At 46.3% G+C, this 121,458-nt stretch overlaps 4 protein-coding genes across 4 annotated transcripts in view; 1 reads left to right on the top strand and 3 right to left on the bottom strand.

Annotated features, from left to right (window-relative positions):
* The window catches only part of LOC129382540 (cytochrome P450 2J4-like), a 13,857-nt gene extending 10,429 nt beyond the window's left edge, over window positions 1-3,428 (bottom strand). Inside the window, exons 1-2 of the mRNA XM_072288924.1 lie at window positions 2,156-3,428; window positions 890-1,017 (exon numbers count right to left, since the gene is read on the bottom strand). Of these exons, the coding sequence (XP_072145025.1) occupies window positions 890-1,017; window positions 2,156-2,376 (349 nt within the window). The 5' untranslated portion in view covers window positions 2,377-3,428. The remainder of the gene's footprint in view (window positions 1-889; window positions 1,018-2,155) is intronic.
* A 10,039-nt stretch (window positions 3,429-13,467) lies between these two features.
* LOC126523060 (cytochrome P450 2J6-like) lies at window positions 13,468-32,286 on the bottom strand. Its single transcript, XM_055066686.2, has 8 exons — window positions 32,066-32,286; window positions 30,826-30,953; window positions 25,319-25,425; window positions 20,294-20,595; window positions 19,415-19,527; window positions 16,612-16,876; window positions 15,236-15,423; window positions 13,468-13,875 (listed from the first exon to the last, which is right to left on the bottom strand). The coding sequence occupies exons 1-8, from the start codon at window positions 32,284-32,286 to the stop codon at window positions 13,685-13,687; spliced, it is 1,515 nt and encodes a 504-aa protein (XP_054922661.2). The 3' UTR covers window positions 13,468-13,684.
* Window positions 32,287-47,171: 14,885 nt separating this feature from the next.
* Window positions 47,172-108,315, bottom strand: Ipo9 (Importin 9). The gene is made up of 25 exons (XM_050171730.3): window positions 108,093-108,315; window positions 107,619-107,767; window positions 105,647-105,848; window positions 100,865-100,953; window positions 100,679-100,765; window positions 100,474-100,593; window positions 98,872-98,972; window positions 98,655-98,713; window positions 98,031-98,182; window positions 96,658-96,756; window positions 96,390-96,496; window positions 92,310-92,446; window positions 90,473-90,551; window positions 90,236-90,316; window positions 89,187-89,334; window positions 84,354-84,432; window positions 82,317-82,465; window positions 74,290-74,418; window positions 69,262-69,363; window positions 67,450-67,623; window positions 63,658-63,824; window positions 56,137-56,270; window positions 53,623-53,738; window positions 52,793-52,880; window positions 47,172-50,004 (listed from the first exon to the last, which is right to left on the bottom strand). Exons 1-25 carry the CDS (start codon window positions 108,223-108,225, stop codon window positions 49,811-49,813), a joined length of 3,075 nt encoding a protein of 1,024 aa, XP_050027687.2. The 5' UTR covers window positions 108,226-108,315; the 3' UTR covers window positions 47,172-49,810.
* A 98-nt stretch (window positions 108,316-108,413) lies between these two features.
* LOC126522892 (dolichyl-diphosphooligosaccharide--protein glycosyltransferase subunit 1) lies at window positions 108,414-115,393 on the top strand. Its single transcript, XM_050171736.3, has 10 exons — window positions 108,414-108,758; window positions 109,082-109,140; window positions 109,534-109,843; window positions 110,959-111,165; window positions 111,775-111,967; window positions 112,049-112,148; window positions 112,589-112,727; window positions 112,846-112,965; window positions 113,636-113,881; window positions 114,534-115,393. Exons 1-10 carry the CDS (start codon window positions 108,516-108,518, stop codon window positions 114,714-114,716), a joined length of 1,800 nt encoding a protein of 599 aa, XP_050027693.1. The 5' UTR covers window positions 108,414-108,515; the 3' UTR covers window positions 114,717-115,393.
* Window positions 115,394-121,458: the final 6,065 nt, after the last annotated feature.

Here is a 121,458-nt window from a genome sequence, read left to right as displayed (position 1 = left end):
TGAGGCCATGGCCAGTGGAAGGATATTGAGATCCCGGCGGCGGCTAGAGCCACACACCAGGCACACGGACACATGATCCGACTCGCTGTGCCGAACGTCACTATTGCACGAGCTCCCTTTTCTCATTACATTATTTACTGCATTTTTTTCGCACTAGGTCAACGCACCGCACTTCTTTCCGCTCCTTGTCCCTCTTTTCTCCTCTCTCTCTCTCTCTCGTAAAGCTCTCGCCAATAGGGGCGCCAACCATGCAGGCCGGAGATCGGCATCAACCAATAGAAGATGAAGACATCCGGCCCGACCGCTGAATTACTCTTTCTAGGGCAATAAAGTTTACTTCCTCCTCCTCCTCCTCCTCCTCCGGCGCGCTGTGCGAGCCCGCTTATTTCTCTACCCTTTGAACAGAAATAAACTCCTCGTTACTGAAACGACGCGTATCCGCCTCATTCGCCACGGCTCTACAAGGGTTTCCTCGCTGGCGTGAAAAAGCAGGTGAAGCTTTCCCTGGACGGTCCACGGATAGTGCGCCGGGAGATGTCGCGAACCATCTGCTCACATTTCTGCGAGAGCCATCAACTGACGGACTCGCGGTGGCACACTTTCCCGACACGAATTGGGACGCCGAGGCGTAGACCTCGCATCTGGCTTTGCCCGCAACACCACTGCCACGATCAATGTTTATTGGGCGTTCATTGGATGTTGATGGGTGAATGGCAGATAATGCCGCGATATGCTGTGGATGTACTACTTGTTGCTCATGAGGCAAGGGTGCTTTTTGAAGAAACCGCTATCGATGTTCGTTACATGCTAGTGGGTGACAGTGGCATTATATCGCAACCACACTGGCGTGCAAGGTACTATCTGCTACAACCGAGACAAACTTGCTTACTTTGAGATTTCTCGCGGACGTTGAGGGGGAATTCATGGGCCCGGTCGAGCAGGGCGTCGTTCCAAAAGGCCTCCTTTATGGAGCCGAAGTCGCACAAGAAGACCACGTACCGGGAACCGAGCTGGAGTCTACAGAAAAACCGTTTGCCTCTTTGTCACACGTTGCAGCACAGGAGTGAAAAAGACAGATACCCAACGAAACTTGATATAACGAAATAATGGATATAACAAAATAAATTAAGTTCACCTTGAAATCCCCATAGAGGTACATAGTGCAGTAAGTGCGATCATGGATATAAGGAAGGAATTTGCGTCTCCTCCTTCAACTTCGTTATAACAAGGTTTTACTTACGGCGTGTTTTGTTACTGTTGTTGTTGCTGCTAGTTTTAGACTGTACAGAATTTTTAAAGATCGCCTGGGGCAGGTAATTCTAGTATTTGAGCGGCATTATTTAGGCTGGCGGACATTACTCGCACGAAAAGTGAAAACGTACTGTCAACTAATTAAAAATCACTAATTCACTTTTCTAATAAAATACCTTACGGCACGTACTGCAGTTTACGAATTGTGGCCGGAATGTTAAAGGCAGTGTATACTCTCCGTGATCCGAACGTACTCACGAATGTACTATCGACAACCCGACGCAGAAGCCCTGCAGCTATATGGCATTGCGCAAACTGCGCTGGCGAGGACGAGGTCGCGGGTTCGGTCCTGGCCGCGGCGGCTGCAATCCGATGGGGGCGGGACGCAAGAACGCTGTATTGCGTGCTCATTAAAGAACCCCAGGGGTTCAAAATTAATCCGGAGCCTCACATACGGCGTACCTCACAATCAGATCGTGGGTTTTTGCACGCGTAAAACCCCATAACGTGTTTTTTTTTTCTTCTTTCTTTTGCGCTCTCCGTGGCCAGATTAAGTAAAAGTGATCAAGTTGTTCCAGTTTTCTTTTGTGTGGAACGGTGTTCCGGTTTTCTGCGGCTAAATGGACTGTTCGAACATTAAAGAAGAAGAAGAACAACAACAACAACAAGAAAACGTACTTTGGCTATAGGAGTTATTTCTATTTCTTTATGTTAGCTCATTTCATCAAAACTCTTAACAATATTTTCATTGCACTTCTAAATTGCAGTTCTTTAGACCTACGCTCCACTGTACGAATCTAGTTTTGCTCTAATTCTAACCATACGGAAAACTGCCTGCTTCTTGGCCAATCCCCCGTAGTGGGTACACGCCAGTGTTTGGGAAACGAAACGAAACGAAACATACCCGAACACGTTGCCGTATTTCTGCTTCAGCGTCTCGATGTCCCGATGTCCGTGCTCGGTCATGAAGGGCAGGTAGCCCAGGACAGGCAGGCCTCGCGGGCCGGGCGGCAGATCGGGTCGAAACATCCTCCGCAGCGAGAACCACAGGTATTGCAGCAGCGGTGCCGCAATTGCGACGATCAGCGCCGTTATCGCGATCTCCCACGTCACCGCCTCCGGCATGATTGAAGCTGGAGCAACTCTTGGCGCAGTGATCACTTAGGTTTGACGAGTTGTCGACTGCGAGGTACGAACCCCGCGGGCTATATACGCCGCTGCTAACTAGTTCAATTCCTGTATTATAATCAATGAGCTCAGCGGAGTCGATGGTTTTGAACGCTGTTTAGAAAACAGATAGAAGGATACGTTTGGGAGCGAGGGGGGGAGGGAGGAAAGTTCTTGTACGGGCGAGGATAGAGTGCGGCACTTGATGCGGAATTTAGCCAGGTACACGACCTGTATGCGAGCGGATATAGTTACTTATGCAAGCGTTAGTAAAACTCGGCTCCGGCGTTGTGTTCGGGTTATACGTTTCCGTTTGTTATTGTCTCACAAAAGTCACAGCTGTGTAGCCGAGCATTATGGAAAAGAAAGAAAGAAAGAAACAAAGAAAAGAAAGAAACAAAGAAAGAAAGAAAGAAACAAAGAAAGAAAGAAGCAGATCACTGGGATTCGCGCAAACAACCAGTTGACTTCCCATGGCCGATGTTAGTGATAAGCCTCGATTCCCGCGCACTTGTACAGGTAACTTCGCTCCGTTAGCGACATTAGAAGAGAGTATTAGATTAGGGGGCCCCAACGGGCCTTGCGTCCCCCTAATCTTAAAAAAATATTTTTCACGAGCGAGCACGAGCGCGGCACTTGATGCCAAGGTCAACCACGTGCGCGACCTGTCCAAGCGGATGGATATCTGTAAATAGTTAACTCCGGTGTTCTGCTCGGCTAGCTGCTTCCGTTGCCCTCTCTCCTGTAAAGGCCACAGATGTGTAGTAGTACGTAGTTGAATGAGATAGAAAAGAAGAAGAGGAAAAAACAGGTATATCTCAGATCTGCGCAAAACATCTAGCATATACCGCGCGTTTAAGTGAAAAGCCCTCCCTCGCCCATTTCCTCCCTCGTGCGTTCACTTGGTTCGGATGGCTAATTTCTAAATGCCACAACTGAAGTAGCGGCAACGCGACATAGTCATTCACATACATTTGCACATATGACTATCAGCGAGCTACGCAGACCACTATAATTATCCTCGCTACAATTTACAGAGACGATCGCTAGCAATCGCGATAGCGCGCTTTGACCGAAGACCTCTAACAGAGGAACTTATTTTAAAATGCCGCCATCACAAGCCATCACAAGCCATCGCACCAGAGGGCGACGAGGGCACTGCTGCAGTTTTTAAGGGCAACAGAATTGGAGAAGCGGCTGTAGCCTGAACAGAAGTTTATAGTGCTGCAAGTGATACTGTGCTGTGCGGAGACAGTATGCGGCGACAGTGACCAACTATGATTGTATGTCTATGCTCCTTTCTTTCTTTATCTCTACTTTGTTATCACTTTACCTCCCCCTCCCCTCTTTCCCCAGCGCAGGGTAGCAAACCGGATCTTCCCCTCTGGTTAACCTCCCTGCCTTTCCCCTTTCCTCTGTCTCTCTCTCTACGCAAACCACCCGATTGGTAATGATTTTCCCGCAAACGGACCATCTTCTCCTTGCGGACGCTTAGCGGGTTTTCGGCGCGTGAACGGCAAATCACTTAGGTTTAGAAGAATCCCTTTAGAAGAAAGGACTTACGGAGTCGCCATCTGTCGGAAGCACCTCACTTGCGTAGTATGAGGGATCACGCGGCGCCTTCCTTGCAGGTTTCGCTTTACGGCGCTCAATAAAAACACCACGCGGCAGCCCTCCTGGACATTTCTGTAATTACTCGCAAAACGAGGGAAGTTTTTTACTGTCGAAATAACAATGTTGGGCAAACTGAAAGCGGAGAATCGTTTACAGACGCTATCTCTGCCGAATACGTACAGTGAACGCCACTGCGCGCGGTCGCCGCGATGGAGTCGCCCGAACCGGCATCTTGCGTGAAAGGTAGGCAAACGCTGTGAGCAAATCATGTGAGATATGTTCTTATAGTGGGCTGTCTGTATAACTAAATGAAGTGTACCAGAAAGAGGCCTCAATGCAGCGATCGCACGGGTTCGAGGTGACCGACTGCGCACCTGCATCCACGTACGCGAACTACGTTTCCCTTCTGCTGAGAGCGCGTTTTCGCATCGTGCTGCGAGCTTTAGGCAACAGCCTATGAGCGTTTGACAGCACACAAGCAACTATCGTTGTGTCGAAACCATCAGAGCTGTTCAAAAATAATATCGTTGTAACTACGGACTTCGACACCATACCTGGGCGACTTGGCATATATGTCCCGTCGCGATGATTGAATCTTGTTTTTCTAAGGTCTTGGACGTTTAAATACCATTATTTCTCAAGTTGCCCCGCACTGTATGTTTATCGGTCTTCTCAGCGAGCAATTACCCGCTGCTTCGTTTATTTAATCCAGTACATCTCGTTTTATGGTGCTACACAAGCGTAAGTATATGTCATGCCTCTTTTAATGTGCTTTTTATGGTTCCCTTTCCATTACTGTGAACTTGCCAGTATCTAGCATCAACAAGTTAATAGACCAAAACTTCATGACATTAACCGGGCAAAGCGCGGGCGAGCGTCTCAGTGCGCGCTTTTGCTACTCACCGAACATCGCAGCCCCGACGCCGTATTAGAAATCTTCGTCGCGGCTATGCTTGCTGCATACCCGAGTTGTAGCCGACGGCTTTCTGCCGGTTCTAAGTTTCGCGAGCCAAGCTTCACGCAGCTTCTTGTCCTGCGGCTACGTGTCAATAAGGCTGACACCGGGCTCCGTTGCGTACGTCCGGCACTGCGGCACCGAGCAGTAGCCTACCATTCTGCACGCCTCCAAAGGCAGCCACTACCTGTTATAGTGCTGTAAAATGTTGTCGCACAGACACCCCAAGGCAGGAAAGCCTCACTACTTAATCGGAACCGCAGCGCAACAGGGCAGTGTTGCCACGACACATAAAAAGATAGATTTTTTCGCGAAAAATCAGTAGAAATCAGTAGATGTTTAATTTCAATTTTTGTACTCAGTTTATGAGCCCACGAATTCAGCACTTATATTAGTACTCTGTTGTAGTATTGTGGCTTCTAAGAAATAGTACAAAAATTGACCCCGGAATTCTTGGCGATACTTTTGAAAAACCCGGGGATCCAGAGAGTCATTGTCAAGCACGAATTGCACGGTACTAAAGTGTTTTTGCATTTCGCCCCCATCGAAATGCGGCCGCCGCGGCCGGGATATGGTTTCGAAATCACGCACTTTGCGGCGCAACGCCAAATCCACTTAGTAACCACGACGTGTGAATCACTAAATTATTAGTACTAACATATCGAGAACTCAAGACATACAGGTATTACTTACCTGGCGAGCTCGTAATGAAGCGCACACGCTGAACTTGATGCGAAGCAATGGCTGACGTGATCTGCCACATGCAGAATGTACTGCAGTACACAAGCACCAACCGACAACTTGACTGCACTATCAGGCCCCGCACACTCTCAAGTTCAACAAATGGCCACAGAGGGCGAAAAATCAATGGAGGCGCGTTTCAGCGTAAGCGCGCAAGTGGAGCTACTGTAATTTTGTCGAATAGTTTGATTTGTTCTTTCTCTGCTAGGGGCGCTGATCATGCTGAATTTTTTAATTTACACAAACCATTGACATGAACAATCGAGGTGTCTAAGGATGCTTTTTTACCTCAGGCAAATAGGCAGTTGATTTTCTTTTAATTTGATTGTTGAAGCTGCTTTTTAGTCATAGCGTCAAGGTTTTTGTGCTCGATTAACCACCGACAGCCGACAGCCTATTGGTATCGATGTGTTTCCTGGCCGTTGGCGTTCGAATACTACGGCGGTAAAACATTTTCTAAAGCATGCTGGTTTCGTCTGCGACTCATTACATAGACTTGCTGTAAGAAGGTCTACTCTTGGCAAAGAATAGTGCCTCATTTTGTTTAGGCGTTGACTATCATAATGAATGCGGCGGAGGTTGAGGGAGTACGCTTGAAGGTACGTTTTTATGCCGTTGATCTCCATAACACCGTAAGTACGCAAACCGATGTCGCAGAACACCCGATGCATCATTGTGTGTTCTTCGTCATCGCTTGTTTGCTGTATGCCTACTAATTCTTCATTTCTTCAAGTGTTGTATCCTCCTTTTGTCCTTGTTCTCTTGTGCTTCACTTACAGTATGTCGTTCCGTCAGCTGTAATGCGCATTTGCAAAACCAATACGTTTGATAAGACGCAGTGGTTATCATAATTTCACTACATGTGTGTTAAGCTGGCACATATGGTTCAGATACAGATACCTGTATGCGAACTTGCACGACGTTGATGCGGAGATTAGGATAATTATGACACCCGTAAGGAAGAGGCAGCTGACGGCCGTATAAGCTGTTGCGTTCTTTCCGCCAAACTACCCGGCCTGGTAGTGCTGTAAAGATGCTGTATAAAAGTGACTCGCGGTGACAGGGAAATTATTATACTTAGCAGCCGACCGTACGTTTTGTAGCTTAGGTCTTCTTTCTTGTGCGTTTGTGCTACCCTTATTAATGAGCCATCTCTTGACTATGTTCTTGACTATGTAACCGCGTTTGTGTGGATGCGTAGACGTGTGCTTTTTGTTGTACTTGTAAAATGCAAATAAAATATTTTCAGGCTTACTCAATCTTTGGTGTCGTGTGCGTTTATTCCAGTCGAGGCCATCGTGCCATCTGGAAACCGCATTCTGTCAGTAGCCCTACACGAAATGCAACAGCTAGAGCGCGGCGGCACTACTTGGGATGCCCTTAAAAGTCAGTTCAGAGTGTGCCTTAACTCGATATGACTCAGCGCTACATGTATTCTGCTGCGCCTCGATCGTGCTCCCGCCAGTTTGGTTGCTGTGTGGCAAACGTAGCGCCTACATAAATATGTAGGCGCTACGTTTGCTACACAGCAACTAAACTGGCGGGAGCACGATCGAGGCTCAGCAGCCAGAAACACAGTAAAGCCACAGAACAACTGGTAAAGCGTGTGCAAAACCCCGTTTCCGTTTCCTGTTGTACAGCGCCACCTGTGGTCACATACTTTAGTTCACGACGCCACCGCTACGCTTATTTCCGTAGCACTGTGGAAGGTACAGTTTCCCTTCTCTAAGTTTGTATAGGTGTTCTGTGGCACTATTCAGAACTAGTTTAGTAAGTGGGGTCCTATTCTCCTGTAGAACAGAGTAGGCGCTCGAAGCGCCGCATGAAAAGAGTCATTGGTGCTGGTTCGATAGTTTTGGTTTCATTGTTGTGGTTTCATAGTTGTGGGGTACGGTAGTGCACCCACTTTCACAAATTCACCGCCTCACCTTTTCCCCACTTTGCTCAACGACAGAGGTAGCGCCAGGCCCCGCACACTCTCAAGTTCAACAAATGGCCACAGAGGGCGAAAAATCAATCGAGGTGCGTTTCAGCGTAAGCGCGCAAGTGGAGCTACTGTAATTTGGTCAAACAGTTTAATTTGTGCTTTCTCTGCTAGGGGCGCTGAACATGCTGAATTTTTAATTTACACAAACCATTGACATGAACAATCGAGGTGTCTAAGGATGCTTTTTTACCTCGGGCAAATAGGCAGTTGATTTTCTTTTAATTTTAATGTTGAAGTTGCTTTTTAGTCATAGCGTCAAGGTTTTTGTGCTCGATTAACCACCGACAGCCGACAGCCTATTGGTATCGATGTGTTTCCTGGCCGTTGGCGTTCGAATACTACGGCGGTAAAACATTTTCGAAAGCATGCTGGTTTCGTCTGCGAGTCATCACATAGACTTTCTGTAAAAAGGTCTACTCTTGGCAAAGAATAGTGCCTCATTTTGTTTAGGCGTTGATTATCATAATGAATGCGGCGGCGGTTGAAGGAGTACGTTTGAAGGTACGTTTTTATGCCGTTGATCTCCATAACACCGTAAGTACGCAAACCGATGTCACAGAACACCCGATGCATCATTGTGTGTTCTCCGTCATCGCTTGTTTGCTGTACGCCTACTAATTCTCCATTTCTTCTTCAAGTGTTGTATCCTCCTTTTGTCCTTGTTCTCTTGTGCTTCACTTACAGTATGTCGTTCCGTCAGCTGTAATGCGCATTTGCAAAACCAATACGTTTGATAAGACGCAGTGGTTATCATAATTTCACTACACATGTATTAAGCTGGCACATATGGTTCAGATACAGATACCTGTATGCGGACTTGTACGACGTTGATGCGGAGATTAGAATAATTATGACACCCGTAAGGAAGAGGCAGCTGACGGCCGTAAGCTGTTGCGTTCTTTCCGCCAAACTACCCGGCCTGGTAGTGCGTAAAGATGCTGTATAAAAGTGACACGCGGTGACAGGGACATTATTATACTTAGCAGCCGACCGTACGTTTTGTAGCTTAGGTCTTCTTTCTTGTGCGTTTGTTCTACCCTTATTAATGAGCCATCTCTTGACTATGTAACCGCGTTTGTGTGGATGCGTAGACGTGTGGTTTTTGTTGTACTTGTAAAATGCAAATAAAATATTTTCAGGCTTACTCAATCTTTGGTGTCGTGTGCGTTTATTCCAGTCGAGGCCATCGTGTCACCTGGAAACCGCATTCTGTCAGTAGCCCTACACGAAATGCAACAGCTGGAGCGCGGTGGCACAATTTAACTCAGGGTAACGGCGGCGTAATAAACGAAAAACCGCTCGGGATGCCCTTAAAAGTCAGTTCAGAGTGTGCCTTAACTCGATATGACCCAGCGCTACATGTATTCTGCTGCGCCTCGATCGTGCTCCCGCCAGTTTGGTTGCTGTGTGGCAAACGTAGCGCCTACATAAATATGTAGGCGCTACGTTTGCCACACAGCAACTAAACTGGCGGGAGCACGAACGAGGCGCAGCAGCCAGAAACCCAGTAAAGCCACAGAACACCTGGTAAAGCGTGTGCAAACCTGGTGAAGCGTGTGCAAAACCACGTTTCCGTTTCCTGTTGTACAGCGCCACCTGTGGTCACATACTTTAGTTCACGACGCCACCGCTACGCTTATTTCCGTAGCACTGTGGAAGGTGCAGTTTCCCTTCTCTAAGTTTGTATAGGTGTTCTGTGGTAGCGCCACGTTTGAGAGTCTGGAAACGCAAGAATGTATCTTAACATCGGAGCCAACCGTGTTTTCTTTTCGCTCGCTAGGTGGCATCAGATTAATATAAACTCTGTACTGAAAAAGCAGCAGCTTTTGCTTTCGATTCAGTAGAAAAGCAAGAAAATCAGTAGATTCAAGCGCTTTGTCACTGAATCAGCAGAAAATTTTAAGAGGCAGTAGAACTACTGATAAATCAGCAGCCGTGGCATCACTGCAGCAGGGACATTAAACTTTCGTTTTCAGCTCGCTTCGGCGCTTCCGAAGCAGCCAACGCGGCCGCTGTGTCCACGTGATCCCTCATGTCACGTCACGCCGCCAGCTTATCCAGTGGTGGAGCTCGCCCCGACGAAAGCATATGTCGCCTTGAAAAAGACAGGCCCACTCTATAGCAATGTTGGCTCCCGCTTTCACCTCGTTCTCGTTTTGCTCGTCTTGAATTTCGATCTCCCGCCTTCCCCCTGTTTTCCCTAAATTACTTACGTTGACATATAAGAGACCCGTGTGACACGGAACGCTCTAGCATACCGGAAGGACAAATTGGTGGGCTAGTTGGTACGGCATTATTTACACAGAAGCGTAGAAGCACATGGACGACGAAAGGAAAAGACGGGGCACAGCGATAACTGACAACAGAGTGTTTATTGCCCGAGAGCAGGTGTATACACATCGCACAAAAGGAATGGAGAAGACACAAAACAAATCAACCCGGCAAGACCGACTGACACAGGCGGTAGAAGCTGCAGAGGTTACGAATAGGGATTTTGTTTGTCGCCCGTCAGTCTCCTTATCTGAGAAAGAAAGTTGTTTCTGCCGCGTTAGCCGCCTGAGTCAGTTGATCTTGCTGGGTTGATTTGTTTGTGTCCGCTCTCTCCCTTCCTTTTGTGCGATGATATATACAGGGTGTCCCAAAGAACTTGAGCGAAGAATTTAAATATGATAGGCGCGTCGGAAGCGAACTGAACCGAACACATACTATTCGCAATAGCATATAGTAACTCAGACAATTTTTGTTTTTCCCATAACTCACTAATTAATAGAGTTCAATTGCCCAACTTTTTCATTATTGGCTGAGGATCCCAAGTATGATGGCAGCTTTGTAGAGCACCTTCAGAAACCACTGATCGAGTTGTTTCCTTTACGATACGTCTCATGTGGTCCTTTTTTCCGGGTTGCAAAGACAGCCCGCGAAATATGAAAAAAAGCTAAGTGATGGAGCGTTTGCGCAATAATATGGTGCTGCACTCAAGCGTGCGTTCGGTGAACAAGGTCGACTGCATCGTGACTGGCGACGAGGAATCGGCAGGGTGTTCCTTATCTTATCGGCAGCGCTCGATCAGCAGCATGCATTTTCGCCGTCATCCGACGAGAGCGGACCTTGTTCACCGAACGTACGCACGATACCACTGCGCAAGCGCTCCATCGTGGGAGCGGGCACTAATCAGCGGGCAACCAAGTGCACGCGTTATCGCCATTCTGGGTTACAGCTTTGTAACTCACAAAACTGCCCTTTTCTCTCTCTCTCTCTCTCTCTGTTCCCCCCTCCAGCAGTCTGCCCACCTCCTCCTTCTACTGTCACTGCTATTGCGGGTGACAAGCGCGACAGATCCTGCACTGCTTTTGCGAGAGGGGAGGGGAGAGGGCACGCTTAATTACGGCGTCCAGAGGGCATTGTCTACATGCGACACGGCGTGAATGTTGACACTTCTCGGGTTGTCTTTGTGCCACACTCGTGTCACGTATTAAGGCGATAGCGTCAAGGGCCCCGTATCGCACGACATCAGGTGTCTGCGCCGGACGTCGCTTGGCGAATTCTGAACCACAACAGCTCAGGCCCTGCACGTGGCTCAAACCTTGGCTTACACTCTTCAAACAGTTATTCCTCGGTATTGTGAGGATGACATCCCAGAAACAAATACCATGCAACAAAACACCGATTGCGCATGCCTTCTATGTTTTCTTTTCTTTTCTTTTTTTTGTGACATGGCTACGTCTCAACCACGTGTCGACGTGGCCGGCGTTAGCGGCGCGCAGGACCGCAGCACCAGCGGGAAAGTCGAAGAAGGAGGCAAAGAAAGCTTCGCCTTAAAAATGAGACCCTCGATTCCCTTTCCCGTAGGGAACTCCGTCTATATTTGTGCAAGGCACGGTGTTTTTGCGGCAACGTACGCCCACTCGATCGCCCATATATGTCATGCCGTTTGAGGAACGGGTGCGAAAAAGGTCGTGGCACAACAGTCGGCAATGTGGGCGCACTCACGGGCAAATTGAAGTGGAAAGGGCGAGCCCGCCGTTAACGGAGATCTATTTGCAAAACAGAAAGCGGTGGGAGGCGCCGACCGCGCTTCCCCCTGTTAAGAACGGCCAGCTGTATTGCAAGTTTTGCCGGCCAGTTTCGACAGTGGCGGCAAATTTCCTTGGCGTTACGCTCTAGCCTCGTCGCCGTTGTGACTGACTGAGTTCGGCGGGCCAACTGTTGTTACCGAACCCACCAACGCGGACCTGATCTGCTATGAGTGGAGGAGTTGCCGCGGGAACGTCGTCGGACACTCCTTCCCACGCACCGACCAAGACCCAAGACAATGGCTACTCGGGCGCACTGCGCGGGTCGGCTCCGAGTTCTACGAAGCCCCTCTGACGTCGGCTCCGGACCGTGCACCTGTGTGCGTGTGTGCGTGTGTGTGTGCGTGTACGTGTGCGTGTGTGTGCGCGTGTGTGTGTGTGCGTGCGTGCGTGTGTGTGTGTGTGTGTGTGTGTGAGAGAGAGAGAGAGAGAGAGAGAGAGAGAGAGAGAGAGAGAGAGAGAGAGAGAGCCGTCCCGGGGAGAGGCGGCGTGTTTACAATGACTGGACGAACGTTTCCGTCCACTTGAAATCAAGGGGGGGACCGAGTGTTGTTAAGCCGCTGCTGTGCGGATGCTCGACACACTTTCTTAAGCAGTCATGTTAGACTGAGACACTCTCTCAGGCAGTCAGGTTAGACTGGCGCACTTTCTCTCGCAGTCATGCTAGAATGATCAACTGCATGTAAATACTGTAAATAAACCCATATTCCTCGTTCTCGATGAGAAGCAGTCCTTCCCTTCATCAACGTCTTCAGCGTGGATAAGTTGGACGACGGCATGGGCCAGCTACCTTCTAATTCATGCTGGACTCCAATCTTGACAACGGGTTGCGAACGATGGGATTGAGCCCCCAATCCTGACACCCCTCGCCGCGACACGTGCAGCCGTCGTTGGTATCCGGTTTCTATTGACGGCCAGCTGCGACAGCAACGCAGACATAAAGCGAGAACACGCACTTATAGAGCGAGATATAAGAAGGAAGAAGAAGCATGTGCTCACTACGGTACAGCTAGGGAAACGATGGAGCATGTTGTATTAGAATGTGAAAATATCGGCCCAGCTGTCGATTGAGGAATCACTGGTCTCCTTGAAGCCCTTGGTTTCAGCGAGAACAGGGGGAAAGTAAACATGCCCACAATAGAGATTGGTAAGACGCGATTGGAAGATTGGTGGAAGAAAAGTAGGGAAACGAAAAACAACGGAGGCATACAAAAACAAAGTTCACAATAGGGGTTCAGAAACTTTTGTTATGGGAATTCATCATGTTTTTTGTTTCCTTTTCTTTTTTCTTCTTTAACATAGGTAGGACATTAGTCAATAAAATAACAAGAGCTTGGCGGCGCAACCCACCGCCCTGTTTTAAAGGGGACGTTCATAACATCCATCTACCCATCCATCCTTCCATCCATCCATCCATATTGCAGCAAAACTCCGGAGACCACTCAGCACATCCTAATTAAATGCTAAGAGATTCACCCAGAGAGAACCGCAGGTAACGCACACTTTCCATAAGCAGAATCCGGTGAGCAGTCAAGATAAGCGAGAGACGGTTAGAGTGTGGTTGAAAACAAAAAAGCAGGGAAGAGATAGATACGGCCGGGTCTGTTACAGTTTAGGCTAGCGGTACAAGGTAGATTGTGAATGGAAAAAAAAAATATTAAGGGATATGTACACAAAAATGCTAGATAAAGAACATTTATTGCATACCTGATTAAATCAAGCAGCCTAGGTGACTATTTTTCACCACCCCATTTTAAAGGGGATGCCATAAAAGCATTATCATCATCATCACCACAGAGCGGTAACTGGTTCGCTGGAATTCCAAGCGGTGTCTCGGAGCGCGTATGATTCAAGTACTCTGCAAAACCACTTGCAAGAGGAGCTTTAAAGATGTTTTCAACCGCGCATTTGTCGCGCGCGGAAAACTAATTCCTGCGATAAGGGCCTAAGTGATATGGTCAACACCTCGTCGAAAGCGATGGCCGGACCACTGGGAGGCACCTCGATGATGAAGTGCTGCAGGATGGTGGTAAGAAAGATGAACGTCGCCATGTTGGCGATCATCTCCCCGGGACAAGAACGCTTGCCTGTAAGGAAGCGACGTTTTAGATAAGAATGTTTTGTTTCTCAGGCTTCAAGAGCACAAGATATGCAGTTGCATTCTATTTTTGCGTCAAGCAATACGATGAGCGTGAATACCTGATAATGGAGCTTTAGCGTACCAGAGACGCACTACCTGATACGTATGCCGCAGTATGCCAGAATATGTATCCGGCAACGGCAGCACTCGTAGCGACACCTGATAACGTTGTGATCAACATAACGCGGTAAGAGAGAGAGAGAGACAAAGGAAAGGAAAGTCAGGGAGGTTAGCCAGTGTAAGTCCCGGCTGGCTACCCTGTGCTGGGGAAAGGGGTAAAGGGAATAAAAGGAGAAAGAAGAAGAAGAGGAAAAAAAATGGAAAAAAAAGAAAATTGACACAGTAACGCGAAACTACGCGCTGCAACGTTCAGAGGCGGTCACACAATTGGCATGTCCTTAAAAACTTCAACAAAGCCCTTAAGGCCTTGAGTGCCGAAGCCCGTCTGGACCAGTGTCCTAGAGCTTTTTCCTCTGTAAAGGGGCGATTGTCCAGTTTTGCGAGAGCGGTCACGAGCACATAACGCGGTAAGAACACTCATGTGCTATGCACAACTCTTCGATTCGAGAGCAACGATACAAATTTGTGTTTATTATGGCGCTGCCAAAGCGTTTAGGCGTTGTGCAGTTGGCCACTGTAACAAAAGTTCACCTTCAGTTCAGCATTGCTTGACCGCAGTGTCACCAGATGTCACCACCAAGCGCTGCTGTTCTCCACTCCCGTGGGAGAGGGCACGCGTTGAGGCATCCTACTGTTGCTAGGTGACGGCGCTGCTCCTTATTGATGTCACTACTAGCGCTACTACTAGGCTAGCCGCCTATTTGTCAGCGCTTCGTTTCAAAGGGTATGCCAAAAGACATCCTCATCTATCATCATCACTCACATTTACTGCGGCGTATATGTAGTATGTATATGTATGTATATGCAGTACATATCAGCTATGCCACACCTCAATGTGGAGATGTTTAGCTTGACGCATGCATATTACCGGTTGCGTATTAGCGTGATACCATGCTGGGTAAACCCAGCGCTTATCTCACTCTTTCGTGTGCGCGCTTAGGCTTCTCGCCTCATGGTAAGGGGGGAGGCGGAGGAGAGGAGGAAGACATGTTCCTCTTCGAAATGCAATGGTTCTATCCTGAGGCTTCTTTTGTTCGCCGATATCTATCCTCACTCCCTGTCCTTTACTCCTATTCCACCACACGCATCTACCTGTGTCTCCTTTGCCTTGTTGTGATCTTTAGCGTCACAGTACTGTTATTTTAGACGCTGCGGCAATAAAGTACGAAGGAAGACCACACTCTTACCGCAGGAGAAGGCGATCAGCCTCTCAGGTTTGCTGGCTCGAGTCCCTCCTTCGACCAAGAAGCGCTCGGGCCGGAAAACTTCTGGGTCTTCCCAAAAGGACGTGTCGTAGAAGATGGACCTCAGCGAAGGGACCACGACGCTGCCTCGTGGAATGGCGTAGCCGCTTACTTTCGTGTCCTCGCTGGCACTGCGACGATAGCGCGGAGAGATCACATCAGGCAACAACAAAAAATTTGTTTAACGTTACTGAGACCTAAAGTAGAATGCGTCAAGCTATATCACAGGTAGCGCTATGACTTAGATGTTGTAAACGCGACAGAATGAGCTCGCAAGCCCTTTCCATGCACCTACTGGAAGGTATTGTAGGTAATTACAGCGCAAATCCAAAGAAATACACACCGCACAAGGATACAGAAACAATTTGTAAGCGCAATTCTGATCTCGTTAAGTGAAAAAACAATGCCCATATATGCTTTCGATCCAACCTACAGAGCATATGTACTGACATCAATCTGTCAGGTAACTGGGCTGTAGGTTGTCTTGGTGGCAGTAACCTTACACCTGCTCGTTATCCTACGTGCGGTGTTACTTCTCAACACCACAATGGCGTTAATTGGACGTTTGCCACGGGTCAAACAAACACCCCTGCGATCCGGACGTCAACGCAGCGTCAACATAGACTGTTGAAGGGTCCCCACGAAACGTGCTCACCCCACCATTACCTGGAAACCTGAGCAAAGGATGAAAAGGAGGGGGACAGCGACGACGAAGTGGGTGTCGCCGGTTGCTTTCTTTCCACAGATTCCAAACTAGTCTCTTCGGAGGCGGAGTTGCAGCGGGTTGTTACGAGCATGGGCGTGGTATCGCAACGGAGTCAACGATTATGATTTGTTGCTGGACAGTCTTCAGATTCTCTAGTCGGCACGCCTAGGGAAGACGACGGTATTAAAAGCGGTGACTCTTCGAGAGTGAGGAGAGAGGGTCCCGATGTGAACTGGGACGTTTAACTTGCTCCTGCATGAAGTGAGCTTCAGTAGCTGTAGCCGTGTAACTAAGCCAGTATAACCTTTTTTCCTTCATTTTCTACAACCTCACGTATCAGTCGATGGGCTTGGTGGATTCCTTGCCCTGAACGCCGTCCTTGCCGCAACAGCGGGTATCTCGACCACATTACTCACGGAGAGATCCACAACGCAAACGAGTTTGAACACAAGCGGCGGCGTTCGCAAATTGGACCAAGAGCAGGAGGAGCAGGAGGACACGGAGGAGGAGGAGGTCTTCGCGTGGAGAAAGACGAAGTCGGCCGGAAGAGCGTCTCTCCATAGCCCCGCTAAGAACAGCGCAAAGCAGGGACGTCCTTGTGGTGCGAGCTCACCATCGCATAAGGCCGATAGGGTTGACCGGCTTGAAGCGCGCCATCTCCCAGATGAAGGCCTGCGTGTACGGCATCCTGCTGCGGTCTTCCCACAGCACGCGAGAATCTTGACCGCGTTGATTGAGCACGACGTCGATCTCGGCCCGGACGCGGTTCTGCACCTCCGGCTTGGCGGCGCACATCAGTAGCAGCCACTCTACCGCGGTGCGCACGGTCTCGCTCCCGGCACCGAAGAAGGAAGACGCGTTCGTCGTGAGAAATTCGCCTGCAACAAAGCGCGTGGTCGACGACAGGAGGCGTTTGAGAGAGGCGTTCACTAAAAAGGGACTTTAGCGTTCACAATAGGGGTTCGGAAAGTTTGGTTATGAGAAATTCATCGTGCGGTGATTTTTTTCTTTCTTCTTCTCTTTTTTTTTTTTTTTTTTTTTTTTTTTTTTTTTTTTTTTTTTTTTTTTTTTTTTTAGCAACGGAGCTGTATACCTCCACCCTCCAAGGAAATTTTCGTGTCGTGAGCAAAAAAAACTCCCATACGTGTGCCGATCGAGGAGATATTAGGGAGATTTAGAATAGGGGCCCCAATAGATCGGGGCCCCAATAGATCGGGGCCCCAATAGATTGCGGCCCCAGAGAACTTTGCGGGTGTTAGCGTTGGGGCACGTAGGAGTGATGAGTTTTAGGATAGGGTTTTACATTTGCGGATAGCGTCTTGCGCTGACAGCGCCACTACGGTGTCAAAGAAAAGCTATTAGAAATAATTAAATAAAATATACCACTTTATGATAGGAATAGTAATTTTGACTTGCGTGTATTCGCGTTTTATTACAATTTAGAGGTTATTCTGTAAGCAGCAAACAATTAGTTGCGCATAGTTTTGAGCAAACCAACTTTACGTGCCTTCACCAGCCAAGCTTAGCCGTGTTAGGCCTACGAGCCATAAGACCCACAATCTAATTCAGAATCAGCGGCGTCTAATGAATCAATCTTCATAACACACGCTTGTTGAGAGAAGGCGATAACCTCAGTCACTTCTCCTAGCTTGCGAACTTAACGCGTTACCACCAATCGAACCCAGTTTAGTGCTAGGTTAGAGCCGTCGCTTCGATGAGTGCCGCCATGTTTGCTAACGCAAATCTTTTGGGGCCGCTATTTGGGCTCACGCTAAATCGGTGAAATAGCGTTCCCAACGCAAAACCCAAACGCAGTTTGCGTCTCACGCATGCGCAGTGGCTTCGACGCTATTTCTTTGGGGCCCCTATTGTAAAACTCACTAGTGTAATGCCTGGCTGACCCGCGGCGGAGGTGAAGCAGGCGTTAAGTACTCCCCATACGTGGGCCGATCCCGAAGATAGTGCAATGACGGGCTGATCTGCGGCGGAGGTGAAGCAGGCGCTAAGCACTCCCCATACGTGGACCAATCCCGAAGATAGTGCAATACCGACCCGAACCGCGGCGGAGGTGAAGGAGGCGTTAAGCACTCCCCATACGTGGGCCGATCCCGAAGATAGTGCAATGCCGGGCCTACCCGCGGCCGAGGGGCAGTTCGTCATTAAGGGGCCCACATACACAGTTTCGCTGGTATCCTTCTTCACACAATGGAAGGGCAGAGCTTTTTTTTTTCATTTTCTTTTTTTCCTTCTTTTAACATAGGTAGGACATTAGGCAATATAATAACAACAGCTTGGTGGCGCACCCACCGCCCGGTTTCAAAGGGCACGCTCATAACATTCATCCATCCAGAGAGAAACACTAAATTGGTTCAGAGTGATAAATCGCTCTCTCAAAAGACTATTTGGCACGCCATACTATTTTGGTTCATATCGCGGTAATAGTTTGACTATTAGAAGAGAAAAGCGGAGATCAATGTACCTTTTATTTTATAAGTTTCGCACCGAAACCCGACGACCGAGTACGTGAGTGTTAAGTCACGGTTTTAAAAGTGTTTCTTTCTTTCTTTTTTGTATTGAGGCCGCCCCGCGGCTCCATAAACGTTACCGAAACATGCTAAGTTTAGTCCCTGGCATTGTTTTCTTTTTAGAATTACAATGTATTCCACATTTACAGACAAAAAATTAACGAAGTCCTAGCAGATGCCGTCAAAATTCATGACGTCACGGGAAACTGGAGTGGAGTGGGCTGTTAGTAAAAGTGGGCTGATAGTGGAGTGAGCTGTTATTAGTAAAATGCACTTTTGGATTGCGAAACATCCAGAAAGAGACTCAAGAACCATCACGACAGGTCGTTGCGTTACCTCGATGTTCCTGCACAAGCTGACAGTGACGTCACGGGTTTTGGCGACGTCTATACGGGTCTGCTGAATCGTTCCTTTGTCAGGAAAAGCACTACTATCAATATCGAAGAACCAATTAGGTTCAGCTTGGCATGTTTCGAAAACTGAATGTAGACAACGGGTGGAGAAATATTCGTAATATTTCTCCAAGCGCCGAGTGTATATGGAAAGGTTCATAAAAGTTAAATCTGTCATCCACCATGCAGAATAAAGCCCGAAGCCACTAAAGCGAATGAACTCTGCAAGAATTCTCAAAGGGGATAAAGACGCACGGAAAAAGAAAGGAACGTTTATCAGTTCCCTTAGCATCTTCGTGCAACGTTCTGATGGACGCTAACCTCGGCGTGTTGTATGGCACGGTGTAGAGGGGCCTTGTACAGGGTTCATGTTCGTAGAAAAATGCGCTGCAGATGGCGCACGGGCCAGAGAAACAGGAAGGCGTTCCTGCTGGACAGGTAATATTACATGGGGCTTGAACTCGATATTCCTCGAATTGCAGTTACTCTACACACTCACGCGTGAAAGTCTTCTTTTCTTTCTCTCGTCGTCTCATCTCGCTGAGAAAGGCATCAACGTAGTCACGAACCACACCGTCCTGATAGGTTTTCTCGTGATGGCCTATTAGGTTCCTGTAAAGAGAGAAAACAAAGAACCCAAGGAGGGTGCCTAAATAGCAATTCACAGCATCACAGTGTGTGAAACACAATCTTGTCAACTTAAGGAAACTTAAGCAGGCAGGATCAAAGACTCATCGCCTAAAACTGAAACTGAAAGAACATGCAAGTTCAGATCTCCCATGCGCACGGTAACGCTAGCTGGTATACTTGTATAATCTCTAGTCAATCAAGCAGCGCTTAATTCAGGCACATGCTGACCACCTTGCGCTAGCAAGGCGCAGAGCTATGCTCCTTGGTGGAGCCTCTGAACTAACTTAGCAAATCTTCCGCAGCGCCCATTGTGGCGCTATCTATATCAGGCAGTCTGCAAATTATTGCTGTTGCCTCCTAAATATCGGTGACGACCTTTGCGCTTTCTCCCATATTTTGTCTTTCTTGGTCATTAGACATACAAAGGGTTCCAGCCAAGATGGCACGAACCAGTGAAAACACTAAAGAAGTACAATTTTGAGCGATTACACATATCGAAGGCACCTGTGACACACAAGCAGCTTCAGACAAGGCGCCTCACTAACCAATGCAAACACTAAGCATAACTGGCTATCGCAAGTAAAGTTTCGCACGATTACCCATCTCGGAGGCGCACATGACGTACAAAAGTCTCCTGCCAAGCAATCTCGCGAACCAGTACAATGACGTACAACTTGCCATCGCAAGTATAGAATGTCTGGTAGACCCGCGTAACCCGAAACTCGAGCTGCTCGGCCAGCCCACTCACTTTGAGATGCGATTCCTTCGTATCATGGCGCTCCTGAGCCTCCCGCATGCTCCTATGCGTAGAATGGAGAGCACTCTGCGCAGCCACGGGAAGAAGTTGATGGACGACATCTGTGTCGCCAACGCCGGGATCCCATCGGCGAACTCGTCCAGCTCGACACGCTCGGGGCTGCCGTACTCGAACCTCCGGCCGTACACCAGCGCCGTGATGACGTTGGACGTGCTGGACAGCAACAACGAGGAGATGGCCAGTGGCTCGCCCTTGCGAGACGCCAGCTCACGAACCAAGTCGGACAGTTCGTCCTGCATGCGGTAGTGGTTCCGTCCGCGAAGGTTCAATGAAAAAAAAGGTCCTGGTGAAACACGCAGTTCCCTGTTCGCTCGGCTTGCTTTCCTGATATGGTTGTGATATCAGCACGTGCGTTCTTCGTGAATTGCAACGCGATGCGATCACGATTTAGCCCGTGTTAGCGCAAGTTCCGCTTAAGTTATGATAATAACTTCTGCTCCCGCAATGGGAATGTAGCTACTTCGGACGGTTGTGCAAAGTTCATGTGCCACGTATCGTAGTCGCCGGTGGCTCACAACGCTTAAGCGACAGGAAGAGAGGGAGCGCAAGGTAAACGACGTTCCTTCTCATTTTTTTTTTTATCAGGTACTCTACGAACTCGGGCTGCAACACAATTGCATCGTGGTTGTGCCTGGCCTCGGAAACTCCGCCGCTTGGGTGGCAGTGGTAATTGGGGTCATCCAGCAGGAGAGTGGGAAAGTAAATCCGCGTTCCTTGCGCGTCCTCATAGATCGGCGCACGCCCGCGCCGCCGATCCAGGAAGCCGTGCTCTTTCTCCCGTTCTCTCAAGTTCTCTCACCTTGCCCTCCCTCACAACTCCCTCACCTTCGACTGTCTCCGCGCGCGCCCGCCGGCCCGACGCCACTTAGCCCGCTGCATGAATTTCCATGTTTCCTTATCGGCTGTTATCGGAAAGCGTGCGCTGCTGTGCCTGTACCGGCGTGGGCAGTTTCGTCAGTTTCGTGGCCCTCCATAGCTGTGCTCTTGTGCTCCGCTATGATTCAACCGTTTCAAGACTCGCACCGCTTGTGCATCGTGCAGTGCTGCACGAAGAGCTCAAATAAAAAAAAAAAATCCTGCAAGGTTCTTCCGGGTGCCTAAAAACAAGTGAGCGCGCGGAGCAGAGGACATCAGAAGGAGCATGTACACGAACACGGCCCTGTGCATGTGTGTGCTCCATGAGCCTCCGGACGTCGTTGCGCCTTGATTGCGCTACACTTTCCTCTTACCAGTAGAGAAAGCTGACAAACAGATGTTCCTCCTCATTGCCACCTGGTCTATGATTCGTGTTTTTTTTGTGCCAAGTCTCATTCTGCAACTTCAGTAGCTCGCCCAGATTTCTATTCCGCCCTCGGTGTTTTTTCTGTGTGTCACCATTCTACAAACGTACTAACAGCTGAAACATTACCGTTCGTGTTTATGTACTACCTCAATAATTGCCGGTGGGAAAACCCCGCGAACAACCTTCATGTGTAAGCATGATACGCTATTTTTTTCTCTGGAAAGCATGAGCATTTCAAGTGTCCTATATGCAGGTTTATACAGCTCGTGTTTATTACACAAATTAGTGCCCAGTAGGTATGACTTAGTGCCTAAGCGACGTAATTTTACTGCTAAGTATTGCATTCGTGGTGAAAGAAATGTCGTGTTGTTGGCTTATTTCACCTGTTCTTTGATTGAGGAATAAGCCTTTCTGCGAATGTTTTCTATGTGCTGCTGAAAAAGCTGACTACCTTCTGGTACCCTTTGCTACCTTTACTCAAGTTGTGGCCAAGTGCAAAATAATGTGATAATGTGTATTTCCGTTTTTAGTGCAATGTTATTTTTGTTCTACCATGTCTTTTTCACTTTGTTCAGTAGTAATGAACATGTCACGCATTTCACATACTTTTGTGCAGGTATATAAGTAAGTTCTTGTTTTTTTTTTTTGGTATGGCTGTCGATAAAACAATCTTAGCATTTCATTAATTTTTTTAGGTATTTTGCGTGTCATTGTTCTTGCCACTACCTGTGAATTTTCCTTTTCTTTAGTTATTATGACTATGTCATACACGTCGTCCAGTTTTGTGCAATATCTCAGTGAGTATATCACAAACTCTCAGTACGCATATCAGAAGCTCTTCTACATTTTGGTGTTTAGGGCATTATATAAAGTTCTTTTTTTTTATATGTGTGTCCGAAACGGCCTTAGCGTTGTCTTGAGTATTTTTTTTTTTATTTCACTGTCTGTGAAGTTTTGTGTTGTTTAGCAGTCATGTACATGTCATGCATTTTTCACTTTTGTTCATTTTCTGAGCGTGCATAATACCAAGTTATACGAAAGTCTTTGTTTTCGGAAACGGAAGTCAATAAAACGAGGCCAAACATCTCTTGGAAGTGGAATTTATATATGTTCTGGCGTATGCTGGCGTACTCAAAGTATGGACAAGAGTGTGTGCGTGCAAACACATCAAAAACCCACGGCGCACCACGCATCGGTTCACAATGCCAATAGCGCGTGCGCGCGATAAAAAAGAAAAAAAAAATACGCGCTGCGGACAGGCAAAAAGAAAGCAAAAGTAAAGGTGCACGCGGCATGGGAAAGGGTCGAAAGGGAGCGGAGCGCGTCGTCATAATAATAATAAAAAAAAACAAAGCGCGCTAGAATGAGGAGGCGCCACGCGGTCGCCGTTCCTGTTGCCATGACAACGCAAACAATCGTGTGCGCCGCCATTTTACCAAAGCATCGCCCTCCTGCTGGGGCCGTAACTGAAGGGGACCTTGGCGCTAGCGTCGAGAGTCTGCTTAAGAACAGCCAATGGCAGCCATGCGAAGATTCACCCCTGGGGCTGTGGGCTATGAGCACACGTCGACACTCGCGACACTGATTTCCGCGTAACTAATTCCGGACACTGTCAAATTCCACCGTGCTGACGTTTTGAGCCAAACAGAAAGGCCCTAGAAGTCCTGTGGGTCAATAGGAGCTCGCAAGATTGTGAATTTAACAATATGGTGGAATTTTCTAATGTCCACAATGATGCCTCAGAACAGCAACTCCCCGCCCCCCCTCCCGGTGAAATCACGGACACCTTCCTGCAGCTAAATACTCTGACGGTGCCGAGCCTATTATTAGAGCGAAATTCTCGGTCATTAAAAGGATTGCCCGAGCTAGGTATATCGTATAGAAGCCAAGTGCTTTTAAAGGGTTCAAGCTCAGGGTGTGAAGTTCAATCTAGAGCATTTTTCAAAAAAGAATGTGGTTCGCCTCTACCGGTAAAAAAATTAACTAGGCTCGAGCAGATTCGATCGATATATATGGCGTCGCGGCGAGGTGGTGCGAGAACTTCAACGCGCCGACAACCGTCTTTCGTTTTCTTTTTTAGAGCGCAGCTCTTTGGCGTCCGTTCCTGGGTTTCGCGTCGTCGTCGGCGTTGTCGTCGGCCTCGTAACCAGCTCCGCCCCCCTTTCATCCCCCCAGCGCTAGCAGCGACCGACTGATACCGCTGGATGCCGCTGACGCCGCTAGAGAGTCAAGATAACGTGACTGCATAGAACACCGTCGCCGCCATGCAGAAAGAGGAGGAAAGGGTCCCCCCCCCCCCCTGTTCTTGTGTGGCGGATAGGGTGCTCTTCAGTTGCCGACGCGCCGGTTATTTCACGTAGGCCCCGGCACGTCGACGAATACGTGACCACCTTCCCACGGCTAGACCTGGTTCTTAGCGCTGCGGAAGCGAGGGTATCTTATTGTTTGTGTCGGCATCGGCGGCGTTGTCCCTGAAACCAACTCCGCAGCTGGGGTTGACTCACTATCGGCGTCAGCGGCATCAGTCAGTCGCTGCTATCTCGTCCCTCCTCCCTTTATCGTGTTGTCCGCTTGCTGCGCGCGCTTCTGCCCCCATCGTTTGCCGCTGGGTGTACACGCCGCCCCCCTCCCCCCTCTTCCTGCGAGTCTCCGGTTGTCAAAGCGCCGGCTCGAACTTAATTCCTTTCTTCGCTCCTCCTCCAATGCAACCCCTGTGCGGTGGCAATCAGAGAGCCAGATCGGTGGCGGCGGATCTGTATATGTGCACCGCCCGAGCCGAAATTGCCGCTGCCGTTCGCCCTGTGCGTTGGCAATCAGAGAGCCAGATCGGTGGCGGCGGATCTGTATATGTGCACCGCCCGAGCCGAAATTGCCGCTGCCGTTCGCCACTGCGAAATTATCTGCCAGTTCTTTCTGAGCCATGAGCGAGACGACCCGTGGGACTTTAATGTTGACATAAAGACAAACAGCAATTTCCTAACACTTATGCGGGAGAACATCCCGTTCCTCTCGCTCGTAACGCGTCCCACGGCTGTGACAACCTCGCGAGGCACTTGTATAGATCTCGTCTTTGAGAATCAAGCATTGGTGTACCAAGTCGAACATATATCAGTCTATTTCTCCGACCACAAAGCTTCCTTCATGACTGTCAAGAACTGTTAGTGGAGTCTTTTGTTAAAGGAATACGTGTGAAAAATAAAAAAAAAATTCTGTGATAGCGCATACATGTGTTGCTCGATTTCTTTGCCTCAATCTATCGAAAAGGTGAAACAGCTTATTTGCTGCGCTCAAATTTCGCATTAGGAAGTAACGTAATCGTCGGTAATTTTTTTATTTAACTTTCTTATGCGTTCTCGCTGGCCTATACCAACCTTCTTATCACGGTAAGAGTTGTCATTGGTGGGTTCAAAGTACTTATCAAATTTGTATGAATTTCTAATATAAAACTCCTTTCTTTTATTTTTGCAAGAAAATATGATTTCGTTTGTCATTGTGGGTGAGGCTATTATCGTCTGCTGGTCATCTGCAACTCTCAGAAATACATGGTCGTCAGCCTATGCGATCGCGATGAAGAGGCCTTTGTCTATGGTTTCGGCACATATTATTTTTTTAAAGTAACATTAACATGACGCCAAGAGGAAGTCGGCGGAGGGACAGCCGTAGCGGTTGCTCACGTGTATATGCGTCTTGAGAGCTTGCGTGGTGCTGGTCAGTGTCTTGAACGTCCTTATTGTGAACCGGCGCTGTTCCTTCCAAAGCGGCCCGTTGGCCACAATCAGGCCTGCATGAGGAACGCGCGGTTAAGTGCTGCGCTGTTACGCGATCGCAGCATAAAACAGAATCCGAGTACCAAAAAAAGAAATGAAAGAAAGAAAAAGAGAGGAACGACAGAATCTTCTGTCTCTGGTACACGTTGAACTGTATCCGCCCACGATTCTTTTTTTATATATTTACGTTGTAGAATGTTGCTGGTGTCAAGTCTTACTTTTGTCTTATCAACCTCGGCTGTTTTAAAACAGAACTTTGATTTATGGAATGACTGAGGGATCTACAGCACGGAATCGAAAGCACGCCCTTCTGCTCAGCAACAGAACGTAAAATATATCGACTAATGGCGTTTCTCACTGGTCGATTCGAAGCAGGATTTCTTGCTCCGCGGCAACGAATCCGAATTTCACTGGTCGATCTGGAGCGGGTTCGCGCGTTCCATTGGTCGTTTCGGATCAACCCGCTCCGCGCCGGATCGCTCTCACTTGCTCCGCCGGCGAGGCGCGGATTCTGGCGGAAGTAGCTCGCGTCACTTCCGTCTTCGAGCGAAATCGGTACCCGGTCGGTACGCACAACATTGTGTTGTTTCGCAAGATGGCTGCGTTCGGTGCTGCTGCAGAGCTCGCGTTTAGCGATGAGAGCTCGCGCGACAGCGATTACGAGGTGACGCAGGTGCTGTACGAAGCCTTCTATGCACGTTGTCCGTGCACAATCCTTGCGGGCGCGACATGGAAATGACGGACTCTGCGACTACCGCTGTCAAATTACGCACGGGGGACGGCGAGTTTGGTTGCCGTGGAAACGTACAGAGCGGAAGTCGGGCATGATTTCCGGAACCGGTTTGTGCGTCGTGTACGCAGACTTCCTGTATGATCCCCCGCGGAGCGTTTTTGCGCTCCGCTGGCCGATTCGGATTTGTGAAACCCGAACGCTCGCGCGAGGATTTCGGCGGCCGCTCCAGATCGACCAGTGAAAAGCGCCATAAGTCAACCCACCGGGTGTGACACTGAAGTGACGCACCTGCAAAACTTATGCACTGTGCTGTGTATTTCTGCACACGTTATACCATGCATGGTCTTGCTCTTGAGAATTTCTCGAAGATACGTACGCATGTACTACACCTGACAGCGGATGCCTATTCATCATTCATCATCCCTCTCTGCTTTATTTCTCAATCTCCCCCTTTCCACTTCAGCCCAGTACAGGGCAGAGGAAAGCCTTTCCGTTCAACGTCCCTGCTATTAAGTCTTCATTAAACTATCATTACATCCCTCTCTTTCTTTCTCTTTCGTGTCCTGCTCTAATAACTCAACGTTGGCCAAAAGGGGCCAGAAAGAGCGACGGGAAGCTAGCTTTTAGTCATAGCTAAGTAGTCTTCCGAGGATCGATTTTGATTTGTTTGGCAGGAAACCATTGCTTATTAACGGGAAAATTAAGGACAATTTTGAATTGGTTTGAATGCAATTGAAAACTGCATTCGAGTGTGTACCTTCCACTTTTAAGAAGGGAGCTAGGACAAAAGGCAGCAACGCCTGCGGCGCCCCCATAACTGGGACTATACAGTTACACAAAAACTGTGACAGCATAACAGAAACGTTCATCTGGTATATTTAAAGGAAATATACGCAAAATACGCAGTGAATAACGGATGAAAATGCAAGCAAGCACGACACGTGAGAAACGTACACGCAACATGAACAGTGAAGAGCACTCTAAATATATTCATTATTACATAAGTAAATAGAAAACTATAAACACTAGAGTTTACTCAAACAAAAAACGGTGGTTACCCAGTAGATTTGAGAGGTAAGAAATTAGGCGAGAAGTAGTTGACTTACTTCCCGCTTTATCATTTTTCATACTTACGGTTTCTAGTAATTTCCTCCATATCTTTATCGTTGTTTAAGTAACTTTTGATCTGGTGGCACTGTGAACTTGTGAGCCACAGTCTGTCTATAATTTTGTTACTCCTGTAAGGAGGTGTCTATACGTGCACGGCAATCGCTGAAGGTGCTGCGATGTTAGCAGAAAGGTAGGATCATTATTAAGGGCAAAGCTTCTCGTTATCAACTTCGCGGTCAAACCGCAGCGCTGTCATGGTACATAATCAGACGTCACAGTTTTCAAAGTACATTCGCATGTTTTGGTCGTTTCTGATCGGGAAAAGGTTCTCGAAGTTCCCTAGGTTGAGCATTTGGTTCCTTTAATTTGCAGCAACTAGTCAGTAGCATACACGCGGCGAAAACACGTGACGTCACAAGCAGCTAGTGAGAGAACTTCAGGTGGCGTCGTCACCGTTGGTGCTCCAGTGGTGCTATTGATCAATCCGGCTTAACTTCATATTCCCTTTCCGCGCCTGAAGACTTATCTGCCAAGCTGCTCGTACTATCACCAGAAATATCGACTAAGCATCCGTAATGTCCGCGAGCGACTTCTAAGGTACATTATCTGTTTCAAAGCCTTCCGAGTGATCATGTTTCACTGCACGGAAGGTACTACGAAATTAAACGCGACAGGGAAACCTTAAAGGGCCCCTCGCCAGGTCTGGCCATTTTGAGCTGACAAGCGCAGAGCATAGAATGCGCGATAACGATCGTGTCTGCAAAGTATTACATCGCTACGCGCCACGTAAATATTTGAAATTTGAAGCCGAACGCCGTCTTCCCTTCTCCTCGCGGCCGCCACGCTCCGAGCCGGAGGATGACGTACACGTGCTAATGCGCCTACGCATACGTGTTTGTGCTGTGACGTCGCTCGTGGTGACACCTGACTTCGAGAATTATTCAAGGCAACATATGTTATTTGTGTAATGTGTTGCTAGAATAGACGACTTAAAGCTTAGAGATAAAATAAAACATACAAACCGAATGTCCGCATGTTTTTGTTTTGCTTCGCGCAGCAGCAAGAGAGATGTACTTTTGTTTCGTCTGCTCGTTGCCACGTCATGTAGTCGCGCGCGCAAACACCGAGACTATATCTTTTTCTACCGTGTTCCAGCGCGGGATCGTGCTCTGCGATCCGCTTGTGTCTGCCTCAGTATTCGTGTAGCACAGACTTGTACCGCTAGTCAGGTGTCCTCGTGCACAGCGCGCAAAATTGAGCGCTGCGCCCCCGAAGCGAGACAATCACAATTAACAGATCGCCCGCGACGCCGTTAGCGGAAGTGCGCCGCGCCGCAAGAAAGCGAGGAGAAAAAAAAGTGAAGGAGGGGCCTGTGACGTAAGCGTCACGCGATCCTCGAGGTCCGGTATGGGAGAACGCAGGGAAGGAATTTCGCTTGCAGAAGAGGCTAGACGGGGCAAGTGGAGAGATCGTCTCGCTTTGCAGGGGAGCTCGCGTCCTGAAGTCATGGGTTCGCGGGACGGAAATATTTATATCTGGGCTATTAATGAGCCGATCTGAAACAATTTTGCGGCAGAACGCTCCCTAGAGGACACGTAACAAATAGAACCCCGACATGCGCAATTGCTTGAGAGTGAGGTGTCAAGCCGCTAGATATCTAGGCCCGTATACACACAAAAAAAAAAAAAAAAAGTTCTTACGCTGGTAAAGTCCCCCCCCCCCCCCCAAAAAAAAAAAACGTCCTACAGTCACAGCGAACATAATATTAGCGTAGCCTGAGACCAATCAGAAAAAAATTCTTACGAACAAAAAAAGCTTTGTGAATTCTAGCGTAGGCTGAGACCAATCAGGAAAAAGTCCTTACGAACACAAAAATCTTTGTGAATCCGTCCCCCGGTCACTGGGCCCGAGAGCGCGTAATGGTGGCGGTGCAATGCCAAAGCTATAGTGAACTAGAATATATAGCCAAAGCCACTACGCCACCACGGGGGGTTTCCGACGCTATATACTAGAAGAGGGTGTAGCGGCGCGGCGATGGAGCAGCGCACCACCCCCGCACCCACAAACAACTCCGCGAGGCGTCCCGCGGACCCCCCGTGAGCGGACCTTTGTGAGTGATAGTGACCTGAAGAAAGGAAAGACGCTTGATTCTGCAACCCGTGAGGCAGCACGGCGAAGCGTCGTCAGGGGTGGGTGAGTGGGAAGTGAGAGATGATAGAGAAAGAGGGAGAATGTGGCCTCTCCATTCCACTATGCGCGACAGGTGGCAGTCCTGAGTAACGTGGCCAGCGTTGTAGCGGGCGCTCACACGGTGTCTATTCCAGTGGAGTGTATAAACTCCAGCAGGCTTCGCAGCGCAGGTAGCCGGGGACACACCGGTAACAGCATGGTCAGTCTCTGTGGCCGCTGGAAGGCCGTGGCGTCTATAAGTGTTGATCACTATGGAGCGTTCCTGCGCCAAGGGTGGGCAGGCACAGAGAAGCTGCCCCAGAGCCTCGGGGTCCCCGCACCTGTTGCAGGCAGGTGACGTGGCGCGGCCCTTGGCGTACAGCCGGGTCGCAAGCCCAGGAGCGCGGAACGGTCTCTTCTGGAGAGGCCAGTCTCTGGAAGCGGCTTGGGGGCCCTGCCACTGGCCACTCGGGGGTCCGGGAGAATGGAGGGGAGCAGGCACCGTAGTCTCGTGTAGTCCGAAGCCGCTACCGCTCTGATAACCGGCACTACATCATGGTGGGCAGCTTTGGCGTAGGTATCCGCCTCCTCGTTACCGCGGATACACCGACGTGTGAGGGCAGCCAGTGGAAGGACATTGAAATTCCGGTGGTGACTAGAGCCGCGCACCAGGCACATGGACACATCGATCCGACTCGCTGTGCCGAACGTCGTTTAGTGCACGAGATCCCTTTTCTCATTACTTTGTTTACTGCTTTCCTTTCACACTTGGCCCACGTACCGCACTTCTCTCTACTCATTTTCGCTCTTTTCTCCTCTCTCTCTCTCTCTCTAGAGCTCTCGCCACATCCGGCGCGCTGCGGCCGCCCGCTTAATTCTCTCCCCTTTGAACAGAAATGAACTAGACCTCGTTACTGAAAAGACGTGTACCCGTCTCGTTCACCACGGCTCTACAGAGTTTCCTCACTCGAGTGACTAGCAGGTGTAGTTTTCCCTGGAAGGTCCACGGATAGCGCGCGCTAAGAGATGCCGCGCACCATCTGCTCACATTTCTGCGAGAGCCATGATTTAACGGACTCGCGGTGACACACTTTCACGACACGGATTGGGACGCTGAGGCGGAGCAATTTCCAGGCTATAACCTTGCCTCTGGCAATGCCCCCAACACCACTGCCACAATCAAGGTTCGTTAGGTGTTCATCGGATGTTGATGGGTGATTGGCAGATGATGCCGCGATATGCTGTGGATGTACTACTACTTGTTGCTCATGAGGCAAGGGTGCTTGATTTGAAGAAACCGCTATCGATGTTTGTTACATGCTAGTGGGTGACAGTGACATTATACGACAGCCACACTGGCGGGCAAAGTACTATCTTCTACAACCGAGACAAACGCGCTTACTTTGATATTTCTCGTAGACGTTGTCGGGGAATTCATGGGGCCGGTCGAGCAGGGCGTCGTTCCAGAGGGCCTCCTTTATGGAGCCGAAGTCGCACAAGAAGACCACGTACCGGAAACCGAACTGGAGTCTACAAAAAAAAAAAGAAAACATTTGCCTCTTTGTCGCACGTTAAAGCACATGAGTGAAAAACACAGATACCCAACTAAACTAGATATAACCAAATAATGGATATAACAAAGTAAATGAAATTCACCTTAAAATCGCCATAGAGGTACATAGTGCCGTAAGTGCAATAACGGATATAACGAAGGAATTCGTGTCTCCTCCTTCAACTTTGTTATAGCAAGGTTTTACTTAGGGCGTGTTTCGTTACTGTTGTTGCTTTTAGGCTGTGCAGAATTTTAAGATCGCCTGGGACAGACGGCATAAGTCTAGTTCTTTTTTTAACGGTATTACTCAAACTAGAAGACATTACTTGTACGAAAAATGTCAAAACCTATACAATCGACTAATTAAATATCAGTTTTTCACTTTTCTAATAAAATACCTTACGGCACATACTTCAATGTACGAATTGTGGCCGGAATGTTAAAGGCAGTGCATACATACCCTCCGTGATCCGAACGTACTCACTAATGTGTACTCTCGTTGACCCGACGCGGTATCCCTGCAGCTACATGGCATTGGAGGACGAGGTCGCGTGTCCGGTCAAGGCCGCGGCGGCTGCAATCCGATGGGGGCGGGACGCAAGAACGCTGTATTGCGTGCTCATTAAAGAGCCCCAGGGGGTCCAAATTACTCCGAAGCCCCACATACGGCGTACGTCACGATCAGATCGTGGTAATGCACCCCTAAAACCCCATAATATATGTGTTTTCTTTTTTTGCGCTTTCCGTGGCCAGATTAAAAGTGATCAAGCTGTTCCAATTTTCTTTTGTATAGAACGGTGTTTCGGTTTTCGCGGCTAAATGGTCCGTTCTAATTTTAAAAAACAAAGAAGAAGATTATTTCATTTCATTACGTTAACTTATTTTATCAAAATTCCTAACAATATGTTCATTATACTTATAAATTACAGTTCTATAGTCCCACGCTCTACTATTCAGATCTAGTTTTGCTGTAATTCTAAGCATACGGAAAACCGCCTCCTTTTTGGCCAATTCATCACAGTGGGCATGCGCCACTGTTTAGGATACAAGACAAAACAAGACAAAACGTACTCAGGCTACAGGAACATACCCAAACACGTTGCCGTATTTCTGCTTGAGCGCCTCGATGTCCCGATGTCCGTGCTCGGTCATGAAGGGCAGGTAGCCGAGGAGAGGCAGGCCTCGCGGTCCAGGCGGCAGGTCGGGTCGAAACATCCTCCGCAGCGAGAACCACAGGTATTGCAGCAGCGGTGCCGCAATTGCGACGATCAGCGCCGTGATCGCGCACTCCCACATCACCGCCTCCGGCATGATTGAAGCTGGAGCAACTCTTGGCGCAGTGGTTACAGTTATAGGTTCGACGAGTCGTCGACTGCGGGGCACGAACCGCGCGGGCTATGCCGCTGCTAACTATAGCTGAATTCCTGTATTTATAAACAATCTCAGCGGAGTAGGCGGCTTTGAACGCAATATAAAGAACAAATAGAAGGATACGTTTGGGAACGGCAACGAAGGGGCTGTGAGAGAGAGAAAGATGTCCTTTTGCGGGCGAGAATAGAGTGCGGCAGTTGATGCCAAGGTTAGCCATGCACTAGACTTGTGCGAGCGGATGGTTATCTCCACAATTAAGCGTTGGTAAAACTCGGCTCCGTCGTTCTGCTCGGCTTGTATATGTTTTGTTATTTATTTCTTGTTGTGACTCTCTCAAAGATCACAGCCGTGTAGCCAATCATAATGAACAAAAAAGAAAGAGCATATCAGTCGGATTTGCGGAAACAGTCATATGGTTGCCCATGTTAGCGATAAGCCTAAATTCTCGCGCGCTTTCCTCCTTCGTATACGTTCGCTTGTTTCAGACTGATGCACGCACCCCTTCTCTTTGTGGAGGGTGCTCTGACCGTGTAACATGCTACGTTTGAACGTACATCTTGCAATGACAATTGAGGAGGTTACTAGTCACGCTTCGGCGCGTGACGTTCCAAACATTGCATGAGCTTGAAGCATTCCATCATACTCGCACTCGGCCAAATATACGGCATTCGTGTCACGACGGCGTCTAAGATACACCGACAGGTGGTATTTGTAACTGGTAATGAGACGGAGGGTAATCGGTTATCGCTGGAAGAAGCCTTAGTCCTGGCAATGTACATAAATATAATGATGATGACGATGAAATACAACCACTAGGTTGAACGAGAGGAAAGGCAAACCGAGGGTCGGTTTGCCTTTCCAGGATAAACGACGATATAAAGCCGACAATGATTTCATTGGCATCCTTTTGGTTTCGTTGTCTGTTGACTCTATACAGGTAACGTCGCTACGTTATACGGAGCGACATTCTCTCATGGGCGAGCACAGAGTGCGGCACTTGATGCGAGGGTCAGCCAGGTGCGTGACCTGCCCTAGCGGATGGACATTTGTTAGTCAAACTCGGCCACGGCGTTCTTATCGGCTAACATGTTTTCGTTCCCAACTCGCCTGTAAATGCCACAGCTGTTTATCAGTATGTAGCTGAAAGTGACACGGGAAAAAATGAAGAAAAACGTATGTCGCTCAGATCTGCGCAAACATTTAGCATACGGTACGTTTATGTGGGAAGCCTTCCCTCGCTCATTTCCTCCCCCGTGTGCTCGCTAGTTTTAGATCGCTAATTTCTAAATGCCACGCCTAAACTAGCTGCGACACGACCGAGTTATATAGTTTAGGGGGCGCAAGCGGCTTGCGTATCGCAAGAACTAGGGGCGACGTCAGGCACGTTCGCAGGATTTTTTTTCGGGGAGGGGGGGGACGCAACCCAAGGTAACTTTTCTATGCAAATGAGGGGGAGGGTACTTTTGCTAGTACAAATGTGAATAACCCCACCGTTCATCATAAATACCAGTACACCCGCAAAAGAGAATTGAAATAACGTGTATCTCACAGGTACGCCTGTGAGATACACCTCTTCTTTGCTTGGCAAACAGCGAACCACATCAAATGGACTCGCGCGTGAAAGATGGGCAGGAAGAACCTTGCCAAGAACAAGATAAGAAGCGAAAGTGCAAAATAAAGATTTTTAGTAGCGTTTTTTTGAATTAGCTCTGGAAGAATTACAGAGAAATGATTATTTTTGCAACAATCACAGTTCTTTTGGATACCTCGTTTACTGCTCTGCCAAGTGCCAAAACCGACTCGTGTTGTTATTTGGGAAGTTACGTAACGATGCGTGGTCACGAGTCCCGTAAAACCGCGTAGAGAGCAGGACGCTGCGGTTCTAGACGTACTGCGCCCACCACGGAAGGTTAGAAAAACACCCCCATAGCACAACAGGGAAGTAGCTACGTCAGGCGGCTCGATTGATAACTGTAGAAGCGTCATTCAAAACACACGGAATTATTCTCCACATCCGGCGGCGTTTTCTCTACTTCCTTTATAAATAAAAAGATGTTGATTAATAAATATTTTTACAAACAGTTTTCGCTTTTCCTCCCTGTTTGGCTGTCACCTTGGCTTTCTCCCTTAGTAGATAGCTTAATTTCTCATCTCCTTGCGACTTTTGTTTCCAGTTGCCAATTTTGCTCGAAAAGTGCTGTACACTTAGGGAAAAACCACACGAGGTAACGGGTGACAGACATATTGCTTATGGTTTGAACGGTTATTGCAATGTCTGAAGTTGGACGCTGTTTCGCAATATTTTATTGTCCACCTTATCTAACGCATATCGCGGATATATGGTTCCGAGGATCTGCCAGCGTCGCGGCGAGCCGTCACTCGAGGAAATAATGAAGCAAAAGGAAAAGTTAAACGCAATTGTTTTCTCCGGCCTAACTCGTTCCACAAGCATACAGACCAGCTGACTATGAACCGAATCCCTTTCCTGGCCCCTGGATCAGTCTAAACAAAGAAGGTTGAACTAACGAAGCAACAGCGATGCGCGTGATCTTTGAATAGATGGTGAAATAAAAATTGTGTTGGGCATTATAAATAATATACTATAATTAAAACAGTAAATTACGCCCTGTCTGATGCAATAGATGGCGACAATTGAATTGATCTTGAGTTAATCGCGCGGGCACCGAATCGATGAGAAAACTGGCCTCCACACCCCAGAAGATGCCGATAACTACTGCCATCAAGGAGTGCAAAAATTGACTATTCTACTCTGTGAAGGTAGAATGGCAGCGAAAGCTGACAGTCAAAGCTCTCAAACGAAAAGCAAAGTGTTTCACATCCGCTGCGGGTCGGCCTGAAGATAGTGCAATATCGGGCCGACCCGTGGTTCAGAATCCCGAAGATTCTGAAGGGCGCGTTACAGGTTCCCGAGTCCACAGGGGTATGTGCCATTGATCTTGGACCCTTTTTGTACTGTCACCAGGATCGGCCCACATGATTTTTTCTGTTAACGGACGCCGGAAAAAAAAAAAAGCTACGCAAGTTAGTCATACACTGCTTTCGCTCTAAAAGGCAGCAAAATGTTGACCGCCGAGTACATTGATTTGTCGGCGCTTTAGGAATGTGTGTGAGGGTGGTGGCGTGGGTGGATAGGGGGCACGTACCCCCCTGGGTACGTGCCTGGGTACGATGCGCAGACCCAGACGTAGGAATCTGCGCATGCGCAGTACCGTCGCCCCTACTCTTGCGTACGCAAGCCGCTTGCGTCCCCTAAACTATATAACTCTCTACTCACACACCTTTGCGACTATTGGGGGTGTACGCAGAGCCCCCGATTTGTAATGATTTTCCCGTTGACGGACCACGTTCTCTTTGCAGACGCTCGAGGGGTATTCTGCCCGTAAATGGCACATTACTTAGATCGACATATAGAAGACGCGTGTAACACGCAAAGCTCGAGAATGCATCTCCGAAGCTTAAAAATCCCGAAACTAAAGATTTGAAAAAAGTCGCTAGACCTACGGGTAAATCAGCAGCTGTGGAAACAGTACAGCAAACATATGTGCAATTACCTATGAGTAGCGCAGCACAGATGAGCCACGAGTGCAGGCAATGACTGGATAAAGAAAAGATGTGGCCACAGACCTCCCAAGTATGCAAATACCGTATTTACTCGATTCTAACGGGCCCGATCGATTGTAACGCGCACCCGTTTGCCGTGACCTAAAAAAAGAAAAGTCCTTTAGAATACCGCGCATCTCATTCTTTCATACAGAAATACAACTTCCTCTCGTTTGGAAAAAGCAAAAGGTTTACTCCCAACGCACTAAAGTTGTAATAAATAAAAAAATGTCGCACTTTCGCCCGAAAGGCGAAGCATCTAATACGATAGCAAATTAGTAGACAGCTACACGAATAGTAAGGATAGTAGTTTTATCGCCCGCATAAGCTTTAGAACATTCGCTTACCAACTAAATTAACAAGCACCGTGTCACGCGCGCATAAGCAAACATGAACACGTCTCACTCAATGACCGCGGAAACTCTTTACCGAAACGCTGGAGTGAGGAAGTAGCAGGAACGAGGGAATTGACCTTTGTGCAGCCTCTCGCTTCGACGCGAACTAAGCGTCGAGAACACAGCGCGGTGCGCCTAGATGCGTATGGACTCTTGTCTCCGTCGCAGATCGCTTTCAAGATAGGGGCCGCGCGACTGCGCCGTACGCAGCAGCCGCCGGTGTAGAATGCCTCTCCTGTTCGCGTCAGTCCCGCACACGAATTTCGGGAACTGCGAACGCCCGTGATGCGGCCAGATTTCCGTCCGTTCGGCACACGTGATCGCTTTCCTTTTAAGTGCGGATGTCTCAGCAGTCGGCACTTCCATGCTGATGAAGCAAACGCAGAAAACGGCGAGACGGTACACTAACGTAGCTAAAGGAAGCATTGATTGAGCACATGTACTACAGCACATGGAGAAAGCTACGGCAGCGAGGCTCGAAGCGCGTACGAGGCGGCCATTTTGAAATGCCGATGGCGATATGATAACGCAGATTGAGGGTCGTACTCGATTCTAACGCGCGCGAATTTTTGGACCCGTTTTATCGGAAAAGTGCGCGCTAGATTCGAGTAAATACAATACATTTAGCGCATGCATGTGCTCCATCAGGCAGTCATTTACGTACCTGCCGGTTTGGATAGTTTACGTAACGCTGCAAGCAAGATAGGGAGTGCCGTGATTCCATTAATAGTTGCCTAACAAAATAGTGTTGATAGAGACTATGCACACATGTTCCAATGCTGCTGTTGACTTCGCAGTTTCCACACCATGCTACCCAGTGTTGGTGCTGTTCAATCATACCTGTTTCTAGTGCTTGAGTGCTTCCCTGCAGCCAGTAGTCAAAAATTGAAGGAAGCTTAAGCTTCGCCTTCAAGAGTGGAACGCGATAGCGTTATCGCACCCCGTTCGCACCGCCTACTCAAACACGCTACGCCAGCCAAACGTCGCGATCGGCAGATTGCCGTGCCCCGACGCGCCATGAAGGCGGACGCGATCATGGGGCGAGTGGCGCGCCATGTGTCGGGGCAGCGCCGTACATTGCGAGGAGGGGGTCTTCTGTGTTTGCCGCAAGATGGCTCTGCGTGTGCGCAGAAGAAATGTAACGGAAACGTACTTCGCTACTCGTGAAACTGCGACTTCAGTGAGTTACATGGTCATAATTACCGATATACACCGCAGTACAACTTTCTACGGCACGTTTCTAAAGCAACACCGCATTCACTAGAAGCGATTTTAGGAACGAACTCGTGGCTGGGTGGTAGCGTCTCCGTCTCACACTCCGGCGACCCTTGTTCGATTCCCACCAGCCCATCTTGCAAGATGTTTTTTATTTATGAAGTGCCTTCTGGGATTTATCGCTCACGGCCAACGCCGCTGACGACACCGGTTTTTCTGCGACACGAGCTCCTTAACGCTGTCGCGTTAAAACGTCAGCTCTCGAGAAAGACCCTCGCACATTGACTTTACACCATGCAAGTCTCGCTCTAGTGGAATCCAATTTCCCTCATAGTGGGCCACAGGTTGCCAACAGCCTTGCTGATTGCATTACTAACAAATTCTTAGTTTCAAAGTAGATAAGGCAATTGTTTATTTGAGTGATGTAAAGTTAAGCAGACTCCGTTGACCGAGTGGCAAGAAGGTGACCCTGCTTGCCACTCGGAAAAATGTGGAACCTACTATACTTGCAGACAAAATTCTGTGGCAACACAGTCAAGGCTATGTTCACGCACCCACAAGTGCAGAGCATCTGCTCTTGCATTGCTACACCAAGTAGTCCTGACGTTTTTCTGGTGGTATCATAGAGTTTCTCACTACATTACCTAGAGGGAAATCTGGCGCTGCTACGCTGTGGTATGCATGGGAATGCCGGTATATTGTGAATTCGGATTGGCATCGTTCTCGTAGAGACAGGACACCTTGAAGACACGCTTGGCAAGTACCGTTCCGTCTGTCACAATGATTTATTTTCTACTAGAACAGCACATGAAAAGCTGTTTTAGCTTTATTGTTACGCAAAAACATGTTTTGTTTAACTATGAGAACTTGTTATTGAGTGTACGACTACATGTTACGTAAGAAGCATCAGTGGGCCGCTAAAGTTGGAGGACAGACGACAAGGTTCGCGCTCACTTTGAAACAGTTGGTCGTCTGTTCTAGCTTTTCTTTGCTTGGTCATGCATCGTGGGTGAGTAAAGATGTAATATGCGTGAGTGGAAACATTTTATGGAGATTTTGCTTTGAGAACGCGTTATTTACGTAGCCATATCCACGTTTTAGACGAAGCCTCTTACAACACCAGCCAACACGAGCCTCGCAGACACATATACCGTCATTCCCATGACGGCACGGTGCCCCCTTAAGAAACTCCCATAGACGGTGGCGCCAGATTACCCTCTAGGTCTTATAGTGAGAAACTCTATGGGTGGTATAGACCGTTTTTTCGTAGGCGCCGCCTATGAGCAGCGCCATACTGGCTTGGGTGAAAGCGGTCTTTTGCATGGCAGGTATACGCTCGGCGGTAGGTTCTGGCGTTTGTTTTCGCGGTCGTACGGTCTGTTTAGTATGACGTGCGTCTTCTACGTGGCAAACGGTCCTGTGAGACATGCTGAAGTGGTTTAAAGGGACACTAAAGGTTACCAGAAACTCAAGTTAAAGTGGTAGAGCAATGTTCTAGAACGTCTAAGGCGTCAATTTAATCGCGAACAGAGATTTAGTAACCGAGAAATTGAGGTACAGTGTACTAGAATAGGGGCAGTGTGTTCAGGAAGCGCTCGCCGCTGAGGCGCTTCATGTAGATAGCACGAGATGGCGCTGTAGGAACATGGGCTGTACGGAACGTACGGCGCAGCGCCAACGCTGCATGCTGATATTTTGATAATCATTTTCTGTCGCAATCAAATAGACGTGCAAATCATCGGCGAGTGTTAAGATGCATCCCCTAAACGCACTTCATATAAGAGATGAATTGTATGTGCACTCCTAGCGCATCTCAACGCCCATAAGACGCATTTATTAACTTTACAGCAAAGGTTTTGCAGACACCGAAGTAGTGGCGTAAAGCCGTTAAATTTGTTTTGTGTCACGCTGCCACGTAACCAGAAATTATTCGAACGGAAAATTCGGCTGCGAATAACGCCGTACTAAAGGACATCGAATTGATTTAAACTAACTCGCATTCCAGGTGCACACATTTTCTTTTGCGGTTCGCATTCATAAAAAACCGGCCGCGGCATCCGCGACCCAACGTCAAGCGCTTAGTTCCTCAGCCACTGTTGTAGGAGAGAAGGCAAGACAATATGTACGTACATAGCCCAACGCCAAAGAGCTTCCCTGCTTGGCATGCATTCATCTTCTTTCGCGATAAACATTTGTCCCTCGTTCTTTCATTCTGTTTCGCGAGCCCCCCGCAACTAGATTTGCACAGTTTATTCGTGAATTTTTTTTATTTACACCATGAAGTGTTCCCGAACGTCAGGCTCATGTGCGAGTATGAGACACACCGACATCCTACATTTCTATGGAACGAATAAAACAGGTAGGAATGACGCCAAGTAAAAGGGATCTCTGCAAAACTACACACAGTATGCCAAAACACAGAAAAACAGTGCAAGTACATTCCTACCCAAACAATGGAGACCTACAGCGGAATTAATATGCGCAATATGCAATTTTAATTCACAAAATTAGCTTTCTGAATGCACCAGAAAAAGTTGTGCATTCATACGAAAAAGACAATTAAGAAGGGTCAGCATACATATGTTGCACCAGCCTGCTAAGAACAGTATAGCTAACTTTAAAGAGCAATTTCTTTTTTCGTCGTGCTTCTCTTCACTGATTAACACCTTTAACGTAAAAGTGCAGCCTTAATGTTAGGACATAAAAACGCACAACTGCTGATGTGAAATCATCAGCATGTAATTTGCAGCCTATGGAATAGCCAAATTTAAAGCTTTCACTAGAATTATGACATCGACTATGCTGTCGCTGCAAAGCTCCTCTTTGCTGAAGAAGGTTGTAAATATATTCCCTCAAGTTTCCTTAGTGCTTCGAAAAGCAACTTGGAGGGATACAGCAATCCTCCCCTGTCACAAATTTCGTGAATTTTGAGACTGCAGCTACTGACACTAGAGTTCTGCAAAAGAAGAGAGCGGCAGTCCTCACATTTCTTGCGAATAAAAAATTTCTGCACGACATACCCTGCCATATATCATGGATAAGGCGGTCATCGCTCCTTTCCTCCACATAAGCCCGGTGCTCTGCCGGAGTATTGTTTAGCCTTTGCACTACCAGCGTCAGATTTCCAGCTTCAACTAACTCGTCAATTGTGACGCAATGTCCCCTTCCTTGTCAGAATTATCAGGTGAGTGAAGTAGCGATACCGAATCTTTACTGACCTCTGTGTTCCCTGTTTGCATTGCCTTCGCCAAGATATAAAAAGGCAATTCACAACAATCAAAAATTGAGACGGCGTTGGGTGATCGCTGCACCCGCACGGCTACCTCACAAGAAGTTCTCCAACTTTTATTGGCTTAGTCTAGATGTCAATAGGTATTTAAAACCCTCTCCTTCCAAGTATTCTAACAGAGCCGAAGTGCTGCACAATGTCACACGGAGCCTTTCTGCCGTCGACTGGCTCAAGCCGCAAAGTCCTTTTGCAATGGAAAGCATATTTAGTGTCAGCGAACAAGGACAGAAGGGAGACGACACCACAATGCGCTAACTTCAACAACTTGATATTCAGGAAACACCCACCTATTTAACACATGCACAGTTAAATAGGCGGGTGTTTCCTGAAAATTAAGTTGAAGTTAGCGCATTGTGGCGTCGTCTCCCCTCTGTACTAGTTCGCTGGCGCTAAATATGCTTTCCAAGTCAGTCTACCAACACGCCCAACAAATGGCAATCCTTTTGGATGTGACTCCCAACGAGACTGAAACTCGAGGAATTCCTTCAGAGCCCTTCCGAGCAAGCACATGGCAATCACGCTGCAACTGGCCGCAACACACGAAGAACGCGTCCATACAGCCCGTGCGACTGCAGCGCCGCCGCATTCATCCGGGACCTGTCTACGCTCCCGGCTTCAAAGCGGTGCGTGGCGCGCTCCGCTGTCTGAACACACTGCCCCTATCTAGTACACTGTAATTGAGGTAAATGCATGACACGATTTGAGACCCCCCAGCGACATTCCGGTACTAAACCGATGACGAAAGGACTCCTCATAATTTGTGTTACTAATACTCAACTACTCGTATTAAAAATATCATTTCATTCGATTATAAGACGGAAAAAAATGCTACTTGTCTACGTCTATTCGACTCATTTTGACGTTACCCTTCAGTAATATGGGTGTTCGAAAGGTTTCGTTTTCGCTCGACTCTGCGCGCTCGACTCTGCGCCGCGCACGCTTTGGAGTTTCAGTACTTTCGTTATCGCTTCGTGCTGTGAGGGTTCTGCTGGTTCGCGACACTTTCATTTGGAACAAGCAGCGAGAATGCCACGTCCATGTGATGTCGTGGGAAGCCCTCGTTGCTTTCCCGCTCTGGAGAGCCGGTGTCGAGGCCGCCGTCGTAGTACGCAACGACGCCGGCAGTGCGAGCCCTCAGCAGTAGGTCGCGCTCGTCGGTGCTCAAATCGCTGAAATTGAGCCCACCATCGCGAGCCAATCTGTCGGTGTCAGGGTCCATTGCGACGAGCGTCGAAGTTTGCGCCATAGAATGAAGTACCAGCTTATGGGCGTCTTGCGCTGGAGTTTGAGGTATAGTAGCGGCGCCTGGTGGCGGTGCGGGAAACGACATCTGGGTCGCGCCAGCTTGGGTCGTATTGAGCCCTGGCTGTGGCGAAGCACGTTTCTAGGCCGAGTTTTGCGTCGCTTCGCACTTTTTTATGCGCTGTTGCGAGTGCGAAAAGGCTCGTCACTTCTCACAGATCACGCCGACCAAGCTGCGAGCTCGCCGCAGCCTATAGTTTAACGAAAACGGACTCTCCGTGTGCCGTGGGACGTAATGTGGGACGTAATTCGTTTCTCCTTCCGCTAGCCACCATACTCCCGCTTTCGCTCTGCTGTCGGCTCTGTCTTGGCTCTGTTTCTGGCCGCGCGTTTGCGTTTTGCGCAGAAAAGCCGTAGCGCCGTCTGCGGACGCCGTTCTACTCACCGTTGGCGCAACGTCACTATGAGACCATGATGTCAGTACTCCTCGATCGGAGGGCGGGCGATTTGAACTGCGCTAGCGGTACGCGGACGCTTCAGAACGCATTTTCTCTTAAAATAAATCTCTCCTTGGCACGAAACAAGCGTTTCGAGGTTTCTGTGATGGTATTTCAACAGTCCACGTTGACTTAATAGTAACCTTTAGTGTCCCTTTAAGGCGTCATGGCCGGAATTTCTGCTGGCGTTGAGGTGGACGCGGAACACGCAGCGCGATGTGTGCGCGTGTATTTGAGCCTACAATCAGCCTCGGAGATCAATTGTGTATTTCTGAATGGTCCAATCACTAATGTGACCTTATTGCAGTATTATCCTCTATTTCTAGGCTGCGGTTTAGGAGCCATGACACATACGCGACAATCGTAACAGCGTGGGTACCGTTCTGCTACGAAAGAAGCTGTGCTGTTATACTTTGACAAGCATTCAAACTGTTCGCTGCAGGTTACACTGCGTGAGTACTTGGTTCGATGGATGAGGTTTCCACCTATGAATAAAAGTTTTGGCTAGACATAGCCTCATACCTTACAGTCTGAATTAAGCTTGTCCAGCAAAGCGACCGTTTACTAACTGCGCGAGCGTCCTAAGCAGTAGTAGGTGCTGAATTACAGATCTCTTTGTTCTATATAGCGCATGGTCCAAGCATACATCAGCGGTTATATATTTATAAACGTTGTGCGGCGTTAGCCCGTTTTCTCTTGCTTTTTAGAGAAAGAGGATGATAACCGAATTTTTTTTTTTGCGGTTAATTGTGTTCGTTCAGTTCTCTACGACGCACTCACACGTATTAGGGAAATCTTGCGCTCAAAAATAGCCATCGCATTCTTTTTATGCGAACCCTCTCATATATTATATGGCTGTATACAGGCCAAAAGGGGCAATGCCGAAGCACACAGCTTATATATATGTATCGTGCTAGCTCACCAACCGCAGTGATCGCTGTGTTGAGCAGCGCCGTGGGCCACATGCAGCAAGGCTAGCGTAGACATATGGTAATTTCAAGCATACTAGACTTGAAATGCGTGAGAACGATGCCAGTGTATCACAAATATTTGATAGCGCTTGCCGCTCAGATATTTCGTGGTTGCCTTAGGTTGGCCGTGCACAGCACGCGCTCTTGTTTTACTCCCTACGCCAATCGATCAGACAGTGAGCTGATTTACCATTTAATGCTGGTAATTAATACAGACACGCCGGTTTCCTTCGTTGATTTAAAATCGATATAAGCAAAATAGTCAAGAACACATACACGCACCGCGACTGATAATGCGCGTACACCGCGGCTGATCATGCGCGGCACATTTTTGCGCCCCCAAGACATAATTCCGCCTATAGTAGTTACTGATGCACCGAAAGGCTTCCCTGACGACCTTATATGAACGAACATGGCGTAAATTTCACAAAGTAAGATCTAAAACACCTCGAAATCGTTCCGCAGCACGCGACAGCAATACTTTCAAGCAGCGCCGCGCCGGATCGCCCAAGCCAGAGAGGAGGAAAGGCTCTCCGCGCGCCCTATCCTCCTCGCCCGATGAAACGGTCTATACAGGATCAAGAATACCAGACATGGACACCAGAATGCTAGGAACAGCAAGAAACGAATATCGTTTTCCTAAGCAAGCCTTTTATTTGTTATGAAATAAATGCTCAACAAAAAAGTAAAGAGAAGTTTTTTTTTTTTTTTCAGTTATGCAGCTTTCAGTTTTTTCCATTCCCGGACTACGTGCAGATGCACAGTGAAGAAATGTGCGCTTCAGCTCCCTAGCTATCGCTACGTTGCCACAGAAAGTTGTCGCCGGGTGTATTGCTTCTGAGGGTTTGCTTGCCAGATGTTGTGGCATGTTATGGCCAACCTGTCAAGTTTACATTCAATAATCTCGCTTAAAGGCAGGGGAGGGGAAGATAGAAAGAAAATTTAAAGCTTGCCCCAAGCACACAGTCTTTCCTGGAATACATAGCACTTGAGTAACGAGGATTTAACTGCAGGCGCAGCGTACCAGGCAGCAGCAAACTTCTAGGGAACAGCAACTAATGACAAGCAACAAACTGTTTCTAGATCACAGCGACTTTTTCAGCAACTTACCTGTTGCCAATTTCGCCTGCTTCAGGAACTGTTTGTATGAACTTGCTCGAAGCAAGTATCCATCTTGCATCCTTTCACCATAAGACTTGTAACGGGAGGCACAGAGACCGATGTGCAACATGCTTTCAGAAACAGAACTTTTTTTAGAAAACATGACGCAACATTCGCAGAATTATAACACAGGCTCAAATTCATAAACATTACAAAAATTTCGGGAGAGTTGGCAAGTATGTTACAGTGTGTGCATATTTTGTCCGATTGTCCTCAAGTGCCCCACCTATGCATGTTCAACTGGAAAACGTGCTACTACCATATGTGCTTGCTGGCTTGCTGGTACACAGCACCAAACAATGTGAACGTGTTCTGCGCGGCATGCCAATAACTAATCTCTTTCACAAGCTGCTCCTTCGCATACTTCTGAGTGCACGTGTGCGTACATCAACTGTACTCTGTGGAATCGACTGCTTACCCTCTGTACAGCTTTGTGAAAGTTTTGACGCTTATGCCCAAGACATAGCTGCAATGCGATTTGTACTGAATGACTCTGAGCACACATGCAATGCATGTGACTAAATTTTCTGAAGGTTGGTAGGAGCAGCATGTGTGGTGTTGCCTGTTCATTCAACACAGAGAGTGTGCAGAATGTTTTTGTGCTCAGGCGTACATGCCCCATCGGTGAAATCGGCGAGATTAATACCGGTGTCACATGTACACTTCTGCTCATGATCGAGGCCGATCCGGATTGAGCTTGATCTGGATCGAATGTTGCAACATGGTCATTAGCAATCGTGATCTTGCGGGATCCATATTCAGACAATCACGATCAGCCTCTTGATCGTAATGGCAGGCTGACGTCTGCACCCTCTAGTGCAATATTCTGAAAATGGTAAAAACAAAAAAGTGAAGACAGCTCAATAAAAAACGCTTATAAACCATTTCATTGGCAATAGTAAGCTGAAAAATTGAAATATTGTCAAAATTTCACCATATTTTGCCAATCTGAATTTGTAGCCAAGGCGTTATGGAGTTCCGAGAATTGCCGATGATCTGCAGATGATAAGTTTATCTGGATCATTGGACTGTGTAGCAGCGACCATTGTTGATTGTGATCAGATGTGTATGTGTGACACCGGCATAGGTTGGAGGCTGCTGAGCTGGGACGGAAACGAGCGCCGGTGGAGGAGGGCACCTAGAGGTGGAGAGGAGGATGAGCATCACGGAGGAGGAGGGTAGGTGTTGCTGTGCTGGGTCAATACCTCCTAGATAGCACAAGGTTGATGCATTTCAATCTGTGATGTCATGCTACCTTGTCCGACTGTCATAGAAGCTAATGGGGACGCTCCTGAGTAAGCCGTGGTGATTTTGACGTCACCGCTATCATCACACCGGGCGTGGCAATGGAAATTTCTGTCCAAGTAACATGATGTCATAAAGCATAGTGCACAGGCCTGCTATCTAGGAGGCGCTGGCTGGGTTTACCTTCTCTGGCAGTTGTTACGGTTTTTGTGTGCACTATAGATGTACCTAAAGCCCCTCCATACACGTTTCCGCCAATCAGGTTAAGTACCGCCAACCTACCCTCCTCCTCCACGCTCCTCTCCCACTCACCCCCTTAGCTTCCGGCGTCAAGCGGAACTTACGTAGCTGCAGCTTCCTGTTCCGAGTGGAAGTGACGCTATGTTTTTTAACATTGTTTACTTTCGCGTCGATGGAGAGGCTTCAATTGCACCAGCTGCGGTTTAAACTGTGAATGCAATTCCATCCAAGAACCACCGCCTATTGTAATCAGCGATCTGGTCGTGTTTGCTGCTTCGCGTCAACCTGCGACGGGTTGTGCCACGAGAGACAACGTACAGTGGAATGTAGTGCCTGGGTGCTTGGAGACCACTGCAGTTTTTCGTGCATTTGGAAAGCAGCGACCGCGAACTACTACTTCAGCGGAATACAACAGCTTGTCCCCTTTGCATTCTTCTTATGGTGACTGCCACAGCTCTGCTCAGCACGCACTGGCGTCTCACCATCGTCTAACAACAGTCAAAGCGCAAATTCCCGCAGCGCAACTCCAGGAAGCGGAACCGCCGGAACCGGAAATTTTGAAACCGGAAATGCCGGAACCGGATTTGGTGTGAGGGGAAAAGGCGGCGCACAACAAAGGTTGTCACTACTTAAGACAGCGGCGGTGGCGCGTGGATGGAGGGGCTTTAGATGTACTGGCTTCGTCTGGCGATTCAGAGGCCAAATGCTGAGTGAGGATGAAGCAGCAATGCAAGCGGCGGCAGTCCGAGCACGAGTCGACCGACCCCAACTACAGGAATGTGGGTCACGCACAAGCGTATGGGAGCAACACCGATATGCTTGAGCGTAACTCGCATTCACGAAGTGAAACATCACCATAATTTTTGCTTTGATGCCCTGGTCAACAAGAAAACGTGAGAACACTTACTGAACGGAAGACAACCAAAAGACAGCACAACAAGACACAGAGTGTTTGAAAAAAAAAATACATATAATCTTGTTCAGTAACGCAGGCGAGAAAATGCTAAAGTCCAGTATCAAGGAACAGTGCCGAACTTCAAGAGATGTAATGCGCGTGGTTGCATGAGACATGTACAAGCCAGTTTTGGCACACAAAAGGTTTGCTGCGCCACGCAGGGCATCTGCACACAGTACTATCAAGACAGCGTGAAGCTGCTGCTAATATGTACACATAACTACATTTACTGACTGCTCTTCCAGAAGTCAGTGGTCAGATGAGGTGCCGTCATGGTGTCTTCTCGTAGTACAAACAACTTGTGCCAAAAGACTTCCTTTTTTTTTATATATATCATACGGATACTATGAAATAAAGTATGTCACAGCAGCAGTATAAAATTTGTCTATTTACATGCCATCATACCAGACCTGTTAAGCAAACAAAGTAATTTGTTTTAGCTTCATGCAAAACTAATCAGCTGTTCCCTAAAACCTGCCTCCGTTTAAACACACTTGAAATCCGACAAAAACTGGGGAGGCTCAAGCATTGCATCTACATCGAAACGGAAGTGCAGCTTGGGCCATGAGAAACAAACATACAGATGCAAGCCAAAGCTGCCACATGAAAAGTTGTGACTCGTCCCAGCGGCGAAACAGCACATTTCTGAAGCGTGCAGAGCCCAAGCTTTAAGACATAAGCAATAATGCAAGACTAAAATAAAACTGGCAACAGCAATATACCCTCTAAACAAAAATACTGGAACATTGAGTAACAGACGTGGATGAACTTAAGCAATCTGTATGTTTCCTTTTCAGTTTGAGAACATTGTTGTACATGCCTAAGCTTAAACGTAACAATGCAATAAACTGCTGCCTCCGTTTCATTTTACTTTCAAAACTATTCTTAGTCTTTATAAGTGCACTGTCAATACGCCTCCTTTATTTTTCCTTTTTCTCAAGATGGAGAGATTCAACTGCAGAAGGCTAACAAATAAAGTACTTATATTAAACAAGTCTGTTCCATTTCAGACTAGTGAATGCTGAGATATATACAATTACTAAAATATAAGTCGTAATTAGATATTTAGATTTAGTGTGCTGCAATAAGACACTATCATATATTATGACAGGCTCAAAAACTGTAATTTCGAGGAAGAAACCGTGCCGCATCATATTGCTGAGCAGATCACTAAGGGGTCTCTAAAAAGGAAGCAACTAAAAACACTTCGGGCACTATTACCAGCATACCGCACAACCAGGCTTCACAAGGTTTATGTCAAAAGGACAACCATGATCCCAGGTTGTCAGCCTTCAACATAGCAAAGCACAAACTAACTTCAAGATAATGCAAGACCATCCTCTTAGAAGCCCTTCCAATGATTGTACAAGAAAATGATTGCACCGATTGCTGAGGAAGTCAATGACTTGCAGCTCAAAGCTTTATGCCCTCTTAAGGCAGCAGGCCTTTCATTAGGTGGAAACTGGTGTTAGCAATCCCTTCCTCATGCAATAAATTAATAAAGAACTTCCTGCAATGTTACAAGTAGAATAACATTGTTACGTAACATGGGAAAAGAAGCTACAGCACCCAGCATCACAACGGCATTTAATAGGAAATACAAGGAGTTATTTCAAAGATATTCATCACTTCATGCATCACATTGGTGTGAAAAAAAGAAATCCGGCTGAAGGGCACAGGATAAGTATCGCAATCTATGTTTCGCAACAAAGGGATCTAAAAAACAAGGGGCTGCGAAGTACACTTTTATCTACGCCTTATAACCGAATGCTTTACGATAAAACGAGCATCATAAGCGCATTTCGTCACAAACACCATACTCAAAGCACCAGGAGCACTGCACCTGTCTCCATTCCGGCAGTTCGATTAATTAACGCAACTCAACATACAAACTGGCTTAATTTAAGGCTTGCCATAACAAAAAATGATGTCATCATTACAGAATAGAAATACTGGGCAAAAAAAAATATATATGTCCCAGATACAATCTGCACCACTTTCCTTTGTCAATAGAGGCTACCAAGTCATATAAACGTGCTTCCATACTTCAGAGAATGATGTGAAACTAAAGAAAAAAAAAAATGTACTTTAGTACCTCATGCAGTAGCTGACTTTAATCTTTCAATCTGCTCTGGCAAAGTCAAATGCCTCCTAGCCTTCAGCCAACATTTACCTCCGGTAACTTTAGTAATTGCTCACGAGCGGCCTTACATAACCACCCACACTCTTTGGTCAGGCCAAGCAATGCAGCACAATTACAAAAGCGACACACAACCACTGGAAGTCGTATGCCAGTGCATAGATGATGTAGCATTTCGTCTGGCTCTCGCTAACAGACCTGACATTTTTTTCATTTTTTGATTCACGTGGCAATATGTACTGCAAATAATAGCCCCCCCAACTGAACTATACAGCCGCGACCGAAAAAGCACCACTGCTTCAAATGCGGCATTCACCTATCTACCATACGCGTTTCTTTACCCGCACCTCAAATGTTTCGTATGTACAAATTACAGGAGCCGAGTCAAGAGGAGCATGACGCAGAAGTTCGTGCGACTTCACACTTCCTGAACAAGAAGTACAAGGAACTGGAGCAGTCAGGGACGACGCGGAGGCGGCGGCGACTCCGCCTGTCACGCCAACACGCCTGCGTTTTGGAGGACCTGCAGCTCCTGAGGCGTGTGGTGCTCGGAAAACTTGGCGTAGAATGGCTGCCGGGAAAGGCTGACAAGGAACTGGACGAGGCACGACTGGAGGTCCATGCACGAGATGGGGTCGGCCATGGCGTCAGGGTCATCGCTGTCGTCATCGCCGTCGGGGTCAAACACTGCAGTACAAGCCAAACACTGCACAAGCCGAAACTCAGCAGCGCGGTACTTGTGGGCCGGCCATAGTGAATTTCACAACAGAGCAGCACAAATGGAATAAAGACATTTGCTTTCTCCTGCCTTTCAGTTTTTTTCATTGTTCCATCATGAATGCCAGCTAGTAGGTTGTCCAGCCACCTCTTGCTGTCTAGGATCTGGTGGCAAGTAGGGTTTATGCCAGTTTGAATGCATACTGCAGAGCAGCACAATAAAACTCCTCTTCAAGAGAAAAGACAAACTACATGTGACTCTAAGTCAATGACAAATACGTCACCATGAAATTTCATTCGCTCATTTCCATGCTTTTACAGCGGAGGCAAACAATTACTATAGAGAGGTTTTAGGATGTTTGTAAACATAGGACCTTTACGGAAGACTGAAGCCATGGACAATAGTAGCAATGCTAATATTGACGTGAGAGTAATGCTTTGTCCAACTACGGCGCGTTTGAAGTATTTTGCGAATGTTCTCATCGAATAAAAGAAGAAGGGAGGGGGGATGTTAATGACTATTGCTACCAACACTTCACAACAACAAATAAGCAGATAATGGTAAGTCGTGCAAAACAGCTCTGTGCCCTCTCTGGTTAAAATCTGCACCACAACATGGCACCACAAACATGGCAGCTCACCTAGACGTCTCTGGTAACTCAATATTTCCCAATAAATGATGCATTTAGAAACAAGTTAAAACAGCAATAGAGGCACCTCTTGAGAATTATTTTTCGGAGCACTGAGGCATAGAGGGCAGGTACAGTTCAGTCTTATGGGCTGTGGGAATGCATGCGCATTCCGATATCTTCCCGCATTGCCGCGATGTCACAGCCAAAGCATCTAGTTACCTCCTTTCTTTGAACTGGGGTGACTCCGTCTCCACGGGTCGGATGAAGAGCAGTTCACTCGATACTTTTTTGTCTTTGGGCTGACGAGCTTGCGACTAGCCGCAACTCAACTCGGCCGCGAAAACTGCGGCACGCCATTCTCCTGCAGCAGCTGGCATTTGTGAGTGAATGACCGCCCCAGGGCCTGAGCGCAGATTTACGCTAGGTGAGCCAAACCATTATCAGCCTCTTATGTGTTTTCCCCATTTTACGGTTTTTCGCATCAGTCGCGTGGAACACTTCCACCGCCGTGGCTTTGTTTTTGTCTGTTGTTGCCATTGCTGGTGTGGATAACTAAGGGGAACAAATGCCTCACGGTAAAGACTTGCTCTGTCCCCCTGGCCTGAAGGTGCCGTGGTCACAACTCGCTGTGAACCGTGGGTTAGGGTCACAGCTCTGACATTTAAGGCTGCTGCAAAAGTGCTAGCGAGTGACTGCTGCTCCGCTGGCGTGGTGCAATCCAGATAAAGGTCGGATACGCACACACGAATTTGAGCAACACCCCTATAGGGCAGGGCTTGTGTCGAATCCTTGGACTGTCACCAAGTAGCCAGACTCTCCACCTTACCATTCCATTTCACCTGCAATGAACTCTGCTAAGTTAACACCTACCGCAGTAAAGGAGTACCGACTCTTCGTACTCCGAAATGTTCCTACACTCGACCTCAACTCCACAAAGTATAAAACAGCCCCACGGCTCAACTGAAGTGATTACTGCACTAGGATAACAATCCTCCACAAATCCTGAGCTGAGCTAAAATTGCGTAACCAAGTGCTCTCAGAATCTACTCGTTAAGCACTGAAGTGAAGGTGCGTTCCTCAAGCAACTCCTCAGAGATTCTTGTGATGAGTTGCTGAAATGAAGGGATGGCTTTGAAGTTGCTGAATAAACTCCTTGCACTGTCCTACAACAAGGAGTTGCTGAAGTAAAGGGACACATCTCAAACCAGCTGCTTTGATCTGAACGGGCAGTCCTCAAGCAACTTCTTGTAGTTTTCTATGACAAAGAGTTGCTGAAATGAAGGGATGGCTTTGAAGTTGCTGAATAAACTCCTTGTAATGTCCTACAACAAGGAGTTGCTGAAGTAAAGGGACACATTTCAAACCAGCTGCTTTGATCTGAACGGGCAGACCTCAAGCAACTTCTTGTAGTTTTCTATGACAAAGAGTTGCTGAAATGAAGGGATGGCTTTGAAGTTGCTGAATAAACTCCTTGTACTGTCCTACAACAAGGAGTTGCTGAAGTAAAGGGACATATCTCAAACCAGCTGCTTTGATCTGAACGGGCAGACCTCAAGCAACTTCTTTTAGTTTTCTATGACAAAGAGTTGCTGAAATGAAGGGATGGCTTTGAAGTTGCTGAATAAACTCCTTGTACTGTCCTACAACAAGGAGTTGCTGAAGTAAAGGGACATATCTCAAACCAGCTGCTTTGATCTGAACGGGCAGTCCTCAAGCAACTTCTTATAGTTTTCTATGACAAAGAGTTGCTGAAATGAAGGAGCACCTCAAGCAACTTCTTGCACTGTCCTACAACAAAGAGTTGCTGAAGTGAAGGACTACATCTGAAGCAGCTCATTGGAGTTTCCTACGAGAGGCTGCTGACATGAAGGGGCATATCTCGAGCAACTCCTTAAAAGATGCTGAAGGGGCATTTCTCAAGGGACTCCTTGGAGCGTCCTACAAGGAAAAATTGCTGAGGGGGTGTTTCTCAAGCAAATCTTCATCATAGATATCTTAGAGGAACATTGCTGGAGCACAGTGTCTCCTTCGATTCAGAGGTAGCGCTGTGCTCTCCTCAGTTAGTCAACGAAGAACCTCAAATCAAAGCCTGTTTGCAGAGATGAGTGTGAGGTAACTGAACATACCTGCATAGTCTGAGGCAGGAGCGAAGTGGCGCATAATGTTCTCTGCAGCATCCCCTTCCATTTCTCCTTCTTCCTCCCATTCTTCATCCTGGAAAAGGTGAGAGAGAGAAAAGTCGACAATCACGATTACCAACTGCTCAGGTATTTGAGCAGTCATCTCATGATTCTTCAAAGGGACATGAAAGTGGCAAATGTCGTCAAGCCAAAGTGATAGGTTATTTTATTTTCACTTATTTAATGCTTACTGCAGTACGAGGACCGAGCAGATGAGTGTACAACAAGATACAAAACATACACAGAGCAGGAATACAACCTCAAGGAGTTTAAAAAGACGAAACAAAATCAGTGATGTCCTAAGAAAAAAAAGGTCCTTTCTGGAATGTTTCGGACAAAATCAACAGAATGAAAACAAATTCAACGAATGAGTTTAATGTGTTTTAAGATTCTCAGTCATAAGAACATTTACTGGCAAGACATTCCATTATGCAGGAGCAAACACTAATATCCGATGAAAAGGCCAGGGTGCTAAAGTACAGTGCTATTTGGAAGCTACGAGTGTGCTGTGACCGTCATGATAAATAGGGGTATAAATATGCCTCAGAACTGATATTAAACTGACTTGAGAGAACTAGAAGTAGAAACGAATTTTGATGAGGATGTGGACCACATCAAGCATTTTTGTCTGCAGTCCTGAACATAATTGGTGTTGAAATCAGGTGAATTGTAATATAATCTAACATTGCAGGATTCATTGAGTGTTTGTCTTTAGAATCCTGTGAACCCTCTATTGGATCTACAATAATTAGGAAAATATGTGATGAACACCATACCTCAGAATCATCCTCTTCCTTGTGCATCATTGCATGGTCAAGGCAATTGCTCAGCTCATGAATCATAAGCTTATATATTTTGACCAAGACTGGAATCTCTGTCCACTGGTCTGGATCTGGGAGTCACATTGAAGAAGTTGTTAGGGGAAAAAAAGGAAGACTGTGAAATGCAAATACACAATGCAATGAAAAGGCAAATAAGTATTGCTTTGGTATTACATGCAGATTGCACTTTCTACACACATTGCTGCTCCCTACTGTCTAAGCAAACAAAAAGCCGACATGTAGGCAGAAGAGCTCCAAGCATAATTCATTAAAGGGACACTAAAGGCAAATATTAAGTTAAGCTAAAGTGATAGATTAGTGCTCAAGAATCTCTAAGGCGTCAATATTATAGCGGCGTCAATATTATAGCGAACAGAACCATAATAATAGAGAAATTGAGGTAAATGCAGGACATGGGTAGAGACTTGCCCGGGACGTTCAAGTACTTGCCCGATGACGAAAGCACTCCTCAGTTAAATTCTGGCACTAGCACTCAACCACTCACTGCAAAAAACATCCTTGTGTTGTATTATAAGATTAAATAAAATGCTGCTTGTCCAGTTCTATTTTATTTTTAGAAAACAAAGCTCACTGAAATTACCCTTGACAACGAAGCAGGCGCTCAAAAGGTTTCGCTTTCGCTAGACTCTGCGCCGTCCACGCTTTCGCGTTTCAGTAGTTTCGTTATCACGTACTGCTGCACTGGTTTTGCTGGCTTGCGAAACTAGCACAAATTGCAAGTAGCAGAGAATTCAACTTCCATGTGATGTTGCGAGATGCCGGAACGGTCTACGCCACTTGACCAAAAAGGAGCTGCAGCGGCGAATCCATCGCTCAGTCTTAGCTTGGCACCGCTGTCTGTCGGACACCGTTTTACTCACCGACGGCAGCAAAGGGCGGTGATGACGTATGCAACGTCATCACTCCCCCAGTTAGATGGCAGGCAATTTGAGTTTTGAAAAAGGTGCTCAGACCCTTCATATGTAATTTTCTTGTAAACTAAGTCTTTTCTTGGCATGAAACAAGCATTATGAGGTTTCTGGAATGGTATTCGAATAGTCCACGCTGACTTAGTATTTGCCTTTAGTGTCCTTTTAACTATAGAATAAACTGACATCGCCACATTGTGACGATGTGTGATGCGCATTGGTCTGTACAACAGTTGAACATAGAACAGTACCCTGGCCTTGACTGTTAGAAAATTACAATGGGTATTATAAAAGTGAAGCTCTGTAGGCAGACCCTCCCGGACCTTGATGAGTGTGGCTGCTTCCGCTGTCTCGTAAAATAGCTGACGCACATGGCAGCATTCATATAATGAATCGGCTTATATGTAGTCCTATCTGTACTAGCCCTACAGATGTCCTTGTAGCCGGCTCTGTACTCTGTGGAATCACCTAGTGTAACAACGAACAGCACCTAAATAACCTCAGTGCAACAAATGTATGCCTTCAAGAGCACGATTCCTTTACTAAAATGAAGCTATGTCTTCTTCCCCAGAATTTGTCGTGTCTGCTCGGTCAGTTTCTTGCCGAGCAAGGTAGGCCGGTCCTGGAGATAGTGGGACAGTAAACTGGGCTGATCCCAGAGATGGCACGATAAAAAGTGGGTAGATCCCAGAGATAGTGTAACCTGCAGTCGCGTAGTTCACATAAAGGGATTTTCCACATCTTGCGAATTTCCCAGGCCGGCACCGAATTGCTTTGCTGCAGAACGCGTTGCAGAAGATTCACAGTTTCATAGCATTTAATTATCTGCTTCCAAAAGCTTCACTTTACATGGATTTGAAAATGTGCATTGGACCTGCATAAATTTGTATACTGTTATGTCTATAGTTCCTACACTTTCCTTGGAGGTCTCATTTTAGTTTTAAAGATAAGCCGTAAGGAGAAAGAGATGCAAAGAAGGAAGGGTGAGGCTGCATTATCTCGTTTTTATAAGCAAGTGTTGCACACTCAGTGCTGTATATGCGGGAGTGTTGCCATGGTGCTCAAGCCCCTTGCCCAAGTTCCACAGATTGGGGTGATTTGTTTGAACTGCATCATGCTTCATCCCCTCGATGTAAAAGAGATGGTTGGCTGTCTCATCTTGCACTACAAATACGAGATGAACGAACACTTCGATATTAAAAGCTTCCCAAGAGGGAACAGAACTTGATGCACGCACGTTCTGCGATGTCCGCCATCACAAAACTGATACAGTCGGTGACAGAGGCTCAAAATAATGCAATGCAGTGAGCGTACGAAACTTTCCACAAGGACGCTGCTGGCTGGGCACAGGTGGAGACAATAGTGTAGTATGCATGCCTAGATATTAACTTCCTAAACATTTTTGTGAAGACCTTCTCGTTACTTTTCAGTCCCTGCTCACATAGTTGATGAAGGGTACAAGCAAGAGATAGAAGCCGCATTGTAAATGCAGTTTACAAAAACAAAAACAAAACTTCTGAACAGGAAGTTCTGTACGTACTAGCAGCACTCTTCGACCTCGTCCGAATGCCTTCGTTCATGTTGAACACTCTGTCCCCCTTGACATTGATGTTCACCAGACGAGAGTCGTTAGTCTGAATTCCATGCTCCAGAAGCTTGCATAATGCCAGTATGCTGCAAGTGGTTGGGATGGGGGGATAAGAAGCATATGTGAACACACAGGACGCCCTTGCTAGAAAATGAATTGTCAACAGTCAGTGGTGTGCAGATCGTGTATTGTTCATTATTGCAAAAAACGTGAATGGAAAGATACAAGTGAAAAACACAGTACGAGCACTTACTAACTGAAAAGCTTTTATTTGAAAGTGACTGCGCATGTATCAAAATCTTGATATATAGTAAAACCTTGTTAACCCAGATTTCATGGGACCAAAAAAATATCCAAACTAAAAGAACACCGAATAATCGAGGGCACCAAAAAACCATAAACAAACGCTTGCTACATCAACTTTTTTTATTTGGTGAATGACTGAGCAAATCCTGCTTCTATTTTGCACAAAAGCAGTCGGAAAGCTGCAATTTTCATCACCTCGTGACTGATTAGTGCTCGCAGCAGTGTAGGCCTTGCAACTTCACAGTGCGGCCAAAGAACACAAACACATCTTCCTCTGAGACATGGTTTTCACTACTGTGCAATTATTTTTCCGCCAGTGAGCTGGTCCCCAAAAGATTGTCCGTGCATCTTGATGTAGCCGGTGCTCTTCAGCCTCGACAGCTCTGCAGTGAGTCAAAGCGAAACTGTTTGCCGCAACCACTGCGGACGAAACCATGGCCGCTATTGACGCATGGACGGCAACCTTGCTGTTCTGAAGGCGCGGGGCCAACGCGCACGCCGTATAAAAGCAAAACAACCGTTTGCTGCAACAACTGCAGACGAAACCACAGTTGCTATCGACCCTATCATGGATAGCAACTACGCAGTTTTTGAAGGCGTGCGGCCGACGCACGCATAGAGTCATAACAAAAATACCATTTATTTGCTGCAGCCGCTAAAGATGAAACCACAGTCGCCATCAACGCAATCATGGATGGCGACTACGCAGTTACGGTGGCCTACGCAGTGTTATGCGCAGTGGTAAACGCGCGAATAAAGGCTTTGAAGGCTCTGAGAAGAGGTTTATTGGCGGCTCGTAAGGCAAAAGCGCAGCGACCGGGAACGGCGGGACAGCCCGAAGCACTGTCCAAAAAAGGCGACAGTAATCAACAGCGCGAGCGGAGCCGAGCCGCGCGTTGGCGATGTGTCTGTGCCGCGCGGCGCGTCTTCTTCTTAACAATCTCCCCCCCGGACAAAAAGAGCCATCCTGGCGCCTTAAGAATCGGGAGGCAGAGGGTCGTGGTAGGGCTTCAGACGCGAGACGTGGACAATGTCACGTCCACGCCGGCGCAAGTCTTCAGGTGGTGACAGTGGCTCAACTAGAAAATTCACCGGAGATGTTTGCTCCAAGACTCGGTAAGGCCCTTCGAATTTCGGGACGAGTTTCGAGGAAAGCCCCGGAGCCTGGAAAGGCACAGACAACCACACAAGAACGCCTGGAGCGTAGGTGGTGTTCGGAAGCGTGTCGGTGCGGTTTTCTTTCTGGCGCTGCTGTTGCTCGGCCGTAAAGGAGCGCGCTAGCTGGCGGCATTCTTCGGCCTGTCGGGCGATGTCGGACACAGGTAGACACTCGGAGGCGTCAGAACGGTATGGAAGGAGCGTGTCGATGGTATGCGTAGGCTGGCGGCCATACAGGAGGAAGAAAGGTGAAAATCCCGTAGTGGCCTGGATCGCGGTGTTGTACGCGAACGTGATGAATGGAAGGATGCGGTCCCAGTTACCATGATCAGATGCCACGTACATCGACAGCATGTCACCAAGTGTGCGGTTAAATCGCTCTGTGAGTCCGTTAGTCTGGGGGTGGTATGCCGTGCTTGTCCGATGAATAATGCGGCATTCCGAGAGCAAACTTTTGACGACTTCGGAGAGGAAGGCGCGACCTCGATCACTGAGGAGTTCTCGAGGTGCGCCGTGTCGAAGCACGAAGCGATGTAGAACGAAAAAGGCTACATCCCGTGCCGTAGCACTTGGTAAAGCAGCAGTTTCGGCGTAGCGTGTCAAGTGGTCGACAGCAACTACGATCCACCGATTGCCGTCTGGCGTCATAGGAAGCGGGCCGTATAGGTCGATGCCGACGCGATCGAAGGGTGTGGCAGGGCACGGGAGCGGCTGCAAGGCACCAGACGGGCGTAAAGGCGGCGATTTGCGGCGTTGACAGTCAAGACAGCACCGAACAAACTTTTGTACAAAATTGTACATGCCGCGCCAGTAGTAGCGGTGGCGAATTCGTTCGTACGTCTTGAAGACTCCGGCATGGCCACACTGTGGATCGTTGTGGAAAGCGGCACATATTTGTGACCTTAAGCTGCGGGGAATCACCAGAAGCCACCGACGGCCTTCAGGGGAGTAATTGCGTCGGTGGAGCAGCTGGTCACGAATGGCAAAATGAACTGCTTGGCGTCGGAGGGTTCGGGATACAGGCATGGTCGATGATCCAGAAAGATAGTCGAAAAGAGAAGCGATCCACGGGTCACGACGTTGTGCGGTGGCAAAGGAGTCCATGTCGAGAGATGAGATGGAGTGTGCGGAAGTTGTTCCGCAGGCCGTGTCTGGAGGTAAAGGTGAACGAGACAGAGCGTCGGCGTCGGAGTGTGTTCGCCCACTGCGGTATACGACGCGAATATCGTACTCCTGGATGCGTAATGCCGAACGGGCTAGGCGGCCAGTGGGATCTTTCAAGTTGGCAAGCCAACAAAGCGCGTGGTGATCTGTGACCAAGTCGAATGGGCGCCCGTAAAGGTATGGTCGGAACTTGCCAAGTGCCCATACTAAGGCCAAGCACTCTTTTTCGGTCACGCTGTAATTGGCCTCAGGCTTCGTCAGCGTGCGACTCGCATAGGCGACTACGTATTCGGGGTAGCCTGGCTTTCGTTGGGCGAGGACGGCGCTGAGACCGACCCCGCTGGCATCTGTGTGTACCTCAGTTGCAGCCGACGGGTCGAAATGGCGAAGAATAGGTGGGGAGGTGAGAAGACGACGCCGCGTAGCGAAGGCGGAGTCACATGCAGGGGACCAGGAGGAGAGGGTGGTGTCACCGCCCAGAAGCTGAGTCAATGGCGCCATGATCGATGCGAAATTCCGAACAAAGCGCCGGAAATATGAGCATAGGCCCACAAAGCTCCGAAGTTCTTTGATGGTCTGAGGCTTCGGAAACTCAGCGACTGCTTGAAGTTTTGCAGGATCGGGTAGAACGCCGTGCTCGGACACAACGTGGCCTAAAATGGTGAGCTCTCGCGCGGCGAAGCGGCACTTCTTGAGGTTGAGTTGGAGGCCAGCGTTCGTTAGACAGGTCAAAACAAGTCTGAGGCGGAGCAGGTGAGTCGGAAAATCAGGCGAGAAAACCACGACATCGTCGAGGTAACACAGACATATGGACCACTTGAGGCCACGCAGCGTGTTGTCCATGAGTCGTTCAAAGGTGGCAGGGGCGTTACAAAGCCCGAACGGCATTACGTTAAATTCATATAAGCCGTCAGGCGTAATGAATGCGGTTTTCTGGCGATCGGCTGCAGCCATCGGTACCTGCCAGTACCCCGAACGCAAGTCAAGGGACGAGAATAATTCTGCTCCCTGAAGACTGTCGAGGGCGTCGTCGATGCGCGGCAAAGGATAGACGTCTTTGCGCGTTACCTTATTTAGCCGACGGTAGTCGACGCAAAAGCGAATAGACCCGTCCTTCTTGCGAACGAGAACGACAGGCGACGCCCAGGGACTGTGCGAAGGTTGAATAACGTCACGGCGCAGCATATCTTCGACTTGGGTGGTAATGACACGACGCTCTTCGGCCGAGACGCGGTAGGGTCGTTGACGTAACGGCTGATGTGAACCGGTGTCAATGTAGTGCTGCACTTCCGACGTGCGGCCCAGGTGAGGTTGTGAAACGTCGAATGAACTTCTAAAGTGGTGCAGGAGATCAAGAAGGTCGGCGCGTTCGGCAGGTGTGAGGGTATCGGCGATGGCACTCGAGAATGCATCCTTGGACGTCTCTTCAAGCGCGGAAATCGAAGACGACTGGCCGGAGTCGACATCAAAAGAGTCTCCGGGGACGTCAACCAAAGACGAAGAGTCGAGGAGTTCCACGATGCCAAGGCATTCACCCACGAGCAATGTAATCGGCGCACAGAGGGGATTGCAGAAGTATATATTGCTACAGCCGCCAGCCATGTCAAGTGTTGCGAAGGGTAGTCGGAGAGATTTACGGCTCATGAAGACGTCGGAAGGTGTGAAGAGGACCGTTGCATCAGTGATGGCATCGCAAGAGACGGGTACGAGAGCGAAGGAGCCAGGTGGAATATCTGTGTCCTCGCGCACGGTAAGTTTAGAAGGGCGGTCACAATCTTCGTGCGAGGGTGCGTCACAAGGAAAAAATTCAACTTCGGCGCGTGCGCAGTCGATCACGGCTTTATGACGGGATAAGAAGTCCCATCCGAGGATGATGTCATGCGAGCAGGTGGGAAGAACAATGCACTCGACTATGTAAACAATGCCGTGAATAAGCACACGTACAGTACAGGCTGCGTGCGGAGTGACGTGCTGAGCGCTTGCCGTATGAAGCGACAGTCCAGAAAGCGGCGTGGTCGCCTTGCGCAGCGAACGGCACAGTTTGGCGGCTATCACAGAAACGGCTGCGCCGGTATCCACAAGAGCAAATGCAGGAACACCTTCTACACTAATTTCGACCACGTTAGCAGGACAGGCGCGAGGACTTGGACAGTTCGAATGGGGCGCAGTTCTTGCCTCGTGAACTGCGACGTTCAGTTTTCCTGGTCAGGTGGTGCGGGTCGCCGACGCATTGGGGAGAGCGAGCGTCGGCGAGGGGATGGCGAGCGACGCGAAGGAAATTCTGGAAGGTCAGCACGAGCATACGGTTGGTGGGAAGGAGTGGCGTATTGGCGAAAGGGCTGGCTGCCGTACTGGAAGGGCCGAGAGGCGCCGCCGAACGCTTGAGGCCGACGTCGGCAATATCGGGCGACGTGTCCAGGAGTACAGCAAGAATAGCAGATGGGACGATTATCAGGCGTCCTCCAAGGATTAGCTCTCGGTGCGGTCCAAGATGCAGCATGGGCTTCCGGTGGCACCGGTTGGGAATGGGTCGCGAAAGACGCAGGCGGAGGCCTGCGTACTGCCTGCGCGTACGTAAGAGGCGCAGCCACAGGCAGGACTGGCTGCGCATAGGTGCGAGGAGTCGCGACAGGCTGCACTGCCAGAGCAGAGTTGAGATTCGTGGCTGCAGGCGGCTGATGGTGTGCGGAAGGGACAACTTGAGCGACCTCTTCGGAGATGAGAGTGCGGAGCGTGTTTGGAAGACTGGAGGTGGGCTCCTGAGTGAAGGGGACTAAAGAAAGTTGGCGGGCAACTTCCTCACGCACGAAGTCCTTGACCCGTTGAAGTAATGAGCATGGGTCGTACATGCTGTCAAGGCTTGCCACCAAGTCGTCGCTGCCCAGAGCACGCCGAGTCAAAGCGCGTTGCTTGCGTAACTCATCATAACTTTGGCATAGGCTGACGACTTCGGACACAGTGCGCGGATTCCTGGCTAGAAGCATCTGGAAAGCGCCGTCATCGATGCCCTTCAGTATATGGTGAATTCGCTCAGCTTCGGGCATTGCCGCGTTGACTCGTTTACACAGGTCCACGACGTCTTCAATGTAGCTCGTGAATGTTTCTGCCGTCTGCTGTGCTCGGGCGCGCAAGCGTTGTTCAGCGCGCAGTTTGCGAACAGCGGGTCGGCCGAACACTTCTGTAAAGGTTGTCTTAAAGATTGACCATGTGGGTAAGTCACTTTCGTGGTTGTGAAACCAGAGTTGGGCAACACCAGCCAGATAAAAGATGACGTGGGTTAACTTCGCTGGATCATCCCACTTGTTGTGCGCGCTCACCCGTTCATATGAAGCCAGCCAGTCTTCTACATCTTCGTCGTCTGCACCGCTGAAGATCTTGGGGTCGCGTTGTCGTGCAACGCCGGTGCAAGTGACGGACTGTGGCGTCGGCGCCGTTTGGGATGAGCTGTCGGTCATGGCGGGCGATAGCGTTCTTGATCGCAGCTCCAGGGTTACAAGCGACGGGGTTTGAGTCCCAGCACCTCCACCAATTGAGAAGAGGTTTATTGGCGGCTCGTAAGGCAAAAGCGCAGCGACCGGGAACGGCGGGACAGCCCGAAGCACTGTCCAAAAAAGGCGACAGTAATCAACAGCGCGAGCGGAGCCGAGCCGCGCGTTGGCGATGTGTCTGTGCCGCGCGGCGCGTCTTCTTCTTCACAGCTCAAATAGGGATCAAGCGTTGCTGTCATTCACATACGATTTCCGCTGATGCCTATCGCGAAGCTTGGCACTCGTCGAGCTCCGACAGTTGTCCGAATTAACCAACGTGCGGCCAAACACATCCGAATTAACGAGTTTGATTGCATTAAATAATGCAAGTGCTTGTAGGGACCAGAGGACGAGTCCGAATTATCCAATTTCACGAGGGTTGAATTAATGAGGTTTTACTATACATGTAGGTCTCAAAGAAAAACTTTTCAGTTGTTATTAAGTGCTCGTCCTGTGTTCCTCACTCGTCTCTGTCCATTCATGCTTTTCGAAGCGATGAATGCTCGCCAACTTGTGATCAAAAGTTTTTATCATGTAGCATGTATGACAACTCAGATGAGTGAAGTGCCATCAGTACAAATAAAAATAGAAAAAAAAAATACAAATTAGAGCATGTCTTGGGCATGGCTGCTTTAAAGACCAGTGTGCAAACCCTGTGCCAGCCCTTCATAAGTTGCCAGATTTCTTTATGCCAGATTTCAAAGCATGTCTGTGTCTCATATGCTAGCATATGTGGAGGCAAAGATAATACTGGCACGTGTACTTGTTTATCAACTGACCAGGTTTCGTCGTCTAACTAATGTTATCGCTCGGCGCAGGACGCACCTGCACGTATCGGAAGTTTCTGGAATGTTATCAATGGTTCTGTCTGTTGTCACCGAACCTTGTGTAATCTGACTGCATGTATGCGCGTCGCGAATGGTGTAGAACTTTCTCGAAGACATGCAGGCACCAGCAATTACTCTGGAACCTTCGATGACTAACATATAAAAGCCGACGCGCTTGACCTGCTCTTCAGATTTTGCCGATCGCCGACCGCGTTCGCCGCTATTGCTGTGCTTTAAGGATAACTTGCTTTTGCGGAGACAAGTGCACCAAATAAAAAGTTTGTTTTTTTGTCATTCACAGTTTACCGCTGTATTATTCACCGTCACTACTACGTGACGATACTCACATTAGTAATTTTAAACTTTCTTTTGTTTCACTTTAAGTTGACTGTACCTCAATCACTGAATACAGTTCAGTACTTCTGAAACATTTTCTTTTTCCGTAGTGTCCGAGCGTACATGCCATTCACACAGCCTTCCTTTGTGCTCACCTGACTTTGGTCTCGTACGTTCCGTAGAAAAGCGTCTGCCTGGAGCACCACTCTGTAAGGACGAATGCCAGAGCTGACTGGCCCGTTGGTCCCGGAACACCAGACAGAAAGTCGAGGACTGCCGACATCTGAGTGTGCACCAGATGCGCAAATACCAGTACCAAACTCTGCAATACAGAGAGAAATCGATTGCGTTGATTTACATTCATGGCTATAGGCCTAGGACGTTCTCGGTTAATTCTGCGGTTTTACGTGCCAAAACAACAACCTGATTATGAGGCACGCTGTAGCGGGGGACTATGAATTCACTTTGACCAACTGGGGTTCTTTAGCGGGCCCCCAATGCACAGTCTACGCGCGTTTTTTCATTTGGCCCCCCATCGAAACGTAGCTGCCGTAGCCAGGATTTGATCTCACGATCTCATGCTTACCAGTACAACGCCATAGCCGCTAAGTCACGGCGGGTAGGGTATTCTAACTACACCGCCTTTTTTTTTTTTTTTTTTTTACTCAAAATAACATGCGTTTACTGTCTTTATCATGTGTCGTCACTCACAAATCCGTCAAATGACTCCTCTAATTCGGACCTGAAAAGTGGGTACATGCATTCAGACTGAAGGGGCCTATGATCTTCTGGTTGTATAACGCCAGCAGCAGAGGGCCGGTCGCGCAGTGCACCATTTTCTGGCCCGTCAAGCTCGTTGGAGACACACCACACCCCTTCAAGGAACGAGCATCTCCCAGCTGTTCACTAACCACTGGCGCACTGTTACTCGGCTTGCGTCGAACCATTGCAGTCACAAAGTTCCGCTGCAAAAGCACTTCACAGTTCTTGTATCATTCTCGGACCCTATTCCAATCGATTGTGAAATGGCGGCCGCCACGTGCAGGTTTTTTCCTTGTTTGCCGGTACACATCGGTAACACCAAAGCAAGCACTGCACACGGAATCCACACAGAGAACCAACACCTCTCACAACTGACGCATCTGACGAAAAAAATGGTGACTGACAAACACGGCGCAGAGAGACGCCTGGCTACAGGGCGCCACTACCAGACCTCGGCACAAGTGCAGCTAAACACTAAATTTTTCGTCCTCACTAAATTACACTGCTTCCTGCAAAAAAGAGCCTGAAGCCAGGCATCTGTTGAAGAAGCATCAAGTGATGAACAGGGTGGAGAAAGGGAGGGTGCAATTGCTCGATAGTTGTCGCCAATTGCAAATCGCTGGAAATGTGGAGAGGAATGCTTGCACGGGTATGGGCGCTTGTTTTGGGTTTAACAACATACTGCTCCCAACATTACACCATTTAAAAGTACCTCAAAAAGTGATCGATCGAGAATAAGGCCCCAGGTAATGATCAAATGTACATAGTTGCTAATTGTAGTACAGCAAATCCTCGTAGTTCGGATTACACGAGAATGAAAAAGATGTCCGAATTAATTGCATGTCACATTATCGAGGGTATCAAGAAAACAATAAACAAATGCTTAATATGTCAACATGAGTTTATCTACTGAACGAACCAGCGAATCCTGCTTCTATTTTGCACAAAAGCATTGCGGAAGCTGTGAAGGCCTCACGACTTCCTTCACAGCGTGGCCGTGCTGCACGTCTGCAGCCGAGAAATGCTTTTCACTACTACACGCACGTCGCGATTATTAGTGTGTTAGCATAGGAGTGCCAAAGTGGAAAAAAAAGGTGTATGTGTGTAAAATGTGGGATGCCGGCCACATGGTAGAAGTGTGTGTGTGCGCAATGCACACACACTTGTACACACATGTTCACCATCGAGTAGAATAGCTGCCAGTATTTTTTTTTTTTTTTTTTGATGCTATCCAATTTAATAATCGATTGGAATTAGCAATTTTCTTTATTACTGTTCTGAATGCCATGCTGTCAATGAAGAATTTGCAGGAGATTGAAACGCTGGTACGTTTTTAGCCAGGTACTTTCTGCCCATTTATTTTTTTGGGCTGATAAAGAAAGCCTGGAAAAATGAAAAACATCACATGGCTGGCCGTCTGCCCGCACCAAAAAGCAGCACCCTCAAACAAGCTCTATAGCAGTTAGCAGAGGTGTGCAAAAAAATCAAAGCAAATAAAAAATAAAAATAAAGGCAACTTATTTCACTAAGTCCCCTATGAATTCACATTACATAAAGGTTTTTCTCTTGTTGAATACGCTTAATCTGCATTCACGGCAGGCAATCTTTAAAACGAAGTACAGTCAAACCTCAATGCTATAACAAAGTTGTACTTGCAGTGATAAACTTCGTTAATTTGAAAATTTCATTAATTCGAGGTTTCCAAGTTTCAGCAGCAAAAACAATTTCACAGATTTCCAGAGCATTCCTGGTGAAATAGTATGTTTTCAGTAAGCACTTGTCAACAAACCGCAAGAAGGTCGAGCCATAATCGCACGATTATGTATGCCAGCAGACGTGATAGAGAACAATGCACCAGCGTGGTTCATGGTATCCAAGACTTGTCTCTGTTGCGCCATGTGGCACGGTAACGCTTGGGTGCCATGGATGATCACATTTAGTGCTCACGGCCATTATCAGATGGCACCCACAAATGAAAAACAAAATTGGAAAGGAATATTGACATTCGTCCTGAGAAAAAAAAAAAAAATGTTGCAGTATTGCAACGAAGGCATAGCGTTGGTGACGATAGCAATGGAACTACTACACGATGTAAGGTTCATAGTGTTATCGGTGTCACGCACGCTCTGGCAAACATGAACACACGTCACTCGATGAACACGAACACTCGCTGTCAGACGCGAGCGACGTGACGTGTCCGAGATGCGAACGGGATTATATGACCGCCAACATTAGGACATGCAGGAACACAATGCACATCAAGGCACCAACCATCTCGGCCCGGCCTTTGTACATGCTGCAGATTACCTCGAAGATACGGCGCGTCGTTGACGTATGGAAAGTCACACGCAGCCACAGCAGGGGTGGATGAGGAGACCCGACTGCTGAGGGAAGGTGCAGATAAGCACGCTTCTCCTGCCCCCTCTCCCCCAACCGTCGTGCATGCTTGATCCCGTTACCGTGCCTGCACCCCGTCCTCGCAGGCCCCTTGCGCTGAAGGAATCGTCAGCTCTCGTGTTTCACCGAGTAGTCCAAGCTGCCGCGCACCTCACGGCCTCTGTAAGTTGTTTACGGTTTACCGCATCTTGGCCCACGTGCTTCAAAAGCGTTTGTCTTTCAAACGCTTCATGCGGAAGGACGCTTGCAAATACTAGCTTCTGCCTTGGCCGTCATTTTTATACTTTTTGCTAGATTACCAGCCCTACAGGCTCCAAGTACATGCTTGAAATGGCTGAAAAGTTAGTGAAGTCGAAAGCGTGTCATGAAATTGCTTTGTTAAATTGCAAAAAAAAAAGAGAGAGAGAGAGAGAGAGAGATACACGGTTTTCAATGAAACTAAGATCAGGAAATTAAAACAGTTCATTAGGAAATTTTGTCCAATCGAGGTTCGTTATATTGAGGTTTGACTGTATAACAAGGTTATATTGAGGTTTGACTGTATAACGAGGAATTCTGAAGGTCTCCAGCGCTTCGTTACAGAGGCGTTTGACTGTAAGTGGTCTGAACTGCACTGAATGCATGTACTGACAAAAGGTCCTCATACAGCTCTGTGCTCTGGGACATCCTCCTGTATATTCCAGTATGATTGCATAAAATAGATGTGCCTACATAAAAGAGATGAAATAAACTGAAACCAAGGCATCCAGTCAACACTATGAAAACCACTTCGTTGCAACAACACCCACCTGAATTACACTCAGTGTCTCACTCTGCTGCAGCTTGCTGAGGACAGCCCGCAGCAGCAGCTCAGTGCCCTCGCCCAGGGACAAGCCCGCTTTCGAAATGACCACCGACACTAGTCGGCCCACAAACATGGCCGCAGACTCTGGTGTCTTGGGGTCCAGAAGATGTTGGGCAACCTTTGAAAATGAAAGAACACCAACTTGAAGCCAGTTTCTCCACTGTTGCAAGGTCTCTTAAAATTTAGCTGTGCTTTTCTGCATTGGTTCTCAACAGTGCTTTGCAAGCTGCCACAGTAGAGTACTGTCAACATCAAACGAAACACGTCTGTTTAGGGCTAACTAAAATGTGTACTTTCGTTTCCACTGCCTCTAGTTCATGAGAATAAAGCGAGAAATCGGACTAGTTGGTGTTTCATTATTCTTGTGATGTGCTGAGTAAAATTGAGCAAGACTCACAACACGATAGGACAAACCAGACAAGGATGGCAAGTCACAACTGTCTTGCCATCCTTGCCTGGCTTGTCCTATTGCGTTATTTGTTTTACTCAGTTTTACTCAGCACATCGCAAGACGAGTTCATGTGATATCGTAAATCTACCTCTTACACTTAGATCAGAGTTTCTATGACCTTTAGCAATCACATGCATAGCAGCATGACACCGCACTTGCGGGTAATTACATATAAGCACTTTAATGTTTCCCTGACACAGAGTATGGCAGTAGTGCGTATCGTGGAAAACACAAATTCAGAAGAAAAACCCAGCAACGGAACTATGTTGTCCGAGTAGTTGCACCTTCAAGGCAGGAACACAAAGCTTCCCATTTTCTCTCAATATTGCAATCACATTTTCTATTGCAATAACGCTACATTTTCATAACAAAAGTGGTTGGCCGCAGATCAGACACTGGATCACCAGAAAAACGAGCACAAAAGAGCTGCCAAATTAAAGAAACTTAGCATGCTGTAAGCATGCACATGAGTGTTCCGACAGCCTTGTGGGTTTCAAAATCGTTGGTTGCAACCTTCTGCCCCTTGAACTGGCTGTTTTAGTCACAAATTAGGGAAACAATCGTCCCCACGCTCCTGGCCAACGAGCACAGCGCCATCGACATGTCATCTGCTACAAGTAGCTTGCATGACACCTACACAGCCTGCCCTACCACAGTAGCGAGTGCAAGAGAACCAACTTATGCAGAGCTGCTTCCTACATGGCATAAAATCAAGAAGCATGGTGCAGGGGGCAGATTAATGCCAGTCAGGAACCATTTCATAAGGAGACTGGTAACAGATTCCTTGCCATAGTACAAGCACTGCATGGGGAACCTAACCAGCAATTATTCATCGAGAAAGTAGACGGTGGCTACCATCACTCCTCTTCAAAACCAAGTTCAGCTTAGTCCAATCTGCCAAGCAGCTGACCCAGGCCAGATTTGTGCAGGATCTACGGCACCTGACTGCTTACATCAAATCGGCAATGACACGCAATGCCAGCTGGACTGCCTTCATTACTAACTAATACCGACTGACTGGACTAGCACAGCAAGCACAGTTAAATTCAACAGATTGGAGGTGACCATCTCGAAATGTTGAATTCTGACCGAAAATTTTCACTTTAGAATGATTTATGTTAAAGGCAAATTATTCGATAAGCTACATTTACAAAAGAAGCTCTGAAGTCCAAATACCCTTAATTCAGTGCCCACCTGCAGCACAAAAGCACTTGACATTAACAAAATAATAACTCCACCTTATCATGCTTCTTACAGGAAGGCATCAAGCAGCCAAAGGTGAAAAAAATAATTATAAATTCTTACCTTGACAATATAGTATAGCCCTGTTTGACCCTGTTCATCTCTCCAGGCAGCAACCTGGTCATATGCAACTGACACATACGCCCGGATACACTCGCCACCATTCTGTAAAGAATGCGCACAAAATAGTCAACTCAAGCATTTTTGCTCAGCAAATCTGCGTTTCAATCTAACTACAAAAACGTTACAACAATGGTCAAAATATGCAGAACAAAATAAAAATATAATGTTGACAGTACAACCACCTTATAGCAAATTGCTAACAATAAATCCTTTCAGGTGTTTATGACTACTCTATGTTTTAATGTGTCAGCATTGGCATGCTCATGTGAACAGAAACCTTGCACATCTGTTGGTTACCTCATGGCATGAGAGAGGAGGAGGAAAGCATGCAACATCACAAATGGAGAGGTGAAACGGAGGGAGAAGGTGAGAAAGGGCGTGTGCAGGAGAGAGAGGGTGATGTAACGTCACACCTTAGGAGCCCACAGGAATACAGGTGGCGTGCGACATCGCGCTTCTGCGCTCACAGCTGGCAGACAGCCAGGGGAAAGGAAACAATCACGCCGTGGCATGCTGCGGCAGATTGCCTGTGGCATTAGACGGCTTCACACATGTCTTGTGAAGGAGTCTTTGGGTACATGTTAAAATGGATGATGTGCCATATATGAGCAGAATGGAAAGTCGTGCTGAGGAACGTCGCCGAAAGAATGAAATAGTACATGTATATGCAGAAATGAAAAAAATGCACAATAGTGAACGCGTGCAATTGATGCAGAATGCAAAGTGGAACATTAGGAGTGAAGTGACATGCATTAGGCATTCTTAAGGAACCTTGTGGAGCTTTTTAGGCATCTTGTTTGTTACTAAGGCTTGCGAAGGGTTAGCGCTAACGCATTTCCGTTAGATCAACCAACTGATCAACTGTTAGGTTTTAATACAGTCGAATTCCATTAATCGAACCCAGGCTGGACCGATGAAACCGACCAAATTATCCAGAGGGTTAAATTAAACAAGATGCGGAAACAATGCCAAAACAGACTACTGATTCAATTGGCAGTATCTGCTCGATTCTAAAGCCCTCTGATCAAACGCATGCCCACTTTTTGTTTCCATTGCAGAAAAATAACGCAGAGGTGACATTAAAGCTCCCAAACAAAGTAGAAACATAACGCACATCCGATTTTTTCAGCAAGAAAAATGGCCAAGGGTTTGGTATGTGTTGCACAGTGGTGACCGGTTTTTTAAAGTCAGCTTTGCCATAATACATCCACATCTGTATTATGCGGTAAAGCATAAGAACGCCCGAAGGTGATTTCGGTTTCGTATCCGATGGCACTATGCAAGCAATTTTGGCTTAATTTTATTGAAGAAAAAAGAAAGGCACGCATTGGAATTTGGTAAGTACCATAATCGAAGATTGTGAGTTAGGGTTATTGCTTAAAAATCTCCCTAAGGCCAGGCTGAAAATAAGCGTTTTCGACGGGAGATGACGTGTGTTCAACCCAATGACTGTGCCCTAGGCTACGCCGAGACAGATGCTGCCACTAAAGGGATACCTATTGGGATCATCATATGGGTAATGTGTGTATGCATTGACTGCTCAAGTTTAAGTGGTCTGGCAAAGGCCAATTTTAGGATTGAAATAACGAAAATTTCAGCCCATAGCAAGGCATGGGCGCCGGCCGGAACATTCAGTCGGAATAAAATTAACCGGAGTCGAAATAATGGAAGTCTATGGTATTATTATTTTTATTATTATTATTCACTAGATGAATCCGTGGCAGCTCCAGATGGTTATTGGTTTACATGGGACACTAAAGTCAAGTTAAGGAGTCGACTAGTGCGCCAAGGTGTCCAAAGCGCCATTTAAGACAAGAACAGCGTTTTCATACATGAGCAAATAATGTAAACGCTAAACAAAATTGGAGTCACCACAACAAAAGCGCCAGCACCAGCTCCCATAACATAACATGTTGCGCTTATATTCAGTAAGTTATTCTCAACTGCAGATAATGAAAATACTAGGTGCTTCTGTTTCATTTCAACATAAAAGAAAATTAAGTTTATTGGACTTTCCTGCCTGAGTATCTACTAATGCCGTTTCATCATACTGCCCTGTCAGCGCTATTTGTAAGACGGTGGCGCATTCTCAGAGCAGACCTCTTACTAAGATCAGGCAGCATTGCCTGAAGGATCACGACCTCCACGATTACCATCACAGCCCGTTTCAAAAAACATCAAAGCCCAAGTCAAGAAAACGCGATGATATGCCTGATGCAGGGATGGAAGCGGCCAAGGAAGCTTTGGAGCAGCTCTAGGAGCAGCAAATTTTGCACTTTGGAGCAGGTTTGGAACATGAAATGTCTGTTTTGGAGCAGTATAAATACACATTTCGGAGCAGCTTGGTAAAGGTCAATATGAGTAAAATGCAGGCATACGGTGAAAAGATGTCCTTTCCTTATTCAACTTTGCAGAACACTATTAGGTTACGGCAGATCAGTTCCCGCGGAAGCCTGCAAGGCGGGCAAAATTCATGGCAGGGAAAAATTGTCATCCACATGACTGTAGCATGAAGCGACAGGGAAGCCCATACAAGTTTCTCAGAAACCGCCATAATATTACATGCTGGGTGTGCCAACTAAATGTGGCACATAAAAAAAAAATAACAGAGGGCTTTCCGTTCATAGGCTTGTGTTATGCCAGTCATTTTTTTTCTTTTTCAAGCAGTTAAAATTTAATTTTAACGAACTAACATTTATTACCTTACTTATTCAATAAGGTGCCAATGCAAAATGCTGTGGAATAGGTCAAGAAATGACCGATAACAACGTATATAGCCTAGGTCTCGTGCGGTCCTTCTTTCTCTAGAGAAAAAAGAAAAAAAAGAAGAAAAGAAAAAGGGAAAAAAAGGAAACAGAGAAAGCCTGCGATATATATATATATTTTTTTAATCCACGCGGCAACGCGTGCCCGCACCAGTAATATAAGCGGTCTCAAACGTAAACATCATCAGTGCAATGTGTATATTACGAACGTGCAAACCTGGGTCACGGTCTAGGTAACAGTTCGGAAAGCGAACCGTTACGAGATCGCGCTACTTCGCGTGTGATAAGGAGCGAAGATGCGCGCCTAAAAACTGATGAAGCGGGAAGAAAGAAGTGCAGCCGCTCGTTTTCACTGCCACTTTTTGACGACGTTTGCGCAGATTGATGCAATCTTTGGAGCGCAGAAGCGTTGTCATGGTCCCAACATTTTTTTCTTTGTTCTTTTCCATTTACTTTACGGCCTTTCTTTCTCGTTAAAAAAAGGTCCTCGCGAATCCTAGTTTTTTTTTTTTACTTTTTAAGGCCGTTATCGGTCATTTGTCAGCTTCATTCACAACATTTTTATCGAGATCTCATCGATTAGGCAAATTTATAAATTCAAATAACTAAACGCATTCGTGCACAATGAACGAGAAATATTAACAGTGGCCACCATGAACAACACCCACCAAGGTACAATGAACGCCGTTAGCGTAGTTCCCTCTGGTAATTTTTAGTTCTCGGCGACCTCCAGTCAAGACAGAAGAATACCGCAGAATAAATGTGAAATGACGTACTGGTCATTTCACGTTTGCCAGTATTTCACATCGCTCGCCGAGAAAATGCTTTAAGATGTTTTTGAAAGCAACACAGGGATAAAAAATGTTTACTGGCTTTCCGGTCTGCCTCTTCGAGCAATATTTTGAATAAGATCAATTATTCTGAATTATTAGCGGTTTCTCTACTGGCGACACAAACAACCGCCGATATTTCGTGCGCCGAACATTGGTTTATTAAAATTCTTGCACTCGATCTGTACAAGTCGCGTCGTGAACAGCGTTGCCGCGAATGCTATTTGGGAGGTTTGCGGTTTCGCCGAACGTTTAATTCCGACCACAATTTGGCCGCTGAGGTTGACCAAAAATGCGACCTTACACCCTCGGCTTGTGTTCTGAAGTGGCAAGATCCTGATTTTGACTGGTGTGGCCTGGCATACAATAGTGTAGCCTGAGTGCAAATTTGAGTAACGATTACCTTTGCCGTTGGTTACCTGTGACCAAGAAGTTTCGCAAAAGCAAGCAGATCCTTTGTCGGCGTGCCGCACTATCGTACCGGTAAGCGGACGTGGTGCACGCGTGAAATAGATTTATGACGTCAGACGCGCGGCGTTCGTCCTTAAGCGACGCAGTTGTACCATAGGGCACAATATCGAGTGCTAAAATCTATAATGAATCTGATGAACTACACAGTAAGGAGACTGCACGACCTTATTCATTCAGCGAGGCTTTCCTTCCCTACCACCCGATGAAATGAGCGCCAATTCAAATGATGTTTAGCTGGGGCACATATGTGCAAATACGTAACACTTTTATAAAACCTTCGTAATGCCTTGTATAGCACATAACGGTTTTCATTTTCATTTATGGCCCACTTACAATTATGCCACCAAACGAACCCACACTCCGAAGGCGCCGACGCTGAAACGGATTGTTTAGGTTCGGATTGAAGGGCTAAGCGATAGCCAATGCACGTCTATGGGCTTATATGGGCTGTGTGGTTGCCACTGAACAAGCACATCCTGTTAAATTTGGCAATTTCGTTGGAAATGAGTGTTTTGGCGCAGTTTGGTGCAGCTCGATGGTTCGGCGCAAGAGGGCGCATTTGGCGCAGCACTTCCATCCCTGCTGATGTACCAAAACAGTGGATTGCAATTTGGATGCAATTTGCACACTTATGTGTCTCTTTCAAGACGCTGTCAAAAATGATTAATACTGACAGCACAGCACACGGCAACCTTGTGTGGAAGACTTCTACTTTCTCACTGCAACATATTCTGCTTTATATTTTAAAAGCATTAGGTAGTTCAAAATTTGATCATTCCTTTTCTAGGTTTTCTTAGTAAGGTTATCTTTATTTTAACCAAGCAGAAATGAATAGCTGTTGCCAGCATACAGTGACAAGGATGCTTCGAACACTTGTGGGCAGACAACGGCCAAGTACATACCTGCAATGTCGAATTGTCATCTGTCTGCATGACGCACTGCACAACCATGGGAAATGCTTGTGTAATGAGGGGCTCCGCAAGGGGTGGTGCACTGCTACGGACGATTGTCTGGAGAACGTCCAACGAAACCTGAAAATAGATGTAAGCCAGAAGGTAATGAAATGCCAGACTAGGTACTTCGAAAGGAACAACTCTCACGTTCACACCTACAAAAGATGCACAGGCAAGCCTGCGCCCCCCCTAACCGTTCGAGGGTCAATGATGTAAATATACGGTGACGCAAACGAAGTCTGAAATGGTTGCTGCCGTATATTTATGGCGCCGTCTGTACACTTAAAAAGCGCGCCAATTTCCTAACTTTTTTCTTTTCTGTTATGTGCTGCCATTATGTGGGAATACAGGGAATTTTTTTCGCACGCCTCCCTCTCTTGGTTTTCATTGCATGGTTTGTTTTAGAGCTAGTTTGCTCCCACGCGTCTATATACTACCGCTCGCGCATTGGCGCGCGCGCGGGCAGATGGCGGTTTGGACTTTGTTCCATGGGCAGTTTCGGCTTCTTGCGCTAGCAAAACTGATGGCTATCTCGTTACCAATCGCTCAAAGGGGCGACTGCTTGTTTCTCGTTCGTTTAGTGCTCATAAGGGTGTGCATAGGAATGATGCCGCCGTGCATGCGTTTCCATTGCTTTTCATTTTTTTTTTTTTTTTGAGACGTGAAAAATAATTGCCTCCGGTTGGCGATAAGCTGAAGATTAGCGGAAGCTTGTCACACGTTTTGCTTTTTTGACGGGCACACAACCACACAGTTTTCTTGAGTGCACGCACCTATGCAGTTGAATTACGCTATGGATGTACATATTAGTGTAAGAGCAGGAACATTTGAGTTTTGCGAAATATTCCCGTGTGCGCATTTTCAAAGCCTCGAACTATAACAATGCATTAAATTTTCAATTCTTATAAGTTTATTTTCTTCATGAATAAATGAAGAGTACAGATTAATTAATGAGAAGAGTAATTCATCAATGAAGAGTACATCTATACCAACACAAAATATTTTTTCTCACTTTACGGTTACCCTAGAAAAATTACGGTAAAATGTTTTTGACATAACTCCCTAAGAATTGGAATCTGCAAAAAAATATAAATAAATAAATAAATAAATAATAAAAAAATCGACCCTGGATGGTCGCATATGGCGAAAAAAATCTACCCTCAAAGGGTTAAAGTTATAGTTGTTCCTGGATATATCGAACTCGAAGGAAATTACGAAATAGTTTGACATATTGATAATACGAAATATAAGATATGCTTATCTGAAGGTTATTTGAGATCTCCTCAAGTCTCAAGCAGTTTCCTCGAAATCGTGAAAAGCAAGAACTCCAATTTGCTTCTCCAAGGCTGTGTAGAACGTACAAAAGCTGACTTAATTTTTTGCTCACGAAGGTTTCAAGTCACTTGCACTGTGAGGTGGTCTGATATAATGATTGCAACGGTAACCCTAAAAGCCAGCATCACCCGGCTGCAAGACTGCAGTGTGCCTTTTGCTGCGCTTTCTTATTTCAGACAAGGTAGAAATGGAAGCAAACTAGCCTGCATGAATATGCACCATATCAGTTCGCTTCTGCCTTGAATCACGCATGAACATGCCTGTTCGCGTGTCCTTTACAATACTACCAACTATATGCCGTTTCAACGGCCGAATGGCATACGGGGGCAACGAGCAAGGCGGACTGTTTTGCCAGGTTTCAGAAATGACTAGCTGTTAGATGTAGTCGTCCTCGCTTCTTGACGACCCCAAGTCCGGGCATCTCTTTTTGCATGCCATACAGGGCTCCGACGCTTCGCGGCCCATATGTGCCTTCGTTCTCGGCCCGTCCAGCCCTCCAGCCCCTCCGCCGGTGACTGCCGAAACTACAGACACGCTGCTAGCTTTGAACATGGCTTTCAGCATGCAGAACATGCCAGTCCATTCCCATTCACATGTAATTGTGCGAGCACGAATGAAATGCATTCAGCGCAGACTTGCGAATCCCACAGCGATGAGCCTTGCACGCCGCTGCTGCAGTATAGTCTGTCCACGAAGTGCGGATGTGGTGTGCGGTCGTTTTGTTCATGTCAAACGGTCGTGTAAAGGTCCGTTTAAGTGGAAGTTGGGGTCGAATACCTTTTGGCCACTCGCAGAATTCTAAAATGCCATTCGTGGAAGCAGTTCGCAGAAGCCCTTGTCCACAAGAAGACAAGCCCGAGAGTGCAGCATCTCCACTTCGGCCTCCCATGCCCGACGCCACTCAATGAAATGATGCAAGGTCATACGTGCTTTCTCGTGGAACATGTATCAGACCGGGAGGCTTTTGAATTCTTAAGAGCAAAATGTCGACGTCCTTTTGCCGAAAATGAACAGCCACGGTTTGTACAAGCCATCTATATGCACAACAAGCAAATCTGAAAGCACCCTGCATAGTTTTGTTCCATGGTATGTACTGCCCTTCAGATTCAATCTCTAGTTTGACAGCATCTGCAAAAACAGTGCTATTTGTCAGTATTAAATATTTCCAGTAACGCGAGAAGTGATTGTATCTCCATTAGAAGAAGCACATTTCCAGGGGAATGGCACAGCATTTGATAGATCAAATGTGGTGGTGAACAGGAGTTTGACGTATGCATAGTACATTGCTACAATAAAAGCTCGTTAATTCACAACTTGTTCATTCGAAATTACGGATAATTCGAAGTAGCTGCCACGGTCCGTCAAACAATGTATTGAAAGCAATATGTAACACATCCTGCCAGTGGCCTAGCTAGGTCGTCTGGCACCCGGGGCCCATAGGTCTTCTGAAAAATTTTTAGCAAAATTCTCCTGCCTTTAACCCCAGCATCAATGTTCCCATACAGCAGAACCTCGTTAATTCAACCCTTGCTAATTTGGAATATCAGATAATTTGGACTCACGCTCTGGTCTCGGCTAGCCATATGCATTATTTATTCAATCAAACTCGCTAATTTGGACATATTTGGCTGCACAATGGTTAAATAAGACAACTCTTGGAGCTCGGCAAGCGCATCACACCACAAAGGTCCAAAATGTGCAACGGCACTAGCGTCCAACCGAAACGAAGTGGCAGAGTCTGCATTGCATGTTTACCAGCGGAAATCCTACATGAATGACAGCAACACAGCAACACTCTGTGCCTATTTGTGCTTTTGAAGACTTTATTCTTACGTTTACCGCCGCGCATAACACCGCATCTGCCGCACGCCTTCATAACTGCATAGTTGCCATCCATGATCGCGTCGATAGTCACGTTTTTTTCCGCAGCAGTTGCAGCAAACAGTAGTTTCGTTTTGACTTGGCACGCACCTGCAGCGTGCCTTAAAAACAGCTTAGTCACCGTCCATGATCCCGTTGATAGCAACTGCAGTTTCGTCTGCAGTTACTGCAGCAAATGGTAGTTTTGCTTTGACTCTGTGAAAAGCTGTTGAGTATGAAGAGCACCGGCTGCATCGCGATAGACGGACGATCTAGGAGTGACCAGCTCACTGGCAAAAAAAATAATTGGGATGGGCATGTGGTAGCGAAAAGCGTGTCTCAGATGAATGCGCGCACCTTGACTGCACTGGGAAGTAAGGCATAGGCCTTCGCCACCGCGAGAGCCAAACAGTCACGAGATGACGAGAATTGCAGGTTATGCACTGCTTTTGTGCAGAACAGAAACATGATTTTCCCATTCATTCACTAAATAAAAGCACGTTGACATAGTAAGCATCTGCTTATTGTTTTCTTGATATGCTCGATAATTCTACATTCAGTTAATTCAGCGATTTCTTTCAGCCCCATGAAATCTGAATTATAACAAGGCTTTACTGTAGTAGCCCTTTGCTTTTAATGAAGCCTGACAAATGCGTAATCTGAACAGATCAGAGATTCACCGGAAGGTGATCAACACCTTCAGGCGAAACTGAAATGATTAACAGTGTTTGAACAAGGGGCCTAACTAGCTGATGCTTTGAATATGACGAAGACAACTCCCCCTTGTCAAAACTTTGGCTCCAGTCCAAAACGTGCCTTCCTCAGCCACTGCTGATCATGACAAATGCAGAGGTTTTGTGGATTAATTAACAAGCAAACAAGTGAATGCCCCTCAACACAATCCTGCATAGGTTGGCATACACACTCACATGTACCAGGACTAAAGCTCGCTCCACGCTTATTTCAGAGGCTTAAGATCGAGTGTTAGTGATGAAAGGTGTGAATAGATGAGAGTAGTCACCGAGATATTTTTTGGACTCCGAAAATTCGGATATGATAGATATTCCAAACTTCATAAATACACCGTCAGGGTTTCCCTAAAGCTAATGCATTTACGGGACAAATTTTTCGGACAAATTTAGGACCCGAAGTACAATTTTCTATACTGAATTGCTTGTTCTGATCTACGTTACCTGATCTTAAGGGTCCGATTTTCCGCTGGCTTGGCCACGCTTGGCCTCCAGTGGCCCGCTCTATAGCCTCCAAAATTGGGACACGCACAATTTCACTAGAGAGTGTGCGACATTCTCTAGTCTCGGAGGCCATGGTCGCTCTTTTTTGGCTGACAAAACGCTCTAGGGGATGGAATATTTAATTTTTTTTTTTTTCAGTCAGCACTATCATCATAATCACTTAATGCGGGATCCATCTTTATTAATTTATTTATGTTTAAAGTATTGGCTGCTATTTGTATGTGGTATGTTCCCAAAGCAGGTGTCTCGGAGACGATGTCTTATCTTTGTGCGTGTCTGTGCAGCTTCGCATTTCTGTGATTGGCACCACCTCGTGTACCTTCGCGAGAGCTACACTGTAAGAGATCCAAGTGGTGCAAAGAAGCGTGACTAGTTTCTTCAAACGCCATGGTGATATCCAGCAACAGAGATTGCAGATCGCCAACGTGGTGACACTCTTGTCAGACTGCATACAGAGATGACACCGCTCTTGCGCAAATCCAAGCAAATCTGATAGCCTCCAAGCGTAGTATGAGGCAGGGCGTTATTAGAGATTTTAAGCAGTTCTAAGCCTAATAAATTTTATTTTTTTGGCTCAACGAATTTTTCGGACTGTTCGATTTTTTAGACTATTTTTCGGTCCTTGCAAGGTCCAGAAAATCAGTCGGCGACTGCATGTATGCAAGTGAGTAGACGAGAGTATATGAGCATGAGTGTGTACCGGTAAGTGTGAATGAAAGCGACTATGAACACGAGTGATTGTCGGTGGGTATGAGTGGGTGTGAGTGAGTACAGTAAAACCTAGTTAATTCGGAAAATCAAAAAATTTGGGCTCGTCCTCTGGTCCCGGCAGGCCTATGCATTATTTAATTAATGAAACTCTCATTAATTCGGAAGTGTTTGGCTGCACATCAGTTAAATCAGACAACTTTCTGAGCTCGGCGAGCGCAGAGCACTGCAACTGCGCAGCGCAAAAGAGCAACAACAGTGTTAGCATCCACTAAAACAAAGTGGCGGAGTTCACATTGGAATAGTTATCAGTGGAAATCGTATGCGAGCGACATCAACATTAGAACGCATCGTGCCTACTTGTGCCTTTAAAGCCTTTCTTCTTGCGTTTACTGCCGCACTCAGCACCGCATTGGCTGTATGCCTTCACGACTGCGTAGTTGCCACACATGACCGCGACAATAGCGGCCGCGGTTTCGTTCATGGCGGTTGCGGCAAACAGTAGTTTCACTTTGACTCGGTGCACGCGTAGGCCGCACGCCTTCAGAATCGCAAGGTCACTGTGCATGATGCGTCTACAGCGGCGGCGGTTTCATTCGCAATGGTTACAGCAAACAGTAGTTTTGTTTTTACTCAGTGAGAAGCTGTCGAGGGTGAAGAGCATCATCCATATCGCGATGGGTAGTGACCTGGCGACACTGGCGAAAAAATAATCAGGATGTGTGCGCGGTGTGAAAAGCGTCTCAGATTAAGGCGCCGCCCCAGCTGCGCTGCAAAGGAAGTCGCGAGGCCTTTTCTGCTGCGAACGCTAATCAGTCACGAGATCAGAATTGCAGCTTCCACACTGTTTTTGTGCAAAATAGAAACAGGACTTGCTGATTCATTCAGTAAATAAAAGTGTGATGTAGTATGCATTTGCTTATTGTTTTCTTAAAACAGGGTGTCTACCAAGTTGACATTTCCAAATTCCCTGAGTTTTCCAGGTTTTCCCTGAGTGCCATTGCAAATTTCCCTGAGTGATGCAGAACTGTTTTATGTCAAGACGGACTGAAACCATACCGCCCGATGCTGTTACTATCTAGTAAGCACATGAAAAAAAATAAAAAAGCGACTTAATCCAATTTGAATACTAAAGAGCAGTGTTTATGTTATTCAAAAGCAGAATAGAAGGCAGGGGTTAGTAAAATGCACAGCAAATAAAGTGTCTTCGAAAAAAATTGCAAATGTGGTCGGACATTATCAAATACGAATAAAAAGGAGATGCATATAGAAGCAAATATTTTCTAATATGAGCTATTTCTATCAACTGATAGCAACCTCAGTGGGATGAGGCCCGAACTCTGTCACAATTGAGATTCTCTCTCAACAGCTCGTAAGTCAACCTCAACATTCCTAACATACTCTCAGCCCGCGCACGACGCCCGAGTGTTGTGTTTCACTGCTTTAAAGAGTTTATTTTGGTTTGGATGAGGGACACCTGCATCTCGGCATAAGCCAAAACTTTATGTTTTAAGTACAAGCTCCTTCAATACGGCGGCAGCAAGCTTCTTTTCTCGTTTATTCCTCAATGCGTAGGTCACTTCTGTTCTTGTCCGCCTTCCGGCACTCGTTCGCCCCAAGGACCATTTGAAGCATCTTGATCAATTGCACAGTCCACGACCGATTTTTCGAACTCCCTAGAGGCCGCGAAAACGTCGGCCAGTTGGAAAAAAATAAATGGGTGTCATTTACTGCCCTTAGGAGCTCAAACCGCCACAGGCACGTTCGAAAATGCTCTGAAGGCATGTCGGTACACATATTAGGCATACCGGTGCTCGTACTCTGACAGGAAATACCGGGTGCCCGGGTGTATAATTAAGGAATACATACTGTGTTCCGTGGCAATAGCCCCTTCCCACGCTTGTTATGCTTCACTGCAATACTTTTCCGTAAGCTTTACCAAGTAACATTTCAGTACAGAGGCGAAGCAGACTTTCAAGAACCGGCATTAAGCAGCGCACCGTGTTTTCTAAGTTTCTAAGCCAATCGCGAGGACCACTAAGGTGGAGTCCGTGCCACTGCTGACAGCAGCTAATTCTTTCAATAAAAAACTCGGCACCCAACGGCAAGAAGCTTCACAGCGAACGTCGAAGCAGCTAGGCCTAGCGTTGCCGCAGTGGTGGCAACGGGTGCCAGCGGATCTGCGTGCGAGAGAGCCGGTTCGAGGTGGCGAAGTAATCAAAACGGCAGTGGTGGTGCCTTTGATTATTGCCGTTTCGGACCTGCGGTCACGGCAAAACGTCCGGAAAATCGGACGGCAAAGAGTTCTTGCGTCGGAAATTTCACACGTTCTGATACGTTGACTCTATGGGGTACGTGGCGGTGCCGCGAAGCCGTCCAAATTATCGGGAATCCGGAAAGTCGCTCGTTGACTGTACACTGGCAACTCCTCCTGCCGACGAAGGGGCGTCAAAGACGATTCATTATGATTCCTGTCTGCTACTCGAGCCAGCATTACCGCGACTTTCGACCCTTTCAATAAAATTGCCGCTAATTTTCCCTGATAGAGGCCCAAATTCCCTGAGTTTTCCCTGACTTTTTCCAGACTACTCAAAATCCCTGAGAATTCCCGGTTTTCCCGGTTTTCCCGGTTGGTAGACACCCTGTAAAACCTTCGATAATCTGACATTCAGTTATTTAGGACATTTCTTTCGGTCCCACGAAATCCGAATTAAGAAGGTTTTATTGAACATAACTTGTGAAAATATTGGCAAGCGAGTATACGAGACCATCCCCGTATTGTGCTGACCTATGCCTCCCACTGCCCACCCAGTGACTCACCGCCTGCAGACCAGATGGTATCTTGTCCAGGGGCGCTTGGAGAATCGAGATTATCGTGGGGAGCAATCGCTGCTGCAACGCTCCGCAGCAGAGAGGGTTGTGGCAGAGCTCCTTGAAGATGTCCTGGCATATCGACACCAGGATGGGGTCTGAGAAGAGAAGCACGATAACAAGGAGTTCATGAAATAAGCGATTTAATTTTATCCAGGCACTTACATTACAGCAGTGCCATAATGATGCTGACAAGATGCGCATGTGCCTGGTGCAAATGGCTAAACGATTGGCAAGTCAAGCCGGAGCTCTTATGAAGTTAACAATGACTCCAACAAAAGAAGTGGGGCTTGATAAACCCAGCATTTCAAGGCCAACTTAGCTTCTTTCTTAGAGGTTCAACAACGGATGCCAACTAAATGCAGCTAGGGGCAAGCGGGCACCCTCTTTCATGTCTGAAGAATCAGTAGTGTGTGTGAGTCTACTTAGCAAGAGCAACTTGAAACAGCGCATTCTGCAAGTGCATGCACTTTTGGCCAGCAGCTTGGCTCGGTTAGATCGCAGCCAGTAAGCCAACGTGCCAATCTGGTGCGATCAAGCCGATCCCATGCTCGCATATTAGCAACGGTGACAAGCACATGTATGCAATTTATTGTTCCTGTGTCACGTACCAATACTGAAAACCACCAACTGTCCATAAAACAATCAGCAGGAGACCCTTCTCTAGCTCCGTTAGAGGCATCTAGCATAGAGATTTCATTTTCTCTGCTGATATCAGTGCACATGCTTATAACAAATAATGAATATAATGAAAATGTTTTCCCATCGGATACAACCTTGTTGAAACGAGGTACGACTATAATGGCATGCTGAAGCACTGCAACTTTATTTCCCCACACACAACTGCCCAGGAGAGGGTAGGCTTTGCATAGGAGCTAGCAGGATTGGAGGTGAAAAAGCTATTGCCTCTACACAATTCCGTGTGCATTAAGACATGCATAGATCCAAATTTTCTACAGTACTTTGCACCAAAGGTTATGGAAACCAAGAAGAGGTCCTTAGATACCCTCGACGCTTTTAATACCCTTAAATATTCTCTATGCTTCTGGACTGCTGGGAGCTGCAACACTCCGCTGTCATCAGTGATGCTTCACCAGTGACACACTGTATAAGCTTGTTTTAAATGTCATGTGCACCACGGAACTTGGTGCGTTCGCTCGGAGATAAGCAATTAATTTGTGAGACTTTATCTCAAGGCTGCCCAGCAGGCCATGGAGAACAGTTGATTGGTTCACTGATTGATTGATTGATTGATTCGGTTTAATGTTCCAAAATGTCACTCAGGCCATGAGAGGTGCCATAGTGGATGGCCCTGGATTTATTTTAACCACCGCACCCATCAGAATGCAGCTATCATGGCTGGGAATCAAGCCCACAACCTTGTGCTAACCAGCAGAATGCCACAGCCACTGGGTTTAAGCGTTCACCTAAACCTGACTCTACCAAAACGCAGCTGCTATGGCCAGGAAGTGAACCCATAACCCCACGTCCAGCAGCCTGAATGACATAACCACTGGTATTAGTGCAGCAGGTGGTCCCACACGGCATCTCCCACCACTTTGCCAGCTGTGGGCCCTGCCGTTTATGAGCCAGCAGCTGTCTTTTGCATTGCTTACTAGAAGCCGGAAAACTGCTCATTGAAATATGTGTCAACGTGTCGCTAGAAAGATGACAATTATTTTCTATCATTATTTCCGACAGCAGCAGAAAAAGAAAGGCAAGCACACGTTTTGAGGAAAACTGAATGCTTTCTGCAGCATGTGCAGCACCCGGCTTAGACATCCAAGAGAGTATGTATGAACAAAGACTCCACCATGCCAATCACGTTCAAAGAGACAGCCTCCTTTCTGAAACAACATTATCAGCAATTTCGCTGGCTGCTTCCCACAGAGACCATCCACAAAATTTAACAGTGCTTCTGCATACATACAAAATCGGGTACTTTGAGACATCACCTAAATGCGTGGAAAAGTATCATGGACTTACCACTGTTGTACTTCAAGAACACAGCGATGGCGAGAGGCGACACCCTGTTCTCGATAGTATGCGTGAACTGTGGGTCAACCTGTAAGAAGAAATGTGCCACAGTCGTCAGAACATCTGTGCTTGCAAAACAAAAGATGCACACAAACAAATGTTCATGCCGTTAGAGAAACTTAAGATATTAGGCCAACTCTAAAGGGACACTAAAGAGCAACGTAAATCAGTTTAGACCAGCAAAGTTTTCTTTGTAAGCGCTAGTATAAATATTTTGGTGTGAAAATGTTGACTATTACAGCAGAACATAGAGGCCAATGTTTCCTTCCTTGAATGTAACACCAAAACTGGAGCATTGGTACGCCAGTCCGACCTCATGGATTCCAAAGTACGTTCACATGTACGGTTGACATGGCCAATGGAACTGATTGAATGGATCAGGGTTCATGCTGGTGTATATGACAAAAATTCAAGGGTTTTCAAGGACTTTCAAGGCCCTGTGTGTGGATTTTCGAGGACCACATTCTCTGTTAGAAATCTAAATAGATGTTCAGGGGTAGACAGAGGCTCGAAATTATGAGAATTCGCTGAAAAAGGGGATTGTCGCTGCAGCCAACGTTTTAACAAAGAAACTTGTCTTCAGACAAAACTATGGCTCCAGCGATACTTTCATTTTTTTTTACCATTATTCATCACTATTTGTCAGAGTTACATGCATGACAGGATCAATATAGAAAGCATGCGCCCTCAAGCGGCTGCCGGTAAAGCATTATGGGAATCTTGAGGGAAGACGCCCCGTTATCTACTTCACTTGCAGCCATCCATGTAGGATGCGCTACATATAACTGGAGTGAACCCTTTCTTGTACTGTCTTAACTAACCATAGCACAACAGGATGAGCAAAACGAGAAAAAGGTGAAAGCAGGAGTCAACGTTTCGACAAGCAGATTTGTCTTTTTCAAGGCAAGTCCACTTGTCCCCTTGAAGAAGACAAGTCCACTTGGCAAAACGTTGGCTCCTGCTTCTACCTTGTTCTCGCTTTGCTCAACGTCTTGAATTTCCATCTCCCACATTTTCCGTGTTATCCCTGCATAGCACAACAGGTTACATAGCACAACAAAGATAAGCGCAGCACATAGAGTTTCACATTAGTATACCTAGAGGCAAATCTGGCGCTGCGATCGTTCAACCATCATGGGAATGATGGGAAGTACAGGCTTTGGATTGGCATTCTATTGACTGGCGAACTAGTGTACAAGTATTTTTTTTGGCAGTTTTGGTTTCGCTCCAAGCGCAATTGCTATAACCTGCAGTTGGACAGTGCAACGCAAAGCTCTCTGCCTTTGTTATGTTGCTCGGAGTGGCGATAGCGCGCTGGGCCAGCGACTGGGACGATGCTTGTGTTGCGGTGTGGCGTCGAAGCCGTGACGAGAAAGCGGCGGCATCGTAAACGTTGAAAGAACATGTTTTGAGCGTTTGGACCTTTGTTTGTTAAGTGTGTTAGGTTGGCACTGTAGCGTTACGTGCTTTATGAAACTTGAGAATAGGACAAAGAAGGCACTACTGATACAAGACATATACAGTTGTACTTCTAGTGGCTTGACAATCAAATTTTATTGAGGGCTTCATAATGTGCTCGCTTATGTGCTCATTCAAATGCGTGTTTTAGGACTTTGAGAACACAAACTTACTTGTGGTAGGAAAGATAGCTGCTTCCTAGCTGTAGTCTAGTGTCGCACAAAGGGGACCCGCAAAGCCACGCTGTAACGCTTCGGAAGCGGTACGCCAATATAAAATATGATGCAGCATACTCGTAGAAGGCCACTAGCGTCCTAGCTAGCACTGCAGCAGATGTGCTTAAAAGTACTCGAAGACGTTCAGCAATCGTGACAGCCGACGCAACCTTTCGAAAGAGCGAGAGAGTTCGCAAGTGCCTGTCGTCTGCGAGAAAAGTCTCGCGTTTGCAGCGAGCAGGCGTCGTAGCAGACGTCACTTGTAGCATTCCTCTGAAGTGCGCAACGCTTTCTCACAATACAACATTTTTATTTCCAGAAATACTTGATGTGTATCTTTATATAAGTACTTGCACGGTTGTTTTGCTGTTGAAAAAATGAATAAATAATCATTCTTTGGCGTTAAATTGGGAACAGAATCGCACAAGTATGCATACCCTGGTGTGTCCTAGTGACAAACCACAGTAAACCATGCTTTCATCTCAAAGTCATACAAAGTTTATGCAGCGTGTTGTACATTATATAACATACTGCAGAAATAGAATTAGATTTTACGCGATAATATTTGAGTATAGCTTTGTTTACCGCGCCAGAAGCAAACGCCACTAGTCTAAAGACCGAAGTCAATCCGAAGCCTGTACTTCCCATCATTCCCATGTAGGTTGAGGCACCGCTCATGAGAACCCCCGTAGACACTAGCGCCACATTTCCCTCTAGGGTATTTTTAGAAACTCTATGGCGCAGCACAAGTGGCCACAAAATGACATGCTGGCACAATGCTACGGCACCCACTTTTTGCCTATGGGGTATGCTATGCAGCAAAGCTCACAAGTCATGACCTGCTTTTGCTAAACAAATGAAACACACAGCCACAACTCACTGCTGATAAGACAGTGACACGTCATCAGAACATGAAGTGTTACGTGGTGCACTACTACTACAGAGACCTTCCAGCAGCAATCCCTTTTAAACCAATTCGGGGCATAAACAGTTTCCCATGGGCATCTTAGCCATGTGTGTTATGCACTAGAATATGCCTCATGCCAATTAGAATACCGACAGTGTTACTTCGACTGGATCTCTCTGAATGTGTCTTTCAACATGTTTGACAAGTTGCCGGGAGCCACTGACGGATTGCATGTAAACATTGCATGCTGCTGATGCTTACGTCCAAGTCGTCTGCTGAAAACTACACCTTGGTGTATACTGGCCACAGCTACGTGGTTCCTGCGAATGTTTTTTTATCTTTAAAAGCACACAAGAGCATACAATGCAGCAGCCGACTGAAAATGTTTGCAAGCCTATCGCATGTTTCGTGGGCAGATAACTTCTCAGACATTTCTTACAGAATGAAGGTTGCGTCGGCAAGGGTAGCTGAAGATTCCATGAAATAAAGCATCAGCTGCTGATCCTACACATCCTGTGCATAGGATCAGCATACACAGAAAGCGCAAGACATTTAGTGTGTGTCGAAGGGTGAGCTTGGGCTGGCTCGTGTCGCCATACCCACCCACAGAGACCAATCAGAGCACATAGATTTCCGAGCGTTTCAATGGCGAGCTTGGCAAGAGGCTTCGTAATGGCACCCAGCGGACGCCACAGTATCTAGCCACGCAGCGTATGGCTATAGCATGGCCTCCAAAACCGAAACTGACCCTCAAGGTCCCCATAATGCTCTTGGTGACACAGGCGGTGCCGACTTTTTAAAAATCATCCGTAATACAGAGTGCTCAACTAAAAGGAAAGGCAGAGAAATCTCGTAACACATTGCTGTATGGGTGTTGGCCGGGAAACAGTGCAATCATGTTGGTACTATTCTGCATCCAGTGCAGTCTACTTAGAACGATACACATACGTATAATGATGTGCCGACTTAAGAGTATCAACTTATGCATTAGGGCTATGAGAAAAAATGTCTATAACGATATGTTATACATCGCATATTGGATATAACGATCGAAATTCTGCCTTTTGACAGTGTTTTCCACGAAGAATAATCCTGAAATTTGCCCAAAGTGCACTGTCATCGATCGAGCCGCTCATTGATTTCATGAACGCTGAATTATAGCCACCAGTGTTCACGCAGCAGTTGGATACGATGCACACCGCAGTTGTGAACCTGAAACTTCCATGAAAGCAAGTGAGGATTTCGAACTATTTCAGTGCGCCTAACACTTGACATGCTGTTTAGAGGTACAAATAAACGTTTTATTTTTCACAGCCTACTTTCGACAATGTCAATCATTTATCGCAGACGGAAAATTTGGTTTCGTAGCTACAACGGTACGCTCGGCAGCTTTTTTTTTACGGCAGTCCAGATATAGCAGTGATCGGTTATAACGATCGGATTTTTCGTTCCTTCTTCATATCGTTATAAGTAGACTGCACTGTAATACGTTTTCAGGAATAACATGTTTTCTTTTCTTTTCCCAGCCAACATCCCGTAAGAGCAATGTATTTTCATACGGTTGTTGTGATAGCGTTTTCATTCTTAATTTGATAATATGACTGCGGAAATGGGCATTTACCGGTATTTCTATAACTGATTGCTTTATATTCCAGTGTTTTAAATAACATTTCAATGACACATGAACAATGTGTTAAGGCACCGGCCATACTGGAGGGAAAAAAACACACATGGCACGCTGCCGGCGGTGAAACACTGCTCCTTTGAGCGAGGATATGCCGTTTTTTTTTTTTTTTAGCCTTGAAGAGCTTCTTTACAGACAATGAAAAGAAGAAAGTCCATTGCAAATTGACGAGCTATTTCAACATTGATGAATAAAAGTGTTGGCTGCGGTTCGTGTGGCGTCGAGTGGTGCCACACGAACCTTTGCTATCGAGTCTGTCGCAGAATGTACACCTATATTCATGTTTTTTGGAGCTTGCTTTGGATAAAACGATTTTCAGATTATATGTTTTATTTTCCGGTTGCTGTGAAAATTGCATCAACGAGATTCCACTGTATATTGCTATGACAGTTAAAGTTTGGTTATGCGTTCCTTGTTCACTTGTCTGTCGTCACCACCACGTGATAATATATTCCTCTACGAGTCTCTTTAATAGTCAGGTTGATGCAGCTCAAAACAAAGAGAAAGGGGATACTCACTGTAATGACGATGGACAGAGCCTCGATGGCCAAGGCCAGAACATCAGAAGAGAACTGCGTCGACAGGGATATGAGTCCCTCTGTGAAGGGCGCCAGAAACGGCGCGAGCTGGCTCGACTGGTTGTGGTTATTGAGATGCTGGCAGAAACTAGACAAGGGAAACAGAACCAAGGCCCCAAGGTCAGCCTCCTGAAGTCCTTCGCTTATCTTTTATATTTAAGAAAGGCAAAGAGGAGAGGTTGGAGGACTGCACAAAATGCTTTAAATTTTTGTCTCGGACAATCCCAGCATGTTTTTTAGAGATTAATACTAGCACACTTTCAGAGGCACAGCACAGCACAGCACTCGATATATTGAATGAGGCAGTAAATGGGAGTTGAATGTATGCTCAGTACAGCACAATACTTTTGCATAAGATTTTCAAGGAGATTTTACAACTATTCGATATAGACAATTCAATATATCCTAGTTATAGCATATCCGGGATCAAGTAACAAGAAGTAACATGAACTAGCACTTCAAGAGACAGAGCCTTTTTGGTATTCTCAGGCCGTGTGCTTCTGTGTTGTTATTACGGTACCAAGCTCTGAATCCATTTTTAGAAATCAGAAGCGAGCAATAATGATTCCAAATCTGCTGACTCCAGCGTGGAGGCAGCAGCATTGGCAACGGTACAGCCAGAATACAGCAAAAATTAATCAACACACAATCACAGCTCTACTGAAGCAATTATGCTCAAGTCCACAATTCACTGCTACATGCAATCATTCTATTGATCCCATATGTACAGTGCTCACGGAATGAAATAGGACACGGAACATTTAGTAGAACCCTACATATGTGCAAAGTACGCGAGAGCACCATGTCATGTCGCTAGGAATTTGGTCACCAAGGGTGAAGAGGACTCCGATGTAAGTGTACGCGCCACAATTACGTCGATGTGACACAAACTGCGGCCGGTTGAAACGAAAGTATGCGCATTACTTAGCCCTAAATTGACGCGTTTTATTCCGTGAGCACTGTACATTCAATACTGTAAAATTGCTTACCCCCACATCGCTCGAACGGCAGAAACTCGCAATGTGGCTGACTGCGTCTGTTGTAAGCAATCAACGGTTGTTTGGAGGAACCTGCCAATGAGATGAAAAGAAAAGGCAAGTTGCAATTTATTACTGAAATGTCAAGACAGTAAAAAAAAAAAAAATAGGAGAAGCACGAAGTCCAAACTAAATAGACCTTAGTCGCACAGTACACAACAGATAGGGAGGTTAGGAAGTTTTCCGAACCTTTGTGTCATTTCTGGTGTCAAGAAAGCGACAAATCTGCTTGCCATCCACAGGCAGCGACCAATCAAAAATGGGGAATCTGAAAAACACATGCAATACACATCGTAAGATATCTCTAGACATGAATTATATTTTAAAAAATTAAAAAGGAATCCGCAAGAAAACAACAAGCCTTAAAGCAAATTTTTATGCACTCCACAAAGGTCAGCAGTAGTTTTTCAGATGAGAAAGTTAAACGACTTCGCTGAAACCCCCATATTTGCCAAGACCATGAACGTAGCAAAGGAGGGGCAGAGAGATTAGTTAACTTCAGGAATACCCAAAACCACACTGTTTTGACATTGCATCACTGTCAATTGCTCTGACTGATCAAACAAGCAGTCGAAATGTTGCGATGTCAGCAAGCAGTCTTTGTCACAGCACAAAATAACACTATACTCCGTTTCAGTAGTTCCATGCACCACTTTGGAAGCTACAGGCTTCTTCAACCAATCAGGGGGGCGAACAACTCTTAAAGGAACCCTTTTGCACCCTGTCATCTGCTAGCAGCGGCAAGATCTGCTAAGACGGCAACTGCGCAGTAAGACCAGCCATTGTGACAGCAGGGGTAAAAAATATGTTTCATATCCACTCTGGTACCAAAAAGGAATGCATCTTCAAGATATTTCAAGATGCAGAGGAGAAGGAAGGTTCCTTGCAGAGATGCCGCAAGTGGAGGGCTCAGGCGGAGCATTCAGCCAGCGTGTTGCACAGGATGGTGGCGCCCTCTCTTGATCTCTGTTGTAACATCAACTTGTACATGGTGTGCTTGCTGACATACGTAAGTGCAGCCATCTTCTTAATGAGAATTCATGCACGTTTACTGCACTCCTTCCACACTGTGCCAAGCATGTTCAATGATACCTAATTTGTTCCTTTCACGTAAAAGAGCAGCTTGGAATGATACCACACAAGCATGTCTGCGGTCGCCATTTTTGCATAGGACAGAGCACTACCCAGGAGGGTCTCCTCCGCAGTGTTATGGCTGTGCTGACTACACATATGAATATCATCACCATCATGATCATCAGCCTGGCTACGCCCACTGCAGGGCGAAGGCCTCTCCCATACTTCAACTACGCCGGTCATGCGCTAATTGTGGCCATGTTGTCCCTGCAAACTTCTTAATCTCATCCGTCCACCTAACTTTCTGCCGCCCCCTGCTACGCTTCCGTTCTCTTGGAATCCAGTCTGTAACCCTTAGTGACCATCGATTATCATCCCTCCTCATTACATGCCCACGCCCATTTCTTTTTCTTGATTTCAACTAAGATGTCATTAACTCGTGTTTGTTCCATCACCCAATCTGCTCTCTTCTTATCCCTTAATGTTACACCCACCACTCTTCTTTTCATATGAATATGTCTAGCCAATGCCAAATCAATTCATTGTTTGTACTTTTTATATGCATATAATGTCTGTATGGCAGCATTGCATTAATTTTTCGTTCTCTGCATGTTTCTACTCAAACAAGTGGAAAACCCCATTTTCAGTATTTCATCACAGAATGAAGCAAAACTGCGCAATAAACCGCCCTGCAACTTGCAGAGAAGCTTCTGAGTAAACAACTACCAACAAGACCACTAGTCAAGGCCATTTAGTCGTCCAGTGGTTTCTAAACTGTGGCACAACATCTCGCTGCGTAAGAATCTGCACTTGCAGGTTGCATTGCCTTGGCTTTGCAGCACGAAACTGGTGAAGCTGAGTACAGGTGCTACATCGTACAAAGCTTAAAGTAGCACCGGGAAGTGTTCAAACAAGAAGTCCAAGCAGTGTGCACCACAAAGCCACTCCTTACCTGTTGTGCTTAGGTCTGGCAGTGCCACTGACTCAAGGAAGCCCCTCACGTCAAAGAGTCCCTGGCCTTGGCTTCCGGGCACAAACGAATCGCGACAGCTCCCAAGGGCCAGCATGCATGACTCGTGAATTTTCCACCTGTTCGCAAAGGAAATCCACAACAGTGTTATAAGCATAGCACCGCACTCAACTCTCTTTAAATGAATGTGTATGGACATAGCAAATTTGTTAGCCTAAGCAGAAGTGTACTAAATACAGCCAACAACCAATTTTTTAGATGCCTGATTTTTCAGACGTGCCCGAAATTCGAACACCTTTGAGGCAGCTCCACAAATCTCATAGAGCCAATGTACAAGGATGTTCTAAATTTTCGACATTGAAACCCTTTGCTGCCCAACTCACCGGATTTTTTGCTGTGACTGCTGGTCTGAAATGGCATTAATCAAAGCCACTACACCTGCCATTTTTATTATCTCGGAGCGTCAAACCGACGCTCTCGCATGACAACCTCCTGGCAGTCATAGCCACCGCGGCAACTCGAGGTCAAACCACTTGAACATTCGCAGCTAAGCCTCCTGCTGTTCAGTTTCGCGTTTTTCAATGAAAGAATTCGCCACTATCAACAATGGAACCAATTCCACCTTTGCCATACCTGCGGACGGCTTCAAAGCACGGAAAGTATGGCAAGCGTCAAGCATTGCAAATGCCTGCCCCCAAAAGTCGGCTTCACTGCAATACAGCGATGTTACGCGGTCAAGCATACACAATGTATTGCGGTGAAGCATACCAAGAATGAAAAGGGGCCACTATTACCGGACAGAGTAGGGCTATTTTTTAGTGCAGATAACATTGTTTGCCCATTTTAGCCATTTTGAGCCTGCCCTGCCCTGCTCGTCCTGTCGACAAGCCATCATCGTTATACAGGTTTCGTGACACAGTCATCATCTCGCTATTGTCATCACACACTCGTCGTCATCCCTTTATACTCATGCCGTTCTCTTGCCATCATCACTGCGACATCGCACAGTGGTCATCATAGGATTGTTGCCATGCTATCATCTTCTCGCTGTTGATCTTCATCCCATTGTCTTGCTGTCATCGTCATACCACCTTTGTCGATCCATCGATGTCATTCCATCATGATTATGCCATTGCCACGAAGACGCTATCATGCATCACTTCTCATACCGTCATCACCATGCCGTTTTGGTCATGCAATCATAGTCTTTCATGCTTTTTCATCTGGGTGTCATCAGACTGTCATTGTCACACCATCGTCGTTAACTCATTGTGCTCATGTCATCGCTGTCACATTGTTGTAGGTAGATCGTGGTAATAATTTCAGAATCGATATCTCGTTTTCATGAAGCCTTAGTCGTTATATGCCTTTGTCATTCCATTGATATAATTCTTTTTTCCTCATTACATCGTCCCTGCATCGGCGTCATACAATCATCCACACCAGTCATCTATCACACAGTCATCTACATTTCGTGCAGGCGAGTGTAGTGCCACGCAGAGGCTATGACGTCGTGTGCTTCACTTGGCTGACTGGGTTGTAGCCAATCAGAGCAGACTGCACGTAGTCTTCTGCATAAGCAGAAGCGCCTGCCTTTGCACTTTGCCTGACTTTGCACTTACTGGCACATATACGCCCTTGCCTGAAACTAAAAGCAAATGTACAAGCTTCCTTGCAGCAACAAATCTAGACAAACTGCAACTAAATATGTTGCAAATGCGCAGCACACCAAGACAACTTCACTATGCATATAATACAGCGTGCAGTCTGAAACAACCTGCACCATCCGCAAGTACGATAATTGTCTTCTTGGAGGATTGCCTCACCTTGCTCTGTGACTGTCTGTGACACATGGTCGGGCCAGCACTTCGCTGCCCGTCCGTGCAGCAAACCTTCGCTATTGTCGCCATATCAGCAGCGAAAATCACAAACGAAGTGGTGCTACGCATTTGCAATGCAAGCTTGTTTATTTGTCGTCTGCTACCGACACTCATCGAAATTGCGGTGTAGAAAGTGTAGTGTTCATGCTAAACTACTGCTATAAAAAATAGCTTCGTATAACTGGGCGCAGTTACACTTTTTCTACACCAGTTTAAAAAAATGGCAACTTCCTACACTACCTACACGTAAACTCGCTAGACTACTTGTGTAGCCAGTGTACGTAAAAAAGATAGAGCTAGTATGTATTCTTTAATTCTACACGCATGCACCTGCCATCTCCTGTCACGGTATGAGCACCGATATGCCTAATATGTGTACTGGCAGGCCTTCAGAGCTGTTTCAGACATGCCCACGGCAATTTGGGCCTCTGGGAGCCGTAAAAAGCATGCTTTCATTTTTTTCGGAGTACCCGATTTTTCAGGTGCTCTTGCTGCACCTAGGGAGTCCGAAAAATCGGACAACTGTATGTGAAAGACTGGTATAAATTGTGGGATTTGGGGAATTCGACGTGCCATTGCGCGGGCGCATTTCACCTACGTTCTGCAATCCTTAAGCCACGCTGTCTCCTCGTTCCGAGCCAGTCGTCAGTGGGGACGCTCTACTCGCGATAGCTCACCGTGAGGGCTGAGCTAGTGACGTCACGAAGCGGCCCCGGGTGGCTACTGTCATGACGGTAGCATCTCTCTTTCTCCTTGGGATGGCGGCCGGTACGTACATGCTTCCTCTCGTCCGCCGACACCTTGCCTTTGCCCGTGCGGGGAGCGCGTACCTCGTGTTGATCCTGTCCGGACGCTAAGCCGAAGAATGGGTGCCTAGTGCTCGCGCGAGGTCGTACCACGCTGTGCTGCACTTATCGGAGGCCCACAATGAAGGAGACTGTCCGAGCTCTCGCGAGTTGGCCCCTTGGTTATCGCGAGAGCAAGTAGCATAGCCGCTGGGACTTTTCCTAACGGCGTGTCCCAGCTTGAGCCTGTGCTTTCTTAATGACGTGCTACAGGTGCCACTGACTTTATTTTCCGCCCTTGGTGCGGGACCCCTTTGGTTCCCTGCCGCCCCGGGACCGGGCGTTTGTGCAGTGTCGGGTGCTGTCAGATACAATAAACGGTTTCTGCTAACTTAGGGCAATATTGTGTTATTGCGTGCGTCATTCGGTAGCCCCTTGCGGCCTGAGCCGCTGCGCCGTGAGTCGTGAGTCGCTGCGCGCGAGCGCAGCGGCGCTAAAGGCTGATGGCTGAAGCGGCCCTGTGGCTCGCTAAGCTCGAACCCGCGGTGGTCGGTTCTCCTGTGAGACTTTAAGACCCCACACTGGCGCCCAACGCGAGACCTTAAGACCCCAGAAAATGCATGAACTGAAATATGTTGGCTGACATGAAGACACTTAAAAGTAATACACCTTCAGCATACATTTTATGGGACTGCAGCAATAAAATGTAGTGGTCAATGGACATTCACCACCTCGCCCAGTTTTCTATTTTAATGTATCAAACTGTAGTAGTCGAAGAATTACTTTACACACACATACTGTTCGTGAGTCGCATGCGTTAGCATCATGGGGACTAGGCTTCAGTGACATTACACCCAGAAACAGTTTAAGCGAGCAAGTTAATTGGCAAGGATTCACTGCACTGCCGACAAATTCATTTTGCTGCGCTGATCTATGCATGTCATAGCGGGTCAGGGAAAAGTGAAACGAGTACAATAAGTAGCCATTCTGAAACATGAACCCAGGTCTTTCTACGACTCAAGATCATGCTACAGTCAAACTTTTTCAATGTGTTTTTCGAAAAAGTGAGACCAGAGGAAAGAAACACTCTGGTTATGAGAGACGCTACAGTGGCGGGCTGTAGTGCCTGCCATGGGTTGCAACAACGCTGTAGCGATGGTTCTTTACCATGCAACTTGATTTGCACAAACGTTTTCTGTCTGACCTCTATTGCAAATGCAGCCACATTTGTTAGGAACAAAACCGGTGGTCTGGTGCAGAAACAAGATGGGAGAATGCATTATGTGAATACTGTATGCTGAAATAATTGCCAACACCACAGGGGCCGAACTTCAGCAATGCTATAGCTGACAAAACACATTGTCGAAACTCTACCATAACGTGGCTTGGGTACACACCAGTTGTGATCCCCACTGGCTCGTGCAGCATTGCTCTCCTGGAGGTGCTTGGCAACTGCTTCACTTAGACCACGAGCACTCTCCTCCTCGTATTCTTGAAATAACGCCTGCATAGATGTGTCAGCCAGATTTAAGGGCAGGTGGATCCACACATGAGGAAAACAAACAGACACTTTTGCAAAAGGTTATGCTTCAAAGTTCCTTCACAACTTGCACAATATTGGACCGTTGTTGAAAATAAGACTGAGGTTATCGACCATTATCTCACCGAAAGCAGATCTTGGGCTGATATTCGAACCGAATATGAGAACGTGTCATCATCTTCGTCTTCTACAAATCGGTCTGGACTGCTAGTCCAAGTTCTAACCTGTAAAGAGAGAAAGAAAGAAATATCATTATAGAAAGTTGTACGTCTAGGAATGAAAATCAGCGCATTTCATTACAGCAAAAGGGACCAAACAACAATTTCTGATGTGTAATTGTTCCCTGCAACTTTAGTGCACGGTTGTGAGTAAGAAGCAGCATGGCCAGCACCAAATGAACAAAAGGTCCTCACTTGCTCAGATACAGCAAAGCTTTCGCAAAAACATTTAGTGGAGCCCAACTACAACATCACTGGAATGTCGCAAGTGAAAACCAAGATGGCATCACAACCTGTCTTACACTTACGCAGTGTTCTTCTGGCTCGCCAAACGTCTACTGCTGGTAAAAGTAGCCTATTGGTATTTACGTGCAATCTACCAATCTAGTCTAAGCTAATGGCACTTTAATTTGTCTCCCTTGTAACTCCCAATGCAATTAAAATGGTTAAATTCAATGAAATGCTAAAAACTATAAGCAAATGGACAGATGACAGCTACTCCTTACACAGTTTTAGTTTAGCGTAAAAGCAGGACCGAAATGTGCATGCGCAGAATGCTAAATAACACATACCATTTCGCTTACACATGCTATTTCTCATATTCAATGTTACCGTCTTTGTGTAATTTACGTAAAACATGGCTGCGGTTCCAGCCGCCCACTTTGAACTGAGATTGCCGCAGTTTTTGTAGACGAATTCACTTTGTTCACAGCAAATGACTGTGTAAACGGCTTTCGCTTAGTCTCAGGCTGCTTCGATGACAGAGTATTATGGATAACCTTGAGGAGCTTTCCAGATCGCTTCTCGTTTCGAACATGTCCGAGCCAAACGAAAGAAACCTCCGAGACGTCAGTGCCACCTATAAGTGAAGTCGGGAGATAGGCACAACGACGGTATAATGCCTTTGAGATTGGAAGATTTCAGAGGCTATGGTATACAGCTTGTACTGCTTCACCGCGCATTGGTGGACGTGGAACGTACAAACACTACAACATGCTCCTGGCTTCCACTGCGCTGCCTCTCGCACTTTCCGGACACACACACAGATAGAATCAATTAGGTGCACTATGTATGTGAAATTCAGAGCATAATGGAATAGCATCCTGCATGTAAACTACATTATCACGTTATACTATAATTCGGTTTCTGCAAAGTTCATTTGCAGAACAATAACGCTTTTCCCTTAGCCCAATATTACACTAGCATTAAACTAAAGCCATATAATGTCTTCTGCAAAGTACAGTTACCAAAGAGTCAGAAATCCAGCTTTAGCCACTCACCTGCTCTTCAGTGATTTGCATGTAGAATACAATGTAGTAGATCAGGTCAGAGAGCCCCTTTTTAACAAGGCCACGAAATCTTGGCGTTTCCACAAGCGCATTTACGAAATCGAATATCATGAAGACGACGTTTTCAAAGCCAAGGATTTCACCTGAAAAAAGATGAAGATGCCTCTGTAGAATGAAGAATGGCACCTTGGCGTTCTGACAAGAATCAAGCCACCTGTTACTCTCAAGATTGTAGAAAACAAAATCTCAACACATATATTGCATTGCCCTGTGATGAATAGTTACATCAATATCAGCTAAAAACTGTGAATTGATTAAAAACTAAGAACTCACAAGTTAAACAGTGGATGTAATCACTAGGTGGAGTTATTCTGCGTCTGTAAAAGTTTCAACACTGGAAAGTTCAACAAAACACCATCTGGCCAGGTGGGAACACCCTTATAAAGCTGTATTATCAAAGACATACACATTTACACATTGCTATTTCCTAACAAAGAAAAACATGACAGCCTTGACAGCGACTTGTTTTATAATGATAAATTAAAACGACACCATTATCTATCAAAGTAACATAATGTGAACAAGGCCCTAACATTGAGATGTTATGATACTAACCATCCGAGTCCACAGGATCGTTGGCTTCATCAGAATCGTTGACGGCTGTTCTCACATATCTGCAGCACACCATCAAGGGAAGCAGCTACTATGCACATGCCTTCAAACAGCTACACCAACTGAGACACCAGCTTGCAACATGCAATAAGTTTCAGAACACTATACCACACTTCATTAGAATGCAGCAAAACTCAGCATGAACAAATGAAAAGGATACATATGGGCACTTTCTGTCAGCGAATTCCACACAGGCGTCAAGATGTGCGGAAGCCAGGTCGACATCTGCTTGGGTTCATATTTTACTAAAACTGTCAACGCCTGAAAGACAGCGCAGACGAAAGGATGTAGTCAAATACAATGGAATCTCGATAAATGAAAATTGCTTAAACGGAACACCGTACTCATGGTTGGTTGGTTTTGTATTCATGCAACGCTATCTGCAATGTCTCTAAGTAAATGGAACTCCTGATAAATGGAACCAATTTCCCTGTTCCCTTGAGGTTCCACTTAAAGAGAGTCCACTGTAGGTGAAAAGTTTAACAAAACAATGCAACAAACAAGAACTGCAAGAAAAATATATTTCTCGAATGTACACCGTTGCTCCGAAAATACCCAAGGAAGCCTTGGCCTTTGTCATCACTTTCTTCTAACAGTGCCCTACAGCATCCTGACTCGTCCTGCTACAATCACAGAATGTGGCACATTGTATGATGCAGCACAGCTTTAGACAAAACATAATGTTGCAACATGATTCTCCAGTGCATTGTTCCTCTCTCACCGTTTGTGTAGTCTCAAAATAAGACACAGGTCAAACAGCCAAGGACCACTCTTTTCACTTTTTGTAACTCTCCACTGCTTTCTTTACTCCTGCAGTCTCTACTTTTTAGTCCCCATCATCACCAATCATAATGCTTGATTAACACATTTTGTTGGGCTACCTAGTGAGACATTGCAAGCACTAATATACAGCACACACAGACGCGGACAGAAGCAAGAACAAGGTAGGGTGCAGTACAGTATCCCATCTCATTCCCACCTCTGTTCCCCTCTGCGTTTGCTCCAAGTACTTACAATTATTCTTTTTTTATTTTTTTTATTTCTTTACACACATTTCTGCACAACACATTATTTTAAACTCTGCTGCCCATCTACACCCATAGCATTACTGTCGTAGTCAGTATCTAGATCCTCGAGGCTTACCATTGGCAAAAGCCACCGACCTGTTATAGGCAAACACTGAAATCAGCCTTGCTGAGAGAGCTCTGCCAACATCAAAATGAATACTGGCATGCATAGAACACCCACACAGAAGAAGATGCATGAGGCAAGCAATACAACTGCATCCTGTTTGTCTAACCACCAACAAGCCTAGCAAGCTCTTTCGAGTTGTTGCCATCACTAGGGCATGAACAACCTCTTGCCATTGCCTCCGCCTTTCTGTCACTTTCTCAGGGAAAGCATCAAAGTGATCAAACTTTTACCTTCTGGCACAAGCATAAAAGTGATCTGGCTAACTCTGAGTGGTCATGCCATGCCCACCAGCCAAAAATTACCAGCTTTCTTCCCTTCTCAACAACACTTTTTAGAGAAAGTTTTGATGCAGCATATGTACTAACATCAGGACAGACTGCTTAACTGCAGAGTGCATTACTCTGAAGAATTCGCCCACAGCAATCAGAATGCAAAATGCTTCTTGTAAAGAATGACTAACACAATAATATGTGTGAGAATTTGTTGGACGGTCCCATCTCACATTATGATAGATGACTTTTCTCAATCATGTTAATTAGGCAGCTGCAGACAGCGCAACATTGCTCACCTTTAAAATCTCTTTCTTGATACCACAGTCCGATGTGGGGCCATCGGGTATTTTCAATGCTTCGACAAGGGCCTCGGTAAATTGCGGCAAAATTGGATAAAGAAGCGTCTTGGTCGTGTTCTGATATGAAAAAAAGAAGAAATTGCTAAAGTGAAATAGTACACAAAACAAAATGCTATCAAGAGGAAAAAAACAGCTCAAGCACCTTGTCCATATGGCCCATGGTAGCAATGATTTGGGCACAGGTAGAAAAGATTTCCACGGCTCTTCCGCGCGTTCGGATGCCATATTTCTATGCAAAGGGAACAAGTTATTTGTAAAAGAATGCCACCAGAGAGAAAGAAGCAGAGTTCTGCTTCTCTTAAAAATGCTTGGGTTTGCTCCTCGATACCTCAGGCTGGGTGAAGATCTTGTACATTTCGGGAAGCACAACAGGGGCCACCTGGAACATTTGGTTATCTGTGATGTCTCGGGAGAACTCTGTAAGGCAAGCAGGAATGAATGAGGCGTTATAAAAATGAGAGAAAATACAAATGCTACCAAGTGCTTATTCAAGGATAACGCAATGATTCTATTCCAATTATATTCCTTTTCGAGCTTCACCGCCAGTCTGAATGGCACTCATCACCAGGATCAGCTAGTTGTGAGTGGTGGATGATAGGAAAGCAACAGAATCAACCAAACTGAACTGTCACATTACAGGGGCCCTGGTCAATTTTCCCTATGTGACAAAAGATGATCACCTTAAATACAGTGGATGTGGCATATTAGTAAGGCTTTACAGTTTAAAATGTAGGCAGCCAATCACTAACAAAACTTCATACTTGCAAATTTAAAGTCTCATAACTTCGGCTAACCCATTTATTGAAGACGTGACCACAAACAGTTTAGCGCCTTTAGTGTAATGCGCTTCTGTACACATTGAATAGTGTATGTAGCCAGCAAAAAATCATAATAAACACAACGCATGGAGCAAGACAAAGTGAATGATAACGAAAGCATTTAAATGGCACACGCTCAATACACATAACCTATACATATAAACATCTACACATATGTAGTATAAATTAAAGAGAAGTAAATGAAAGGACGGATAAAAGAATTGTTGAAGAAAACAAATAGACGTTGCACATGGCTCAGAATAGAGCTCACCCATGCATCTCAACACAAGGATGAGCCAAGCTGTTCAGATCCTAGGAGCAATGTACAGTCAAACCCGGCTATATCGAACTCGCAAAAAAACTCCTATCAGTTCGATATAGAGCATAATTCGATATAAGCCTGCTAAATAATTGGATGTCATAAAAGCACATACCATTTATAAAATAATTTTGTTGAGGAAACTAGCTTAGTTTGGCATAAATTAGTCCTGCATTTTCTTCTGCTTGGGCGATTTCGCTGCCTGCGACGCACGCACTTCCCCACGTTGTCTAAGGAGTCGGAGCAGCTGAGGCCATAACCTTCCGCATTCGCGCAGAAGCGCTGGACTAATGCGAGTGCACCAATCACTTCGGAGGATATGGGCAAAGGACCGTAGTTGCTTTCCTCAATGTGCCTACTGTCATTTGTGCTCGGTACGATGTCGGCGATGTAGTCTTCGTTTCCGGGCTCTACCGTGGCCGCGACACTATCATCTGCACTCACAAACTCGTCCACCATTGATTCGAATGTCCCGGAAGTTTTGTCAGCTAGCTCCAAACTTCGGCAACACCGGCAACGGCTTCGTCGCATTCATCAGAATTTACAGTCCTCACCAAGCACGCGGAAACCGGCACGTATGAAGAACCCTTCGTACACGGCCGTGCGTATGCGTCGGGCGCCATGGGCACCGCGTTGCGAGTCTGGCCACTTTAGCCCTAGTCGTGCCGAGAGTGCTCCCCGCAATCTTTTGCACGCTGCGGGGACATCCAACTTCTCATCGCGTTCGACGCGATTTATGATTTCGAGCTTCACGACGAAAGGCGAATTCTGCCGCTTCATCACGGCAACACTGCGGGAGAAGGCCCACAAGGCGCAAACACGATAAACCAGAGAAGCAGCCAGACAACTCGCACTTTCGCCATCTTGCACGAAGAGAGCACAAGAGCTTCTGATTGGCTGTCTGAGCAAGCGCTGTAGGCGGGCCAGGATCATCTTTTGCTGGGGAGTGTCGCTAGATAGTGATCTAAAGAAAGGAAGGACGCTTGATTCTGCAACCCGTGTGGGAGCACGGCGAAGCGTCGTCAGGGGAGAGGGGTGGCCAGTGAAAGATGATAGAAAAAAAGGGAGGATGGTGGCCTAATAGACTCCATATGCGCGACACGGGGAGTGTCGACGGCTCGCCCGAACAGCCCGAGATAGCGCGGTCACGATAGGGAGAGCGGTTGGATGGAGCCACGCCGCCGGGTTTCCCCGCTACCGCGAGGGAAAGCCAACCTCTGGGGGCACTTTTCCGCCGCTTGACGTTCGATATATCGGGAGTCACTGCAATATTTGTTCGATGTAAGCGTAATTTTTGCTATATATACTCATTGTAACTATACCGTGACCAGAAATTGTTCGATATATAGAATAATTCGATGTAAACGGGTTCGATATAGTCGGGTTCGACTGTATAAATGACATGAATATACAGGTCATATCATGAGAAGCCAACAAGCACTGACACCAAGGACAACATAGGGAAAATTACTTGTGCTTAGTAAATGAAATAAAGAAATGATAAATTAATGGAAATTAAAGTGGATGAAAAAACAACTTGCCGCAGGTGGGAACCGAAGCCACAACCTTCGCATTTCGCGTGCGATGCTCTACCAATTGAGCTACCGTGGCGCCATTTCCCCATCCACTTTCTTGGGTATTTATGTGTACTAGTAGAACCCTGGGAGTGTTAACCAGCACCACCACTCACAGACCTTGGCGGCGGACGTGGAACGTCCTTTTGCCGCAGGCATCACGAGAACGTGATCTTTTTGGGTGAAGGCAACTGGTCAATAAACCCACATATGCTACCTGAAGGCATGAAGATTGCCGGATTCGAGACCCTCGTTATGTAATAAACTAGAAACGGCGCCGTGGTAGCTCAATTGGTAGAGCATCGCACGCGAAATGCGAAGGTTGTAGGTTTGGTTCCCACCTGCGGCAAGTTGTTTTTTCATCCACATTCATTTCCATTAATTTATCGTTTCTTTATTTAATTTATTAAGCACAAGTAATTTCCCCTATGTTGTCCTTGGTGTCACTGTTGGCTTCTTATGATATGACTAATAAAAATCGGGCCCCTCGGTTAACCCCCTTTCTTTTCGTTTACGAATATACAGGGTGCTTCAGCGAACACTTTCAAAAATCTTTAAAAGTTGCCTGTGGCAGGTATCACAGTTCTAGTTCATGAGCTGGTCTACTCAAAGCGGCGGACAATACTTGCAAAAAAATTGCGATTAAAAATTGACTAATTAATAAAAATTCAATAATTAAGTATCTAACTAATTACATTATGGCCAATATTGCAATTTACAATTTACACCCGTGGATTTCGCAAGGCGGATCCACTTCGAACAAATTTTCAAGATGACACCAGTTTTGAGATATAAATTCCCGAACTTTGCAGAGAAATGCATTGGCCTTCCAGTTAGTTTGTAAACAAAATGTTGTTTCATGCACTGAAGCACACAAGTAACTGGAACGCCAATGCAGATCGTGTTCAATACTCTGCTACAAACTTCACGCCGCTTCAACAGCTGTCATTCTAACCCGCATGTGTGATCTTCAGACTGAACACTGATGAGCCACATGAACAAGCATTCCATCACGCAACCTTGCTGTGACCCTCCAGATTTCAGATTCTTTGTCAGGTGGCAAATCACGCCGAACCTGACAATGAAACGGCATGGACAGCGCTTTCTCGTTACCGTTGGTGCTAGCTCCTCACAGATCGATGATCAAGTCACATGATGCGCATTTCTTTGATCTGTCGCGCACCTGCCGTAAGGTTGGGAGTGCCCTTCTGTACTTTTGGAGAAAAACAGGAAAGCAAAACATTCTATGCAATAAATAAAAGATTGCCCCAAAACACAGGTCCACCATTAAACTGAGAACTTCATTGGTATCAGTACAACAAAATGTCACAACTTCATCAGCTCAGAGAAAAAAAAGAGTACTTGATTATATTCAACAGATATTTTATGGATAAAAAGAATATTTTCCAGACCTTTATATATGCACTAGTACTGAGCTAGAATCAGTACCAGCATACTAATTTGGTGTTCAATTTAATAAGATTATATTTCTAATAACTGTATATCTTGATTTCTATGTACCTAAGTTACTGAAAGCTTGCTACTTTCTCGTTATGCAATGCTAGGAGACCCCCAAGCTTGTGCAGCACTGCATTTTCTTGCCCAAATTTTAAGGATTAGATTTCGTGAAAAAGTTTCTGGTGTTTAATATTTGGCTTTTCTTTTTATTTATGTGATTAGAATAAAGATTGGCAACGCATATTCGCTCGCCTCTAATACATATACAACCATTAAAATGCAAACTTGCACTCTTTGGATATTCAAGAACATACTTGCTTAAGTTTAGCGCTCTTGCTGCAGTAAAGCTTTGCAAGTCAACTCCCAAATTTAAAACACAGAAAGATTTGCAACTTTTTTTTTGGTTTGACTTAGATAAACCTCATTGCATATTTATGGCCGGCATGCAAGATTGAATATTTCCTGGAAATCCCACGTGTTTAGAGTCAATAATAAAACCGTATTTCCCAAAACGTGTGCCCCTCCTTAACGCCAAACATGCCAGTCCACAGCCATGAGCAGTGAAGCATTTACAACTATGTTCACATCTGCAACCCACTCTTTCACATTTCATTTGAGTCCAATGGTACAGCAGACTGCAGGAAAGACAACAAGATGCCAAACAACCCTTAGTGCAAGCTGGTTTGGACCTTGATTTCTGCTGGGCCTGCTGATGTAAACGACTGTAAATAGTTTATCTGTGTTCCTTCGCACACAGCAATGTGTGATAGCTGCAACCACATCAAGATCTCCAGGTGAATCAAAACTTGGCAGTATGAAGAAAACTTCAATAACGATGACATTGTGGGCGTGAATGTTGAGCTCTTTAAAACAGGGCATCGCACATAAACAACTATGTGGACACACGCACATGTGAAATTCTTAAAACAGTGGCAACATACCTGTAAGAACTCGCATTGCGCCATGAACGGTATTCGAGTCGCCACTCATGAGCGCCTGCATGAGTATCTCGAAAAGTTGGGGCCATGCTTCGGGCCAGTCCCAGTGAGCGATGGCCGAGATGGCATAGGCCACACTTGAGCGAAGCTTGCTCAGCGACTCCTTCAGACCCAGGGGGAGAAGGTTCCGGATAGTTGCTTTGGCCTGACGCAGAAGTACAAATAACTAAGTTGAGGATAACGGCGAACTGGGAGAGTTCGTATCGGTTTATTTTGGAAAAGGTGCGCAGAAGGTGGGGCAATTTGTAAATGCAATGCAAGCCTTAAACAACATAAAGAAGAAAGACGTGCGTCAACTACGACTGAGCGTTTACTGAAATGCAGAAGATGGTAATACAGTAGTATATCAACTGTAAGCATAAGCATCACAATGCTGCTACTGTTGTACGCATTTCCATTTTCCAGTAAACATTCAGTTGTCAGTGCATGTGTCCGGTCGTCCTTCTTTACCGTGTCCCTTGTTCTATGCACTTTTCCGAAAAGCATGCACAGCTCAATACGGGAATTAATTCCACAGAAATCCACAAGGTGAAGGAACTCCCTACACCTTGAAGATTTCTGCAGAGCTCATTTGCTTATCCAATAGCTCCACATCTCGAGTTCTCACTTAATTCAGCCTTGCATTGCTGTCTACCAGCCTCCTAGTTAGCTAAGAAGGAAGAGTGGCTAGCCCAAAAAAGCACTGGTTCCAGGCTCAATCCCCAAACCAGGACGAATTTATTGTCAAGTGCAAAGCCTTCTTTCTGAGAAACCTTCTTGAAGTTCTTTTGTGCTTCACACATGCGGATGACCATTTTCCCTTTTTAATTGATACCAATTGGTTTGGAGTAATGAACTTGATCAAACATGTCAATTTTAACTAATCAAAAGGGATAAGATGTCCTACGCATTTTCCATTTCATTCCAATGAGACAGTACCTGCTCTCATCTTTCTTACATTACATGCACTACGCCATGTGACTGTTTCTCTACAAGTTGCCAACATACAGAATGTTGCCTAAATATGAGTGTCGAGTAATACAGGATACTGGTTCTTGTTCGCACTAAAATTTTGCAGTTAGGTAGCATATCATGGTAGATAGATTTTAATGCCACATTTGGGTGCATCACTTGCCTGCTTAGGAAATAAACTTGAAATAGTCTTGAAACAATACCTTACTAGCCCAAACATATTTGCAGTATGTCTTTCATATCTCTTTAGGGACATGAGTGACCATGAAAACAACACGATGAACCTAGAGTGACAAAATAGCACAGCAAACAGCCTGTACATGGTTGTGCGAGTATATGTGTCTTTTTATTTCCATGTCTAGTTTATAGTCGTGCTTATGGAATACCAACATACTCAAACTGCCACTCTGGTGAGCTTGTTGGTAAACAGCGGTCCAGAAACTCATGTGCATCGTATAAGCCCAAGAACAAGATCGATATTGTTTACAGGTAAGTGAACATACCCAGTATTGGCCATTTAACACAGTGCTTCTCTTATGTGCATGCACTCTCAAAGTTTGCTGTTTCTTTGATTCTGGTTGAAGTCACAGTGATTAAACATGCGTGCTACTTGAAGCTAAACTAACTATGCAGTTGTAAATTATTTTTTTAAATAAACCTGTATTGTGTTGTACTTTTGATCGGTGTCTACTTGCGCTTTCCATTAGCACGTAGTGTCCAAAGTACCGCGTCATAGTATTTTTTTTTTTTTTTCCCGAGAACCAAGTGGAATGATGTGACCAAAGTTGTTCATTTCAGCGGATAACTATTTTGCAGATTCTGTGACCATGACACTACGTCGCAGTTATTAAGCTACAAATAGCAGTGTTCGTGTAACAAGCACCCGAATTAAATCGACAAAAGTGAGAACCGGTCACTACATACGCAATGCACACAACGTAAACAGTTGACAAAAGTAAATCACCTCGTCCGTCGCTTCTGGTTGGCGGAATTTCTCCGAATTGCGGGACCAGTGCGTGTCGACATATTGCTTTAGGAGGACCGAAGCCAGCTGACGGATGGCAAATGGGCACTGCGAGTCCACCGTCAGCTCTGCTAAGTGGACGCAAAAATCTGGAAGAGAGGAGGGGACGATATGCGCAGATACGGGAGCTTAGCGGGCACGGCCCGATGATGACAGGTCCTAGAGGCTGTCCGAAAACAGGCAAATCCCTCGGATATATACAAAACAGAAACCAAGGAAAAACGGAATCATAGGCCGAAGCCGTGCCGACGTTCAGTTAAGCGCAAGCGGAACGACAGACATTGCGACAGGTGACGACTGAAGCCGGTATTCCTTCGAGGCATGCCGTCTACAGACAGCGATTCCTCCACATGGTCGGAGCTGTGGCCGATTCAATGACGAAGCTCAGAAACACATCGGGCGTCTTTCACTTACCGTCTGTGACTTCCAGAATTTTAAGCTGCTCTTCAGCATTTGTCCTGATTTCTTGTGAGGGCGAAAGAATGGCATTTAAAGCTTCGCACAGCGCTTCTTTCAAGCTGCGACTAACGTCACCGCTGGTCGCCATTTTCGCCACTGCTCAAATCTGGCGGGAAAAAAAGTGCCCTTTAAAACGGGCTAGCTAAAACGTAAAATGAGAGCCATATCACGTTAAATATATTTTTAAAACTATCTATGCATCGTTTGGTGGATGCTGGAGATTGATGGGCCAGTATGCTGCAGTATTACAATCTACCAATTGCACTTCGCCACAGTGTTTACGCGTCCCAGTTGATCGCTGTGACATGGCGCTCCGTGTTTACTAGGCTCTTTGAAGTTTGCCGGTAATCTGAGTTCATCGGCTGATTTTCATCAAAAATGTGGCGTTTAACGCTCACCGCCTTGACCATATGTGTTTTGTTCGTTGGTGTGCTTGGGAATGATGTGGTTTCATCGTCGCTGGTAAATACGAACGTTGATAGGAATGTGGACTTGCAGTCGCAACTTGTTAAAATTAGCACCAAAATTACGGCTGAAAATAAGGGTTCTTCACCAGTCAAGCACTATCACATTGCACTAACTGGCGAAGAAAAGCACCACTTGGCCTTCGTTGGCGCAGGCGTGAGTATACCGTTCGTACTTACTTTCGGTACTTGTTTCACTTTGCCGGCTCAAGCCCCGTCCACGTCATAGAGTTTCTGAACCTTCGAGAGGCTGCGAACTACTGCCCGTAGATGTTGGAAACACCCACTGTTGGGCTTTTCTGCTTTTGCTGTTTCACTGGAGGTCCAGGCATTTTACGCAAATGCTGCATGTCTAAACGATTGTATACGTGAACACAGCTAGCGGTTACCTTTCTACGTGGAACGCCTGCGCTGCTGCCGGTATCAGTTGAACGAAACATTTTGACCGAAAGGACCTCTCTTTTCCTGACTCCTTTTCAGATCGCCACTGACAAAGACAGTGATCTAACGATCTCGGAAGTTTCTGTGCCTGCCCAAAAGTAAGTTGTGCGATTAAAACCATGTTTGTTTGTTTTTCCACCCAAACACCGATCGTTTTCTGCTAATTCAGCTGTTCTTAACATGAGTTGGTATCTGTCTGCATAGAGGTATTGTAAAAGCTTATATGCGGAAGCCGGCGATGTATACAACGCCGACTTGCTATGAGAAGTTTATTATTTTTAATTGTGTGCATGTGTCTGTGTGTGTGCTCCCAGGATTTGCACGTCCATGTGGCTGCAAAGCTGCAGCTTCTGACCTTTACGGCTAGCGAGACGTAGACGATTTTTGACTGGTTGAGCTTGCTGTATTGCGTATGACACAGAACATAGTGCAGAAAATTTCACCCGTCAGGAGCCTGAATATTTCGCACTCTTTTCTCTTTGTGGTCGCAGGGGATTCCATCACTACCGCATCGAGCTGCCGGCTCCCTTAGCACCCGGCAAGTCAGTGAAGCTGGTGGTCGAAACTACTTTCAGTCACCTGGTCACTCCCCACCCAACACACATCACCCAGGCCGAACGTCAGCTTGCACTCTATCAGGGAAACCATTACTTCCTGAGCCCCTATGTCACAGAGACGCAAGTGACTCGAGTGAGCCTGCCTACCCCAAAGCTGGAGTCCTTCTCAAAGCTCAAGCCAGTGACACACTCCGATAATCTGGTCACCTATGGGCCCTATGAGCAAGTCAAGCCTTACACTGAAGTAAGCTTTAAGTCCATCCTTTGCATTTACAGTGCATGGATAGTGATAAAGTTTTCATTGAACACATTGTCTTCCTTACCGAGTACCTCCTCCTTTCTGTATCTGCTATTCAGATTTCTAGCCTTTTTCGTGAGCCAATTGCAAAGGTAGTGCAGTCTAAAAATGTTGGCCAATCCTGCAGGTAGGGCAGTAAAAAAAATGGAATCCGTTCGCATGGATATGTGCTGTCTAAAAATGTGGGCTGATCCCAAAGAAAATTAAAAAAATTGTACAGTTGACATTTCTCCAACTCCCCTCACACAAGGCACGATATGTGGCACGTTAGGTGACACGATAGAGTGTCGTGTACAGTGACTCCACCACATTTCCAGCTCTAACTCACTTGGGAAGACACTAGACAGTTTTACCGTGTCCAGTAAACGCAAGTGGTCCGAGCGTTTTACCGGATGAACGGAGGCACATAGGTGAGTGGCCTGCACAGTGCAGCCACCTGGTGGTGCAGAGCTCAACCAGACAGAGGTATTACTGCAGCTACCAAGTATATTCTACTTCACTGATGGTGTGAATTTTCAGCAGTGGCGTAGTCGTGAACACAATTATTCAGCTGCTATACCGCCCGATCAGCAGAATATTGGACACACTAGAACTCTGTTGTCTTTGATCGATTTCAACTAGAGGTTGAATTCCCTTTCAACATATTTTCCTTGCTTTTGCTCAATGTGCCTTGTGGCTCTGACATACCACAATAGCCCAAAGAGTTGTCCACTTCCTGGGTGCTGCATTAAAATTTTCTTTTCTTGCGAAATATCATTATCACGGAGTACACTAAGAATCCACCCGCCCCCGCAAAATTTTGGCAGACCATGTTATCGTAGTGTCAGTTGTTACGGTAAGGACATGCTTGGGTAGCTCTTATTATAGGAAAGTTTCCTGTTTAACTGTTTTGCAAGTGGATAAATAGTGCTAAGGATTGGTTTTTAACCATACGAGCCTTTACTTTTCTGAATGTTCTGTGATAGATGCAGCACTTGTTCTTGTGTTTACTAACACAAAATACTACATTCTCAAGTTTCTCTTCCGAGATTTCACGGTGTATATCTCTGTTTGCTTTCTAGGACAAGTTGACCGTGCATTATGAGAACAACAACCCGTTCCTCACAGTCACAAACCTCGAAAGGGCCATCGAAGTCTCGCATTGGGGTGTCATCTCTGTCGAGGAAGTGATCGACCTGCGTCACACTGGGGCCGTCCTCAAGGGCTCTTTCTCTCGCTACGAGTACCAGCGGGACCAGAATGGTGTTTCCTCAGTCAAATCATTCAAGGTACTGGGCCACAGTATTTGGACAAAAATGCCCTCTTTAAATGCTCATTTCACATCACGTCCAGGTTGTATGAGGAATGGACATTGTTAGACGGTGTCTTTCTTGTGCTAGCAAAAATTTCTTTTACTACTATAATCCCTTGAAAGTGGCTGTTGCTTTCTTCAGGAACTTTAACATCATTGGAAATGACAGCTGTTAACCTCAAATGTGGGATTAACCTTTTCGGTGTCAGCATTGTTTTTTTTTTTTTTTTTCAGGAATGATGCATTCCTAGCGTTTCTTTTTCCCCCTAGAATATTATAAAACGAACACAAACAATTTAATTTTTGTTTATGCAGAAATGAAAAAAAAAAAGTAGCAGGGATGGTGTGGCCAAATGCTGTTCGTTGTGTCTTCGCATCTGACAAAAGAAAATAAAACATGCAGCAGACTAATAAAATGCGGAAATGGTTAATGGAATGGTGATGCAATAAGGTTTAGGTGTACCGAATATAAATGTAGTAGCTGCGAATGCAATTGTTGTGGAAGGTATGGCAGTGTAATTCCAACATGGGTGCAGCATTTTCCGAGGAAAGAAACATTAACAAGAGGGGGGAACTTTTTGTGCAGACTGTCCTGCCAGCTTCGGCCATGGACGTCTACTACAGGGATGAAATTGGAAACATTTCGACGAGTCACATGAGAGTCCTGCATGACTCTGTGGAGTTGGATGTGCGCCCGAGATTCCCACTGTTCGGCGGCTGGAAGACTCACTACATTCTTGGCTACTACGTCCCCACTTACGAGTACCTTTACAATGCAGGTAATGTTGATTTGGCACTCTTAAGGCTGTGTCCTCAGTTAGTTTTAACAAGTTCCTCACAAGCCCATTTCATTCCCCTAGGTGACCAGTACGTCTTGCAGATGCGGTTTGTGGACCACATCTTTGATGACAGCGTTGTAGACAAGGCAAATGTCAAGATCATTCTTCCAGAGGGTGCCACGTAAGCAAGAAGCCCATCATTATCTGGTTATGCAATGTTTTTTAAGATGGCCGAGTGCCTTTGGAGGCTAAAATAGTGCAACAGCTACATTCTCGTGGTTGTGATTTGGATTGTAGGAACATGTTTAGTCTACATAGCTGACTGCAAAAACATTGTTTACTAGTCGCAGTGGTTCATTGACTATGACATGACTAAGATGCTGCGCAAGAAGCCACATGTTTGATTCTCGGCCACAGCAGCCGCATTCTAGTGGGTCCGAAATACAAAAATGCTGGTGTACTTAGATACATCAGATTGTTGAAATTATTCTGTCGCCCTTCACTCGGCATCTTTCGTAATCCGCGAGTTGGCTTGGGACGTTAGAAACCCATTATTTCAACTTCTTGAATATAGTCTGTATAGAGCTTCTTGCGCCCATCCTGTGCTCTCTGTTCACCCAGGGACATCAAGCTTCGTGTACCGTACCAGGTGAAGCGCCTGAATGACCAACGTCACTACACATACTTGGACACCATCGGGCGTCCGGTGATCGTCCTTGAAAAGACCAACCTCGTTGAGCAGCACATCCAGGATTTCCAGGTAATGAAACCCATGTTGGCTGCAAGCATACGGTGTCTGCACGTTGCTGTGACAAACATTTTTCAACTTCGAAAGTTATGTGATGTGCCTTATCTCTCTCTTCTCCCCATTCTTGCAGGTTCACTACAAGTTCAAGAAGCTGCTCATGCTCCAGGAGCCCCTTCTTGTGGTTGTGGTTCTCTACTTGCTGTTCCTCCTCGTGGTCATCTATGTCAGGCTGGATTTCACCATCAGCAAGGTTTGTGCCTGGGAACAGCGTTGCATGATGTGTCACCGCTCAAGCTTGCACAGCAAAATGCAAAAGAAACACTGAGGCACTGCCACTAACAGGTGGCTTGTAACTTGACAGCATAGACTGAAGTACCGTTCATGCAAGGCGCATCACTGTAGGGAATAACCCAATTGAAGGCACAGCTGCTCATTCGTGTTTGTGGCTCTTCAATGTGGCCGTCGCACTAATATCCCCCCCCCCCCCCCCCCATTTCCTTTCATATAGGTAAACATAATCTGCCATATAGGTAGTTAACATAAAGTGAGCCACAAATCTCCTAGCACTGCCGATGCATTAGCTCTGGTGTTATTTATTAATTGAGTTATATTCATTTTCACATTTGTTAAACATTAATGTGTAATATGGTGTCGCTTCAGCTTAATGGGTTTGGCGGTTCACTTTCATTCGGCAAGATGGAGCCTGCATGTTAAACAATACACAGATTGTTTGGGTTTACAACATGGCTCTTTTATCACTTGTGTTAACCATTCATTTGAGACAAATAAAGCATAAAATTACCAATAACGTGGTATTTGCCCTGGCATTTGGTATTCTGTTTCACAATTTTAAATGGTTAAGGCTTGAGAGCGACAAGGAACAAAGCTTTTACATCATCTAAAAATTGTGGTTGGTGCAGGACCCGGTTCACGAGAGCAAGCTGCAAGTGAGCGGCCTGCTGGAGAAGGCAGCTGCTACTCAGGATCGCCGAGCTGACTTGTATGCTCAGCACGACGCAGCTTTGGCTAAGTACAAGGCAAGCAAGGATGCCTCTGGGTTCCAGGCATCACTGAAGAAGATAAACGCTGAGCACAAGACCCTGACACAGACCCTGGCTGATTGCCTCACCAGGCTGAAGCAGGAGAGCATTGAGGCTGCTGAACCGGTACGTTGATGAACTATTGTTGTACGGCAAGATGCAATACTAGGCAACCTGGTATGTACTTATAATTTCGGAGCGTAGGATACACTGGCACAAAAGAAAAAGGCTATTGTACAGTACAGTGCAACGATCAGCTTTTGCTTTGGTGCATTACAAAATTTAGCCACATATAATGGCCATCATTTGGTTGCATATTTTGTACGGTAGAATCACTCTTTCGTACAGCTTTTTTGAGACGGAGCGGGTGCAACGAGGCTGGTACGGGCTTAGATTTCCGCTGTTCAGTTTCTTAAGAGCAAGAGTAAGGCGTTTCGTTATGCGGCTCAGTAGTTCCATGCAGCAGGGCCAAGGTTGCGAGGCCTGCAAATGTACGTGCTTGTACGAGTCACAAAGCGCAGGTACCGTTACCTGTGCTTGACCCCCCGATTGTTCGAAAAGCTCGTAGCTTCCACAGTGTTGCACAGAACTAGTGGGACAGAATATAGATAGCTGCTGGAATGAGGGGACTTACAACACCTTTTTCTCGAAAACTGAGAAATACACTGAAGTCAATGCAATGCCTTTCAATGCTGGATGAAAGTTTGTTAGTTCAGACGGGACAGAACAAGCTTAGATTGATGCACATTGAACCTTATTTTTTGTCCATGCATGACAGGTAAGCGAGCTGCAGCGACTGGACAAGCTGCTCCGGGAGCAGTTCCAGCAACACGTGGCCCAGCTGGAGAAGTTCATGGGTGGCAAGATGAGCAAGCAGCAGTACCTGGACATCGAGGCCAGCATTCAGAAGAAAAAAGAAGACCTGGCCGAGAAGATGCACACCATCACCAGCTCACTCTAGTCGCCTTCCCCCCTTCTACCCCCTGCCTATAGCAGTTTCGTCACTCCCCTGCTGTCTAATGTGTCAGCCAGACAACCCTGCCATCCACATTATGCCTCAATATAATCGTTGTTTAAGCCGTACCAGTAGTTAATTGTAATGAGTTAGTCAGGGCAAGCAGCTAGCATCTCAGCTTAGGAGATTACAGGCCCCTATTGCAGTAAAAATTCCACAGGATACCTAACTACAGGGTTGAATAAATGAGAGAGAGTGGTTTTGTAACACCAGGTCACGTTGCATTACATCTCTTGCTTGTGTAGCAAAGGTATGAAATGTCTTAGATTTAGCTAAAGCACGGTAGAGGTTTTTCTCTGTATATAGCAGTACATTTAAACAGGCAACTGGATAGATGAATTTTAACATGTCTGCATGCTTGTGTGTGAACCAGTACTGGAAAACATGAAAGGCAGAGTTGTCTTGGCTGACGCTTCAGGCACGTTTCAAGTTCAGTGCCCAATCAGTGTAAAATGAGGGAGCTGATGACTGCCCGGTGTGTTACAAAACTTGTTTGTGTATGGGTGTGTGTGCCTTTGTGCAACATGTTGGTTTTTTTTTGGGTAAGCTTAGATGGCATCGCTCATTATGTGTTCTAAGCCATTGTCATTCCAAAGTTGAATAAAAGGTACTTTTTTTCTTAAGTGTGGAGTTCTCTTAGCAGCAAGGACAGGCAGTTTCTGGCTAGGATTCGCTGGAGCCATTTTCTTTCTTGAGTTGCAAACTTTGGTCTGGTTATCCTTTCTTCCTTGCCTTATGCACTGGGTCAGCTAAAGCGACACATAAAAATGAAAATGCTTAAGTTACCATTGTACATCATATTTTTGCCAACTTGCTCTGCATTCATTTGGTGGAGAAGGTTGTCCAACACAGAAGAAAACATGCATGAAACAACTTTTTCAATCTGTGCAAGCCAAAGTGCCAGAATGTCCGTGTGGAATGTCTCAACGTTTCACCATCTCTGGGTTCTTTAGCGTTTCTGGCAAGACAATTGCAAGAATGGCGTATTATAAACTGCCTATATGAAAACTGCACTGTGGTGTGGCATATGGTAAACCTCTGCAGTCATCCTAGGCTTACAGAAGCCTTTTATCAACAGAGGTGGGTCTAGAGCACAGAAGAGCACGTTCACGAAAGCATATGTCTACACTTGAGCTCTTCACAATCACTGAAGGTACGGTTCCTTTACGGTTCACACGGGCATAAAACGAGACACTGGACAGTGCAGCAACAATGAACACACCGCAGCCACCTATGATGTGCCAAGGCTGGTGGGTGTGGGTGCAAATACTGCAAATGCACATTAATAAGGACGATGTAAAGAAGGGTTAACCATGACATCCAATACAAAGAAGCTCGCAAGGACCTTCAGATCACCAAAATAGTGTACAACGAAAGGCTGAGCGACCTAGTTGGGCAATTCGTCCACAAAAGGAGATCTTGCTTGCACTTGGTGAGTGAGCATGCAGGTTCACAACAGTGCAATTGATGCCAGAGCAAGGCAAAATCATGGCCATGGACAGCAAAGAGGGAAAAACTTGAGGGAAGTGATTTGCTAGCTTGTGCATAAAATGTTCCTTTTGAAGGGCGTTTACCGTTGAGTTCTTGGCACAGAACAGTAGCACATTTTGCCATGTTATTTTAACGAAGGAAAGGTACAGTACAGATGGACTGGCAGGAGATAAGGGATGGACATGGACTAGTGCAGTCTCTCTACATTTGGTCATTGTGTTCAATACTGCGCTGCATTATTCCTTCAGCATAATGAAACAATTAGCCCAGCAACAGGTCTTGACTGGCCGAAGCATAGTCTAGTGCGTGATCAGGAAATAAAAGCTGATAATGGCCCCTTGATTCACTCCCCATCCCCACCTTCTGCTTGCTACCATACACCTTGTTCAGAGCATAAATGTGACTGGGAAATAATGCTTGTCTTCAATGGTGCCATATCTACGTTTATAAGTTTGAATTTGAATTTATTTGCATCAAACAATAACAAAGGCAGTGCTTTTGTATGGTTATTAAAGGAAGACTGCAAGTCTAGCAGGAATGGCAGATAACATATTCAAAATGGCATAAACAGATCACTTTCATGCTTTTTAGAGACAGCCAAAAGTCCGTATACTTGGAACATGACAAAGCTTTGTTAACTCTGATGGCAAAGTTGCATCTGCTTTAGAATGACGAAACTATAAGAATGACGGCAAAGCTGTATTTGCTTTCCTGGTGCAGTTCCCCATAATGTAACATATTTTGGCAACAGATGGTCACTGCTAATTGCGTTAGATTTAATTCCAAAATGGTAGAAGGGCCTGCAACCTTTGTGTGAGAGAATTAAAAAAAAAATTTTAATTATTGATCCCAAAGACAACACTCAACTCCTTCATTTTCGGCATCAGGAATTCGCTTATCGTTTTGCGGTTTAGGTCCTTTATATCTGGAGGAACTGGCTCCGGAAGTTTGCCGAAATCTGTTGCCAGCTTAATTCTGCGACCTCTGGGAGCTATTTTTCCATTTATGAAAAACAAATTGCAAGACGACGACAGTGATGTCCCGAGTTGATTGTAAAATGAATGGTAAATGAGTACTTTAATCTTTAGTTGTGACTTGCCAACCTTTCATGTAAAGAGAATGCCAAGGGAGCTTTTACTCTACTGGTCTAACTGTATTTGGCATTTACCTTTTTGCAACGTCATAATGGGCAGAAGAAAGTGGGAGCAAGCAGCCATATTTGTTGCCCCTGCAAAAGTGAAGCATGCAGACTAATTCTGGTGAAATAGCATCGCCATAGTGCTTAGTAAACCATGGCCTTCAAGATTATTTATGCAACTGTGCAAGAGACCCTGTTCATCACAGGCCACTTCACCGGCCGAGTTACGCAGGCCCTTCAGTCTTGTTTTTCGACAAGCAAACCATCTCATCTCATCCCATTACAAACACACACACACACACATACCCATTGTGAGCTTTCTAAAAGGATAATCAGGCAATCTAGATTGGCTCATTTGCTTGTAATTTCCCCCTTGAAACCAGACAATACTTTGAGGCTTCTGGAGATTCAGTGCGACAGCGACAAGCAGGGTTCATTCAGTATCACAGCACACGAGGGAATGACACTGCTGCATAATGTGCAACTGGGTCAGAGTCGGCTCGATCATTACCGATGGAATATCCTACTGAAGTCATTCTTTTTCTACAGCCAAACTAACTCATCTGTCGTTGCTAAAAAAAAGAAATCTTGAGCTTTTCAGAAGCATAATCAGGTAATCTAGGTTAGGTCATTTGCTAGCACTGTCCCCTCTGAAACCTAACTATACCTTGTAGTAGAGTAAAACTGGGCAAGTTGGTTGATTTTCATAATAAAAGCAGTGCAAAAATAACCGCAACAGAAGACAGAGAAGTACACTGGTCGGGCACCTGTCCTGTGTACTTCTTTGTCTTCTGTTGCTGTAATTTTTTCACTGCTTTTACTATGAATACTTTGTAGCTTCTGAGAATTCACCGTAGGTGCCAGTAGCAGGGTCACTTCAGCGTCACAGCTAATGCAGAAGGAAAGGTCACTGCTGCATAACGTGTAACTGGGTCAGATTCAGCCCTGTACTGATGGAACCATCTGTACTCCAGCATAGTGGGCATTGAGATGCAAGATGAGAATTGAAGGTGTAGGAAGTCAAATAACCTGAGCACTATAGAACACTTGTAAACAATACCTATAAAAAGTCTTCCATGCACTGTTTAGAAAATCTGTCTCGTTACTGTAACAATACCCAAGCAGATTCGTCTCATCCTAAATAAGACTTGGACTCACTTTCAGTTGGAATCGCTGCAGCTCACTCCGACTAAGGCTCGTGACTGGCATGGAGACCAAGTCAACTCACGAGTTTGCCGACCTGCGAGTGGAATGCCTTCACTAAGGGCCAATGAAATGTGCCGAAATATCTGGCTTGTTAGCCTCAACCATGCACAGAGTGGCGCCAATTTAGTATTGCTTTTCCTTCACAAGCAATATCTAAAAACACACTTTTACTCTATAGTATAAGTGTACTAATATCCCATCATTGATCATTGTAGATGTTCGGGTAGTCGGGGGCAACCATCAACGTTTCTGCATAGTGAAAAATTGGCCGTAAATTTCCCCTTTCAGGCACAAACAATTGCATCATAAATGACTACCTCTACCATAGCCCGTCTGCCCTTACTTAATCAAGAAATTTTCAACACGCACGGTGGTTCACAGGAGTTGGCGATCTATGCAGCCTAGCCAAAAAGCTTTTTTGAAGCAGCAGTCATAACTTCACCATGCTAACCACACACCACCATGCAACAATACTACAACTACTGAGTATGTATTTTTGAACAAGGCACCATCCTTGGGAAGACCAGCTAGCTCGTATCCTGTCATCCACAATCAATCAATGTGTTACGTAAGTTGCCTTAGTTTTCAGTGACTCATCAATGCTCAGTTGCATCTCTGTTCAGCAGTGAGTGTTTTGACTGCTAACTTCATTTAAACACACTTTAAACCAGCAGTTATCACTTTGGCAAATAAGGACAGCGCCAATAAACACTAACTTGCATGAGTAAACCAGCAGCAAGGTGTAAACCTGGTAGTCACCACGACTGCCTGCAACGGCCGCATTTTGATAAGGGTGGAACACGTAAAGGCTTGCTTGTGTACCATGCTTTTCTTGCGTGTTAAACCTTCCTGGTCATATGATTCCTGTAGGAATCATACTGTCTTGCAGGAAATATCCAACACGGAGAAAAACTAACAAAACTACTATTATCAGAAATTCGTCAGCACATCTAGTTACATAAAAAGTGTGCAGAATCAATAATTGACAATTATTGTCAACGTAAGCAAATAGCCTGAACGAATGAAAGAACCAGGGAGTGAACGAAAAAAAGCTTTCCTTGCTGAGCGCTCGACAAAGCTCACGTGTGACAGTCCCTCCTCCTCCCTTTCAGCCCTCCCCACAGCTCATTTGCTCTAGAACTGATGTGCGACAGTACACCCCTTCCCCCCTTGCCCCTCCCCACAACACGGGGGCACGAAGCAGGCACACTTTCCCTCGGCACATTTTGTATCAAAAGTACAATTACCGACCATCAACGACCGGCTGCTGCTAACTATGGAAACAGGCAAAAGAGGTAAAGAAAGATATTCTCTTAAATATGTCAACTTGCCCCAAGGATATATTTGGCTCTCCTTGAGATCAAGCCGAGGTTAGGTCTCTGTGCTCTATATCAGGAGCCTGCTGCTTAATGCAAGTAATATGCCGTGGCTGCCACAAAGATGGACATCCTTAAATATTCTGTGGCCACATTTAACACCATTATGATAGTGAATTAGGAAGTCTGAAGAACCACACGCTGCTTACAACACAAGAGTTTTCGGTAGTTCAAGAGAAAATCTTCAACCAATTGCTAAAAATTCCAGCAGGACTTTTTCTTTATTTGCCCGAGTTTTGTTGTTCAGATGCACCTATATAAAATAGCTTTACTAAAAAAAAAATCAGACTGGGAAAGGTTAAAGAACATCAGGTGGTCACAATTAATTCGTAGCCTTGCACTGAAAGATACCTCATCGCCCATTGAACAACAACAGCCTTAGGATGTTAAAGCTCCACAATTTCATTACTTTTTTTGTTAAACATCACTATTCTTGATGATATTGCTTGCATAACTCATTTAATACAGCACAGTTGTGTAGTTTCTCACTTCAAAAAAGTGTTTAGCTTTGATGCCTCCCTCAACTTAGATCACTGCAACACACAGTGGCCCGAGTTTCTTCCTTCTTTTTTTTTTCTAACAATATAAAATAAGATTTTGGTGTAATAATGCATGGTGGCAACACTGCTCTGTTTACTACCAGCGCAGCAGTGCATTTTAATGCTCATTTATTCATCGCTTGTCAGTTTAAACAAAAAGCTAAGAAAAGAGAGCCCAGGCAATAGGAAAAAGTTTGGCAGCATGTTACACTCCTGTAACACGTGAAGGTGGAAGCCTGTTACACACTTTGTAATGCATTAAGTTATAAAATCGGAGGGGTCAGACTTCTAGCAAGACATCACGAGCCGCAGTGTGAAGTGAGCGTTTGGCAAGCCGTTGTATGGGAGCTTCGGCCTCCTCTCTGCGCTGCCATCTCACATTGTTGCGCGTTGCTGCTTTCGCAGTTCGGCTTCTTCGGCTCGTTTTCAACGCTTAGGTTTCTCGCTTCACAAGCATCCTCTGCCGTAGTGTACTTCTGAAGTGGGGGGGCGTATGCAATGCTTTACTGATGGTTCAAATGATAGTATTGAGCTTGTTATTTATTGAAACGTATGCTGATCTGTGTTTTGTATGGGTGATGGGAGAATTATTCAAGGCGACATCTGTGATTTGTGTAATCTGTTGCTTCAATACTCAAATTAAAAGTTTAAGAGAAATAATAATACACACAAACCGAACATCTGCATGTTCTTGTTTTACTTCACACTTCAGCAAGAGAGATCACGGAGAGAGACATACCACTTCCATTTCATCTGCTTGTTCCCACGTCATGCAATCACATGCACAGACAACAAAACTATGTCATTTTCTAGTGTTTTAGCACGCGATCGTGCTCTGTGATCCGCTTGTGTCTGCCTCAGTATTCATGTAGCACTGACTTATACTGCTAAGTCAGGTGTTCTTGTGCACAGTGCGCAAAATCATGCGCTGCACGAAA

Source organism: Dermacentor andersoni, chromosome 6 (assembly GCF_023375885.2).
Source record: "Dermacentor andersoni chromosome 6, qqDerAnde1_hic_scaffold, whole genome shotgun sequence".
Lineage (NCBI taxonomy): Eukaryota > Metazoa > Arthropoda > Arachnida > Ixodida > Ixodidae > Dermacentor > Dermacentor andersoni.
This window is presented reverse-complemented; position numbering and strand designations above follow the sequence as displayed.

Excerpts from the sequence above, each read along its gene's own strand:
- LOC126523060 (XM_055066686.2), bottom strand. The coding sequence starts at position 32,286 with ATGCCGGAGGCGGTGATGTGGGAGTGCGCGATCACGGCGCTGATCGTC. Across the intron at positions 30,954-32,065 it reads AAATACGGCAACGTGTTTGG|ACTCCAGTTCGGTTTCCGGT; the intron begins GTATGTTCCTGT and ends TTTTTTTTGTAG. Across the intron at positions 16,877-19,414 it reads AGAAAAGAAGACTTTCACGC|GCGAATTTCTCACGACGAAC; the intron begins GTGAGTGTGTAG and ends GCTTTGTTGCAG.
- Ipo9 (XM_050171730.3), bottom strand. The coding sequence starts at position 108,225 with ATGGCGACCAGCGGTGACGTTAGTCGCAGCTTGAAAGAAGCGCTGTGC. Across the intron at positions 98,714-98,871 it reads CTGACAGAAAGTGCCCATAT|ATATGTGAGAACAGCCGTCA; the intron begins GTATCCTTTTCA and ends GGTGTGCTGCAG. Across the intron at positions 53,739-56,136 it reads GAGGTCGAAGAGTGCTGCTA|ATCCAGACCAGTGGACAGAG; the intron begins GTACGTACAGAA and ends TGTGACTCCCAG.
- LOC126522892 (XM_050171736.3), top strand. The coding sequence starts at position 108,516 with ATGTGGCGTTTAACGCTCACCGCCTTGACCATATGTGTTTTGTTCGTT. Across the intron at positions 111,166-111,774 it reads CCTCAGTCAAATCATTCAAG|ACTGTCCTGCCAGCTTCGGC; the intron begins GTACTGGGCCAC and ends CTTTTTGTGCAG. Across the intron at positions 113,882-114,533 it reads GCATTGAGGCTGCTGAACCG|GTAAGCGAGCTGCAGCGACT; the intron begins GTACGTTGATGA and ends CATGCATGACAG.